Here is a 144,179-nt window from a genome sequence, read left to right on the forward strand (position 1 = left end):
AGAATATTATTTATTATGGACACTATATTGATGATTTGGTCCTCATTTGGGAGGGCAATAATGAGTCCATTAACAATTTTAATCTTTATACACAAAGCAGTAATTTGAACCTTCGTTTCACAATTGAACATAGCACAGAACAATTGAATTTTTTGGATGTAACCCTTAAACCACACGATTGTATTATTGAAGTGGAACTATACCGCAAACCTACAGCAGGAAACAATATTTTGAAGTACAACTCTTGCCACCCCCTCACCTTTTAAACTCCATTACAAAAAGTCAACTTATCAGGGTTAAACATAACTGCTCTAACCCTGACATTTATGAACAGAATGCCACTAACACTATAGAAAGACTACAACAACAAGGTTATCCCAAGGAAGTACTAAGACAAGCAAAAAAACAGGTAGACCTGATACCCAGAACAGAGCTCCTCAAATATAAACAAACTACACATAAAGATACAAACAAAAAATATCAGACTTCTCCAACATTTATAACATCATATAGTACAGAATATAACAAAATTTGTAATTTAATCAGGCAGCATCTTCCCATATTACAAAATGATGAAAAACTAAATGAAATTGTGAAAGGAGGTTGCAAATATGTTTCAAGGAAAGCAAAAACACTATACTACCCCCTTCTATGCTACCCAGAGATCAATCAAATGCATGGCTACAAAAAATAAAGGGATGTTTTAGATGTAATGCTTCTAGATGCAAAACGTGCTCCCATATCACACAGAGGAACAAATTTAAATCAGAGGTACTTAATAAAGAATTTGATATTCCTTACTTTATTAATTAAGAGTACTCATGTAGTGTATCTTCTTACCTTTTTAGGTTGGAAAATTCAATATACAGGCCGCACAAAAAGATCTCTCAAAGACAGGTTCCTTGAACACATTAGATCTATTGAGGATCCTGACTCCAAAACACCCATAGCCAAGCACTTTAGGTACCATCATAATTCAGATAGTTCATTACTTAGAGTGCAGGGTATTGACTTTATACCCAGGCACCCTAGAGGGGGTAATAGAGAAGCAAAATTGGATGAAAGAGAGGTCTTTTGGATCCTCCACCTCAGAACTAGGATGCCTTTAGGTCTAAACTCTAGAATGAATGTCAATATGTTCATTAAGAACTAATTATACCACAGCAATTTAAAACTATAAATTATGGGTTATTTATATTGAATAACACATTGATATATAATTGCATTAAACTTCATGTTTACTATGTATGCCTATGTTTTAGGTTTTTATAGCCATATAATAATTTCTGCTATTAATAATATGCACCATATTTTGTAACCTAATTACTGCTGCTTTTGTAACCTAATTACTGTTGCTTTTGTAACCTAATTACTTCTGCTTTTTTTCTCTGTTGTTAAGCAGTTGATTTATATATATATAAATATACATGAATTGTGTAAGGGACTTTAGGGGTTAAACTAATTAAGCCATGTTGTGTTATGATTGGCTATTTATATCTATATAGAGAGAGTCATACCATCCCCCTGCTCCCTATCAGTGAACAAGTGCCCTAGCGGCATGAAAGGTATCTGATGCCTCAGGGGGTCTTGGTTCCCCTTGTACTTTTTGCTTTTACTAGGGCTACCACTCTATTCTATGTTTTTATATTTTCTACTCAATAAAGGAACTTTGTTTTACTTATGGAGTGCCGGAAATCTTTTTGTGTTCTTATGTATTCATAATATACCTGGCCATATTAAAGGTTAAAAAAGCAGGAGAGACATTGACGTTTATTACGGTTGATAAAGCAAAAATGTTTCTTAAAAGTCTGTAAAAAGGTAGATTTGATTGATTGGATTGTTACTGATGATAAATTCTGTTATTATGATATTATAGTTCTTTTTTTTTCTCTCTTTCTCCTCTGTCATCTTATTCTTTGCTCCTTCGCTCCCCCACCCCGAACTTCTCCAAAAAACTGCAGGGCTCCCATAACATGTATAGATAAAATAGGATTTCTTTAAATTTGATTTCTTGGAATATCAGAGGTATTGTAACCCCGATTAAGAGGAAACTTATTTTGAAACACTTAAGAAATTTAAAATCTCAGAAAGCATTTTTACAAGAAACATACCTCTAAAAAGATAACGAAATTAAAAACGAAGTTGGGTTCGGGAAGTCATTGCCACGTCAGGTCAAAATAGGAAAAGAGGGGTAGCTATTTTATTACATAAAGAGTTCAACTACAAAATAATTAGTAAAAACATAGATCCATATGGCAGATACATTTTGGTACAAATACAAATAGGAAGTCAGAGGTTAACATTGTGTAATATCTATGGAACTAACCCAGATAAATTATTTTGGAACAAAGTTACACAAAATTTTAAGAATATATGAATAATAAATTAATAGTAGGAGGAGATTTCAATTTAATCACACAGCTCCCAATATATAGAACAGACAAGAATAAAAAGTCACTGGGAATATACCATAGAGGAATTAAAATCCTTAAGAAATTTGGGCTGTGTCTTAAGATACCTGGAGGATCCAAAATCCAGATCAGAGAGAAATACACATGTGAATCAAAAACATATAGGACCTTTTCTAGGATCCACATGTTAATAAATGAGAAAATGGTGTCAACTCAACCTAACTCCTTTTTTCCCCCTGAATATTTATTTATGAATATTAAGTTCACTAATTGGCTATGGAATGCTTGGCAACAATATCAAATCTTTAATGAGAAAATTCAGTATCAAACCCGGAAACGTTTTGGGAAGCTTCAAAAGCAGTAGTAAGGGGAGAAATAAAAGCATATTTAAGTAAATGGAGAAAAAAGGATAACTTAAGGAACATTCAACTAGCAAATCAATTACGTAACACATATAATACATATTTACTAGATCCTTTAAAAAAAAAACTGGGAAAAATATGCTCAGGCAAACAAAGAAAGAGAAATTTATTTAACTCAATCAATAACGCAAGAGGCAGTAAAGGCCAGTGCGAAATTGTATCGGTTTGGGGGTAAAACAGGTAAATACTTAGCGAATATGACCAGGCAGGCAAGAGGGTTTAATACAATAGAAGCTATTACTAATAAAGGGGTAAGGTCTGCAAAGAATACAGACATTATGGCTGAATTTTTAGAATACTATAAAAACATATACAAAGCAGACATAATAAATTAACAAAAAAAGAAAGAGTTCTAGGATACATTTCTAATGTTGCAAATAGATTCAGATACATTACAATATTTAAATAGACCGATTGAATTAGACAAAGTAGATAATGCGATTGAAAAAGCTACTCTTAATATAGCAGCAGGCCCGGATAGCCTCCCTGCTGAATATTATAAAATCCTTGCGGATCATATTAACAAGCCCCTTCTTGACCTATTTAATTGTTATTACACTAAAAAGGAAAAAATAGGGGGGGCGGAGCTCACCGCTGAAGTAACTAGCCACACACTACAGTAGCTCCCGGCTTCAACAGGGATTTTAGGGGTTCTTTTTGACCTGATATCCCATGGCAAGTGGGAGATGTACTCTAAACCCTTACCTAAGAGCATGCCATAAAGATTTGTGGAAGACCTGGTAGCATTTACATAGCCCACTGTCAGGGCAGCTTGTTGCGGTCTAGCTGCGAGGTGGTATTAACATGGTGGACCCCTGCATGGCTATTCTAGCCCTTTTTGAGGAATATGATCATAAATTGATGAGCAGGCTAGACCGGCTTATTCTGACCGTTAGACACTGGGATGCGGAAGAGTACAGCGCTGAGCCCTATGAATATACGGCGGTGACACCCGACGCACATGTGGCTGTTACTCATGGGATTTCTGCTCGCCATCCCCTGTCGGAGTCAACCTGCTCTTTAGAAACCGCTCCAGCCCACAGGAGCAGCGGTCACTTGATACATACCCCAGACCTGGGAAATGCGGCTGGTGCACGAGAGCTAAATGCGACCTATAAATGCCCGCAGGAAGAAACAACTGAGGGAAGAGCCGCAGCCGAGCTCCCTGAGTTGACTGGAGAGGGGTCTGTGAGTATGTCTACATGGGAGGTTGCGATGTCAGAGGGCCCTGGAGGATTTTGCTGGGTCACTTTTCATCAGATCCATCATTGCAACAAAGTCGGAGTAGGCTGATTCCTTTTGCCTTCCACACGGCTGCAAACCGCCGACCTAATAGGCCGTGAACCCCTGTGCAGACTGTTCATTTCTCCTGCTTCATGACGGCAATGCTGCCTGAGACTCTCTTAGGGAGACCTTATATGGAATAAATGATTGGGAGAGAGCTGACTATATATTATGGAATTTGGTGACTTTTTAAGGAGACAAATTAGTATTTTGAGTAGGGTCATTGCTGTCTAAATTCAATGTGAAATTGTTAGTAAGCTAATTTAGTTAATTATATTATATTCATAGACATGTCTTTCACTTACATCCTTAAAGTCCTTATATTGTGAACCCTTGGATCTCCTGGCTACATATAGTCTGTAATAAGCCATGGGGTGTTAACCTGAACCATGTTCCACTGTCTATGATTATTTATCTCGCACAGCTATTATCCTGAAGACTGGTTGTGGCCTCTGTTATTGTTTAGTCCAGAAGGACCCATGACTTTAAAATGTCCCCCAACCATGGATCTCCTTAGCTACTAGAATAATATTTCATTGCATAAATACCCTAAACAGTGTGGGGCGGATCCTCATGTAAATGTGCCCCAAGTATGAGGATGTGCCTGTTTCAGGTGGTGGATATTGCGCTATTGTTCTAAGTTGAGTGCTTGGACTCTTTGCATAACTGTATTTTTGCTGAAAATAATGAATCTATATTTATGAAGAATAATATCGGTAAATGTGCAGGCTGTGTAAATATTTCTTCTAACTGTTGATATTGTATAGAACTATTGAAGACTTAAAGATAGTAGTTGTAATTGCTTAGTTGCCTATATAATGTGCTGCACTACTATATGTTCCTGTCCTTATTATGTACTCACTGTAGAAAGCTATTTACTCCTCATGTATAGACTGCTATTCTCCTTTACTTGCCAAGGCCAACATCCATTCTTATTGACTAAAGTGCTACTTTGTGTTGTGAAGAGATGTTTTAATAGCAGGGGATAATGCCTTTGGCGATTCATTATTAATTTGGGTCACCTCTCATTGCACATATCTGGGATGATGACTTGCCTAGTACCCCTATATCTAGTTAAAAACTATGTTTAACCGCTACATTTGTATTCTATCTTTTAAATGCAGTCAGAATATATTAGATATAACATAACTTTCAACCATCCCTGGAATGTCCACCACTACAGGTACTAATATCTACATGGACTCCGCTAAGTTTAGAATAACTATATATGTGTGTTTACAGTTTGACTTCATCAGAATGTTTACTTATCCATTGTAAAGGTTGGTGGTCGAGAGTAAATATAATACAAGTCTTCTCTCCACTCCCCCGCTCCCCCCTCCCCTTATATGTGGTAAGGGGTAAATATTTATCCTACGCATTATCTTATCGGCAGAGTTTTGTAGTCTTAGCCCAGTCTGAAGAGCCCAAGCCAAAGCCTTCCTCTGTATACATGCTGTTAAGCTATTCAGGCCTTTACTACCAAGAAAAGTTATAGTACCTACACTTATGTTCCTCACTATTTACACATTTAGGATGTCTACTTTATTTGACTAGGCGCCCTTTGTTTGTGGGCGTATGCATATGATTGATAGTTCTACCAGAGTATCTTCTACTGAATAAAGCTTATTAATAGTATCCTAATGTGCTTAATATGATGCCTAAACTTTGCGAGGAAGTAACCCTAGTTTTCTTTAGTTTACTTTACACAACATTTATGTATTTGCTGGGTGTCATCTGCGTAATTATGAGAAGCAGGTCCTATTAATGGACCTAGATGTCTTTGATGACACAACAATTTTCAAAAATTTAAAATGAAGAAAAGAGAAGTTTGGCTATTAAGATTATTCTTTACTGTATTGTTATGATGCTTAGACCTGAGATATCACCTGTACCTTTATTTGCCAAGTATGTACCGCTGTGTTATGTTTCTTCAATAAAAAGAAATTAAAAAAAAAAAAAAAAAAAAAAGGAAAAAATATCCCAGGAATTTAAAAAAGCATATTTTACATTAATTTGCAAAAAGAATGAGAACCCTGAAGATTTGAGTGTGTACCTTCCTATTTCACTTCTCAATGTAGACTATAAACTACTAACAGGGTTTATAGCTAAAAGAATGAAAACATTTTTTAGGGGAATTAATACATTCGGACCAAACAGGGTTCATGTCCGGAAGAACCTCTTTTTCCAATCTAAGAAAAGTCCTTCTTACATTGGACTTTTTCTCACACATGAGAATAAAAAAAGGAAAGAAGGAAATATAGATAGAGCTATAATCTCAGTCAACACAAAAAAGGTGTTCGACTATGTGAGTTGAGATCATTTATATTCTGTCCTGGAAAATTTGGATGAAGTGGCTTTTTTCTCTCCCTCATTAAACAGCTATATAGATGTCCTCAGTCGGCTTTAATTATCAATGGTGATATCTCCCCGGGTTTCCAACTAGCAAAGGGTACAAGACTGGGATGCCCGCTTTCACCCATACTCTTCAATTTAGAAATAGAGCCGCTAGCATCCACAATAAGAAGTAAAATAAAAGGAATTAAAATAGGGAAGAGTGAACTACGAGTAGCATTGTATGCTGATGATTTTATTTACTGGTATTCATCAGCAATACAAAAATAAACATGCCCATACTTGCACAAATCCTTCAGAACTTCAGATCCTTTACAGAATACTGAGTAAATACTGAAAAATCAGAGGTTCTATGGATAAATAAAAGTTCAGACTCCAGTTCCACTTTTAAAGTCGCCAATTCCCATATAAAGTACTTAGGTATTAATATTTCCAGATCTCCAAAAGGGTGCTACGCACTCAATTTTCCAGAAATTATTAATAAAATGTGTGCCAATTTAAAGAGATGGGCATCACTACCATTATCACTTATGGCTAAAATAAATCTGATTAAAATGGTGGCTTTTCCCAAGCTCTTATATCTTTTACAAAATCTCCCATTATTTCTAAAGTACAAACATATACAAATCTTACACAAGGGTTTTGTAGGTTTTTATGGGGGGGCAGGTAAGCATAAAATTTCAATACATTGTCTAAATCAAGCACAAGACATGGCTGGTTTCAACTTACCATCATTACAAAAATATAATTGGGTCTGTATGGCAAAGGTAATAATGGATTGGATATCAGAGAAGGATTATTTTGTTTTAAATAGTACCGAAGAAAATATGCTAGCTCCATTCTTATATGCATGTGAAAAACTTACCGGATATTATAAAAAAAATGGTAGTTTTTAAAAATCCAATTATAGCATGGCAAAAGATTTGTAAATCATTAAATGTCCTTCCAAACTTTTTTAAATTCTTACCATTAACTGGTAACCCCGACTTTACAGAGGGGATAAGATCAAATATTTTTAACCAATGGAAGCGACAAGGTTTGGAGTAGATTGTCCAATTATTTAAGACTAATTGGAGTACAGTTAAATCCTTTGAACAAATTAAACAACAGTTTAATATTGATAATAAAGGTTTTTTTCACTTTTCTTCAAACTAGACACTATAGTACCCCCATTCAATTTGTCTGCACCAGAACATTGGAAAGATATTGAGGCTGGGATAAATCTTTTTAAAAAGGTTATTTCTTCAATTTCATACTGGTACAGACTAATGCTAAAAAAAGAAGGTAAGAATAACATCACCAAAACTAATTGTAAAATTGAGAAAAGAGATTCACTCAGTGGGAGATTATTTAATTAGCAAAAGTATTGATAGAGCATATAAAGCCACGTTAATTTTTTCTTGGCGTGAGTCTCATCTCAAATTGATACATTTGGCCTATATCACCCCAGATAAAATAGAATCAAGCCAGAACAGTGGCATGCTACAGATGTAAATTAATATAAATAAAATTAGAGGCGCCCTTAATTACTAGCAGTGTTCCGCCAGTACTAATGTGCAAAGTGCTGAAAAAACTGTCATAAAAACAGTTGTAAATATTGTCAATAATACAACTAGAACAATAATAAAGAACAACCTACAAATAGAATTAAAACTTGTTAGGTTAGGAGTATCTTCATATAATATAGTATAGTTTGCTATAATGAATAAAACTATCTCTTTAACAATGTGTAATATGATAGTCCACACTCTCAGAGGTATTTATAGTCTCCAGGCCGCAATCTCATTCCAGAAAGGTGTTGGCAATCACAGGTTCTGTTCAAAAAAGAGAAAAGAGAGAAGAGGCGCCAAATGGTGTGTATCGTTTTGAATTCAGTAGGCCTTGCCCCCAAATAAAGACTACTTACAAAATTTCCAGCACTTGAGAAGTGCCACAAATGCCTTCTGAACTGTTAGCAGCCGTCCAGCTAGCTGAGATGTATCAAAACTGCGTCTATACTGTGCTGTTTAAGACAAAACAAACAAAAGTGCCACAATAGTGTGTATCAGTGTGATCATTTGATATAGCGCAACAAATGAAATGTACTCACAAGATGTAAGGCACTTGAGAAGTGCCACAAAAGCCTCCTGGACACTTTTCAGCTGTCCAGCTCACTGATAACATCGATCCCAGGTTCACTTGTTCGGCTTACACATGGGCTCCAATCCAGCACACTTAGATCTCCCTGCAGCTCAGTGTTCAGATGAGTGCAAGTATGGCTGCCAATATTGGATATACAAAGTTGCTAGAAATAGCCGTGCTGCTTGTACTGATTAGTAAAAAATGTATATTTATTAAAAACAAAGTTACACTACGCGTTTCTCGGTTACTTAGACCGCTTCCTCAGGTGTAATTTCAGATACAAAGTAGCAAAATTTTATAGCCCCATGTCGGCGTCTATCCCGACCCAGGGCGCATGCGTGAGTAACTAAAAAAACCTTAGCCAATCAGTGCCTAAGTTCGATTTGTCTCCGATGTGATAGGTTCTCACTAGGGGGCTTGTCCACTCTCGTCTGTGTGATGTATATTATCAGCACATATGTTAGTTTTCAACTGACATGTAAACAAATCGTAAGTGTTATATTACCATGTAGTAATGTTTCTCACGTCTTTATAGTATTACCTATTTATGGCACCAATTCACTAGAGTTAGTTAGTCATGCATTTACATATAGTAATTGATATAAAAAAAAAAAAAAAACAATCTATATTTTATGTTATATTATTAATTTTTATTAATTTTTATCACCAGTCTAGTATATGGTTATCTGTCCGATCATAGCGGTTTTAAATTCAGATAATTCTTATAGATGTTTGGACATATTTGTATTTTGAGTATGTTTTTATCTTTATTTTTTTTTTTTTTTTTTTTTTTTTTTTATATCAATTACTATATGTAAATGCATGACTAACTAACTCTAGTGAATTGGTGCCATAAATAGGTAATACTATAAAGACGTGAGAAACATTACTACATGGTAATATAACACTTACGATTTGTTTACATGTCAGTTGAAAACTAACATATGTGCTGATAATATACATCACACAGACGAGAGTGGACAAGCCCCCTAGTGAGAACCTATCACATCGGAGACAAATCGAACTTAGGCACTGATTGGCTAAGGTTTTTTTAGTTACTCACGCATGCGCCCTGGGTCGGGATAGACGCCGACATGGGGCTATAAAATTTTGCTACTTTGTATCTGAAATTACACCTGAGGAAGCGGTCTAAGTAACCGAGAAACGCGTAGTGTAACTTTGTTTTTAATAAATATACATTTTTTACTAATCAGTACAAGCAGCACGGCTATTTCTAGCAACTTTGTATATCCAATATTGGCAGCCATACTTGCACTCATCTGAACACTGAGCTGCAGGGAGATCTAAGTGTGCTGGATTGGAGCCCATGTGTAAGCCGAACAAGTGAACCTGGGATCGATGTTATCAGTGAGCTGGACAGCTGAAAAGTGTCCAGGAGGCTTTTGTGGCACTTCTCAAGTGCCTTACATCTTGTGAGTACATTTCATTTGTTGCGCTATATCAAATGATCACACTGATACACACTATTGTGGCACTTTTGTTTGTTTTGTCTTAAACAGCACAGTATAGACGCAGTTTTGATACATCTCAGCTAGCTGGACGGCTGCTAACAGTTCAGAAGGCATTTGTGGCACTTCTCAAGTGCTGGAAATTTTGTAAGTAGTCTTTATTTGGGGGCAAGGCCTACTGAATTCAAAACGATACACACCATTTGGCGCCTCTTCTCTCTTTTCTCTTTTTTGAACAGAACCTGTGATTGCCAACACCTTTCTGGAATGAGATTGCGGCCTGGAGACTATAAATACCTCTGAGAGTGTGGACTATCATATTACACATTGTTAAAGAGATAGTTTTATTCATTATAGCAAACTATACTATATTATATGAAGATACTCCTAACCTAACAAGTTTTAATTCTATTTGTAGGTTGTTCTTTATTATTGTTCTAGTTGTATTATTGACAATATTTACAACTGTTTTTATGACAGTTTTTTCAGCACTTTGCACATTAGTACTGGCGGAACACTGCTAGTAATTAAGGGCGCCTCTAATTTTATTTATATTAATTTTCATTTGATGATTGCTGGCTTTTGTTAGAGAGCGACCATAGAGATTTTATATGTTATACACAGTATCACTATATACGTCATAGTTGTATTTCACTTGGAATAGAATATATCTAATAGTTGTATTGGATATACAAGGCAAAATTTTAGATTACCTTATATATCACAGCTAACACATTGTTGTTTTTCTACACAACACAAATACACTCTCTTTTTTTCTTCCTTGTTTAGAAAGTTGCATTACAATGCAAAGCAAGGAACAAAGAATAAATTTTCGACACACACTTAGTAATCTAGACACTCCACTTGAGGAATTATCTAGGGATGACGAGGAACTCACTTTTTCACAGCTTCTACATAAACTTGAAGAAGCTTTAAAATGTGAACACAGACACTGGTGGGATATTGATACTTTAAAAAAATATAAAGCAAAAGGTCATATACCGAGAGGATTAAGGTTATCCAAAGTGTGTTCATTCACACAAGATAATGAACTAACGATTAAATGGCAAGAACAACTTACAAATTGTTCACTTAAATTGATAGATCTTTTAATAGAATTCAGGAGCACTCTTTTAAATAATATTGAAATTGAGATAGAGAAATTACAATCATTATTAAACAAATACGAACAACATCCAGAGTATAATGCTAAAATCAAGGAAGTCACAGAAAAATCTGATGCATTCCAGAAAAAATTAATTAAAATAAAAATTAAAAAATTAGCAAGAGATGAAAAAGATTACCTATAGGGTTGTATATATAGAACTCTACCAACAGATAATATAGACGTTACAACAGAGCCCAATAATGAGAGTAATCCCATACTGACAAATCAGAGAGACCAACTAGCGGTCAGTTCCCCAAACTGGAATAGGGTAAATTATAAAAAACCTAAAGATAAGAAGAAAAATATTAACTTCAAAGGGAACTACAATTTCAAAAACGGAAATCATTGGCAAAATAACTACCAATCAGGGAATAACCATAGAAAAGAACATATGGATAAAAGTAAGGAATCAGAAAATCACATGGGGAGTTTTTACTCCAATAACTATAGAAAGAGAACTGAATCCCCTAATGTTTACTATGAATATAGAGAGCCACAGAGTGGCAATTCAATGATAGAACCTAGAAATTATGAGGAACAAAATAGATCACAGAACAGATCTCATCATACATATAATCATAGATTAGATAATAGGGGAGATTTTTTTGAACCTGGAAACACTCAGGTTTTTCAGATGCACAAACAACAAAATCCTTTTCAGTCGAATCAGAGAAGGTTACCCATGCACCTGAAACAATTAGACAGAACACCTATAAGAGAGGAATACATCCCAGTGTCAACCCCAAGAAAAAGAAGCTACGCAAGCGTGGCTGCAGAGGTAGAGCAAAATCAACCAAAAAACAAAAACTTGCGAAAATGAGAGAAGGTATCTTTAATTTATCTAGTCACATCTTAACCAATGAGGAGATCTGTATTTTAAGCAGAGGACTTTCATTTTGTCCTTCCAACAAACATAATATGTTTGAGTTGTTTGTTGACCTCAATAGGTTTATCAGAAAGTTAAACTTACAAAGATATTTTTGTGATAAAAAATTAAAGTCATCAAATCAATTGCCTATCATTACAAATGACATGCCTGAAAGACCCACTAGAGATATTGTTTATTGTGAACCTGAAGAATTTTGTGAATCATTATTCGATGACTACATACATTCCAATCTAGCACCCAGTTCCAATTTTAATCCCCCAACTACATGTCCCAATATTACTCTTTTTCAAAATCTAGTGTTAGAAGAGTTCGGAACCATGAGCCTTGAAATAAATAATTATAATTTGAATAAATTTGAATACAAGGCTCTAGCCAATTTGGCAAAGAATAAGGATTTAGTCATCAGGCAGGCGGACAAGGGGGGAGGGGTGGTTCTACAAGATATGTCAGATTATATTGCAGAAGCCGATAAAATTCTGTTAGATCCTTGTTATTATAGGGAATTGAGTTTTAATCCCACATTAACATATCTGGCTAAACTCACCAAACTAATAGACAAAGGCTTTTCAGAAGGTATTCTAAATAAAAAAGAGAGAGATTATTTGATACCCATGTCACCCAATTTGGCTTATTATTACCATCTTCCGAAGATACATAAAGACCCAAAGTGTCCACCAGGGAGACCTATTATTTCTGGTATCGGAAATCTTACTTGCAATCTATCTGAGTATGTAGACACCTATCTAAAAAAACCGGTTATGGGTCTAGAATCTTATATCAAAGATACCCCAGACCTTATATCGAAGATCTCCAAAATTGAAAAAGCAGGGCGAGATCTCATCTGGTGTACATGTGATGTATCCTCTTTATATTCAAACATCTGTCACAATCTAGGCCTAGAAGCAATAGATAAGTTTTTAAAAAGAGATCAATATCTACCGTCTAAACAAAGACAGTTTCTACTAGAGGCCATTTCTTTTGTGTTAAAACACAATTATTTTGTGTACCAAGAAAGGTTTTTTTTACAAATCAAGGGAACGGCCATGGGCACCAGGTTTGCCCCCAGTTTTGCGAACCTTTTTATGGGGGTATTTGAGGAGAATTATATATACAAGTCTCCTTTGGGGGCGAGCCTGGTGTACTATGGCCGTTTCATTGATGACCTGTTACTGATATGGGATGGCACTGAAGATTCCGTAAAGGAATTTATTATATCCTTAAATAACAACAATATGGGCCTTAAATTAACATCAAATATTAATAAGAACTCCATAGAATTTCTGGATCTAATATTGAGCTGGGATGCAAATGGACGAGTAACCACCAAAACATATTTCAAATCAGTTGATACAAATAGCTATTTAAACTACAAAAGCAATCATTACAAAGCCTGGGTTAAAAATATACCGTATAACCAGTTTTCCAGGATACGCAGAAATTGCACTACTTTAAATAGTTATGATGATCAGGCAGAGACTTTAAGATCAAGATTTCTAGAAAAAGGTTACCCAAGAGTCCTAATTGAAGAAGGTTATAGAAAAGCTAGGATTAAAGATAGAGAGGAATTTTTTAAAAAGAAAAATGAAGGCATTACGAATATTAATGGCAATAGTGTTAATAAATCCATAAACACACAGCCCAAATCTAACAATTTAAGATTTATCACTAAATTCAACAGTAACCACCATAAAATTAAACATATTTTGTGTAAACATTGGTATATTTTAAGAAATGACTGTATTCTTAAAAACATTTTAGAAGAGTTCCCTATCTGCACTTTCAAGAGAGCTCCAACATTAAAAAATAAATTAGCACCAAGCAAGGTGGTAATGAAGAAATATATTAAAGGGAGCAACACAAGAATCACCACAAATAGTTGGCCAATGGGCAAAAGGGGTTTTTACAGATGTAATCGACCGAACTGTGGTCTTTGCAAATATACTTCAGGCAATAGGATTAAATTTCAATCTGCCTCAACGAAGGAAGAGTTTGAAATTAATTCTAGATTCACTTGTGATTCAAGTTATGTGGTATATCTCCTTGAATGTCAATGTGGAATCCAGTACATTGGTAGGTCCTCAAGACCCCTAAAGAAGAGATGGGGGGAACATAATAGAAATATTAAGAATGGGGTGGCCAACCATAGTGTTCCAAGACACAGTAAAAACTGTCACGACGGACAAACTGATCTTTTCAATATTTTTCCATTAGAACAGATTGCCCCTAAATGGGGTAGAAATAGGTTAACCTATCTAAGACAGAGAGAGACATTTTGGATTTGGAAGCTCAAGACGCTCCAACCCCATGGCTTAAACGAAAATATAGACATGGCCGCTTTCAATTAATATACAAGACCCATATTATTAGTTGCAGTATATGTCAATGTTAGCAACAGCCATGTTATAATTCAATCGGTATATATTATTTGATTTATGTTTTATACTTTAGAATAATCTATATTTTATGTTATATTATTAATTTTTATTAATTTTTATCACCAGTCTAGTATATGGTTATCTGTCCGATCATAGCGGTTTTAAATTCAGATAATTCTTATAGATGTTTGGACATATTTGTATTTTGAGTATGTTTTTATCTTTATTTTTTTTTTTTTTTTTTTTTTTTTTTTAATCAATTACTATATGTAAATGCATGACTAACTAACTCTAGTGAATTGGTGCCATAAATAGGTAATACTATAAAGACGTGAGAAACATTACTACATGGTAATATAACACTTACGATTTGTTTACATGTCAGTTGAAAACTAACATATGTGCTGATAATATACATCACACAGACGAGAGTGGACAAGCCCCCTAGTGAGAACCTATCACATCGGAGACAAATCGAACTTAGGCACTGATTGGCTAAGGTTTTTTTAGTTACTCACGCATGCGCCCTGGGTCGGGATAGACGCCGACATGGGGCTATAAAATTTTGCTACTTTGTATCTGAAATTACACCTGAGGAAGCGGTCTAAGTAACCGAGAAACGCGTAGTGTAACTTTGTTTTTAATAAATATACATTTTTTACTAATCAGTACAAGCAGCACGGCTATTTCTAGCAACTTTGTATATCCAATATTGGCAGCCATACTTGCACTCATCTGAACACTGAGCTGCAGGGAGATCTAAGTGTGCTGGATTGGAGCCCATGTGTAAGCCGAACAAGTGAACCTGGGATCGATGTTATCAGTGAGCTGGACAGCTGAAAAGTGTCCAGGAGGCTTTTGTGGCACTTCTCAAGTGCCTTACATCTTGTGAGTACATTTCATTTGTTGCGCTATATCAAATGATCACACTGATACACACTATTGTGGCACTTTTGTTTGTTTTGTCTTAAACAGCACAGTATAGACGCAGTTTTGATACATCTCAGCTAGCTGGACGGCTGCTAACAGTTCAGAAGGCATTTGTGGCACTTCTCAAGTGCTGGAAATTTTGTAAGTAGTCTTTATTTGGGGGCAAGGCCTACTGAATTCAAAACGATACACACCATTTGGCGCCTCTTCTCTCTTTTCTCTTTTATGCTACAGATGTAGCTTTCCAAATGCTAACATTACACACTGTTTAGGATCATGTCCAAAAGTTAAAAAATTCTGGGTTATGATCACACATTGGATCTCTAAAATATTGAACTCTAGAATTGAGATTAACATGTTAGATATAATTTTCCTAAAAAGAAAAGAGAAAGGCCCCATCGTAAAATTCATTAATTTTATTATCCTATGTGGACGTAATGTAATCTTCTTCAGTTGGAAATCTCAGAGATCCGCAAGTTTCCAAAAATTTGTGGAATTAGTTAAAAATAAAATGATAATAGAACAATTTGTTGCACGATACAATGTTGAGACTATGGCCTCTATTTATCAAGCCATCAACCGCAAATACGCTGGAATTCCGCAGCGTAATTGTGGAGAGCCTGATTCCCCTTATTTATCAAAGACTACAGACTGGCAAAAGTAGAATTTTGTGATGTAACATTTGATCCGCCGGTCTCAGTCTGACACAGATCGATGCTTATGTCACTACAGATGTTCTGAATGCAAAATCGATACTATCCGACTACTTTTGCTAGTTATCAAAATCCTGCCAGGTACGCTCGCCACTATTCCGGCCCAGCGTACCTCGTTTTCAATCCGCCGCCCTGGAGGCGGCGGATGCCATAGGAATCAATGGGAGTCTGAAAGCAGCAAAGCTTATGTTCGATGCTGCCAGATATCCCATTGATTCCTATGGAAGAATAAAAGTAATGTTTACGGGGGGCGGAGCCAGCGCCCAGCCGAGATGGCTGCTCCAGAGTGAGCTCCGTATCTCAATGGGGGCCAAGCTACATGAATATGGGCATGTTGGAGGAGAACACGGCAGTAAAGTGCCTATGAAGAGGTATTAATGTAAGCAGACACTCTGTGAGGCATTCAGGAACGGCTAAGGAGAAGATGAGGGCTCTTTGGACATATCCCCTACGCGCCATTGGCCAAACCTAGGAGATCGCACCTACGATTCCTAAATCTCCAGCTGCAACCAGAAGGGGCTACTCCTGGGGCTATTATGGGCCTGAAACCAACAACCCAGCCTAGAGAAATCCACCATTCGCGACTTTACAAGGTGGGAGTTTAATAGCGTAGCGATCAGGCAGTAAAAATTAATAAATGGGAGCGAACGGCCATGATGGCCGCATCAAACTAAAGCCCTGTTAACAGATTGGGTGTCAAAGCTTATAAAAAAAAAACACTGACACAGCCTAAGATCTCAGGTCCGATCTGGGAAATATCATATAGAAGCTCCAAAATCAAAACGGATCACTTTCATTTCTGCCCGAGCACCCCGCGCAGTATTATGACCGCTCAGTGTATTAGAGGCCTATACTACGCATATTATATTGCATGCGGCCTCCCTGACATATGAACTCTTGCTACTAAGCTGAGCTGCTTGCAGCAGTGACAAGACAAGATCGCATACTACCACCGATTGGGACTAAAGGAAGATGCCCCAGAAAAAACGGATCCCATGATATAACGACACTCACGCTATTTACAGTGAGTGAGTACATTTTGAGCAACGCACTGCGCAAACATAAGGAAGCCAAATACTTCAGCATGTTCACATTAAAGCACAACATGTATATTGCCCAGAGAATATACGGGTGACTATCCCCTCATATAGAACTCTAAGAACCTCAGCATATATATAAAAATGTTGAACTCGGGGGCCAAGCAGAGGTCTGCTATAAACTACGGACTTGCAGCAGAAGGGTCAGCCATGACTCTGTTTGGACTTAAAGATGCAAATGGCTACGATCTCTTCTTATTTACAAGGAATCACATCCTACAAGAGTGCCTTGAATTGATGGTGCTTCCTAACAGAAGGGGATCAGTTGGCCATGAACAGTTAACACACTGTTAACGCAATAGTTTTACAAATGAATTGGCGTTAATATCTGCTTCCGGATGCTTTCCTTTCTCATCTCACTAACCCTTATTCCCTTTCTGTACTGATGTGATGTTCGTTTGCAAGATGGGTGCTGTTGCTGGTTTTGTAATACCCATCTTTGTATTAGTTTGGTCTACACAATCCTACTGTTCTTTTAAGGGGTAAAAGATGTTCTAGCCTAAATGAGGTACTATAAAATAAGTTATAATCTGGCCCATATAACGATAGTTATTTTACTTTTATTTTTTTTATTATCTAGTATGTAGTTCTCCTTCTATATATGTTAAGTTTAATATTAACCTGTCTTCAGATTTCACCCTAAAGATATATAGAGACATTCTTTTGCCTATTTTACTAAATATGATTTCATTGTGTTGCCTCAGACTCAGTATCTGCAACCTCTACCCCTACATCCTATGTTTTTCATTAGGTCCATATTGCATAGCCTGAAGTCTTATTATAAACATACTATTGGGGCATGTTGAGTTTTGATCCTGGTCCTTCTAATTTATTGCCTTATAAATAGGGTCCTGACTTAGTTCCCTCAGTTAGTAGGTGACCAGCTTGCTATCCATTTAGAAGGTTCACTTCAGGGGTTGTTTAAATATTCCTGTTTCTTTTGTAATTTTCAGTCTTTTTAGCACTATGTCTATACATAGCATTCAGAGCTGTAATTTAAATGGGTTATGGCCTTGTTGTATGCTGCTAATTTATACGTATGGGGTACGAGAGACCTTTAGGGTTTCACACATTTTAAGTACTGCTTAAGCTGAGGACTGTCTGATTGGCACTGCGTATGCTAGGCATTGTGTGTGCTGGGGGATGTGTGTGCTAGGTGCGGTGTGTGTTAGGTGAGGTGAGTGCCAGGTGCGGTGTGTGCTAGGTACTACACGTGCTGTACAATGTGTGTTACACATTTTCTTTAATGGTAACTACATCTAGGATGCTCCTCCTATATAACTACATATTTTAGCCCATTATACAAATATTCGCCCTTCCCATACCCTTCTTAAACCTAGCTGAGCAATACCTATTGCTGATTCCCCAAGAAAAGCACTGGTCTATATACTTCAACTTGTCAGCTATAACTCATTAAATTAACTATACCCCTCTAGTGCACTACGCCCAACATGACCATTTTTTATTTATTTACACTTTCACTTTACATCCAAAAGTATTAATGCAGTTTGCACTTTAAGACCCAGGTACAGTATGTGCTGGGAATTGGGTGTTCTGGGGGTAGCATGTGTGCCGGGTTCACTGTGTGCTAGGTACAGTGTGTGCTAGGTACTGCGTGTGCTAGGCAAGGCGGGTGTCAGGTACGGCGTGTGCTAGGTACGGTGTGAGCTAGGTACAGTGGGTGCTGGGTACAATGTGCGCTGGGTACAGTATGTGCTAGGTATAATGTGTACTGGGTAAAGTGTGTACTGGGTGCCGTATATGTGGGGTGCCGTGTGTGCTGGGCACTACGTGCGCAGTGTGTGCTGGGTATTGTGTGTATTAGGTATAATGTGCGCTAGGTACAATGTGTGCTAGGTATAGTGTGTGCTGGGCACTATGTGTGTAGTGTGTGCTGGGTACTGGGAGTGTTAGGTACAAAGGTTGCTAGGTTCAATGCGTGCTAAGTAATACGTGTGCTAGGCAAGGGTGGTGCTAGGTACAGTGTGTGGTAGGTACAATGTGAGCTATGTACGGTGTGTGCCAGATGCTCTGTGCGCTGCGTACTCTGTATGCTAGGGACTCTGTGTGCTAGGTACTTTGCGTGCTAGGTATAAAGTGTGTTAGGTACTCTGTGAGCTAGGTACTCTGTGAGCTAGGTACTCTGTGAGCTAGGTACTCTATGTGCTAGGTACAGTGTGTGCTAGGTACAGTGTGTGCTAGGTACAGCGTATGCTAGGTACAGTGTGTGCTAGGTTCCATGTGTGCTAGGTACTGCATGTGCCAGGCAAGGGGGTGCCGGGTACGGCGTGTGCTAGGTACAGTGTGAGCTGGGTACATTGTGAGCTAGGTACAACGGGTACTAAGAATTGCGGGCTAGGTACGGTGTGTGTTAGGTACAATGTGTGCTAGGTACAATGTGTGCTAGGTACAGTGTGTGCTAGGTACTGTGTGTGCTAGGTACAGTGTGTGCTAGGCACAGTTTGTGCTAGGTACTGTGTGTGCTAGGTACAGTGTGTGCTAGGCACGGTGTGTGCTAGGTACGGTGTGTTCTAGGTACGGTGTGTGCTAGGTACGGTGTGTGCTAGGCACGGTGTGTGCTAGGCACGGTGTGTGCTAGGTACAACGCGTGCTAGGTACAACGCGTGTTAGGTTTAATGTGCACTAGGTTCATTGTGTGCTAGGTGCTGCATGTGCCAGGTAAGGGGGGTGCCGGGTACGGCGTGCACTAGGTACGGCGTGAGCTAGGTACAGTTTGAGCGAAGTACAGTGTGTGCTAGGTACAGTGTGTGCTAGGTACAGTGTGTGCTAGGTATGGAGTGTGCTGGGTACAGTGTGTGCTAGGTACAGTGTGTGCTAGGTTCACTGTGTGCTAGGTGCTGCATGTGCCAGGCAAGGGAGGTGCCGGGTACGGCGTGTGCTAGTTACGGTGTGAACTAGGTACAGCAGGTACTAGGTATCATGTGTGTTGGGTACAGTGTGTGCTGGGTATGGTGTGTGCTGGGTACAGTGTGTGCTGGGTACGGTGTGTGCTGGGCATGGTGTGTGCTGGGCACAGTGTGTACTGGGTACGGTGTGTGCTGGGTACGGTGTGTGCTGGGTACGGTGTGTGCTAGGTACAGTGCGTGCTAGGTACAATGTGTGCTAGGTGCAGCGCGCGTTAGATGCAATGAGTGCTGACTATAGTGAGTGCTAGGTTCACTATGTGCTAGGTTCTGCGTGTGCCAGGCAAGGTGGGTGCCGGGTACTGCGTGTGCTGAGCATAGTGTGAGCTAGGTACAGTAGGTTCTGGGTACTATGCGTGTTGGGTATAATGTGTGCTGGGTATGATGTGTGCTAGGTACAGGGTATGCTGGGCACAATGTGGGTTAAGTACAGTGTGTGCTAGGTATATTGTATGCTGGAAACTGTGTGCGCTGGGTATGGTTTATGCTAAACTCAATGAGTGAAGTACAGCGAATGTGTGATGAGTACGGCATGTGCTAGGTGTAATGAGGGCCAGGTGTAGTGGGCGCTAGGCACAATAAGTGCTGGGTAAAGTATGTACTAGACACAATGTGCATATTATTTGTCTCTGGAATTAAATCTAATCCATAAGTATCACCCCTCCCCCCCCCCTTATTTCTAGAGCCCACACTAGGGTTCCACCTTGGTGAATTATTTTCACCACATATCCCTGTAATTTACTTATGATATATCAATGTTTGAACAGCTATTGCAATCGGACCTGCGGGTCCGATCCTTTTGTTTGTGTATGTTTGAACAGGGGTCCTGTGTATCCCCAAGTGTTACCTTTCCCTGCAATTTATTTATGATATATCAATGTTTGAACAGCTATTGCAACCGGACTTGCGTGTCCGATCCTTTTGTTTGTGTATGTTAGATCAGGGGTCCTGCGTGTCCCCAAATGTTACCTCTTATTCTAAAAATCGAATAAAAATTCATTTAAAAAAAAAAAAAAAGGAATGTTTACACCTAACACCCTAACATAAGAACCGAGTCTAAACCTCCCTAATCTGCCGCCCCCGACATCGCCGCCACCTACATTATACTTATTAACCCCTAATCTGCCGCCACAACATCGCCGCCACCTACATTATACTTATTAACCCCTAATCTGCCGCCCAACACCGCCGCCACCTACATTATACTTATTAACCCCTAATCTGCCCTCCCCAACTGGGAGTCTAACCCTAACACCCCTAACTTAAATATAATTTAAATAAATCTAAATAAAATTCCTATCATTACCTAAATTATTCCTATTTAAAACTAAATACTTACCTATAAAATAAACCCTAACATAGCTACAATATAACGTATAGTTACATTATAGCTATCTTAGGGTTTATTTTTATTTTACAGGAAAGTTTGTATTTATTTGAACTAGGTAGAATAGTTATTAAATAGTTATTAACTATTTAATAACTACCTAGCTAAAATAAATACAAAAGTACCTGTAAAATAAAACCTAACCTAAGTTACAATAAAACCCTACACTATAATTAAATACATTAAATTAAATACAATTACCTAAATTAAATTAAATTATCTAAAGTACAAAACCCCCCCCACTAAATTACAAATATTTAGACTAATTACACCTAATCTAATACCCCTATCAAAATAAAAAAGCACCCCCAAAATAAAAAACACTCTAGCCTAAACTAAACTACCAATAGCCCTTAAAAGGGCCATTGCCCCAAAGTAATCAGCTCTTTTAGATGGAAAAAAAATACAAACAACCCTCCAACAGTAAAACTCACCACCCACACAACCAACCCCCCCAAAAAAAACTAACTAAAAAAACCTAAGCTCCCCATTGCCCTGAAAAGGGCATTTGGTTGGGCATTGCCCTTAAAAGGGCAGTTAGCTCTTTTGCGGCCCTAAGCCCTAACCTAAAAATAAAACCCACCCAAAACACCCTTAAAAAAACCTAACACTAACCCACTGAAGATCGACTTACCGGGAGACGTCTTCATCTAACACGGGCGAAGTGGTCCTCCAGACGGGCAGAAGTCTTCATCCAAGCCGGGCAGAAGTGGTCCTCCAGACGGCATAAGTCTTCATCCAGACGGCATCTTCTATCTTCATCCATCCGGCATGGAGTGAGTCCATCTTCAAGACATCCGACGCGGAGCATCCTCTTCTGCCGACGACTACCCGATGATTGAAGGTTCCTTTAAGTGATGGCGCCAAGATGGTGTCCCTTAGATTCCTATTGGCTGATAGAATTCTATCAGCCAATTGGAATTAAGGTAGAAAAAATCCTATTGGCTGATGCAATCAGCCAATAGGATTGAGCTCGCATTCTATTGGCTGATTGGATCAGCCAATAGGATTGAACTTCAATCTTATTGGCTGATTGCATCAGCCAATAGGATTTTTTCTACCTTAATTCCGATTGACTGATAGAATTCTATCAGCTAATCGGAATCTAAGGGACTCCATCTTGGATGACGTAACTTAAAGGTACCTTCATTGTGTGTTAGTCGTCGGATGAAGAGGATGCTCTGCGTCGGATGTCTTGAAGATGGACCCGCTCCGCGCCAGATGGATGAAGATAGAAGATGCCATCTGGATGAAGACTTATGCCGTCTGGAGGACCACTTCTGTCCGGCTTGGATGAAGACTTCTGCCCGTCTGGAGGCCCACTTCGCCCGGCTTGGATGAAGACGTCTCCCGGTAAGTCGATCTTCAGGGGGTTAGTGTTAGGTTTTTTAAGGGTGTTTTGGGTGGGTTTTATTTTTAGGTTAGGGCTTTGGGCCGCAAAGAACTAACTGCCCTTTTAAGGGCAATGCCCATCCAAATGCCCTTTTCAGGGCAATGGGGAGCTTAGGTTTTTTTAGTTAGTTTTTTTGGGGGAGGTTGGTTGTGTGGGTGATGAGTTTTACTGTTGGAGGGTTGTTTGTATTTTTTTTCCAGGTAAAAGAGCTGATTACTTTGGGGCAAAGCCCTGCAAAAGGCCCTTTTAAGGGATATTGGTAGTTTAGTTTAGTTTAGGCTAGGTTTTTTTTATTTGGGGGGGGGGGGGTTTGCCCATCTGGAGGACCACTTCTGCCCGGCTTGGAGGAAGACTTCTGCCCGTCTGGAGGACCACTTCGCCTGGATTTGTTGAGGACTTCAGCCTGTTTTGGTGAAGACTTCTCAAGGTAGGGTGATCTTCAAGGGGTTAGTGATTTTTTAAGGGGGAATTGGGTGGGTTTTAGAGTAGGGTTTGTTGTGTGGGTGGTGGGTTTTAATGTTGGGGGGTTTGTAATTTTTTTTTACAGGTAAAAGAGCTGATTACTTTGGGGCAATGCCCCGCAAAAGGCCCTTTTTTTTATTTTGGGGGGCTTTTTTATTTTGTTAGGGGGATTAGATTAGGTGTAATTAGTTTAAAATTCTTGTAATTTGTTTATTATTTTCTGTAATTTAGTGTTTGTTTGTTTGTACTTTTGATAATTTTATTTAATTGTATTTAATTGTATTTAGTTTAGGGAATTTATTTAATTATAGTGTGGTGTAATTGTAACTTAGGTTAGGTTTTATTTTACAGGTATATTTGTATTTATTTTAACTAGGAAGTTATTAAATAGTTAATAACTATTTAATAACTATTGTACCTAGTTAAAATAAATACAAAGTTGCCTGTAATACAAAATTAAAACCTAAGATAGATGCAATGTAACTGTTAGTTATATTGTAGCTATCTTAGGGTTTATTTTACAGGTTAGTATTTAGTTTTAAATAGGAATAATTTATTTAATGATAGTAATATTTATTTAGATTTATTTAAATTATATTTAAGTTAGGGGGTTTTAGGGTTAGGGTTAGATTTAGGTTTAGGGGTTAATAAATTTAATATAGTGGCGGAGACGTTGGGGGCGGCAGATTAGGGGTTAATAAATGTAGATAGGTGGCGGCGGTGTAGGGGGCGGCAGATTAGGGGTTAATAAATATAATGTAGGTGGCGGCGGTGTAGGGGGGCAGATTAGGGGTTAATAAGTATAATGTAGGTGGCGGCGGTGTAGGGGGCGGCAGATTAGGGGTTAATAAATATAATGTAGGTGGCTGCGGGGAAGGGGGCGGCAGATTAGGGGTTAATAAATATAATGCAGGTGGCAGCGGTGTAGGGGGGGTAGAGTAGGGGTTAATAAGTATAATGTAGGTGGCCGTGGGCTCCAGGAGCGGCTGTTTAGGGGTTAAACACTTTATTTAGTTGCGGCGGGGTCCGTGAGCGGCGGTTTAGGGATTAATACATTTATTAGAGTTGCGGCGGGGTCCGGGAGCGGTGGTATAGGGGGTAAAACAGTATAGTATAGTGTGGGTGTTTAGTGACAGGGTACCAATAAAGCTGTAAAAAAGCCGAAGAGCAGCGAGATCAATGACTGTTAGTTAACAACAGTCCGCTGCTCATCGCACCGTACTTGGTGCAAGGCTTTTTGACAGCTTTTCTGATCATTTTGGAGAGCGTATTCAGGTCCGCGGCAGCGATGTGGTGCCGTTGAATGCAAATATGATTGTTTGGATTTGTTTCCACATTTTGTCTCTCATAGTTGAGGTATACCTATGATGAAAATTACAGGCCTCTCTCATCTTCTTAAGTGGGAGAACTTGCACAATTGGTGGCTGACTAAATACTTTTTTGCCCCACTGTACATATATATTCATGTGTTACTATGTATTTGTACACATATTAGCACAAATGTATATGCAACTTACCCTCGGCATGAGAATGAGGCTCCCATTGGAGCCTATGGAAGCATGCTCTCATAAGCACAATACTTCCGAGCAATGCGAACGAGAGGTCGCATTCACATTGCGCCTCACTTGTAATACCAGCACTCATTTGCGTGCTGGTATTACTAAGTTGAATGCAAATATCACTTTCGAGGAAGCGATATTTTGTGTTCAACTAGTAATCTCGCCCTATATTGGCACTTGTGAATTCAATGCAGCAGCAATTTGTTTTGTTTGGACACTTTGTAATTTCTTACAGTTTTCTGTTTTATAATGAAATAAAAGTCTTGGTTCATCACAGACCCATGTGAAACAACAAAGCTCCCTACACAAATTACCTTCAGTAAAGAGTTGTTTGTGCATAAACCATGCCATTCCGCTAGATTCTACATTTTAATATAAGAAGCATTTTCTAGAGTAAAAATGCCTTAGGCTGTAGACTGTTTTATAGAGTGAGTTTTTATTATTATTGTTGTTTGAATTCATTTGTCTGTAAGGCTTAGGTAGTATTTTATGATGCCAGTATCCTTCACAATGGAACTTTCTATGCACAAAGAAAGGAACGGTGCAAAGACAGATGTTGCTCCATTGGTTATAATAAAGCTTAGAGGGATTTGAAGCGCAACGTTTTTTCTTTCATGATTCAGCCGTAGCCTGCGATTTTAAACAACTTTCTAATTTACTTCTATTATAAATTTTTCTTCTTTCACTTGGTATATTTTGTTGAAAAACAGAGATGTAAGTCAGCCTATTTCTGGAGCACTATATGGCAGCAGTTTTGCAACAATGTTATCCATTTGCAAGAGCACTAGATGGCAGCACTATTTCCTGTCATGTAGTTCTCCAGGTGCCTACCTAGGTATCTCTTCAACACAGAATATCACGGAAACTAAGCTTTGATAACAGAAGTAAATTGGAAACTTTTTTTTTTAAATGATATGCTCTGCCTGAATCACAAAAGAAAATTTTAGGGTTTCATATCCCTTTAAAGGGACAGTCTAGTCAAAAATAAACTTTCATTATTCAGATAGGACATGTAATTTGAAACAACTTTCATATTTACTTTTATCATCAATTTTGCTTTGTTCTCTTGGTATTCTTAGTTAAAAGCTAATCCTTGGTAGGCTCATATGCTAATTTCTCAGTCCTTGAAGGCCGCGTTTTATCTAAATGCAATTTGACATTTGTTCACAAATAGAGGGCGTTAGTTCATGTGTGCCATATAGATAACATTGTGCTCACGCCTGTGGAGTTACCTATGAATCAGCACTGATTGGCTAAAATGCAAGTCTGTCAAAAGAACTGAGATAAGGGGGCAGTCTACAAAAGCTTAGATATACAAGGCAATCACAGAGGTCAAAAGTGTATTAATATAACTGTGTTGATTATGCAAAACTAGGGAATGGATAATAAAGGGGTTATCTATCTTTTTAAACAATAACAATTCTGGTATAGACTGTCCCTTTAAGTTGCAATTTTGCAGCCATGACTAGGGAAACATATAAATATTTAGGAATGCCCCTATTTTCAAATTACAATGTTGTAGTGTTTTTTTCTGCAACATAGTAGCTTTACAAAGGGGTTTTAGTGAATATATGCCAATGAGGGTGCAGGTACGTGAGCTTTCAGCTTTATTTTTCTTTTATCCTCAGTTTGTTATGGGATTACATATATCTGTAGTGCCCAAAACATAAATCAATATTTACCAGTAATGCTGATTAGTAAATCACAAAACTGTTGTTTGATTTTCCATCCCGCTCTCAGTAGTAAAAGTCAGTAGTGATAGTATATTAAAATTTATTTTCCATAAGCATATTCTGAATCAAAAATGGGCCGGCTCCTAAGCTTACATTCCTGCTTTTTCAAATAAAGATACAACGAGAACAAAGAAAAATTGATAATAGGAGTAAATTAGAAAGTTGCTTAAAATTGTATGCTCTTTCTGAATCATGAAAGAAAAAAAATGTGTTTTTCATATCCCTTTAATTAGCACAAAGATATATGTGTCTGTGTTAAACGAAGATCAGTTTCATAGACCAGCTAAGGTTTTGTTTGTTTAGCACATAAGGGCTCGCTTCCATTGAGCCGTTAAAAATGTAGCCCTAAGCTACCAAAGCGGCCGACAGCTAAAAGTAATTTACGGGTCCATTTTAGTACCAGGTTTGCATTGAAAAGGTTTCCGCTTTACGAGCGGTCGCTCTTTTCGTGTAGGTGTAAGTTAGCATTGTGTTAACGTTTCCACCCGATGTTGGATTTCTAAAACATTAATAGGTTACTATGGTAACCCAACCTTACACTACACTCAATCGCATATACGGTGCCACATAAAAGTGCGGCACCGTATATTTTACCCGTCGCTTGCTGCTAAAATAAAATCCAACATCTAACGCATGCACAATATCTACCTCTCAACCGCAACCCCCCACCGCAATAACTAATGTATTAACCCCAAACCAAATCTGCCAACTCCCATACCGCAAAGTATCTATCAAAATTAATAACCCCTAAACCATCATCACCCCACAACGAAAACTATCTATTAAACCGAATAACCCCTAATCCACAATGCCCCCACAACGCAAACTATCTATTTAAACTATTAACCACCAAACCGCAATCCCCCCACAACGTAAACTACCTATTTAAACTATTAACCACTAATCCGCCATTAACCTACATCGCAATTAACCTAATAAATCTATTAGCCCCTAAACCGCCAAACCCCACAATGCAAATAACTAATTACTAAGCCCCCTAACCTAACACCCCCTAAATTAACCCCATTACATACATTAAAATAATCCTAAATTACAATTAAAACAAAAAAACTAACATTACTTAAAATAATAAACAAAGTTATCAAAAATTAAACCTAATCCCTATGAAAATAAAAAAGCCCTACCAAAATAACCCCCCCCCCTAATCTAATACTAAACTACCAATAGCCCTTAAAGGGGCCTTTTGCAGGGCATTACCCTAAGTTAAACAGCTCTTTTACCTTTAAAAAAACTAAGTTGCCCCTAACAGTAAAACACCCCCACCCACCAAACCCCCCAAAATGAAAAAAAAACTAACACTAAAAAATCCTAAACTACCCATTGCCCCTAAAGGGACATTTGTATGGGCATTGCTCTTAAAAGGGCATTCAGCTCTTTTACTGCCCTTAAAAGGGCATTCAGCGCTTTTTCAGCGCCCAAATCCATAATCTAAAAAATAAATTACAATTAAAAACAAAGCCTAACTCTAACCCCCAATAGGTACTCACAGTTCCTGAAGTCCGGTGGGGAAGTCTTCGTCCAAGAGGCGACCTCTTCTATCTTCATCCAGGACCGCGGAACTGAGGACCGGCGACCGCAGAACCATGGAACGTGGAGGATCCGCTTTGTACGATCACCGCTGTGCACTGAATAGTGAATTTAAGGTACATGATTAAATATGGCATCCCTTTCATTCCTTTTGGCTGATTTGATTCTTTAAATTCAAATCAGCCAATAGGATGAGAGCTACTGAAATCCTATTGGCTGATTTGAACAGGTTAGATTTCAAGAGGAAAAAGGTCTCAATGAGCACTTTTTTCCTGTTCTACACCTAGTTGAGCTGGGTGTTATTTTTGTTAATGTATCGGCAGCCTCCAACAGTGTATTTACTGTTTGCGAGGGCATTGGAAACCCGGGTATAATTTAAAGATTAGCGGCTTCCTATACTTTGTATGGGACACGATAATGTTTTCGGCAGCCGGAGTCTGGTTGCCGAAATTGGGTTATAACGGCCGTTGGAAGCAGTCGATAAACAATATTGCTTCCGACAGCTTAATTACAGCTCAATGGAAACGAGCCCATAAGTCGGTCATATCGACTAAAAATCACTGATTAGCAGATCTGGTAGTCAGCAAACAGGCTAGTTTTTGCAAATAAAAGTGTTTAAGCTATAATTGCACATTAATCCCCTTTTGAATATCTGCTGATGTTCATTTTCCAAATTCCAGTTGTTACCAGCTGCCATCTGTAGCACTTTATAGGATAATATTTTGTGTGATTCCAGTAACAGTTTGTATTGACCAAGTGCTGAGGTTATTTAGGACAAATAAGTTTAGCCGTCTTCACAGTTTTAAAAAGTTTTCCAATTTAAATAAGGTTGTCAGTGCTGTCACCTGTCACTATGAAAACATCTTTCCATGTATCTTAATCAATTTGCACTTAGTTTCTGGTACATTAATTAACTTCATTACCCTTCAAGTGGTTAAATGCGCTGTATAGCTAGAGTTCATATAAATGAATTATCTACCGTCCGTGCATAATAAGGCCACAAATGGCGTTGATGCCCTTATAATCCTTGAGATAGCAGCTCTACGTTTTAGTAAGCTATTTTAATTTAATTTCCTTTAATTGCATATTAGTCTTTAAAAATATGCACACTTATATGTTTGGTAGCCTGGGCAAAAATTAAATTTCTTTAATAAACAGTGTGTGTTATAATTGGAAACCAAATCGTCACTGAGTGGAAAGCTAAATTTCTAAGAAACCAATAATTTACTTTTGCAGGTATTAAAAGAGTCAATAAAGGGACATGAAACCCCAAAAAAATTGATCATGATTTAGGTAGAACATACAATTTTAAATAACTTTCCAGTTTACTTCTATTATCAAATTTGCTTCATTCTCTTGGAATCATTTGTTAAAGGAGCAGAAATGCACTACTGGTCTGTAACTGAACAGATGGGTGAGACAATCACATTCACTATATATATATATATATATATATATATATACATATATATATATATGCAGCCAACAATCAGCAGCTAGAACCTAGGTTTTTTGCTGCTCCATAGCTTACCTAAATAAACCATTCAGCAAAGGATAACAAGAGAAGGAAGCAAATTAAATACTAGAAGTAAATTGGAAAGTTGTTTAAAATTGTGTTCTCTGCATCTGGCGCAATTCCTAAACAGGTGAAACAAATCAGATTTATCTATACTGTAATTCAAGCATGGTAAAAATGGGAACAATATTAAAGATCAATCTTAACTTACCTAAATATCAGACAATTATCGGTAATCCTGAGTTTCAGGGTGTCACACAGTCATTAATATTTCGCAAATGGTATAGAGTAGGTCTGATCTTCCTTGCTCAATTCATAAATCAAAATGCACAAAATATTTAAACTTTTTTTTGACTCACTAAAACAGGACTTTAACCTTGATTACAGGGACTTTTTTGCTTACCTGCAAGTAATGGTACTGGTCATGGGGGAAGCTCGATAGTTTGCCGGTATTAGCTAGGAATGGAGTCCACTCTATCTCAATTTGGTATGATTTAATGGTTTCTCAAAGGGGTGAGTTAAATATAAGTGATATAGCACAAAAATGGGAAAAATTAATTCCTGGAAGTAATAAAGATTCTGATCTGGTAAAACAATCAATAATTACGCAATCTACATTATCTGCAAACTGGAGAGAGTCCCACCTAAAATGATTATTTTGAACCTACTATACCCCACAAAATGGGTTTAAATTGTATAATCAGGCAGTTATGGATAAAAATAGTACTGGATCAATAATACCATGAAGATCAGTTGTGCTTGTATCATCTCTCTAGTTAATGTAATTTTTCTCATAGAGGAAACTCAATTACCTGAACATAAAAAAATATCAATATGATAATAATAGCAATGAGAAGCTTATTTTTTTTTAAAAAATGGAGAGATAAAGCCATTCCCAGTATTGTGGGAATTAAAAATGACCTAAATAAACAATGTATTATTGAACAAATGGACACAGATATGAACTCTGAGCGTGACATAATTTTATTTTTCAAAAAATGGTCTACATTTATTAAGATTTTCTCCCCTAGAGAAATAGATTATCTGATTTACCCTTTTAGGAATTCGGAATTTGTTTTATTAGGAATCTGGTGAACAAAATGTATCTTTAATTTACCCATTTTACATTAATCCCTTTTTTGTTTCCTCCGCCCCCCCCCCCCCCCCCCGGGAAATATAGGGAAATAAGAGAGAGAGGAAATACTACACACTGTGAAATGTAACAGAGGAGCTGCGTCTCCAGATTACTGACTGATTATTATTATTATTATTTTTTCTTTCTTACATATTTTGTATTTTGTCTTTTGTCTCCTCTTTCTCAATAAAAATATAATATTATAATAAAAAAAATAGTTCTCTGTCTAAATCATGCCTCATTATGACTTTACTGTCCCTTTAAAGCTATTTATTTTATACATCCAGAGATCTCATGTTAAAAAAATATGTAATCCATTTTAAAAAACTTTCCAATTGACTTGCATTATCTAATTTGCTTTGTTCTCTTAGTATCCTTTGTGGAACAGCATGCATAGGTAGGCTCAGGAACAGGGAGCTAGCTGTGGATTGGTGTCTGCACATATGGGACTCTTGCCACTGGCTCACCTGATGTATTTAGCTAACTACAAGTAATACATTGCTGCTCCTTCAGCAAAGGATACAAAGAGAATGAAGCAAATTAGATAATAGAAGTAAAACAGAAAGTTGTTTAAAATTGAATGTTCTGTCTGAATTCAGAAAAAAAAATTGGATTCATGTTTCTTTAACAACAAGATCCCTCATCAGTTTAATGAGTGTATATGAACCTAGCTCAACAGCTGTTTGGGGAATCCAGTGTGGTAGGGGTTAATATGATGAGAGGAGGTCATGGATAGGGTTTAGATGCTAGTGACATAGGGCGTTAACTTCCAATTAATTAAATTGAAGGACCAATTATTGTAATATGTGTCTAAAAGTTTCAAAAAGGTTTTAAAATTGCCATTTACAAGACTTTTCAAACACAGGTCAACCAGGGAATAAACTCTTTTAAAGCATCTTAAATATATTTCCCTGGCCTCTTATTTTGTCTGTTGAACCAGATGCAAGCGAGCTTCAGGATCACAGTGTATTGTGTAGCTGGGTCAGTAGTCTTTAGTGTGCAGCATAAACTGTAGCCTACCTGGTGAAGTGGAAAATGCAGAACATCAGAGCTCCCAACCCTCTCACATTTTGCAGGATTGTCATGGCTTGGGAGCTTCCCTTCCACAACTTTCCCTTCAGTGTAAAAGTCCCAGGGACTGACCAGATGATGCACATGGGTCGCCTTAATTTCTCCAACAGTCCACTCAAGGCCACCCACAGTAAACCAAACTGATCACAGCACATCTATGACTTCACTCCTTTCAGGTATGACTACACCCATAAAAAACCCAAAGCTCCACCCACAAGTCTCCCTCACACTGCCTCGACCTCCCAGTCCTAGAAGGCATCTGGGAAATGCTGAGTGTTACACAGTATGCTGATGTAAATTACAGGAAAAGGTAGACAATAAAAATACTGATTGTTACACTGATTATTTTACTACACATAAGTAATTTTCCCTGTTTTAATTCACTGGCTCTGAAAGGTTTTAAAGCTGTGTTTGTGATGTCAGTATCCTTTGATGGATGGCAGGATAAGAAAAACATCAGGATGAATAAGAAGTAAATGAGTTCAGAGTGAATATGAAATATCAAAGGGTCATTAATAACACTAGAATTGCATAATCAACAAAGGCATAATAAGAAGACGCAAAAGCACTTAGGCTGAAATTAAAATAAGTAGTAGATTTATTTTCTGATAAATTTCAAAGTAATTTATCATTTCCTTCCTCCTGCATCATGTGAAAGCCATCAGCCAATCATGAAATGCATATACATATATAGTGTGAATTCATGCAGACATGCTCACTAGAAGTTGATACCTCAGAAAGTGTAAACATAAAAAGATTGTGCACACTTTGATACTGGAAGTGGAAAGTTGTATTAATTACATGAGAATGGAAATAATGAAAGGATTTGGAAGGTAGATCAGAATAATGAGCAAACAGAAATGTGAACAAGATTGATGAGTCCAAAAGAGAGATACATCTAGAAACACAGTACATAAAACCTGGATAAGTGTGTGCTTCCTTCTGAAATATCAGCTTAATTCACGGGATAGTTATATGTATATCCCAGGCATTCTTAAATTCACTTACAGCTTTTGTCCTCATCCCCTGAATGTCTAGTCCATGGATCAACCACCCTTTCTGTAAATAATTGTTCCTGCTAATTATTCCTAAACCTACTACTCTCCCACTTGAAATTGACACCCCACACCATTCTGGTGTAGCTCTTTTTGTACACAAATGTTTATAGTTTCAGCTTTACCTAATTTTTTAATATACTTGAAGTGTTCCATTGCATCATCGTTCTCACTTCCAGGCTATACATATTTCAAAGCCCTAGCCATTTGGCTACTTACCACTTATGATGAAACTGTTCCAGTGTTGTAGTGTAAATTGCTCAGCTTTGCACCACTATATGTGCATCCAATTCCCATGCAGCAGAGACTTTTTTGCATTAAGTGATATTCTAACAAAACTTTAATCAGCTTGTTTGTGGATAGGAATTAGATTGTGATATATATATATATATATTCACCTAGTAGCTAATTGATACAGCTATAAACCTTTTCCATAATTTGCCATTTCTTTTCCAGCTAACAAGTGGATTAAAGTTTTGCCTAAGATATTTGTAAGAAAATTATGAGATTAAGGCCACAATACTCAAAGCATTGACAGATTGATGAGAAGCTGCCTATCTGGACTCTTTGGCCTCACCGTCCGTCAGTCTGTTGATATGTTCTAAAAAGGTGGCAGATCCACAAATTGCTGATGAGTGTCAATGTGTCTCCCATAGGAAATAATAAGGATTGGGGCTTCTGCAAAAGGCCGCCGACATCTCTACTTGTTGGCATTTTCAGCAGGCAGGGGGTTCCTACACAGCACAGACAGTGTATTCACTGAAACTGAACACATTTCTGTATTGGAACACTTCAAATGATGCCTTTGTAACCTAACTGTAACTACACCTAAACTACCTGCCACACTGCAAAGTCTTGTCACTTAAAAGGTGATGAGACAAACATGGCTGAAATCCTACACGTAACCTGTACTTCGGATATTGGATATATTGCACTAGTATTGTAGGTTGCTCCTCTGGAATGCCCAGCTAACTCCCACAGAATGCCCACATCTACGTCATGTCTTCACTATACCTGACAAACAAAGACACAAAAAATACCTAATAACACCTAAGGTGTAAGTAGGGGGCGCTATCACAAATGGTATATATACTGGTCTATGGCAAATAGACAAAAGGACAATGTGCAAAACTGTATAAATAGTGTGTATAAAAAGCAATGTGAGAGCCAAATATATACAAACTACAGTATATAAGATATACAAAATATCTACAAAGTCCAGTAATTTCAAAATCAATTTGAAACAGGCAGCTCTCCTCAGGAAATAAAGCCATCCACTTCAAAGAAATCCTATAAAAAAGAATAGAGAAGGTGCCACATAGCATAATTCTGTTAGGTACTGTATATAGCTCTTATGGTGTGGAATGATATGCATTTACTTGTGATGAAGCACTAAAACGTAGTGCTGCCTAATCAGACCGGATCCTCAGAGTTACCCAGTAAACTCTCCTCTTGAGTCATTAAAATGAAACTGTTCTTGGTCCCTCTGAGTGTGTTAGCAAAAGTGTTTTAGTGCTTCATCACAAGTGAGTGCATATCATTCCACACCATAAGAGCTATATACCTAACAGAATTATGCTATGTGGCGCCTTCTCTACTCTTTTATAAAAAAAAAAAACCTCACCATAAAAGATCTATGTCAATACTTTTATATACAATTTTAAATTATATGCATTTTCATGTATAATTAATATTAATTTAAAGGGACACTGTACCCAATTTTTTTCTTTTGTGATTCAGATAGAGCATGCAATTTTAAGCAACTTTCTAATGTACTCCTATTATCAAGTTTTCTTCATTCTCTTGGTATATTTATTTGAAAAGCAAGAATTTAAGTTTAGATGCCGGCCCATTTTTGGTGAACAACCTGGGTTGTCCTTGCTAATTGGACAGCACCAATAAACAAATGCTGTCCATGGTTCTGAACCACAAATTTGCTGGCTCCTTAGCTTAGATGCCTTCTTTTTCAAATAAAGATATCAAGAGAACGAAGAAAAATTGATAACAGAAGTAAATTAGAAAGTTGTTTAAAATTGCATGCTCTATCCGAATCATGAAAGAAAAAATGTGGGTTCAGTATCCCTTTAAGTACTGTATAGAGTTTAAACATGTTTTTTCTTTAACATGGAACAAAAAGTGTAAAAACTATACAATTCTTAAATTAATATGCATTATGCAGGAAAAATAATAATTTAAACATTGAATTAACTATATAAAGGGGGTATCACGCATTTAAAGTTCAGTGTGCTGTGCTGACCACATGAAGAGGACATCGGGACGGAAGATCTGAGGATAAGAATATGAGAAGCTAAGAAGACCCATCAGATGGAATATGGATGAATACTTCCCCAGCGGAGTGAAACCATTGAAGAAGATGGCTGAAGATGGACCGCCGCCTGGATGACAATGGACCGCTGCCTGGATGAAGATGGACTGTCACCTGGATGAAGAGGAGCACCGCTGGAGCTGAGCACATACATTGGGGTTAAGTGTTGAATTTTTTAGGGGTGGATTTTTTCCCTTAGGTCAGGATTTTTTTTAGAATTATGTTGTTGTTTTTTTATTATTATTACAAAAGAGCTTAATTTGCTTTAGGGCGGTGCCCTACCATATGCTTTTTTCAGGGCAACCTTTTTTTTAAGGATAGGTTTTTTTTTTAACTTAGGTTTTTTTTTTAGAATAGGGCTTTTTTTATTTTTAGGAGCAAAAGAGCCATGTTCACTTTAGGGCAATGCCCTTATAAGTGTAATGCCCAACTAAATGCTCTTATAAGGGCAACCGTTTTTTTAGTATAGGGTTTTTTTAACACAAGTTTTTTTTTAAAATAGGGCTTTTTTATTTTTAGGGCAAAAGAGTTATGTTCACTTTAGGGGCAATGCCCTACCAAATGCCCTTCTAAGAGCAATGTCCTACCAAATGCCCTTATCAGGGCAATTGTTAGAGTAGTTTTTTGAAGATAGGCTTTTTATTTGGGGGTAGGGGTTACTTTGGTTTTAGAATAGGGATTTTGTTTGCAAAGAAAAAGTGCTAAATCACTTTAGAGCAATGTCCTACAAAATGCCTTTAGAAGAGTAGGTTTTAGTGTTAATATCGTTTTTTTTTTATTTTGGAGTGGGCTTTTTTTTTACGGAATAGTTTGTGTTGGGGGGGTTGTGGTGGTTTAGGAGTTAATAGGTTAGGGGTGTATGCGGTGGCGGGTTATGGTGGTATAGGGGTTAATAGGTTAGGAAGTTTATTGCGGTGGGCTATTGGCAGTATTATTATTATCATTATCATTTATTTGAATAGCGCCGCCAAATTACGTAGCACTGGGTACAATGATAGGGGTATACAATGACAAAGATTTGTGATAAAATACAAAACATAACAAAACTAAACAAATCTAGTACAGGAGGAAGAGGGCCCTGCTCCGGAGAGCTCACAGTCTATAGGTTAAGGGTGCAGAGAGATAAGGTTGGGGTAGCTTGTCACATCGGTTGTAGTTGCGGAAGTATAGGGGTTAATAAATTACAATGTTTATTGTGGTGGGCTATTGGCAGTTTAGGGGTTAGTTAGTCCAGGGTTAGTTTGCGGTGGTGGGTTATGTCGGTATAGGGGCACGTAGGTATATTTATTAGGCTTGGAATATTTCACCAGCATTGCCAGTTCGCACCTATTGAGGTATATAGTAAAACGCCTCTCGGCAATGCTGCCTTTAAAGAGTAATGTCGGTACTTTGGGATATTTAGCCAGCATTCTCGACCTTGTGTCAGATCCCTATTGAAAATATTGCCGCCTCGCAGCACTTTTGATGATCAAGGGCTTAGAGAGCAAACATGAATGACAACAACAGAATACATGTAATGTTGATGAAGAATGAGTAGATAAGTGAATAACAAAGAAAATGACAATTATATTATATTTTTGTTGCATTGTAATATCATAGCATTTTAGCTAAGCCTAACCATTTTTAAAACCAATTAACATCTTGTTTGCTATAATTATTTTTTCAATAACCAAACTGCACCTACCTCTTGCCTTATTAGGAGGAACCAATCCATGCTTGAGTCTGCAGACAACAAGGCTAGCCATGCTCATTATGTTAGTATAAAATAGATTGTTTTGCCGTTGCTATCTGCTGAAACCAATTATAAACAGATATGTAGCCAGGTTAGTCTTAATACGTGCATTTCCAGTTCTGGAATCCAACATTTTCTGAGATAAATTACATGAAAATTTGGCAAAATAAAGAATCAAAATATGATGCAAAAATGTTTTGTTCTAATACACATAGCTAATCATTTTGTATTAAAATCCCAGGGTGTTTACTTGCAGAGACAACAAAAATAATGGTATGAATGGCACTGAGAATGAACACGTTGATACCTTGTATTATCTGTACACATAGATCCATTTGCAAGTGATTAGATGTGTATATGTTACATTATTATCTCATTTCACTAAGAGCTTTTATTTCTTTCAGCCAGCATATAAAAAATAACTACATTTTTATGAATATGCTAATAATGGTCTATTCTGTAGAGAAAACTCTGGAAGTTTGTCTGTTTCAGAAACTATTTAAATTTCTTAATGTGCATAGCAATATTAACAGTGGTGCAGTTGAAATAGGTTTACAAATTACAGTGTTTTCATTGGAAAGATGATCAATTTTATTTAATTAACTAATTATGTTGCAGTGCTTTAACAAACGTCTCATTGAATTAGTATGTATACTCAAACTAATTGAGTTTACGTCCTCAAGTGATTTTTCTAATTTCAGTTCAGAAAAACATGGAATTCACTTACATTCCAAAATGCATGGTTACAAACAGAAGAAGATCATTCATCAATATGCAAAGAGCAAGATAAATCATCAGGTTAATTAAGATAAAACACTCAGAAGTTATAATCAGCAGCATGTGATTATTGCATGTGATCCCTAAATATAGATTTAACCTCAGAGCATGTATGAGAAAAGGTTGTGATGTATAAGTGAATATTAATGTACAGGTTTTATTAAAAGGACAACAATTTATTCATGTAAAAAATACAACTTTCCAATTTATTATAATCTAATTTGCATTGCTCACTTAGCACCCTTTGTTGAAAAGCATACCTAGGTAGGCTCATGAGCTGGTGGCTGCACATAGATGCTTCTTATCATTGGGTTACCAATGTGCTCAGCTAGCTCCCACTAGTGTTTTGCTGTTCCTTAATTAAAGGATATCAAGAGAATTAAAGGGATAGGAAAGTCAAAATTAAATGATTCAGATAGAGCATGTCATTTCAAGACACTTTTATGTTCACTTCTATTTTCCAATGTGCTTCGTTCTCTTAGTATCCCTTGTTGAAAACTAATATGCACATATCCTACACCAGTGAGAGCTAGCTGCTGATTGGTGCCTGCACACATTTGTCTCTTGTGATTGGCTAACTAGATGTGTTCAGCTAGCTGCCAATGCCCCTTCAATGAAGGATAACAAAAGAATGAAGCAAATGTGATAATAGTAGTAAATTGGAACGTTGATAAAAATTGTATGGTTTACGTGAATCACGAAAGAACATTTAGGGTTTCCTGTCCCTTTAAAGATAATGTATAGTAATAGTAAATTGGAAAGTTGTTGAAAATTGTATGCTCTGTCTGAATCATGAAAAATGTTGGGTTTCATGTCCCTTTAAGTTCTAGTAGTAATTCTAGTTCACCCGTTCTCCTATTTATATAAAAAGCTCAGTAGTAGCTGAAAATAAATGTTATGGCCTAAATTCACCAAACAATGGTGACAGGCTGCATAACATTCATATTGCTGAATTCCTCAATTTGTTTTATGAACTGTGATTGGACTATATGGATGTTCATGAGGTTGCTAAGGTGCCCTGTTGTAAACTCAAGATCATGTTCAAAATGACTAAACTTACAGATTGGTTAACGGGCACACCTTCCATTAACACCTATAGTTGCATTAAGCGCCCAATATGGGAAATTGTGCACATGAAACAAGAACCTATTGCTAACCAGTTAAAATAATTACGACAGCATTAACTTTGAAAACAAACTTTAAACACAGTTAGTGCTAGATTACAAATGTTGCATTAACAGTCATGCAAGCGAAAAGAGGTTTATCACGTATTTTTGCACACATCGGAAGTAGCGTGTGTATTATAAGTTGAAGTTTAATGTGTTTGCTCGAGCGCAATTGAATTTAACGCGTGTCGGTATAGCGTGACTTCAGAGCTCTAGTTAACTGTTCTGTTACCCTCGACAAAAAAGTTGCACAAAACAGATCCACATCAAAAATACATCAAAAATACATTGCATTGGGGAGTAAAAATAAAAAAACAAAAATAACATGGTTGCATAAGTGTGCACACCCTTAAAGGGACAGTATACTGTAAAATAGTTTTTCCCTTAATGTGTTTACAATTGCTTTTTTTTCCAACTGCAGAGTAAAAAATGTATGAAAATTAGCTTTTTAAGGCTTATTTGTGTATATTAAAGCTCTGATTTTGTGTTTTGAAGCCACAACCTAATAAAATGGGTTGAGCTTGTAGGTATAATCAGATCTCATTACTGTATCACATTGTGCACATATACCTGCTTCTTTATCTTATATCTGTCCTTAAAACAATCACCAGTACTTTGAGAGAACAATGGAAAATCAACGTTTTATTACCTTATCTCTGCTATATCGCACTGGGAGTGTAATTTCTTCTGCTGGCTGTGTTTACAAAGCTTATCTATAGCTGGTACGCGCGGCCACAAACTTTCAGAATAGGTGGGGATACCACATGCTAAATCAACAATTTCAAATGCCAATATAAGGGTAAAGGAGCTACTTGTAAACAATTTAATACACTCCAGCAGGTAAAGTGGATCATTGGGAACAAATTAAAGGGGAGAAAATTTTTGAGTAAACTGTCCCTTTAAACTAATACTTTGTTGAAGGGGATGTAGCTGTGCTCAGAATTAAGCAATCACATTCAAAATCATGTTAAATTGGAGTCAGTACACACCTGCCATCATTTAAAGTGCCTCTGATTAACCCCAAATAAAGTTCAGCTGTTCTAAGCCATGGTCCGCAGAAAGCTTCCATTAGAGGGATCTTATTGTTAAAAGATATCAGTTAGGAGAAGGGTACAAAAGAATTTCCAAGGCATTAGATATACCATGGAACACAGTGAATACAGTCATCATCAAGTAGAGAAAATATGGCACAACAGTGACATTACCAAGAACTGGACGTCCCTCCAAAACTGATGAAAAGACGAGAAGAAAACTGCTCTGGGAGGCTGCCAAGAGGCCTACAGCAACAATAAAGGAGCTGCAGGAATATCTGGCAAGTACTGGCTGTGCGGTATATGTGACAACAATCTCCCGTATTCTTCATATGTCTGGGCTATGGGGTAGGGTGGCAAGATGGAAGCCATTTCTTATGAAGAAAAACATCCAAAGCTGACTAATTTTGCAAAAAAACATCCAAAGTCTCCCAAAAGCATTGTGTGAAAAGGTTTAACTTGTTTGGCCATAATTCCAAAAGATATGTTTGGCACAAAAACAACACTGCATATCACCAAAAGAACACCATACCCACAGTGAAGCATGGTGCCACCAGCCTTAGTCAAGGTAAAGGGAATTATGAACAGTTCCAAATACCAGTGAATATTGGCACAAAACTTTCAGGCGTCTGCTAGAAAGCTGAACATGAAGAGGAACTTCATCTTTCAACATGACAACGACCCAAAGCATACATCCAAATCAACAAAGGAATGGCTTTACTAGAAGAAGATTAAAGTTTTGTAATGGCCCAGCCAGAGCCCAGACCTGCATCCGATCAAAAATCTGTGGGGTGATTTGAAGAGGGCTGTGCACAGGAGATGCCCTCACAATCTGACAGATTTGGAGTATTTTTGCAAAGAAGAGTGGGCAAATCTTGCCAAGTCAAGATGTGCCATGCTGATAGACTCATTACCAGAAAGACTGAGTGCTGTTATAGAATCAAAAGGTGCTTCAACAAAGTATTAGTTTAAGGGTGTGCACACTTATGCAATTTTCAATTGACTTGTACAGTTTATCATTACACATTAAAGGTGGAAAAAGTTTGGAAATGATTTATCTTTGTCTAATTTCTTTACATCACAGAAACCTGACATTTTAAAAGGGGTGTGTAGACTTTTTATATCCACTGTATATGTAGGTATTCATATACATATATATTTAATATTTTCTGCCCATCGCTGCGTGACTTTACCCCCTTTACTTGCGCTGGTATTACCAAATATCATGCTCACCAAAAGCACAATTTTGCGCTCCACTCATAATCTGACCCCTAGTGTTTAAAGGGCCATGATACACAAATGTTGAAACACTTAAAAGTGGTGCAGTATAGCTGTTAAAAACTGACTAGAAAATATCACCTGATCATCTCCATGTAAAAAAGAAAGATATTTTACCTCAAAATGTCCTAAGTATTCACACCCTATTGTAAAGGATCAAATAAGTATGTTTGCAAATCAGTATGTCTGTCCCGAGACCAGCAAGGGTGCTATCCTCATGCACACTCGTGTTATTTCCCTATTCAGTTTAAGGAAGTTTACTATGAAATCTCATGAGAGTTAAGTGAAATCTCATGAGATCACAGTGAAAGAGATCATGACCTCAGCTGCAGTTCATTTCTTCCTATTTTTTGTTTTACCTGCAGCTGGACAGCAGCAGAAGTATAACTTTTTTTACACAGCACTTACTCTGGTGAGCTGAGGAAATTGTGAGGTAAAATATCTTCCTTTTTTACATTCAGATTCTCAGGTGATATTTTCCTGTCAGCTTTTTACAGTTATACTGCATCAGTTTCAAGTGATTTAGCATATTAGTACTATGTCCCTTTAAAGGACCAGTCAACAATGTAGATCTGCATAATCAACAAATGCAAGATAACAAGACAATGCAATAGCACTTAGTCTGAAATTCAAATGAGTAGTAGATTTTTTTTTGACAATTTTAAAAGTTATGTCTTTTTCCACTCCCCCTGTACCATGTGACAGCCATCAGCCAATCACAAATGCATACACGTACCATGTGACAGCAATTAGCCATTCACAAATGCATACACACTTATTCTTGCACATGCTCAGTAGGAGCTGGTGACTCAAAGTTTAAATATAAAAAGACTGTGCACATTTTGTTAATGGAAGTAAATTGGAAAGTTGTTTAAAATTGCATGCTCTATCTGAATAAAGAAAGTTTAATTTTGATTGAGTGTCCCTTTAATGTTGCTTTAAGCCATTCAGGGGTTAATTTCAGAATTTGCAGATAATTTTCTTGCCATTCTTTAAAACTTAATTTCAATTTCAAGAAAGCACTTTTGTTTCTATTCGTTAGGCTACCTGGCATACGTCATCAATAAATGAGGAACTTCAAGGCTTTATACATTTAGAGGCTTAATCAAATAAATATGTACAGATAACAGGTGTTTTGCTAGCTTTGCTGAGGTATACTTAGAAACAAAAATAAGCAACCAATAGGAGAAGTAAATTTCATCAAAATGTAGTACATTGTTGCTAACGACTGCCTTGTAGGTTGTTATGTTCTTCCAACAAGCTCAGAGCACAAGCAATACACTTAACCCATTCAATATCAATTAGTGTCAGTATTTGCAGACACATTTTGTAGCATACAAAATGCATTAATGGATGAATAGTCAGATGTTAGAAATATTTTATTTTTTAACTAGTTATCAAGATTTAAAGTGTGATGTGCTCAACGTAGCAAATTCAGGAAGTGATTTCATTTGTTGAATTTTGTCAAAATATAAGTGGGATTGGAAGCCAAAAAAAAAAGCTTAGCTAAATACAGTACATGTGTTTTTAGATAATATTAAAAAATATTTTATTATTGACTGGGTTGAGCATGTAAGGGGTTTCGGTAAACATGGTGCAAGAGCATTTGAAAACCATCTAATAAACTAGGGGCGAGATTACATATACGGGCAGGCTTCAGCATAACTGCTGAAACCCGCGCCGCCTGTAATTTCCCCTCGCACATCGGGAAATCACATAAACCCAGCCGGCAGTTCATGAACTGCCGTAAGTTGGATAAACTAGCGATGTCCAGAAATGTGAGTAAATACACATATTTCTGGAGTCGCCATTGATTTACGGCACTTTAGAAACTGCCGGCGCCTAAGAAAATAAATTAAAAAATCTCCTGTACAAAAACATGCCATATCACAGTATCTTTCCATACTTAGGTTTTTGGCTGGTTTCAATAAATTAAGGTTATAATCCTACCCATAATGCAGCTACAGTGAATAATGTTTACCGGACCTCACTGCAAGCAGGGGCTGTTAATCATCCCGATCAAATCGAATTTGGATGATTTCAATCTTAAAACCGCTGCTAGTAGAGTGTACAACCAACGGCTGTGTAAAATATAGCAGTGTTACGTCTGATGTCTGCATTATCACTTTTAAAAGGATTGGAAAGCCAACAATTTTCATATTTAAATTTCTGGGAAGGAAGACAAAGTAAATACTGCACGGAATAATTTTGTTTTACAATCTAAAAGAAATTAATTCCTCTTAAATATTCTATTGTTATCATAAATATAATAGAATATCCAAATATATCCATTTATAAAATGAGCCCTTAAAACTGTTAAAAAATATATAACTTTTGTATATGTCAACATATTCCGTGTCACAGAGGTTTAGGTGTGCAATGAAGACTAATGAGTTAGTCACCCGCCGTACACACATTTAGTTTGAGCATGAGTAGGTGACAGTGTGTGCTAAAATAAGTTACTTGCCTTATCAATTATAAAAAGTAAGTTAGCTGAGAGAATAGTATCTGTAAATTGGTATTTTAGATGCGCTTTCTTTCACACTGGTAAGCAGTCTTCTACGCTGACAGATGTATTTCATTATCTGGCATTAGCTGAAGAGAAAGTCCCCTGGGTGAAACATTAGCATAAAGTGATGCACGCAAGATATTCATTTAATGACTTTCTTTTTTTAGCAAGAAGCAGTGAGTTTCTAAAATATGTTAACTCCTTGCTCATACTATTCCATCGAGTTCAAATATCTCCATTTTAAAGGGATGTTAAACTAAAAATGTAGGTCCTCGTAAAATCTTTAATTTAGTTTATTTTCTCGGTTTTTCTTTTGATTTAACATTGAAGCTTTTTTTTAACTTTCCCCAGAGAGGCTGACGTGCATCTTGTAGGATTCAGAGCAATGGCCTTGCATGCAAAGTAATTAGTTAATCAGCAGGAGCTCATTAGACATAACATGTATTCTAAATATAGGGGCATATTTATCAAGCTCCGTATGGACCGTGGCTCCATAACCTGTCCGCCTGCTCTGAGGCAGCAGACAGACACCCCCTGCTAGCGGCCGATTGGCCGGGAATCTGCAGGGGGCGACATTGCACCAGCAGTTCACAAGAACTGCTGGTGCAATGATAAATGCCGACAGCAGATGCTGTTGACATTTATCGATGTGCAGCGGACATGATAATTCGGTCCCATAGTGTTCAAGGGGTTGGGGCCGACTCAACCATGAGACCAAGTGGGTCCAATGGACCAAGGCAGCACTTGACAAGGGGTAGAACTTCAGTGACTGAGTCAGTCACTGTCAGACCCAAATTAGTCCTGTCCTGTGTCTCAGTGGAACAGGTTCCCAGCAGCATAACCTCATCATGTAAAAAGACACAGAACTGGTCAGGGGCCACATTCAGGGTGGGACAAGTGCATCTCTTCCCTAACTCCCATCCCCCTTAATGTGCAATTGTGCATAAGCATTGGTTGCATACAGGTAAGGTCAACGGTTAGGCTAGTAGGTTGATATGCTAATCAGTAATGTTAATACTGGGGGTGGCATCATTGCATTCTCAGACCCTGGCTGCACAATTTCTTGAGCCGCCCCTGCAAGAGGTTGTGCAAAACAATGACAAATTAACAGTTTAGATGCTTATCTAAAGATTTATTATGTATGTAGATCTTTGTTGACATTGAAGGGCATTTTAATGCAGCTAAAACTTGTTTTAAACATATCACAGTTTTTGGTTTTATTTTTAAAGGATAACCATCTTTGAAATAGACCTAATTATTTTTTATTTTTTGGCTAGAAAAGGCTTGTCCTTGTTCATCAATACAGCTAGTAATATTGATATTTTAAACAGTTTTATCTTTTATTTTAGGGATGAAAATATTGTCATTTTTGTTCTTCAATATTCTTTATTTAAAATGTTTACTTTTCAGATTCCTTTACAACATGTAGTTTAGTCTAGACTAGACATACTCTTGACTAGACATAGGGGCATATTTATCAAAGAGTCAACTATGTTGCATTCGCGGGCATCAATACACTCGCCAAACATCGGCAAACATCGCCGCCGTGAATCTGAATACGATCGCCTTTTTTTAAAAAAAGCTGTCAAAAACACGCGCGTTAAGTACGGTGCGAAGAGCATTGGACTGGTGTTAACTAACAGTCATCAATGTCGCGGCTATTCTGGCTTTTCCCAACTTTATTTATACCATTTCATTACTGTCCATGAACAAGCACATTTCTCTTTAGCACATTATTGTATATAGTGTACATGTATTCTTTTTCTGAGCAGGACTAATTGCGAATATAGCAAGTAGCGACATATTTGGTGCAAAGTGGAGAGTGAATTATTAGAATTCTTTTTAATATTGGACATACATATTTTAGTATGTACTGTATATATATACACACACACACACACACACACACATATATATACAGTATATATATATATATATATATATATATATATATACGTGTGTGTGTGTGTGTGTGTTATGTCAGAAATCTTTTGCAAACTTATTTACATATCCCTAAGTTCCTTTTTTGTTCTAGACAATGTTGTCTGTCATATCTCTGTGTTTATTTATACCACTATATGCATATATTGTAAATGTATTATTATTCTGAGCAGGAATAATTTCGAATATAACATGTAATCAGAGTATCATATGTATTTATTTGCAATCTATGGATATTTTAAAGGGATAGAAAAGTAAACATTTAAGTCGCACTAGTGGGAGCTAGCTGCTAATTGGTGCCTGCATACATTTGTCTCTTGTGTTTGGCTAAATAGATATGTTCAGCTAGCTACCAGTAGTGCATTGCTGTTCCTTCAGCAAAGGATAACAAGAGAATGAAGCAAATTAGATAATAGAAGTAAATTGGAAAGTCGTTTAAAATTGTATGTTCTATCCAAATCATGAAAGAATATTTTGGGGTTTCCTGTCCCTTTAAGAGCTGGGCCAGGTTTCTCTCTGCACCTGTCTAACCCCTCCTGATTGCAATCTATTTTTAAACAAAACACCCCTTCACAGGTGTTATAAAATGGGCTGGCATATAAGATGACATTTGTTACTGAAAAAGAAATTCAAGAGAAGGAAAAAAATACACTGAATATAGCATGCCAGTAAAGAGGTGATTTTAATTTCTGCTGTATCTGAATTATGACAGTTTAAAGCTAGGTGGGCTATCTCTTTGAGCTATCAGCTTAAGAATCTATTGAATCAAACATCAATTTGTATTTTAAAATCCTTGTCTAAAATATTACACTGTATGTCCTAATGTCAGCATCAATGTTTATCTTTAATATTAATTTCACATATACATACTTTCAAAGTATAATACACAATGTAACAAATGGCCCTTACAAGTTCTGATGAGTGATCAATGACACAAGTATCAAGCAATTTGATTCATTAGTGATAGTTTATAATGTATATTTGAATCAGATTGGCTGATGTCATAAATCATGTGATTATGCATATTCCAATCAAAAGTGTTGGCAAAATTCGCTAGTGTGTGGGTTATTTAAGAGTTTGCCTCATGGGGGCGGAGCCAGCAGCCGATGGAGCCAGACGTGTTTCACTAGAGCTCCCTGCTAATGGCTAAATTAAATGCATATATATATAGATAAAGAAAACATTAACATGGGATGCTGATCGTTAAGGACTATTCTATAACTAAAGGAGCACTTTAAATTGTAAACTGAAAATTGAAGACTTTATGTTTTTGGCAGATCAGTTGCACGACTCAGCTTACATGGAAACTGACTTGCCCTCTCTATAGCCACAGTTAAGGATAAGTACTCGCTAAGCATGGAAGAGATGCGGGCACTGCTCTTAGAATTTGCAAGACGGATGCAGACTAACTACTCTGACCTTATCCTTACAATTAAAGCACCATGCGCTCAGACAGAGAGCGATACAGGCAAGATGGCGGAGAGAGAGGATGTCTCGCTACAGGCCCAGATTAAGCAAGGTGCACTCCTCAAGACTGCTAAAGACAAGAACCATGAACCACAGCACGAGAAAGTTAACAGTGAAAGGGGCGTTAGGGATGTCGAGAGATGTGCTCTATCCTGTGGGGTAAAAAGTGTGTGCCATACACAGACGGTACCTTTGTCTGTGTATGGCACTTGCTGATGGGAAAACTGGAGACATATGGCAAAATTCCCCCATGGAGGACCCCTTGGTGACACAAAGCCACTTACCATCGGGACACACCTTTAGAGGAGCTCTGGATAGTTCACCGCAAGACCGATACATACTACTGAGGGCTGATCACACAACAGCCGAGATGAGTGCTACTGAGGTTACGGAGCAGCCCTCACTGAGGGTGGAGCTGTGGCAGCCATTGTATTCCAAGCTGCTCTTTACAACGACAGAGATGCCTCACTCCCTCTCGGATCTTAATTGCGAAGAGGTGCTTGCTTACCCTGATGGAGACCTGCAACTCACTCTAATGCTACTTACACAATCCTGTATATGGCGGCCTGACCTCTCTTCACTGTTGTGGTCCTCCGATGTAGCTGCTGCTGTCTTCAGCCTCACGGCGAGAATATCAATCTCCCCACATGTAGCTATATTGTCAAGTAGCAAGGCGGATGTCTTGCCTTTCTCAGCATAGGGTACGATTTGTGTCTTCAGGGATGAATCTTGGACTTCTGTGATTCCATTAGAGGTATCGCCTAAGCTAGGCATCGGGTGAGTCGTAGTAGTGCCTCAGGCTATAAACGTGGACTACTGTTACTGTGGTGGGACCTTTCCATTTTTTTTTTTTTTGTCTTTCCATCATTTTGGCTACCCATGGTAAATAAAAGACTCCAACGCACATGAACAGTTCACACCGGACTATTTCCTAAATTACAATGCTTAAGTGCATCTTATTTTGATATAATTTAAAATGCTCTATCTCCCCCCAAACTATAAGTATGTATAGCCCTTCTGCCAGTAATGGAGGTATAGCTACTGTGATCCTATGTTTATGCTGTTTTTGCTGCCACAGAACTCCACATTATTTTATTTTATTATAAGACCTAAGAGGGGTAATCAGTGTATCTTAGTATATTGGTCAAGTCGTGTACCTAACCTCTTCTCTCTAACCCACTCCTAGCTAGGCTTCTCAGCTCACAACATGTTTAACTATCTTTATCAACATTTAATACTTGATGAAGTACCCTATTGGCTGTTCAAATCAGCCAATAAGATTTCAGTAGTTCTCATCCTATTGGCTGATTTTGAAATAGGATGAAAGCTACTGAAATCTTTTTGGCTGATTTGAACAGCCACTAGGATTTCAGTAGCTCTAATCCTATTGGCTGTTTGGAAAAATTCAGCCAATAGGAATGCAAGTTACCCCAAATTGATTGCGGTACCTTGCATTTAATATTTAGTATATGACGGACATCGGATGAAGAGGAGCCTCCATGCCGCCGAGGACCACCGCCGCCGCTGAGGACCGCCGATGCTGTCAAGATGACCACCGCCGAGGATCGCCACATCTGGGAAGATCGTTTCGGACCTCCACTCCGTGCCACCTTCGCTGTGGATGAAGATGATGGACCCACTTGGAAGAAGACCTTCTCCGCCGGACTTCTGAAACCGTGAATACCTATTTGGGGCTTTAGTGTTAGTTTTTTTTTTAATTATTGGGGGGTTTTGTTTTTTTAGATTAGGATTTATTGGGCAATTTGCAAAATAGCTGAATGCCCTTTTAAGGGCAGTGAAAAAGAGCTGAATGAACTTTTAAGGGCAATGCCCATACAAATGCCCCTTTAGGGGCAATGGGTAGTTTAGGTTTATTAGTGTTAGGTTTTTTTTTATTTTGTGGGGTTTGGTGGTGGGGGGTTTTATTGTTAGGGGGGACTTTGTTTATTTTTAATGTAAAAAAGCTGATTTCTTTAGGGCAATGCCCTACAAAAAGCCCTTTTAAGGGCTATTGGTAGTTTATTCCTGAAATTAGGGGATGTTTTTATTTTGGTGGGCTTTTTATTTTCATAGGGATTAGGTTTTTTTTTTTTATTTTGGATAGTGTTGTTTATTATTTTTTGTAATGTTAGCCTTTTTTTATTTTCTGTAACTTTAGATTAATGTAATGTATTTTTTTTTAATTTTAATTGTAATGTAGTGTTTTTTTATGTAATTAGGGGTTAATTTAGGGGGTGTTAGGTTAGGGGGCTTAGTCATTAATTTTTTTTTGCATTGTGGGGGTTTTGGCGGATTAGGGGTTAATAGATGCATTAGGTAGTTTGAGATGTTGTGGTTGGCGAATTTAGGGGTTAATAATTTTATAGTAGGTGCGGGCGGCTAGTTTATTTTTTTCTTAATAGTTCGTATGGGCGGTTAATTTTTTTTTAAATACTTATTGCGGGTGGTTAGTTGGAGGTTTTTTTCATTACTCATTGCGGACGTTTTTTTTGTTTGTTTGTTTGTTTTTTTAATGCTCCATTTGCCTTCACTGCATCCCGGTGGATTCCAAAAATGGCAGGGTGGTGAAAGAATCCACCAAAGGCGGATTCTTTTACCACCATGCCATTTTCGGAATCCACCTGGATGCAGTGAATTCTTTTGGCTGCACGCGCAGCCGACATTCTGTTGGCTGCCTCACGCTGCCAACATTCCTTTAAGGATGCGTGCGCAACTGGCGACACTGACGGACGTGTTACAAATGCGATTATAGTATAGATATATATATTGTGTTTATATGTGTGTAAATTTGTATTTACAGACAAAGAATTATAGTGTTCTGCGCCTCATGACAAGACCGCAGAGGCTCACTGGAGGTGAACGATAGCCCAACACAATCGTTCCTAATATAAATATACAAAGTGCAAAGTATATATAATACATTCCCATGCCATACTTAAGCTACTCTTCTTATGAAGACAGCGCTCCGACTTTGCACTTTGTAAATTTGTATTTATTATTATTATTATTATTATTATCAGTTATTTGTAGAGCGCCAACAGATTCCGCAGTGCTATAAACAAAGGCGGAGTACAACAAAACAATTATAGGGATCAAATGGGTAGAGGGCCCTGCCAAGAGTTGCACTGTTGTAGTCAGCTCTTAAGAAGGTGATCTACAAACAGCTGGACTCTTAGGCTTACATGCTAAGGGGGTTCAGGGGATAGCAATGGAGGAGAGGAACTGGTATAAAGAAAGGTTAGTGTAGGTTGTATGCATCCCTGAACAGTAGAGTCTTTAGGGAGCACTTGAAGCTTTTAAAACTAGAAGAGAGTCTTGTGGAGCGAGGCAGAGAGTTCCATAAGATGGGAGCCAGTCTGGAGAAGTCCTGTAAATGGGAGTGTGATGAGGTGACAAGAGAGGAGGAGAGTAGGAGGTCGGGAGCAGAGCAAAGGGGATGGGAGGGAGAGTATCTGGAGACAAGGTCTGAGATATAGGGGGGAGCAGTGCAGTTGAGGGCTTTGTATGTCAGAATGAGAATTTTGTGTTTGATCCTAGAGGCAAGAGGAAGCCAGTGAAGGGATTGGCAGAGAGATGCAGCAGATGAAGAGCGACATGTAAGGAAGATGAGTCTGGCATAGGCATTCATTATGGATTGTAAAGGAGCTAGGCGGCAGATGGGGAGACCAGAGAGGACAGAGTTGCAGTAATCGAGGTGGGAAAGAATGAGAGAATGGATTAAAATCTTAGTTGTGTCTTGTGTAAGGAAGTGTCTAATTTTAGAGATGTTTTTAAGGTGGAAGCGGCAGGCTTTTGCCAATGACTGAATGTGAGGAGTGAAAGAAAGATCTGAGTCAAATGTGACCCCGAGACATTGGGCATGCGGGGTAGGGGTAATGATGGAGTTGTCTACAGTTATAGAGAGATTGGGGGTGGAGAGTTTAAAAGAAGGGGGGAAAATAAGGAGCTCAGTTTTGGAGAGATTTAGCTTGAGGTAGTGAGAGGACATCCAGTTAGAGATGTGAGAAAGACAGTTAGTGACACGGGTTAGCAAGGAAGGAGATAGGTCTGGTGCAGAGAAGTAGATTTGGGTGTCATCGGCATCCAAATGATATTGTAAACCATGGGACTTTATTAGGGAACCTAGTGATGACGTGTAGATTGAGAAGAGAAGGGGACCGAGGACAGAGCCTTGCGGTACTCTGACAGAAAGTAGTGACGGGGCAGAGGAGGCCCCAGAGAAGGCTACACTAAAGGTACAGTTTGACAGGTAGGAAGAGAGCCACGAGAGGGCTTTATCACAGATGCCGAAGGATTGGAGACATATATACACATATAAACACATAAATACATATGTATACATATATAGACATATATAGAAGTGCATTGGAGCCCTTTGCAGTTAAGTAGATGAAAACATGTTAAAGCATATTTATGCAATATTCATTTTTAACAGTGTTACACTGTGTATTTACTGTAAATATTTCAAATTCCAATGCACATAGCAGAATATGTTTTATTTATTTTTAAATAGATATTCCTATATATATATATATATATATATATATATATATATATATATATATATATAGTTACATATATATGTAACTATATATAATTATATATATATGTATATATATATACATATATATTTAAAAAAAAGAAAAAAAAAACATCATATATACAGTACTGTGCAAAAGTCTTAGGTCACCATTAATTATGTTGTTTTAGCATATTTGACCATATATAATTATTTATCAGTCTCTTTATTAGAATACAACCAGAAAATACAGGATATTTATATGTAGTATAAAAAAAAAGAAAAAAAAAATCAGAAAAACAGCTTCTTTAGGCTAAAGTGGCAAGTATTTAGTGTGACCTCCCCTTACACTTGAGCAATAGCAGGAACCTGGCTCTTATAAACTTAAATGGAATAGAATCCTCATTGCTAACACCTCTCTTTGTACTACTATTTTATGTCAAAATGACTGCTGTGAAAAGTTCTATTACACCAGGTTTGTGCAAGACATGCTTGAGCATTACATACACATGGGGCATGAGCTTAATTGATTTCAAACTTGCTAATAAGACCAACTTTCAATCACATCATTCCATTCAAAATGCCAAAGATCACAGAATTTGACAGACATACAATGATACTTTTGCATCAGCAAGGCCACTCTCAAAGGGAAATTAGCAAACAAACTGAATACTCAAGATGTGGAATTCAAGCTGTTATAAAAAAAATTGTGACGAATCAGGAGAAGTCAAGGACAAAAAATTAACTGGAGGGCCAAGAAAACTTTCAAAATCTGATGAGAAGTTTCTCAGAGTTTTTTCTTTGAGAGACTGGAAGAAGTCCAGCAAGGACTTGGCAAGGATGCCAAGTTGACCCTTCTACAGTCCGAAGAAGCTTGATCAGGAATAGTCTTTGTGGAAGGGTAGCAGCCAAGAAACCACTTTTTCGGAAGGGGAACAGGGTGAAAAGGCTAGGATATGCTAAAGCTGAAGATAAGTGGAAAAGAGTATTATGGAGTGACAAATCCAAGTTTGAAATTTATAGGTCCCATAATCGACAATATGTGAGAAGAAGATTTGGAGAGAGATGGAAGAACGAGCGCTTGAGGCCTTCAGTGAAACATGGTTGAGGGTTTGTCCTGGTTTGGGGCTGCATTTCTAACAGTGGTTTTGGTGATATTGTTTGAATTGATGGGATTAGGAATGCTGAAAAGTACAGACTGGTTTTAATGCATCATGCCATTCCTTCTGATTGGGAATAGTTTCATTTTTCAGCATGATAAGGATCCCAAGCACACAGCTATTGCAGTGAAATCATATGTGGAGAGGAAAAACAGCTGATAAAACACTAACAGTAGTGATGTCGCGAACATAAAATTTTGGGTTCGCGAACGGCGAACGCGAACTTCCGCAAAAGTTGGCGAACCGCCATAGACTTCAATAGGCAGGTGAATTTTAAAACCCACAGGGACTCTTTCTGGCCACAATAGTGATGGAAAAGTTGTTTCAAGGGGACTAACACCTGGACTGTGGCATGCCGGAGGGGGATCCATGGCAAAACTCCCATGGAAAATTACATAGTTGATGCAGAGTCTGGTTTTAATCAATAAAGGGCATAAATCACCTAACATTCCTAAATTGTTTGGAATAACGTGCTTTAAAACATCAGGTATGATGTTGTATCGATCAGGTAGTGTAAGGGTTACGCCCGCTTTACAGTGCGCAGTGTAGGTGATATGACCATGCTTTGCAGACCAGGTATCAGTGGTCAGATGGACCCTTGCCCCAACACTGTGTGCCAGACATGCCATTATAGCAGACTTATATGGCTTTGGCGTTGCTTTTTGGTAATTAGAAGGCTGCTAAATGCCACTGCGCACCACAGGTGTTTTATGCCCAGCAGTGAAGGGGTTAATTAGGGAGCATGTAGGCAGCTTGTAGAGTTAATTTAGCTTAAGTGTAGTGTAGTAGACAACCCAAAGTATTGATCTAGGCCCATTTTGGTATATTTAATGCCACCATTTCACCGCCAAATGCGATCAAATAAAAAAAAATTGTTCACTTTTTCAAAAACTTTAGGTTTCTCACATAAATTATTTACAAACAACTTATGCAATTATGGCATAAATGGTTGTAAATGCTTCTCTGGGATCCCCTTTGTTCAGAAATAGCAGACTTATATGGCTTTGGCGTTGCTTTTTGGTAATAAGAAGGCTGCTAAATGCCACTGCGCACCACACGTGTTTTATGCCCAGCAGTGCAGGGGTTAATTAGGGAGCATGTAGGCAGCTTGTAGAGTTAATTTTAGCTTAAGTGTAGTGTAGTAGACAACCCAAAGTATTGATCTAGGCCCATTTTGGTATATTTCATGCCACCATTTCACCGCCAAATGCGATCAAATTTAAAAAAAACTTAAATTTTTTCGCAATTTTAGGTTTCTCACTGAAATTATTTACAAACAGCTTGTGCAATTATGGCACAAATGGTTGTAAATGCTTCTCTGGGATCCCCTTTGTTCAGAAATAGCAGACATATATGACTTTGGCATTGCTTTCTGGTAATTAGAAGGCCGCTAAATGCTGCTGCGCATCACACGTGTATTATGGCTAGCAGTGAAGAGGTTAATTAGGTAGTTTGTAGGGAGCTTGCAGGGTTAATTTTAGCTTTAGTGTAGAGATCAGCCTCCCACCTGACACATCAGACCCCCTGATCCCTCCCAAACAGCTCCCTTCCCTCCCCACCCCACAATTGTCCCTGCCATCTTAAGTACTGGCAGAAAGTCTGCCAGTACTAAAATAAAAGGTTTTTTTTTAAAAATATATATATTTTTTTAGCATATTTACATATGCTGTGGTGTAGCATCCCCCCTTAGCCCCCAACCTCCCTGATCCCCCCCAAAACAGCTCTCTAACCCTCCCCATCTGCCTTATTGGCGGCCATCTTGGGTACTGGCAGCTGTCTGCTATTATTTCACAGTCAAAAAAGTGTTGTTTTTTTTTAAATGTACACTACTGTTACACCAGATATGAGTGGTGGCACTGGGAAAGTGGGCACAGTATACGCTGTGAGCCTGACACACACGCTGGCAGGCAGGCAACTGCAATTAGATTACACAGGAAAAAAAAAAAAAAGCAGACTGATGTTCTAGCCCTAAAAAGGGCTTTTTGGGGTGAAGTTCTAGCCCTAAAAAGGGCTTTTTTGGGGTGCTGTCCTTACAGCAGAGATCAGATGAGTCTTTCAGGACTGTAGTGGACACTGAATACACTAGCCTAGCTATTGATTTCCCTATTAAATCAGCAGCAGCTACACTGTCCCTCCTCTCACTAAGAATGCAGCTTCCGAATGAATCTAAAATGGATGCTGTCCAGGAGGTGGGAGGGTCTGGGAGGGAGGGTCTGCTGCTGATTGGCTGGAATGTGTCTTCTGACTGTGAGGTACAGGGTCAAAGTTTACTCAATGATGAGGAATAGGGGGCGGATCGAACATTGCATATGTTCACCGTCCGCGGCGAACACGAACATGCTATGTTCCCCGAGAACTATTCGCCAGCGAACTATTCGCGACATCACTAACTAACAGTCATGGGCTGGCCTCCACAGAGTCCAGACCTGAATGCTATAGAGATAGTATGGGATCAACTGGACAGAGAAAGAAATAAAATACAACCTAAATCTGAAAAAGAAGCCTGGCATAATATACCAGAAGATTACTTCATAAAACTTCAGGACAGTCTCCCCAAAAGAGTTCAAGATGTGCTTAGTGCCAAAGGAGGTCACACTAAATACTGACTTTTGCCTGAAGAAGCCGTTTTGTTCTGAAGATTGTGTTTTTTTATATTTTGTGTACATATTTCCTGTATTTTCTGTTTGTATCTTAATAAAGAGATGGAAAAGTAAATATGGATGGTCATTAAAACTTTGCTAAAAACATCAAATAACAACAAACTAATGGTGGCCTAAGACTTTTGCACAGTACTGTATATATATCTATTACCATTATAATTTAAGGCATGTGTGATAGCTGGGCAAAAACTGTAAAAAAAATAATATATATGTTTGCTTAGAGTTTAGTAAATAATATTTATTTTATTAAAGGGACACTGTACCCAAAATATTTATTTTGTGATTCAGATTGAGAATGAAATTTTAAGCAACTTTCTAATTTACTCCTATTATCAATTTTTCTTCGTTCTCTTGCTATCATTATTTGAAAAAGAAGGCATCTAAGCTTTTTTTTGGTTTCAGTACTCTGGACAGCACTTTTTTATTGGTGGATGAATTTATCCACCAATTAGCAAGGACAACCCAGGTTGTTCACCAAAAATGGGCCGGCATTTCAACTTTCTTGCATTTCAAATAAAGATACCAAGAGAATGAAGACAATTTGATAAAAGGAGTAAATTAGAAAGTTGCTTAAAATTTCATGCTCAATCTGAATCATGAAAGAAAATTTTTGGGTACAGTGTCCCTTTAAGTAAATAATATTGAAAATGACCAGGTGACTTCTATTATCAAATTTGTTTTGTTCCCATGATATTCTGTGTTGAAAAGATACCTAGGTAGGCACCTGGAGCACTACATGCCAGGAGATAGTGCTGCCATCTAGTGCTCTTGAAAAAGGATAACATTCTTTCACAGTGGTGGCCATATACTGCTCCAGAAATAGGCCAGCTCCTAAGCATACATCCCTGCTTTTCAACAAAAGATACTAAAAAAACAAAGACAAATTGATAATAGAAGTATATTATTGTTGTTTAAAATTGCATGCTCTATCTGAATTATGAAAAAAAATTTGGTTTCATATCCCTTCAAGTTTTAAGGTAATAGTGTTCCTCAACAATTCATTTGATTCTGAGGCCACATTACATCAGACCTCAATCCCAGATCCTGTGTTATTGTCACGGGTTTGGAAGGCTGCCAGCAGAGTCTACAGCCAGAGTGAATATCCTGTTTTTTAGAGAATACCACAGACCCAATCACAAAACACAGGGGAAAAACCTCCATGAAATGCTGGAAGATATTACATTCTACTCACACATATGTCACCGCCTCCAAAAAAAACTAGAATATAATCACATTGGTGTCAATCACAATCATTAAGAAAAGCTTCAGAAATCTCCATGGAATTTAATAGCTCAATTTGTAGAAAAATCATTAGATAAACTTTTCAAAATAATTGTGATCCATCCCATTGATGGTTAAAAATATAACAGCTAGATTACGAGTTTTGCGTTATGAGCTGTGCGTTGCTAACTTGCACGTTATTGTCACCGCTCACTTACCTGCAGTGCTGGTATTACAGGTTTATACAAACCCGGCATTAAAAAGAAAGAAGTGAGCGTAGAGCAAAATTGTGCTCCATACCGCACTCCAATACCAGCGCTGCTTAAGTCAGCGGTGAGCTGGTCGTACGTGCTCGTGCACGATTTCCCCATAGACATCAATAGGGAGAGCCAGCTGAAAAAAAGCCTAACACCTGCAAAAAAGCAGCGTAAAGCTCCGTAACGCAGCCCCATTGATTCCTATGGGGAAACACATTTTATGCTTACACCTAACACCCTAACATGAACCCCGAGTCTAAACGCCCCTAATCTTACACTTATTAACCCCTAATCTGCCGCCCCCGACATCGCCGACACCTACATTATACTTATTAACCCCTAATCTGCCACTCCGGACATCGCCGCCACTATGATAAACATATTAACCCCTAAACCACCGCACTCCCGTATCGCAAACACTAGTTAATTATTATTATTAACCCCTAATCTGCCGCTCCTAACATCGCCGCCACTTACCTTAATTTATTAACCCCTAATCTGCCGCCGCAATGTCACCGCCACTATACTAAATTTATTAACCCCTAAACCTAAGTCTAACCCTAACCCTAACACCCCCTAACTTAAATATAATTAAAATAAATCTAAATAAAACTTACTATTAATAACTAAATAATTCCTATTTAAAACTAAATACTTACCTGCAAAATAAACCCTAAGCTAGCTACAATATAACTAATAGTTACATTGTATCTAGCTTAGGGTTTATTTTTATTTTACAGGCAACTTTGTATTTATTTTAACTAGGTAGAATAGTTAGTAAATAGTTATTAATTATTTACCATTTAAAATCAGTACTAGCAGCATTCCTTTCTGATTTTTGCTGCATAATTTTTTATGCTAATTTATGCTAATTAACTTGTTGGTATTATTTCTAGAAAGTTGGCATCCCTAGCTGAATGTGGCCCTTATTTATGTGGCCGTTATCCAAGATGTTATATAAGAACAAATAACTTGAACCTGGACATTTTTTACAGTGTTGTAATACTTTTGTTATGTATACTGGGTCTTCAAAAAAAAAAAATCAATAAGAATTTATAGAGAAAAAAATCTCTTAAGATGTCAAGCTGAAAAACAACAATATTAGATTTTTGGAAGTATTAATGAGTCTTTCAAAGCAGAACTATTATTCCTGGAGCTCTGTGTTAAAGAACTTTAAAAGCTGTCTATATATTTTTTTTCTCTAAAATAAATGTACAGCCTTTCTTCTGTGTGGCACTAAATGTTAAGCAAATGTTTGCTTCAGGATCCTGGGTAGTGCTTGCTGATTGGCGGTGTGAGGGAGTGGGTGTATATTTGTGTGGAACTCAGAATGCAGGAACAGATACACAGAACAAATTAAAGTCTTTCTTGAAAGCCTCACTGATTGCAAAGAAAAAAAGAACAGCAAGTAGTGCAGTTTGAGAACACAGAACAACCTGATGAAAATCACTAAAAGTCTTTAGCAGAAAACAAAAGTCCAGAACACACTGATGTTTGATGAGAATAGGAAAGGTACAGAATACCTATTGGTACACCAGGCACAGCTGATCTTAGAAAGGCTGACACTAGTATAGTAGACAGTTAGACACAGGTTTCTCAACAGGCACAGAATACCCAGCAGGAATGTAAACCTTAGTAGACGGTCCATTTTAGGTTGATCACCCTGGATAGTGCTTGCTTATTGGTGGCTACATTTAGCCACCAATAAGCAAGCGTAACCCAGGTTCTGAACCAAAAATGGACCGGCTCTTAAGCTTTACATTCCTACTTTTTAAATAAAGATAGCGAGATAATTTAGAAAAATGCATAAAAGGAGTAAATTAGAAAGTTGCTTAAAATTGCATGCTCTATCTGAATTATTAAAGAAAAAATTGGGTTTAGTATCCCTTTAACTTCTGTGTCAGTTTATTGCACAAGTTATTGTTATCATTATTATTAGCAGGTATTTGTAGAGCGCCAACAGTTTCCGCAGCACTATAAACATAGGCGTTGTACAAGATAACATTTATAGGGTTCAAATGGGTAGAGGGCCCTGCTGAGAGTTACACTGTTGTAGTCAGCTCTTACCAACACAAAACAGACTCACATCATACACCAACAATTCAGAATTGGACACATCCAAACAGATATTTTCCACTACAGACAGACAGGTTCAACAGACACCCTCCGAATCAATCAGACAGGTCCAACCAGAAAGAAAGGGAAAGACAACTAGAATAGAGATTCACAATATATCATCTCAAATAATAACTGAGCAAGAAGGTTTGAAATTTGTACCCACTCAAGGTGTAAATACTTTTCAGTTGTTTATAGATCCTCAAAACTTTATTAGAAAAATAACTGTAAAGCGTTTTTTTGCCAAAAAAAGACACTCTGTTACAAACCAGTAGAAATTAATCCAAGATCAAACTTCAAAAAATAATCTAGGTTTTATCCTAGTCATTGCAAAGGTTCAAGTGTGGATGTTTTTGGCAAATTCATTTTAAAAGATATAGAAAATATACAACAAAAACCTCGCTTTTTCAACATGGCTAAATCAGAATCTGATATCTTTAAGACTCTCAATAAGAGAGAAGATATCATCATTAAAGAAGCCAACAAGGGTGGTGGCATTGTCATCAAGGATAGAGATTTTTATTTACAAGAAGCTAACAGGATTTTATCTGCCGAAAACATAAATCAAGTATTAAAGAACCATGCAAAGAATAGGTTTTAACAGGAATTACATGAGATGCTGACACAAGCACTAGATAGGGAGATCATTTCACAACAGGAATAACAATTTCTATATAAATTAGATTCTAAAACACCCATCTTTTACTTCCTGCCAAAAGTGCATAAGAATCGAGATAAACCACCAGGGCGCCCCATCATAAGTAGAATAGATTCTCTAACATCGAATCTATCTGCTTTTGTTGATTTCTTCTTACAGCCATATACTCAGAATTCAAAATCATATCTAAAAGAAACTTTACATTTGTTAAATACAATTAACAAAATTAAATGGGAATCTAGCTTCTGTTGGGTCACTATGGCTGTCACATCATTACATTCGATTATTGATCATAAAAAAAGGTTTAACATCAGTTAGATGGAAACTAGAACAAGATCCAGATCTATCTATTTCATTACTTGAATTCATTATTCAGTCAATAGATTTTATTTTAACACACAACGTTTTTTGTTCAATGATAAGAAATATCTACAAATATGTGGAACCACCATGGACACCAGGTTTGTCCCAAGTTATGCCAATATTTACATGGATTACTTTGAACATCTCTATGTATGGTCTAATGACCTTTTTGGGGTGGACCTGGTGACATGGCAGAGATACATAGATGATGTTCTGTGTATCTGGAAAGGAGGATTTGATGCCTTTCAACTTTTTATTTCACATTTAAACAATATTAATGTGAATATTATACTTACGCCAGAAATGCATGGAACTCAGGCTACTTTTTTAGACCTTTCTATCTTTGTAATCGATAAAGTTATACATACGAAAACATTCTTCATGAAATGTGATGACAATACTTACATCAGACATGATAGGTAACATCATCCATCATGGCTTAAAGGGACAGTCTAGTCAAAATTAAACTTTCATGATTTAGATAGGGCATGCAATTTTAAACAACTTTCCAATTTACTTCTATTATCTAATTTGCTCAATTCTTTAGATATCCTTTGTTGAAGAATTAGCAATGCACATGTGTGAGCCAATCACACAAGGCCTCTAGGTGCAGCAACCAATCAGCAGCTACTGAGCATATCTAGATATGCTTTTCAGCAAGTGATATCAAGAGAATGAAGCAAATTAGATAATAGAAGTAAATTAGAAAGTTGTTTAAAAATTACATGCTCTTTCTAAATCACAAAAGAAAAAAATTGTCTTTCATGTCCCTTTAAGGCCATACCTAAAGGGCAATTTCAACGCATAAGGCGCAATTGCGATAGAATAGAAGACTATGAAGAACAATCAAACATATTAAAGAAAAGGTTTCTACAAAAAGGTTACAAAGAGGAAATTCTTGAACTAGATAGACAAGAGGTCAAAATTAAAGATAGGAACATATTACTCCAAGGTCAGAAGCGAGAACCCTTATACAACCAATCTTTTCCGAGATTCATAACTACTTTTAATTCTGGACATAACCAGATTAAAAACATTATTAATAAACATTGGCATGTCCTAAAAAGTGATGACATTTTGGAAAGATAATACCTACCAAACCTCAGATTACATTTAGAAGGGGAACAAATTTTAAACAAAAGTTGGCCCCCTCTTTGATTAAAGGTATGATCCTAAAAATTACTATATCAATTTCAAACTTACAAGGCTTCTATACTTGTGGCCATTGCAAAAGGTTGTAACTATACAAAAAGGGTACATAAGACCTCTACATCCACAACTACTGGTAAAACATTTGAGATTAAAAACTTCATAACCTGTAAGACCACCAATGTCATATACCTTCTTCAATGTAATTGTAAAATCTAATATTTAGGACAAACAACTAGGTTTGTCAAAACCTGTATTTTGGAACACCTCAATAAGATTGATAAAAAAACATGAAGATCATGGAGTGCCCCTACATTGCAATCAATGTAAAAAAATTTATGGGAATAGAAAAAGTATCCACACATTGGAGGGGAGGGAACATAGAGACTAAGCTAGACAAAAGGGAATTATTGTGGATTCATACTTTGAGAACATACAATCACTGGGGCCTCAACAAAGATATTAGAATAGCAGCCTTTGTTTCAAAGTTAGTCATTTTAACTATATACACTAATACTTTCACTATCCTTTTTTTCACTAAGCATGATGAATATGCTATTTATATTTTATGTTATTTATATGTTATGTTATTAATTTGTTTAAATTAATTTTTAATAAATAAGTTATGAATATGATGTTACTAGCACTTTAAATATATCTCCGCTAATATATCTCCACTAATTTTAGCACTTTAGCACATCACGGATAGTTTCTCATTTATAATAATGTTTGTCATAGTGATAATTTGTTCGTAAATGTTTTTACTGGATTATGTTTTAAGCACCATATACTGTTAATGCCATATACTGTTAACTGCTAATAGCCATGAGCTGCCGTTTCTTTGAAGTCATTCATTGGCTATAATGTTTTGCATGAGATCACTGTCATTGGATTACCAAACTCACATGACCTGAAATAGAACTCTATTCCACCCCTACTTGTTTGAGGACTACAACGAGTTTTTCCTTCTGATTGGTCATCTCTTGGACATGTGACTCCCTGTGTCTTTTTCTTCCATATCGAATAGATCGTCTGTTAAAGGTCCACAAAATCACGTGATACACTCGGGCCTGAAACGGAACACCTTGCAAACAACTACCTGATTGAGAATTGCAATTTTTTTTTTTAATTGGTTGTTTTTTGGATTTTTAATTTTGTGATTGGTCAATTTATTTACTTGTATTTACCCAGTTGATATCGCGATGAAAATTTATATAACAACAGCGGCATAATTTATTATTCTAAATTATTAATAAGTCGATATCTGGATAGAAACAAATAATATAATTTATGCTTACCTGATAAATTCATTTCTCCTGTAGTGTAGTCAGTCCACAGGTCATCCATTACTTATGGGATTATATCTCCTCCCTAACAGGAAGTGCAAGAGGATCACCCAAGCAGAGCTGCTATATAGCTCCTCCCCTCTACGTCATACCCAGTCATTCGACCGAAACCAAACGAGAAAGGAGAAACTATAGGGTGCAGTGGTGACTGGAGTTTAATTTAAAATTTAGACCTGCCGTAAAAAACAGGGCGGGCAGTGGACTGACTACACTGCAGGAGAAATGAATTTATCAAGTAAGCATAAATTATATTTTCTCCAGTTAAGTGTAGTCAGTCCACGGGTCATCCATTACTTATGGGATACCAATACCAAAGCTAAAAGTACACGGATGACGGGAGGGACAGGCAGGATCTTTACACGGAAGGAACCACTGCCTGTAGAACCTTTCTCCCAAAAACAGCCTCAGAAGAAGCAAAAGTGTCAAATTTGTAAAATTTTGAAAAAGTGTGAAGTGAAGACCAAGTTGCAGCCTTGCAAATCTGTTCAACAGAGGCCTCATTCTTAAAGGCCCAAGTGGAAGCCACAGCTCTAGTAGAATGAGCTGTAATCCTTTCAGGAGGCTGCTGTCCAGCAGTCTCATAGGCTAAACGTATTATGCTACGAAGCCAAAAAGAGAGAGAGGTAGCCGAAGCTTTTTGACCTCTCCTCTGTCCAGAATAAACGACAAACAGGGAAGAAGTTTGACGAAAATCTTTAGTTGCCTGCAAATAAAATTTCAGGGCACGGACGACGTCCAGATTGTGCAGAAGTCGTTCCTTCTTTGAAGAAGGGTTAGGGCACAATGATGGAACAACAATCTCTTGATTGATATTCTTGTTAGTGACTACCTTAGGTAAGAACCCAGGTTTAGTACGCAGAACTACCTTGTCTGAATGAAAAATCAGATAAGGAGAATCACAATGTAAGGCCGATAACTCAGAGACTCTTCGAGCCGAGGAAATAGCCATTAAAAACAGAACTTTCCAAGATAACAGCTTGATATCAATGGAATGAAGGGGTTCAAACGGAACACCTTGCAGAACGTTAAGAACTAAGTTTAAGCTCCACGGCGGAGCAACAGTCTTAAACACAGGCTTAATCCTAGCCAAAGCCTGACAAAAAGCCTGAACGTCTGGAACTTCTGACAGACGTTTGTGTAAAAGGATAGACAGAGCTGAGATCTGTCCCTTTAACGAACTAGCAGATAAACCCTTTTCTAAACCTTCTTGTAGAAAAGACAATATCCTAGGAATCCTAACCTTACTCCATGAGTAACTCTTGGATTCGCACCAATATAAGTATTTACGCCATATTTTATGGTAAATTTTCCTGGTAACAGGTTTCCTAGCCTGTATTAAGGTATCAATCACTGACTCCGAGAATCCCCGCTTTGATAGAATCAAGCGTTCAATCTCCATGCAGTCAGCCTCAGAGAAATTAGATTTGGATGTTTGAAAGGACCCTGAATCAGAAGGTCCTGTCTCAGAGGCAGAGACCATGGTGGACAGGACGACATGTCCACTAGATCTGCATACCAGGTCCTGCGTGGCCACGCAGGCGCTATTAGAATCATCGATGCTCTCTCCTGTTTGATCCTGGCAATCAATCGAGGAAGCATCGGGAAGGGTGGAAACACATAAGCCATGTTGAAGACCCAAGGTGCTGTCAGAGCATCTATCAGTACCGCTCCCGGGTCCCTGGACCTGGATCCGTAACAAGGAAGCTTGGCGTTCTGGCGAGACGCCATGAGATCCAGATCTGGTTTGCCCCAATGATGAAGCAGTTGGGCAAACACCTCCGGATGAAGTTCCCACTCCCCCGGATGAAAAGTCTGGCGACTTAGAAAATCCGCCTCCCAGTTCTCCACGCCTGGGATGTGGATCGCTGACAGGTGGTAAGAGTGAGACTCTGCCCAGCGAATTATCTTTGAGACTTCCATCATCGCTAGGGAACTCCTTGTCCCTCCCTGATGGTTGATGTAAGCCACAGTCGTGATGTTGTCCGACTGAAACCTGATGAACCTCAGAGTTGCTAACTGAGGCCAAGCCAGAAGAGCATTGAAAACTGCTCTTAATTCCAGAATGTTTATTGGAAGGAGTCTCTCCTCCTGAGTCCATGATCCCTGAGCCTTCAGGAAATTCCAGACTGCGCCCCAACCTAGAAGGCTGGCGTCTGTTGTTACAATCGTCCAATCTGGCCTGCGGAAGGGCATCCCCCTGGACAGATGTGGCCGAGAAAGCCACCATAGAAGAGAATCTCTGGTCTCTTGATCCAGATTTAGCATAGGGGACAAATCTGAGTAATCCCCATTCCACTGACTTAGCATGCACAATTGCAGCGGTCTGAGATGCAGGCGTGCAAAAGGTACTATGTCCATTGCCGCTACCATTAAGCCGATTACCTCCATGCACTGAGCCACTGACGGGTGTTGAATGGAATGAAGGACACGGCAAGCATTTAGAAGTTTTGATAACCTGTCCTCTGTCAGGTAAATTTTCATTTCTACAGAATCTATAAGAGTCCCTAAGAAGGGAACTCTTGTGAGTGGCAATAGAGAACTCTTTTCTACGTTCACCTTCCACCCATGCGACCTTAGAAATGCCAGAACTAACTCTGTATGAGACTTGGCAGTTTGGAAACTTGACGCTTGTATCAGAATGTCGTCTAGGTACGGAGCTACCGCTATTCCTCGCGGTCTTAGTACCGCCAGAAGAGAGCCCAGAACCTTTGTAAAGATTCTTGGAGCTGTAGCTAACCCGAAGGGAAGAGCTACAAACTGTTAATGCCTGTTTAGGAAGGCAAACCTTAGATACCGGTAATGATCCTTGTGAATCGGTATGTGAAGGTAGGCATCCTTTAAATCCACTGTGGTCATGTACTGACCCTCTTGGATCATAGGTAATATGGTCCGAATAGTTTCCATTTTGAACGATGGAACTCTTAGGAATTTGTTTAGGATCTTTAAGTCCAAGATTGGTCTGAAGGTTCCCTCTTTTTTGGGAACCACAAACAGATTTGAATAAAACCCTTGTCCGTGTTCCGACCGCGGAACTGGGTGGATCACTCCCATTAGTAAGAGGTCTTGTACACAGCGTAGAAACGCCTCTTTCTTTATCTGGTTTGCTGATAACCTTGAAAGATGAAATCTCCCTTGTGGAGGAGAAACTTTGAAGTCCAGAAGATATCCCTGAGATATGATCTCTAACGCCCAGGGATCCTGGACATCTCTTGCCCAAGCCTAGGCGAAGAGAGAAAGTCTGCCCCCCACTAGATCCGTTTCCGGATCGGGGGCCCTCACTTCATGCTGTCTTAGGGGCAGTAGCAGGTTTTCTGGCCTGCTTGCCCTTGTTCCAGGACTGGTTAGGTTTCCAGCCCTGTCTGTAGCGAGCAACAGTTCCTTCCTGTTTTGGAGCGGAGGAAGTTGATGCTGCTCCTGCCTTGAAGTTACGAAAGGCACGAAAATTAGACTGTTTAGCCCTTGGTTTGGCCCTGTCTTGATGCAGGACATGGCCCTTACCTCCAGTAATGTCAGCGATAATTTCTTTCAAACCGGGCCCGAATAATGTCTGCCCTTTGAAAGGAATGTTAAGCAATTTAGATTTAGAAGTCACATCAGCTGACCAGGATTTAAGCCACAGCGCTCTACGCGCTTGAATGGCGAATCCGGAGTTCTTAGCCGTAAGTTTAGTTAAGTGTACTACGGCATCAGAAATAAATGAATTAGCTAGCTTAAGGACTTTAAGCTTGTTTATAATCTCATCCAATGGAGCTGTGCTAAGGGTCTCTTCCAGAGACTCAAACCAGAATGCTGCCGCAGCCGTGACAGGCGCAATGCATGCAAGGGGTTGTAATATAAAACCTTGCTGAACAAACATTTTCTTAAGGTAACCCTCTAACTTTTTATCCATTTGATCTGAAAAAGCACAGCTATCCTCCACCGGGATAGTGGTGCGCTTAGCCAGAGTAGAAACTGCTCCCTCCACCTTAGGGACCGTCTGCCATAAGTCCCGTGTGGTGGCGTCTATTGGAAACATTTTTCTAAATATAGGAGGGGGTGAAAAAGGCACACCGGGTCTATCCCACTCCTTGTTAACAATTTCTGTAAGCCTTTTAGGTATAGGAAAAACGTCAGTACACGCCGGTACCGCAAAATATTTATCCAGCCTACATACTTTCTCTGGAATTGCAACCGTGTTACAATTATTCAGAGCCGCTAATACCTCCCCTAGTAATACACGGAGGTTCTCAAGCTTAAATTTAAAATTTGAAATGTCTGAGTCCAGTTTACTTGGATCAGATCCGTCACCCACAGAATGAAGCTCTCCGTCCTCATGTTCTGCAAATTGTGACGCAGTATCAGACATGGCTCTATTATTATCAGCGCACTCTGTTCTTACCCCAGAGTGATCGCGTTTACCCCTAAATTCTGGCAATTTAGATAGTACTTCAGTCATAACATTAGCCATGTCTTGCAAAGTGATTTGTATGGGCCGCCCTGATGTACTTGGCGCCACAATATCACGCACCTCCTGAGCGGGAGGCAAAGGTACTGACACGTGAGGAGAGTTAGTCGGCATAACTTCCCCCTCGTTGTCTGGTGATAATTTCTTTACATGTACAGATTGGCTTTTATTTAAAGTAGCATCAATGCAATTAGTACACAAATTTCTATTGGGCTCCACATTGGCCTTTAAACATAGTGAACAAAGAGATTCATCTGTGTCAGACATGTTTAAACAAACTAGCAATGAGACTAGCAAGCTTGGAAATACTTTTCTAAATAAATTTACAAGCAATATAAAAAACGCTACTGTGCCTTTAAGAAGCACAAAAAGCTGTCACAGTTGAAATAACAATGAACCAAAATAGTTATAGCAACCAATTTTTCACAGTAAATGTATTAAGTTAGCAAAGGATTGCACCCACCAGCAAATGGATGATTAACCCCTTAATACCCAAAAAACGGATAACAATTTAATATTAACGTTTTTATCACAGTCAAAACACACTATCACAGGTCTGCTGTGAGTGATTACCTCCCTCAAAACTAGTTTTGGAGACCCCTGAGCTCTGTAGAGACGTCCTGGATCATGGAGGAAGAAATAGGAAGACTGTGACTAAATTTTTACTGCGCAATAAAGCGCTAAAATAGGCCCCTCCCACTCATATTACAACAGTGGGGAAGCTCAGTAAACTGTTTTTATACAGAAACAAACGACAGCCATGTGGTAAAAATCATGCCCATAAAGTTTTATCACCAAGTACCTCAGAAAAAATGATTAACATGCCAGTAAACGTTTTAAAAATGAAAATTATGAAATGTTATTAATAAGCCTGCTGCTAGTCGCTTTCACTGCAGTGCAGGCTCAAATATTACTTTAATATAGACAGTATTTTCTTAGTGAAATTCCATTCCCCAGAAATACCTCAGAGTATACATACATACATATCAGCCTGATACCAGTCGCTACTACTGCATTTAAGGCTGCACTTACATTACATTGGTATTAGCAGTATTTTCTCAGTCAATTCCATTCCTTAGAAAATAATATACTGCAACATACCTCCTTGCAGGTGGGCCCTGCCTGCTATCCCCTGTTCTGAAGTTACCTCACTCCTCAGAATGGCCGAGAACAGCAAGTGGATCTTAGTTACGACCGCTAAGATCATAGACAAACTCAGGTAGATTCTTCTTCTAATGCTGCCTGAGAAGAAACAACACACTCCGGTGCCGTTTAAAATAACAAACTTTTGATTGAAGAAATAAAAACTAAGTTTAACACACCACAGTCCTCTCACACGTCCTATCTATTAGTTAGGTGCAAGAGAATGACTGGGTATGACGTAGAGGGGAGGAGCTATATAGCAGCTCTGCTTGGGTGATCCTCTTGCACTTCCTGTTAGGGAGGAGATATAATCCCATAAGTAATGGATGACCCGTGGACTGACTACACATACAACAGGAGAAATACTCTTTATAAGTTTTATTTTTAATTATTATATTGATTGTTCTATTGTGAGTCCAATTTCCTGTTAGAACATGTCTCCTGTATTTAAACTGGCAAGTTTGTCACAGCATATCAACCTTTATCTGTTTTTACTTGCTCTTGAAAAAGACATTGTAAATGTTGAAACGCGTTGAGCTAAGCTAATTATTAAAGCTTTGTCCATTTTTATCGACATTGAAGTGTTTTTTTGCATTTTTGCTGTGACACCGCTGGAATTTGAATTTTGATGGAGTTTAATATAAAGAATATCTTACTTTCACATCATTGGAGTTTTCTCCTTGTCCTCAGCTTGACTGAATACAATTGAGAGGTTCTCTTCAGACTGGCTGACATCAAAGATCTTATGGAGTGAGTATACTGCACTCTTATCATTTGGTATATAAACATACACCAAGCGGTTTTTCCTTTGTCATCAGAGATCAGAGATATCTGCATATCCAGAGTGAATATTTAGGACCTGCGCCATCTATAAACACTATCAGATCTACAAACAGCATGGCTCTAAGGCTTACATAATAAGGGGTTCAAGGGGATAGCAATGGAGTTAGGAAAGGTTAGTGTCAGATGTATGAATCCCTGAACAGTAGAGTCTTTAGGGAGTGCTTGAAGCTTTTAAAACTAGGGGAGAGTCTTGTGGAGTGAGGCAGAGAGTTCCACAAGATGGGAGCCAGTCTGGAGAAGTCCTGTAAACTGGAATGTGAGGAGGTAACAAAAGAGAAGTCGAGTAGGAGGTCGGAAGCAGAGCGAAGGGGACAGGAGGGAAAGTATCTGGAAACAAGGTCTGAGATATAGGGGGGAGCAGTTGAGGGATTTGTATGGCAAAGTGAGAATTTTGTGCTTAATCCTGAAGGCAAGAGAAAGCCAGTGAAGGGATTGGCAGAGAGGTGTAGCAGATGAAGAGCAACGTGTAAGGAAGATGAGCCTGGCAGAGGCATTCATTATGGATTGTAAAGGAGCTAAGCGAGTGATAAATATTAGGTTTTTTCTTCTGCACTCTCCATCGAAGTCTATGAGGAGAATAAATTGGCGCAGTCATGATATCCGAAGTCCTGACTTTAGCTCATGTCGGGTTTCACTCATGTGCAAAAGTTTTATTTTCAGATTGTTTAATTTTATTTTACTATAATTATATAAAAAAATATTTTTTTTTTATTTTTTTTCCTTAATTTTTTGATTCCTCTATTCTCCATTTTATCTGAATGTATCACAAGTGGTCCCTTCTGTCCCTCCATAACAGGCCCACTTGCTTGTGCATATTTCTTGTGTCTATTGCACGTGTGCTACCTTATGAGCCAGTTCTATGTGATATTTCATTTGATTTTTTTATACCTTCTCTGATGAGCCTTTTACCTTTCAGTGCCTTAGCCGGGTACAGTTGTCTGTTATCTAAGCATTTGTTCATATCTCCTTTGTAAACAGTTACATATGAGCAAATATTTGCCCTCAGTAATTTTTTCCTTACATTAACCCCGTACTAATGTGATAATTAGCTTATATATTCAGCAACTGCTTTAGCATTTAAAACCTCAGTTCAACTTAGGAACGAGCAAATAAAATTGTCATTCTATTCATTCTATCATTTAATAATTGTTTATATACAGTAGGTGTGTGTGTGTGTATGTGTATGTATATATATATATATATATATATATATCATTTTCCAAGATATATCCCAGAGCTGGCCGGAATCCCCAGAGACACAAAGTAGGCTTACACAGGTAAGTAACATATAGATCAGCCTTTAATCAAAAGGTAATACGAATTGGCCTGTTGCCAAACGTTTCAGCTCGCACAGGAGCTTTCCTCAGTGGAGCTGAAACGTTTGGCAACAGGCCAATTCGTATTACCTTTTGATTAAAGACTGTTCTATTTGTTACTTACCTGTGGAAGCCTACTTTGTGTTCTGGGGATTCCGGCCAGCTCTGGGATACATCTTGGAAAACTATATTACTAATTGGCAGTGCTCCAGGGAGTTGTTTTAGCTAGTGTGTGCCATTCATACTGGAAGAATTTATATATATATATATATATATATATATATATATATATATATACTGTAATTATTATTGTATAATGTCTCAGATTTCAGAAAATCCACAGCCTCATATATAAAGATATACATTGTATGGCAATCTAATTAACTCTAATAAACATATAGCAGATTCTAAATCATTTTCATATGCTTGAGGAACTGGAAAACACAAAAACATAATTTTAATTATTAGGCGGCAATAAAATAGTTAAGAAGACTCTCATGATTTTCTCAGAGTATAGAAAAAGTATATTGAAGGGACATGCTAATGCAGATATGAAAGGAAACTTTGAGGTTGGGTGATATAGTAATGAAAAGGGGGGTACATAGCAGTGCCCATCATCCCCTAGAATTGCTACTGGCTCTGTCTGAAAAAGCAAGAAGAGAAAATAAGTGGACAGATTTATTTCTCTTTATATAGTTAGTTATGCACAAATTATGGACTGTGAGGTGTTCCACAAATATCAGTTAGCCCCAAAATTTATAATAGTGTATAAATATGAGGTATTCCTAGTTGCTATGATAACTATTCAAAATCATTAATAATATAAAGGATTAACTATCAAGTGGTTGAAGCTATAGAACAGTTGCTAATAGGGATAGAAAATAAAGTGAGCTTTGTAGAAGTATTCAGTGAGTCTAGGAGAAAATTAAATTAGAGGCCCCAAAATACCTTTTAATAACAAGACATTTGAATAATCTACTAATAATTTAACATGCCAGTGAAATTTTTTCTAATACATTAACATTCTGTTTGTTGCAATTGTTTTACAATGACTAACCCCCCCCCACACACACATACACACACTTAAACATATACACACTCAAACATATACACACACACACAAACAAAGACACACAAACACACACACACACACACACACACACATAAAAACACTCAAACACACACACACATAAACACACACACACAAACATGCCAAGGGTTACCTTATATGGAGGCGCAAATGTGGACTTGTTTCTGGGGTAGACATTGCAATACACTGTCATTTATCTAAATTGATCTCCTCTGGGAAATAACTAAGTGGGCATCTCCTGTAATCAAACAATGACTGTTTGGAATATAGTAATGTTTGGCTGCAGTAGGCAGGCACTTCCAATTCTTGAAGAAAAGGGGGCAAAATAAATAATGAAAAGATAATGCAAGGTATTATCTATAATGCTATTCACAATAATTGATTTGCAGGAGGCTTTTACAGTAAATGCTTGAATATCCACTTCTCATTTATACAATACATTTAGACACAATAGGCTACTGGTGGAAAGCATTTAAGCATGACATGACATGATCTATAAGAGCTCTAAATCAGGAAGCCAGGGGTTGAGATTTAAATAATTCTCAAGAATAAATTAATAAGCTGATTTGTATAAAGACTGAAAGCCTTGCTAACTGCTTAACTACATATTTTTTGCTCTTGTTCCAGTTGATTACAAATGAGAATACATTGTAGCCGGATAAATTAGAAGTTGGCATTATTAGGACTGCTCTGGTCAATTGCAACATATCTCTGATTTTTAAAATGAGAATTGTTATTTAAATTAAAAGGCTGAACTCATGTAAAAGAAATAGTGACAGCAAAAAAAAAAAAATATCAATGTGCCAAAAAGATTAATTAGAGTATCTGTGATGGGTAAACAAGTTAAATGTAATAGTCTTATTTTTCTTGCATTATTTTTTTCAGAAAAAAAGAAATCTGAATTATTATATATTTTTTTTATTTTTAATCAATTTAAGTTGGTAACAATAATGTGTCTCTTTGATCTCACAAGATCGGAGAGCTTAAGTCTTATCTCATGTTTTAAGCAGTCTGATATACATCAGAGATTCTTGCTGGCTGTGCCGTGCCTTCTGATTTTTTACTCTAGCCCTGATACTAGAAACCACCCACTGCTGTGAAACACACATTCTATGGGCAGGTATTGAGCCAGTATAGAATATATTCTGCAAAATCAATGCTTTCTTTCTGCCTCAATTTTTGAGACATAATCAAATCTCTTGCTGCTATTTCTTGATTGAAATATTTGTTGTCTCTGCTTCTGGTTGCATGTAAGCGAGAATGATTTATAGTTTACAACTCCTTTGCCTAGCAATGATACCCAGCTGCTATAACAAATTCAGATTGGTCACCAAAACCCTAGTTGTGATCATGTGATTAACCTCATTGGATTATAAACAAGCATTCGAGTTGTAGTTGGTATTTAATAGCTTGATGATTAGCAGTGGTGTTTTGGGCCTTTATATTACTTTTATTACTCATTAGATGCAACACATTAGTAAGCAACACACATACATAAATACATATAGATGTAGCACACACTTAACCATTTATCCGCATCTATTGCTCTCTTTAACCCATTACCAGCATCCTCCACCACTAAACTAGGGTTGTCACCTCGGCCATGTTTTCCTGTACACGTATGAGTTACACATGCTGCAGGGTGTGCAGGGAGGAACATGAATAGTGCTGTCCAGGGTCACTATTTGTGTGCTGTCCACACCCTGCAGCATGTGTAATTTATAAGAGTCCAGGAAAACATGGCTGAGGTGGCAACCCTACACTAAACACCCTTACCTAATCCATTGTCCAATAACCCTTTACACCTCCAAACAGTCACATTTAATCCAATACCTCCTGCATTGCCACATAATCCCTCATTTAAAGGGACACTGAACCCAAACATTTTCTTTTGTAATTCAGATAGAGCATGCAATTTTAAGCAACTTTCTCATTTACTCCTATTATCAATTTTTCTTCGTTCTCTTGCTATCTTTATATGAAAAAAGGCATAAAAAGCTTTTTTTCTTGGTTCAGACCTCTGGACAGCAGTTTTTGTTTGGTGGATGAATTTATCCACCAATCAGCAAGGACAACCTAGGTTGTTCACCAAAAATGGGCCGGCATCTAAACTTACATTCTTGCATTTCAAATAAAGATACCAAGAGAATAAAGAACATTTGATAATGGGAGTAAATTAGAAAGTTGCTTAAAATTTCATGCTCTATCTGAATCACAAAAGTAAAAATGTCGGTTCAGTGTCCCTTTAACCACTTTAAATGTCCAATAACCCTTTACACACAAACTTGACTCCATAATCCCTACTCTTTTTGACAGATTTAATACCCAATGACACTTTGCACACACTACATCTTACAGCCCCTGCTTTCACTTTAACACCCATATTCTACTTTTAAGCATTTTCATATTTCTCTACTTCTTTTATCATTTAATTGAAATCTTTATTCTACAAAGCACATTATTTATTTATTTATTAGTAATTGTAGAGGACATTATAGGTAAGGTGGAAATTATACTCATGCTCCATTGCTAGGATGAGCAGATCCTTTTGAATAACTAGACAGAATGAGATGTAATGTGCGCAATCAACACGTCCATATTATTTTCAGTTATTATATAATTAGTATTTGTTTTCTATCCAAACACCACTGCAATCCAAAATGAGAACATCTAAAGTATGTTTCGTTATTTAAAACTATTTTTATAGCAAAATTTGTAAATTGTTATTAAGCTAAAAAGAATATTATTAATATAACAACTAAAATTGCAAAAAAAATATTTTAAAAAAAAAGAAAAAAAGCTGTGTGAACAACCAAGAAATGCAAACCAAAACATATATTAATTTGTAAGAGGTTGAGTCTTTATACATTTAGAAGTTAAAAATCACAAAAGCTACTGCAAAAGAGGTTCATGATGGATTGAAAAATGTTTGTGAAACATAGGGCTGCCTTCATGAAACAAATGCATGAATAAAAATTAAAAAAAGCTTGTGATAATGGAATTAGAGAAACTAAAAAATGAAGTTTTTAGCTATGTATTTACTGATATTATTTCACATTCCAATGTTCTTCACATAGATAAATATGTTTTATTCATATATATATATATATATATATATATATATATATATATATATATATATGATGTTTTTGGTAAAATGTATATCTATACCTATATATATATATATATAGATGATTATTTATAGGTATAGATATATACAGATATATGTAGGAATATCTATTTATAAATACTTAGAACATGTTTCCCTATGTGAAGAACATTGGAATGTGAAATATTGACAGTAAATACAGTAGCTCTGTAAGGGGTGTACAATAATACTACACTTTATTTATACTTCATATTATATCACTTCTATATATTTCACTGATAGTGGGGATCCCCTCTTTTGGTATTAACTGCTAACCTAGATACCCTACTATGCCTTATTTCCTTTTGTTGGGTTTCTAACATATGGGTTTAGATTTAATTTTCTAATGCTTTTCCTCAGAAGGTATCGCAGCCCATAGCTGTATCTCCATCATTATTTTACCTCTACCTGCCATAAACTATACATAGGCAGTCTCCTAAAAATCCTAGAGAGTGCCTCCAATATCTAAACTATATATATATATATATATATATATATATATATATATATATATATATATATATATATATATATAAAAAATATATACACATCATATTTATATATATATATATATATATATACTCACCGGCCACTTTATGCGGTACACTTGTTCAATTGGTTGGTAACACAAATAGCTAATCAGCCAATCACATGGCAGCAACTCAATTCATTTAGGCATCTAGGTGTTGTGAAGACGACATGCTAAAGTTTAAACTGAGCATCAGCATGGGGAAGAAAGGGGATTTAAGTGACTTTGAACGTGGCATGGTTGTTGGTGCCAGATGGGCTGGTCTGAGTATTTCAAAAACTGTTGATTTACTGGGATTTTCATGCACAACCATCTCTAGGGTTTACAGAGATTGGTCCGAAAAAGAGAAAATATCCAGTGAGCAGCAGTTGTGTGGACGAAAATGCCTTGTTGATGTCAGCAGTCAGAGGAGAATGGGCAGACTGGTTCAAGATGATAGAAAGGTAACATTAACTTAAATAAACACTCGTTACAACCAAGGAATGTAGAATACCATCTCTGATCGCACAACACATTGAACCTTGAAACAGATGGCCTATCAGCTAAGAACAGGAAACTGAGGCTACATTCGCACAGGCTCACCAAACATGAAAAACAGAAGATTGGAAAAACGTTGCCTGGTCTGATGAGTCTTGATTTAATCTGTGACATTCAGATGGTAGGGTCAGAATTCGGCGTAAACAACATGAAAGCATGGATCCATCCTGCCTTGTATCAACGGTTCAGGCTGGTGGTGGTGTAATGATGTGGGGGATATTTTCTTGGCATACTTTGGGCCCCTTAGTACCAATTGAACATTGTTTAAATGCCATGGCCTACCTGAGTATTGTTGCTGATCATGTCCACCCCTTTATGATTATAGTGTACCCATCTTCTGATGGCTACTTTCAGCAGGATAATGCACCATGTCACAAGGATCAAATCATCTCAAACTGGTTTCTTAAAAATGACAATGAGTTCACTGTACTCCAATGGCCTCCACAGTCACCAGATCTCAATCCAATAGAGCTCCTTTGTGATGTGATGTGATGGAACGGGAGATTCGAATCATGGATGTGCAGCCAACAAATCTGCTGCTACTGCGTGATGCTATCATGTCAATATGGACCAAAATCTCTGAGGAATGTTTCCAACACCTTGTTGAATCTATGCCATGAAGAATTAAGGTAGTTCTGAAGGCAAAAGTGGGTCCAACTCGGTACAAGCAAGGTATGCCAAATAAAGTGGCCGCTACATGTATATATATATATATATATATATATATATATATATAGATAGATAGATACAATATATATATATATATATATATATATATATATATATATATATATATATACAGGTGGCCCTCGGTTTACAACGGTTCAATTTGCACTGTTTCAGAATAACAACCTTTTTTTTCAGTCATGTGACTGCTATTGAAAAGCATTGAGAAGCAGTGCATTTGTTAAAATAGCCAGTAGGTGGAGCTGTCCGCTTGTGTTGCAGCAAAGATATGCAAGCCAAGCAAGCTGAAATTAATCAGTTTAACCAGACCTGAGCTATCGAGCAGCTTGCAAAGGAACAAGATCTTCCTGTCTATAACTCAGTCCAGATTGGAATGCATAGAAAGAACTGTTTGCAGAAAATTGCAAGTAAAGTCTGTGTTGTGTGATTATTTTATTAGGTTTATAATGCTGTTTAGCAAATGTTTTTGTTCATTTAACTTACTTTAATTATATATTCTGTGTTGTGTGATTATTTTATTAGGTTTATAATGCTGTTTAGCATTTAAAGTCTTCATTTCAAAGCTTTAAAAATAATGCATTAGGTGTTACTTATGCCAATTTTGAGAGGGGCCTGGAACCTAACTCCCTCACTTTCCATTGACTTACATTATAAACTGGGTTTCAATTTACAACGGTTTCGATTTACAACCATTCCTTCTGGAACCTAACCCCGGCGTAAACTGAGGGCTACCTGTATATGTATGTATATATATATATATATATATATATATATATATATATATATATATATATTTATTTCCAGATGGGGTAGGCACACTTTTTATACTTTATGAGCTACAGTCCATTTCACATCAAAACATCATAAGACTTAGCTCTTCAATTTTATAACATTTATTGGCTTGCAACATTATCAAGGTAACAAATTATCACAAACGTACTGGTATATATATCCTAATAACTCAATAAACCACTCCCATACCCACAGGTACATTACATTTCTGCCATCTAGTGGTAACAGAGATTCACTGCAGACTTTGCTTCTTTCTCTGGTTACTTTTTCTTACTAGCGGTATATAGAGTTATAAAAAACTATAAAGAAAAACTGGTACAAAGTAATTATATAAATCTTATTTACAGATCCTAATGAAAGATCAGATTGCACGCATCTAATATACAGTATATCTATACATACACATACTAAAAGTCCACTGAAGCAGAAGTGCATTATAAATGGATAATAACATTCAAACAATACTCACTAAGAGCCCCATTAAAAGCAATCATAATGTGGCCAGATATGAACACATATTTATATTAGTTTATACAGTATATTGAATGCAAGCTACAAGCCAGGTGGTTTAATTGTTTCCCAGCTTTTCCCCAGTCTTTCTGCTTTTCAGGTCTCATGCATTGTCCTGAATTACTGACTATCCCTTTTAGCTGTAAATGATTAGTTATGATGGCTAGTCCATAACAGTGAAGACACCCCAAGTAAGATTGTGGGTTAAAATGACTGAGGTATGTGTGTAAATGCCACAGATGCATTAATGTATTGTTTTATAGGTACGACTAGGAGATAAAAAGCGGTAAAATTACTTATCAAAAGGTGTTAATGCCACAGAGTAATTAGATCATGTCTCTATGTGCATTACACTGGCAGTTAAAGTGTAGACTAAATCATTAACCTATGTGTAAATGACACATAAGGATTTTTTCATTGTAATATATAATATTATATACTGTTGAAGGGTTGAAATCACTGATCTGTGTATGTTAATGAAATAAAAAAGATTGTGATTACTATGTGGACAGGTTACTAGCAGATCCCATACTAATATTTGCTGTTGGGTCAAAGGAGTTAAATCATTATTCTTTCTGTAAACCGAGGGTCTAAAATCACTCACAATTATGTTAACTCCAGAGAGATTGAACAATTGATCTCTCTGTGTTCATAGCATCAAAGGGTGTAAATTCACTGTTCTCTCTTTGTTACTGGCATTCATGGGGGTAAAATCACTGCTTTGCACAAATTTAACAACAAAGGAGGGTAGCAGGGTCAGGAGTATTATCTGCAGAAGCTTCTTTACAGAACCAGTAGTTGAATAATAGAGGTGATAGGGAATTCTATCTTAGATAACCATAGAGCTATTCTTAATATGAATCAAGCGCACACATCAGAAAGAAATAAGGGGAAACTTGAAAGGCTTTCTGGGTTTTATCTATCATCAAAATCAAGGTTTCTTTATCTAATTAATCACTGCTCTGCATGTGTTACTGGTTGAAAGAGGAGTTAAATTACTTATCCATTTGTTAATAGCACACAAGGGGTTGTGAGGTTAACAAGCAAACATGTAAGAATGAAATCACTAAATTAAAATGATTTCAAAAAATTAAATTGTAATTATCCCAATAGAGATTCAAGTGATCAGGGAATCTTTGTGAACAGCTTGTTTATAGGACTTATCTATACTGGTATTAATACCTTTCTTAGGTCCAGTGACACATGAGATCTCCATAAGGATAACCAGGTTGGTGTTTTTTGTTTCCCTCAACAGGTTCTTAGTGAGAATGACTGTTCTATAAAATCTCAAGATATTTTCTTTATTGTTATTCTAATTAACCTGTACAGAGGTGGTAAGATTAGTGAAACTCCTACTTCAATAAATTAACATTCAATGCAATATGGGATGAACTGGCAAAATATTTCCCAGAGACCTGTTAAAAAAATACTCCTGCCAGCAAGTATCTGTATTTTCTATGTGAATATGGAGGGTGGAGAGAGAATTTGAGCTTGGAAAATGCAGCTCATAATGAGCAAGATTACAAGTTTTGCGGTATGGCTATACAGTTTAAAAAAACGTCCTTTGAGTGCGGAATGGTCAGCTACTTCATATTACAAGTTGTGCGGTATGGCTATTCCGCTAGCGTTATAACCTTTACCACAACGATCCATTCTCCGATCAAAGAGCAGTAGTTATGGATTTTGCGAAACAAAAATGTTTTACAAAACTCATAAAAAATATGTTACAAAGTACACTAACACCCATAAACTACCTATTAACCCCTAAACCGCCATCCCCCGTATTACAACTAATAATTAAACCTATTAATCCCTAATCCACCATCCTCCTGCATCATGACTACTAAAATAAAGTATTAACCCCTAATCCGAAGCCCACCTATATCGCCAACACTAAATAAACCTATTAACCCCTAAACCGCCACCCACCCACATTGCGACTACCTTAATGAAAGTATTAACCCATAATCCACCATTCCCCACATCATGAATACTAAATAAAGCTATTAGCCCCTAAACCGCCATAATAAGTGTTTACAACCTTTGGATAAGAGTTATCTGCAATATCCGTCAAATCTCTGCGCAGAGAGTCCTATAGAGATTTGTAGTTTTCCTGTTCCTGCTGGATTTCACCTATCGCTAAAAGCGCCATCTCCTTAGCCACCACAGTCACGTGGTATCAAGGGACCAATCAGCAGGAGCCTGTTTTTGGAACGAACGATACAGCAGCAAGTTTCCACTGAATTGCTGGTGTCTGTGGGAAGAACAAAGTGTCTGGCCGGGCTTAAAGAGCAAACTTATGGGCAGCGGACTACTAGCGAGTGGCTAATACTTGCACAACAAGGTAAACATTAAATAAAGAAGCGGCGGTGTCTGTATCCAGTCTTGTCATAAAGTGAAAGGTAAAACCTTTTTTCTGCAGTCTTTGGTATACACCGGACAACCAATAAATCAGCTTTTACTCTGTAAGTGCTTAATAACATTGCACCACTTAATAATGCACTTTATGGACTGATAATACCTGCTGTTACCTTTGTGGGTTCTCTCAACTTAAAAACAGGGACGGACTTTCCAAAAAACCACTCCCCTTTCCAATAAGGACTGTGTAATCCAAGTTTTTATCCATTTTTAACCTTTTTTTTATATATTGTTTTGACCTGTCAAACATAGGATAATCTCTAATATTAGTGTTATACACTTGTTTCATAGGGAGGATATATATATATATATATACATTTTCTGTGTATGTCATTAAAGCTATTGTATATTGACCCTGTTTATATATATGTTTGAAGTAAAATCCTATATGTGTTTTAAATTGCCTTTTTTGTATATCATTCAACATAAATTTGTTGTCTAAATCCACTTGTCCCCACTAGCTTTAAGTGCTCTATTTTTCTATTTTCCAAATTTCTCCTAACCGAGTTCCCTCTAAGGACAGTTTTGTGTGCAGCCCAGCAGTAAAACAGTTAACAAGAGTACCATACATTGCCATATAAATTGTGCAGTGTTTGCTAATTGCAGTGTGTGGTTACCTAATTAACTGTTTCACTGCTGGGCCGCACACAAAACTGGCCTTAGAGGGAACACTGCGCTGTGAGTGCAAGCAGGTTTTTTAAAAGGGCTTTAGGAGTTTGTTAAACGCTGCTCTTCCCCTTTTTTCTGTTTCCTAAACCGCCGTCCCCCCACATCCCGACTCCCTAAATAAACCTATTAACCCCTAAACCACCGTCCCCCCACATTGCGACAAACTAAATTAAAGTATTAACCCCTAAACCCAACACCCCCTAACTTTAAATTAAAGTGTCCACATAACTACCTTAAAATAAATAAAAACTTACCTGTGAAATAAAATAACAAAAAAGAAAAAAAATCCTATTACAAAAAATAACAAACTCTAAAATTACACAAAATAACAAAATCTAACATTACAGAAAATAACAAACACAATTATACAAAATAAAAAAAAATATTCCTATCTTTTTTATTTTGTATAATTTTATTTGTTATTTTCTGTAATGTTAGATTTTGTTATTTTGTGTAATTTTCTAACACCCTGTTTAAAATATAAAGCCACCCCAAAATAAAAACACCCCCTAATCTATAAATAAACTACTAATAGCCCTAAAAAGGGCTTTTTGTAGGGCATTGCCCTAAGTTTAACAGCTCTTTTACCCCAAAAAACTACAGTCCCCCCTAACAGCACAACCGCCAACCCCAAAATAAAAAATCCTAATCTACCCATTGCCATGAAAATGGCATTTGTATGGGCTTTGCCTTTAAAAGGACATTCAGCTCTTTTAGTGCCCATTAAAATGAAAAACCCTTATCTATAAAAAAAAAGCCACCCCAAAAATGACAAAAAAATCCGATGACTAACTCCAAAATCAGTACTCACCATTCCTGAAGAGCGGCGCTCCATCTGCATCCAGTGCGGAACCATCTTCAATCTTCATCCTGGCGGATCGGCGCGGTCATCCAATGTGGAGGATCCTCTTCATGTGATCATCCACCACACAAAGGAGATTGAATGCAAGGTACCCGTTTTATATTGGGGTACCTTGCATTCCTATTGGCTGAAAATTTCAAATCATCCAATAGGATGAGAGCTGCTTATATCCTATTAGCTGTTCAAATCAGTCAATAGGATTTAAGCAGCTCTCATCCTATTGGCTGGTTTGAATTTCAGCCAATAAGAATGCAAGGTACCCCAATATAAAAGGGGAACCTTGCATTCAATCTTCGATGTGCGGCGGACGATCACATGAAGAGGATCCTCCACGTCGGATGACCGCACCACCGCAGATCCACCTCCACCTGCGCCGCCTCTGTGACACCGGGATGAAGATTGAAGATAGTCCCGCGCTGGATGAAGATGGAGCCGCCTGGAAGAAGACCTTCACCACTGGACTTCAGGAATAGTGAGTACCTATTTTGGGGTTATTATTAGGTTTGTTTGTTTTTTGAGTGGGTTTTTTTTTTTTAGATTAGATTTTTTTTTTAATGGGCACTGATTGCCCTTTTAAGGGCAATGCCCATACAAATGCCCCTTTAGGAGCAATGGGTAGATTTGTTTTGTTTTTTTAAAGTTAGGTCTTTTTTATTTTGGGGGTTTGGGTGAGTGGGGGGTTGTACTGTTATGGGGGACTTTGTATTTTTTTGCGGAAAAGAGTTGATTTCTTTAGGACAATGCCCTGCAAAAGGCCATTTTGAGGGCTATTGGTAGTTTATTGTTAGATTGTTAGATTAGGGGGTGTTTTTAATTTGGGGTGGCTTTTTATTTTAAATGGGTATTAGATTAGGAATATCTTTTTTTATTTTGGATAATTTCGTTTTTTATTTTCTGTAAACTTAGATTTTTTTATTTTGTGTAATTTTAGAGTTTGTTAATTTTTGCAATGTTAGGTTTTTGTTTTTTGTTTTTATTTTCGTAGTTTTAGGATTTTTAAATTTAGTAATTTAGGATTTTTATTTTTGGTATCTTTTATTTTTTTTAAATAGTAATGTTAGGTTTATTTATAGTTTAAGCTTAGGTTGATTTTTTTTCACAGGTAAGTTTTTCTTTAGTTTAAGGTAGTTATATTGTAACTTTAAAGTTAGGGGTGTTAGGTTTAGAGGTTAATAGTTTAATTTAGTTTGTTGCGATGTGGGGGGACTGCGGTTTAGGGGTTAATAGGTTTATTTAGGTAGTCGCAATGTGGGGGATGGTGGTTTAGGTGTTAATAGGTTTATTTAGGGAGTCTTGATGGGAACGGCGGTTTAGGGGTTAATAGGTTAATTTAGGGAGTTGCAATGTGCGGGGATGGCGGTTTAGGGGTTATTAGCTTGTGGTAAGATGGCTGATTAGAGGTTAATAGCTTTATTTAGTGTTGGCGGTGTGTGGGGACGGCAAATTAGAGGTTAATAGCTTTATTTAGTTTTGGCGATGTGGGGGGACAGTGGATTAGGGGTTATTAGACTAGGGGTTTATGTTAGGGTGTTAGGTTTTTACAAAACTTTCTTTTCTCTTCAGACTTCAATGGGGAATGAGTTAATGCGATCGCCATTTCGCAATCACAGGAGCACGCAAAGTCGGAACTTGGTTTGTGTGTGGTATGGGGCTTACCGCACCATACTGCCCGACAAAAGAAAGTTTTAGGATAACTTGTAATGCTGGTATGTAAATAGTGGTACAGACCCATTTTCCGCTGTGTTTACGCTACGGCTATACAGCAGAACTAATCTCGGTCCTTGTGTTTTACTGGCTACTCCAGAATAAATTAATCTAGGTTAGTTTCCTTTCAATGAGGCATAGACTTTAAAGGTGTTAACACAGCACAGTAGAAGATAAAAAATAATATATTATGCTATATTATTTGATTCCAGTAATCCAGCCTTTGTGTGGCAGCAAAATATAAGATCAATATTTCACTAAGATACATATACTTGCAGCAGATGTTGTCTTTGACAGATATCCGGTAATTTTTTTGTTAGACTGGCATGTTGATCACAATTTAATAAAACGCAGTTCTTACTGTAAAATCTGTGGGCGTAATAGATTCAGATACATTAAACTATCTCTTACAGGAAAAAAAACAATTATTTTTAAATTCACTGCCCACAAATTAATATATTTTTTAATCATATGAATACAAATTTACAGATTTAAAAGGAAAGTTTAAATGTTACAGGACATGGTGACAGAGAAAAACGTATAATTTAAGATGATTGATAATAATTACACTAGAACAATGGACTCCCTAGTGGTAATCTAAAAGGTCTGTGCTTGTAAAGTAATCTAATAGATTAATGTAGTTCTAGATTCTCTAAATCAGAAATGTTGTGCCATCCATCCCACTCTCATAGTGAAAAGGAAGAATCTGATAACATATAATTCATACTTAAAAAAGGAACATAAAAGTGCAAAAAGAAAATACTTAGTTTTATTAGCGCTTTTTAAACAAATTCCATTCCTTCCATTTCTTACCAATGGGCAATATTACCAATGGCGCACTAATGATAGTACAGGTCACAATACGCAATACCGCTGCACTGTGCTAACATTAGCGTGCAACTTGATGATAACAATAGCATGCAACTTCATATTACGAGTCCATGTTAAATTGCGTTTACAAGAGAGGGTTAGCACGGCTGAGATACCTCTAGCACAAGCTGTACTTTCAATAGATATCGTGAACATGCTAACTTTTACAGGTAGTTAAAAGTTATAGTTTGTGCTTGAGGATTTAACTATGTATTTACTGTAAATATGTTTTCATTTACTTAAAGGGACAGTCTATACCAAAAAAAAAAAAAACTTCATTGATTCAGATAGGGCATGCGATTTTAAACAACTTTCCAATTTATTTTTATCACCAATTTTGCTTTGTTCTCTTGGTATTCTTAGTTGAAAGCTAAACCTAGTAGGTTCATATGCTAATTTCATAGACTTTGAAGTCCGCCTCTTATCTAAATGCATTTTGACAGTTTTTCACCACTAGCGGGTGTTAGTTCATGTGTGTCATATAGATAAAACTGTGCTCACGCATGTGCAGTTACCTAGAAGTCAGCACCGATTAATTAAAACGCAAGTCTGCAAATGAACTGAAATAAGGGGGCAGTTTGCAGAGGCTTAGATACAAGATAATCACAGAGGTAAAAAGTGTATTTCTATAACTGTGTTGGTTATGCAAAACTAGGGAATGGTTAATAAATGGATTATCTATCTTTAAAACAATAATAATTCTGGTGTAGACTGTCCTTTTAACTGCAAAGGGCTTCAATGCACTCATATATATAGCTATATATGTCTGTAAATACATATATACACATATAAATATATGACATACACACACATATATATATATATATATATATATATATATATATATATATAGTATATACACATACAGTACATACATAACCATCTTTAGACATGTATATGTATGTATATACACATACAGTACATACATAACCATCTTTAGACATGTATATGTATGTATATACACATACAGTACATACATAACCATCTTTAGACATGTATATGTAAGTTAAAGCCCTTTGCCTTCTTTTTTTCTAACATCTGAGACCTCATATCTTTAATTCCTTATAGCTTTTTAATGCAGTGTGTTTTTTTATTATTTTTATTAGTTGGTGTTATTTTAAGTGTAACTATACATTGTAATGTATTGTATTTGATGTGTTTTGTGAGACTTTTTTTTGTTTCCCAAAACAGTTAACCAGAGCTCTAAGGTCTCACTAACATAACACGCAATAACTTGAATTGCGCTCAAGAAAACACATTAACTTTTAACTTGTAAAACGAGCCCGACTTCATCAAGTGACAGCCATCAGCTCATATAATCTTGCATATGCCCAGTAAGGGTTGGTGCCTCAGAAAGTGTGCATATAGAAAAACTGAGAGCAAATTAATAATGGAAGTAAACTGAAAAGTTGTTTAGAATCTCATGTTCTATCTGACCATGAAAATTTAAAGGGACAGTGTAGAAGAATTTTTTTTCTCCCAATGAGTTCATACAGATCCTACTTGATTTATAATTAAAAAAAAGCTCAAGTTTGAGCTTAAATTAATTCTTTTAAAAAGGGGGCCTAATTTACACAAGTAACCATATCCCCTAATTATGTTTCTAGTCAGAAATGTAAGCTAAGCCATTTTAAAGGGACATGCAACCCAACAATTTTCTTTTTCTTATTTTTTTCATTATTCAAATAGAGCATGTGATTTTAATCAACTTTCCCATCTGCTTTTTTTTATCCAATTAGCCTTTTTCTCTTCATATCCTTTCTCGAAGGAGCAGCTATGCACTAAGGGAGCTATCTGAAGACATCTGGTGAACCAATGAAAATAGTCATTTTTGTGCAGCCACCAATCAGCATCTAGCTCCCAGTAATGCATTGCTGCTCCTGAGACTACCTAGATATGCTTTTCAATTAAGGATTCCAAGAAAATTAAGCAAATTAGATAATAGAAGCAAAATGGAAATTTGTTTAAAATCACATGTTCTTTCTGAATCATGAAATAAATTTGTTCGGTTTCATGTCCCTCTAAGTGTACCTAAGGTATTGGCATTCAGTACCGCCTCAAGCAATGAGTTCCACAATTTGGTCTTACAGTGAAAAAATGTTTTTCGTAGATTAAATCTCCTTTCTGTCAGCCTTAAAGGGACATTCCAGTCAAAGAGGCCTACTTATCAAGCCGTCAACTTACTTGCATGCGACGGCACCAATAAGCTCGCCTAAGATTGCCTAACATCGCTGCCGCGGACCTGAATACATTCTCCATATTTAACAAAAAAGCTTTCAAAAAGCTGCGCACCAAGTACAGGGCGATGAGCATCGGACTGTTGCTAACTAACAGTCATCAATCTCGCTGCTATACGGCTTTTTCACAGCTTTATTTGTATACTGTCACTAAACAGCACCACTATACTAAACTGTTTAACCCCTATCCCGCCACTCCCGGACCCACTGCAACTAAATAAAATTATTAACCCCTATCCCGCCGCTCCCGGAGCCCACCGCAACTCTAATAAAGTTATTAACCCCTATCCCGCTGCTCCCGGACCCCGCTGCCACCTACATTATGTTCTTAACCCCTAATCTGCCGCCCCCGGACCCCGCCGCCACCTACATTATGTTCTTAACCCCTTATCTGTTGCCCCCTACATCGCCGCCACCTACATTATGTTATTAACCCCTATCCCGCTGCTCACAGAGCCCACCGCAACTAAATAAAGTTATTAACCCCTAAACCGCCAGCCCCCACATCGCCATAAACTAAATTAACCTATTAACTCCTAAACCTAAGAACCCGCTAACTGTACATTAAATATTAACTCATCCATATCTTATAATAAATTTAAACCTACCTTTAGATTTAAATTAAACTATATTAAACTAATAATGAATCTACCCGATTATACTAAAATTACATTAAACTATATTAAATTAATAATTAATCTACCCTAACTATTAGAATAAAATTACATTAAACTATATTAAATTAATAATTAATCTACCCTAACTATTAGACTAAAATTACATTAAACTACAAATTAAATTAACTATATTATATATTTGAAAACCTAACCCTACTCAAATAATTTAAATCTACACTAAAAAATTACTTAGTTACAAAAAAAACAAGAACTAAGTTACAATAAATAACAAACACTAAGTTACAAAAAATAATAAACACTAAGTTACACAAAATAAAAAAGAAATTATCAAAGATTTAAACTAATTACACCTAATCTAAGGGCCCTATGAAAATAAAAAAGCCCCCCAAAATAAAAAAAATCTAGCCTACAATAAACCACAAATAGCCCTTTAAAGGCCCTTTTGCGGGGCATTGCCCCAAAGAAATCAGCTCTTTTACCTGTAAATAAAAAATACAAAACCCCCCAAATAAAACCGTAACTAAAAAAACCTAAGCTCCTCATTGCCCTAAAAAGGGCATTTGGATGGGCATTGCCCTTAAAAGGGCATTTAGTTCTATTGCAGCCCAAACCCCTAATCTAAAAATAAAACCCACCCAATACACCCTTAAAAAATCCTAACACTAACCCCTGAAGATTCACTTACAGTTTTGAAGATCTAACATCCATCCTCCAAGAAGCCGGCAGAAGTCTTCATCCAAGCGGCCAAAGTCTTCACCCAGATGGTATTTTCTATCTTCATCCATCCAGGGTGGAGCGGCTCCATCTTCAAGACATCCGACATGGAGCATCCTCTTCGTTCAACGTATTCTTCTTCCCGAATGAAGGTTCCTTTAAATGACGTCATCCAAGATGGCGTCCCTTAGATTCCGATTGGCTGATAGAATTCTATCAGCCAATCGGAATTAAGGTTGAAAAAATCCTATTGGCTGTTGCAATCAGCCAATAGGATTGAGCTTTCATCCTATTGGCTGAACCAATCAGCCAATAGGATTGTGCTTGCATTCTATTGGCTGATTGGATGGATGAAGATAGAAGATGCCGTCTGGGTGAAAACTTCTGTGTGCTTGGATGAAGACTTCAGCTGCTTGGATGAAGACTTCTGCTGGCTTCTTGGAGGATGGATGTCGAATCTTCAAAACTGTAAGTGAATCTTCAGGGGTTAGTGTTAGGATTTTTTAAGGGAGTATTGTGTGGGTTTATTTTTAAATTAGGGGTTTGGACTGCAATAGAGCTAAATACCCTTTTAAGGGCAATGCCCATCCAAATGCCCTTTTAAGGGCAATGGGGAGCTTAGGTTTTTTTAGTTACGGTTTTATTTGGGGGGGTTGGTTGTGTGGGTGGTGGGTTTTACTGTTGGGGGGTTGTTTGTATTTTTTATTTACAGGTAAAAGAGCTGATTTCTTTGGGGCAATGCCCAGCAAAAGGCCCTTTTAAGGGCTGTTTGGTTTATAGTAGGCTAGGTTTTTTTATTTTGGGGGGCTTTTTTATTTTCACAGGGCCCTTAGATTAGGTGTAATTAGTTTGAATCTTTGATAATTTCTTTTTTATTTTGTGTAGCTTAGTGTTTTGTTTTTTTGTAACTTAGTTGTTAGTTTTTTGAAACTTTGTAATTTGTTAGTGTAGATTTAAATTATTTGAGTAGGGTTAGGTGTTTAAATATATAATATAGTTAATTTAATTTGTAGTTTAATGTAATTTAATCTAACAGTTAGGATAGGTTAATTATTAGTTTAATATAGTTTAATGTAATTTTAGTATAATAGTTAGGGTAGATTAATTATTAGTTTAATATAGTTTAATGTAATTTTAGTATAATAGTTAGGGTAGATTAATTATTAGTTTAATATAGTTTAATGTAATTTTAGTATAATAGGGTAGATTAGTTATTCGTTTAATATAGCTTAATGTAATTTTAGTATAACAGTTAGGGTAGATTAATTATTAGTTTAATATAGATTAATTTAAATCTAAAGGTAAGTTTAAATTTATTATAAGATATGGATGAGTTAATATTTCATATAAAGTTAGGGGTTAATAGTTTAATTTAGTTTATGGCGATGTGGGGGGCTGGCGGTTTAGGGGTTAATAGGTTTAGTAAGTGGTAGTGATGTGGGAGGCCAGGGGTTTAGGGGTTAATACATTTATTTAGTTGCGGTGGGCTCCGGGAGCTGCGGGATAGGGGTTAATAACTTTATGTAGGTGGCGGCGGTGTTGGGAGCGGCACATTAGGGGTTAATAAGTATAATGTAGGTGGCGGCGGTGTAGGGGGCGGCAGATTAGGGGGTAATAAGTATAATATAGGTGGCGGAGGTGTAGGGGGTGGCAGATTAGGGGTTAATAAGCATAATGTAGGTTTCGGCGGTGTCGGGGCAATAGATTAGGGGATAAAAGGTATAATGTAGGTGGTGGCGGTGGCGGGCGGCAGATTAGGGGTTAATAAGTATACTGTAGATGGCGGCGGTGGCGGGCGGCAGATTAGGGGTGTTTAGACTCGGGGTACATGTTAGGGTGTTAGGTGTAAACATAACTTTTATTCTACCATAGAAATCAATGGGATATCTGGCAGCAGCAAACATGAGCTCTCACTGCTTTCAGACTTCCATTGACTCCTATGGCATCAGCCGCCTCCAGGGCGGCGGATTGAAAACCAGGTACGCTGGGCCGGAATAGTGGCGAGCGTACCTGGTAGAAATGTGATAACTTGCAAAAGTAGTCAGATAGTGCTGAATTTGCATTCAGAACATCTGTAGTGATGTAAGCATCGATCTGTGTCAGACTGAGACCAGTGGATCGTATGTTACAGCACAGATTTCTACTTTTGCCGGTCTGTAGGGTTTGATAACTAAGGGGAATAAAGCTCGCCACAATTACGATGCGGAATTCCAGCGTATTTGCGGTTGACGGCTTGATAAATAGGCCTCATTATTTAAATGCACATAAATGAATTACATATTTGAATAGAAACATATTTGCAATATACATGTATTGGCAAAAATGCTTCTAGTAAAAGTTATCACTGTTTTAGTGATAAAAATTTTCTCTGCATGTGCATGTGAAGCATAGCTAGATATTCTCAGTGCACTAGCATTTGGAATACCGCAGTTGCTCAGTGCGCCAGTGGGGCTTATATTGTGTCAGCAATTAACAAATTGAGTCATTACAAGACTGTACAAGCACTGTAGGCTCTTTGAGCAAGTGCTGTGTTTAAAATGCTGGTGCACAGTGGATACTTAAATAGACTTTTGAAACAGCTATAGCTTTTATTAGAAGCATTTTTGCTAACACATGTATATTACAAAAAAGCTTCTATTAAAACTGAAATGCATCCATGTGGATTCCAATTTCGGCTGGAATGACCTTTTAAATTGTGATCTCTAGTCACAAATAATTTCCTTGGAATAAACAGAACTTCTGCCAACTACAGTCATGCAACACCCTCTTTAAATTGTTTGGAAATTGCCTTATAACTCTTCCCAGATTGATGGGCAGCACCAATTGCTTCTCTAAGATCATTGCTGATGACTTCCGTTCTTGCCATTGTCTTAACACAAACCTGAATGCTCCAGACCAGCAAACTGCTAAAACGTCAGCTTTTATAGAGGTGGTCACACTTGCTGATGATCAATTAATCAAGGGCATTTGATTAGCAGCACCTGGCTGCTACTTAGCCTTGCAACCCTTATGGAAGCAGTAAGGGTTTACTTACACCTAGATTACGAGTTTTGCGTTACGATTTAATGCTGAAAAAAGATGGCAATTTCAGCGTAAAAACAGTAACGCAGCCATTACGGGTCTTGTCAGTATAGCTATACCGCAAGCATTTTAGCCTGTAACGCAACGTCAATCCCGCACTCAAAAAAATGCCGGCCTTTTCAGGATGGGTAGCTTATATTTTTGGTAGAGTTAGGTTCTTTATTTTGGGGGGTTGGGTGGGTGGTGGCTTTTACTGTTGGGGGGGTCTTTGTATTTTTTTCAAGGTAAAAGAGCTGATTTCTTTAGGGCAATGCCCTACAATAGGCCCTTTTAAGGGCTATTGGTAGTTTATTGTAGGCTAGGGGGTGTTTTTATTTTGGGGGGACTTTTTTTAATAGGGCTATTAGATTAGGTGTAATTGTTTTTATTTTTAATAATTTCGTTTGTTATTTTTCATAATTTAGTATTTTTTATTTTTTATCATTTTATATTTCATTTTTTTTAGTAGTGTTATTTTTTTTTATGTGTAATTTAGTTTTTTTAATTGGTATTTATTTTAATTTTAGTATAATAGTTTAGTATAATAGTTATGTTAGGTTAATTGTTAGTTTAAACTTAGTTTTTTTTTATTTCACAGGTAAGTCTATATTTATTTTAAGATAGGGATATTGTAATTTTAATTTAAAGCTAGGGGGTGATAGATTTAGGGGTAAATAGTTTAATGTATTAGTGGGGATGAGGGGGGCTGGCGGTTTAGGGGTTAATAGGTTTATTTAGTGGCAGTGATGTGGGAGGCCAGAGGTTTAGGTGTTAATACATTTATTATAGTGGCGACGATGTCGGGGAGCAGCGGAATAGGGGTTAATAACTTTTATTAGTGGCGGTTATGTCGGGAGTGGCAGATTAGGGGTTAATAACTTTATTTAGGTGGCAGCGATGTCGGGGCGGCAGATTAGGGGTTAATAACTTTATTTAGGTGTCAGCAATTTTGGGAGCGGCGGATTAGGGGTGTTTAGACTTTGGGTTTATGTTATGGCGTTAGGTTTTAAACTTAACTTTTTTTTCCCCATAGACATCAATGGGGTTGCGTTATGGAACTTTTACATTCCGCGCTTCAGGTGTTAGTTATTTTTCTAACACTCTTTTCCCATTGATGTCTATGGGGAAAGCATGCACGAACACGTCAAGGCAGCCCTTGGATTTTGTGCGGTATGAAGCTTATCGCCACCATATTACATGCACAAGTAAGCTTTTCAGAAACTTGTAATGGCAGCGCTATGGAGGGTGAAATAACGCAACTTTTGTTGCGTTCGTTTCGCACCCTCTATAGCGCAAATCTAGGCGTTAGTTTTTCACACATGGCTTCTCTCCATTTTGACTTTATTTTTGTTAAATAAATCATGACACTGTTCAATATGTCATGTGTTGTTGTTCATCTGAGGTTGTATTTGCATAATTTTAAGACCAACCTGCTATGGTCCAGATGATTGTTATTATGTCCTGTTACGTAAAACCATCAAATTCTTCTTTTTTTGCATGACTGTATGTATATGGGCCTTGAATATATTTATATAAGTAATCATGTCAATTCTTAAAAAAGCAATCAAATTAGCCAAAATGGAAAATGATAGATTAATTGCAAAGAATTCTAAGTCAAACCCTAAAAAGTTTTCAAGTATATCAATGTCAAAAAATCTAAGGAAATTAATGGTACATTAAAATAGGAGATGGGTACCATGATTAACAAAGACAGAAAGAAGGCTGAGGTACTAAACCAGATCTATTTTTCAGTATATATAAGAGAGGAACCAATGGGAGATACATTTAAGCAAAACAAAAAAGAAACATACAAGCCTATACCAATAACCGGGTAATCTCTAGATGATATAATATTAAGATAAATAAAACTCCAGATGAAATACACCTAAGGGTTTAAAGGGAACTTAGCACTGCTATAGCCAAACCTCTACTCTTCATTTTTTAAGACACTAAATCCTCAAATGCCCTTATGAATAGAGGTTAGCCAAACTGGGTCTGTTTTCTCTGGAAAAGTTTAAATTCTACATTCGCCTTTTTAGGTTTGTGGCCCTTCTCTGAACTTTTTCTAACTCTGCAACTTCTTTTTTTTTTTAGATTGGTCCCCAGAACTGCACTCCATACTCAAAGTGAGGTCTTACTAGGAATTGATATAGTTACAGAATTATGCGTTCCTCCCTTGCATCAATGCCTCTTTTAATACATGTTAGTATCTTATTAGCCTTAGAAGCCACTGCTCTGCATTCTGCATCCATTTTTAGCTTATTATATTAAGTACACCCAAATCCCTTTCCTCTTCTCTTTTGCTAAGTCTACTCCCATTTAAAAAATAGGTTGCCTGCTTATTTTTAATTCCAAAATGTAGAACCTTACATTTTCAGTATTAAATCTCATTTTCCATTTACTAGCCCATTCTTCTAATTTTTGTAATTTCCCTTGAAAAGCAATTTCATCCTGCACTGACCTAATGACCTTACACAACCTTGTTTCATCAGAAAAAATAGAGATGTTGAAATTTAATCCAGCAAACTTCTGTGAAAAAAAAGTCACAAACAAGGGCGCTTCTGGGAACTCTCAGTGTCTCAGCACACTGATCCACAGAACGGGGATTTACCTTGGACCGCCCTTTCTGCTGTAAGCTGGATAATGAAAGCTCAGACTCCCAGATGTCTCAGAAATTAAAAGTTTTAATCATAAAAGACATATAAAAACAAAGGGCATCACATATACCCTATGTACATAAAACAGTTGCGCAACACGTTTCTCAGCTCTCCTCGCTGTTTCCTCAGGCTTCTCCGGTGAAAACTGAGGAAACAGCGAGGAGAGCTGAGAAACACGTTGTGCAGCTGTTTTTGATTAATTAATCACAAGCTGAACTCTGCTGCCATCATTTAATCATTATAATATATGCAAATATACATGTATAAATTTACCTACACATATTTTTTAAAAGAATATAACAGCTTGGATTTAATATAATTTTTTAAAATATACATCTACAAACAGCATTCTAAAACCTATATATCAAAATTATCAAAAGAAGAATCATACACATGTTGTTATACTAGGTACCTAAATAAATAGAGACCAACCAAAGGGGCCGATTTATCAAGCTCCTTATGGAACTTGATGCCCCTGTTTCTGCGCAAGCCTTCAAGCTCGCCGGAAACAGAAGTTATGAAGCAGAGGTCTAAAGACCGCTGCTGCATAATTTGTCCGCCTGCTCTGAATACGACCGGGTTGATTGACACCCCCTGCTAGCAGCCGATTAGCTGCAAATCTGCAGGGGGCTGTATTGCACCAGCAGTTCACAAGAACTGCTGGGGCAATGATAAATGCCGATAACGTATGCTGTCGGCATTTATCAATGTGCAGCGGACATGATACGCTACATCATATCATGTCTGCTTGCACATTAATACATATACCCCATAGTTTCTATTTAATCCCATAGGGGCAAGTGCATCCAATTTTTTATCCAAAACATTTCTCGCTTTTTGAGTAGCAGTTCCCTAATCCCCTCCTCTCCTGGGTTTAGTCACATGTTCTATAACTTGAAATCTAAGTTGACTAATATTGTGACCCAAGGAGAGGAAGTGAGAGGAAAGTGGTGCATCTTTAGTTTTTGTCCTGATGTTGGACTTGTGCTCAGTTATTCAATCTCTGACGTCTCTGCAGGTTTTGCCCACGTAAATCCTGGCACATGGACATTTGATAAAATTTATTGCAAAAGAGGATATGCAGGTTAAAAATGATTTAATCTTATATTTGGATAAAGAAATTGGATGCACTAGCCCCTATGAGATTAAATAGAGACTTTTACTGGTCTCTATTTATTTAGATACCTAGCATAACAACATGTGTATGATTCTTCTTTTGATAATTTTTATATATAGTTTTTAGTATGTTGTTTGTAGATGTATATTTTAGAAATTATATTAAATCCAAGATGTTATATTCTTTTAAAAAATATGTGTAGGTAAATATATACATATATATAGAGAGAGAGAGCAAAAAAAACGGGAGAGAGACAGAGCAAAAGAGAGGGGGGAGAGAGAGAGCACAAAAGAGAGGGGGGAGAGAGAGAGTGCAAAAGAGAGGGGGAGAGAGAGAGCGCAAAATAGAGGGGGAGTGAGAGAGCGCAAAAGAGAGGGGGAGAGAAAGAGCGCAAAAGAGAGGGGGAGAGAGAGAGAGTGCAAAAGAGAGGGGAGAGAGAGTGCAAAAGAGAGAGGGAGAGAGAGAGAACAAAATAGAGGGGGAGTGAGAGAGCGCAAAAGAGAGGGTGAGAGAGTGCAAAAGAGAGGGGGAGAGAGAGTGCAAAAGAGAGGGGAGAGAGAACACGCAAAAGAGGGGGGGAGAGAGGGAGCGCAAAAAAAGAGAGAGAACTTAAACGTGAGGGGGGAGAGAGATTATAAAATAGAGGTGTGAGAGAGCGCAAAAGAGAGGGGGAGTGAGAGCAAAAGAGAGGAGGGAGAGAAAGCAAAAGAGAGGAGGGAGAGAGGGAGCAAAAGAGAGAGGGAGAGAGAGAGCAAAAGAGAGGGGGAGAGCGCAAAAGAGAGGGGGAGAGAGCACATAAGAGAGGGGGAGAGAGAGCAAAAGAGAGGGGTGGAGAGAGAGAGCAAAAGAGAGAGGGGAGAGAGAGAGCACAAAAGAGAGGGGGAGAGAGCACAAAAGAGAGGGGGAGAGAGAGCAAAAGAGAGGGGGAGAGAGTGCAAAAGAGAGGGGGAGAGAGCGCAAAAGAGAGGGGGAGAGAGCACAAAAGAGAGGGGGGGAGAGAGAGCAAGGGGTGGGACCGCTGTACTGCAAAAATGGCCCATGTAAACAGGCTTTAGGACTAGTAGGTATATAAAAGACAACCCTGTATCTAATTTAGATGACATGACTAAGAGCCAATAGCTGGTTCAAAACGTTATTTGTTTGTTTTATCTATGGACCATGCATAAGAAATTAAGGTCCTTTTAAACTACTGGTGGCTGGAAATATTTTGCTTTTCTATAACTTACTATATCAGCCCTACTTCCATTTTTAAAATGTGGAACCACATTAGCATTACATTTTTTCTGGGGTACTATGCCTGAGGATAATAAGTCTTGAGAGGTTTGTCTATAACTGTGTTAAATTCCCTTAAAACCCTTGATTGTATTCCATCCAGACCTGGAGTTTTATTTACATTAGAATTATCCATTTTTTTCCTGATATCCTCTAGAGATAACCCCGTTATTGGTATGGCCTTGTATGTTTTAGTTTGTTTCAATGTATCTCCTATTGATTTCTCAGCCTTCTCCCTGTCACTGTTAATCATAGTACCCTTCTCCCATTTTTTTTTTTAAATATTTTATTTAAATCCTTTCCAGAATACAATTTCATTCGACACTATGATTTAATTAAAATGAGTGCAGACATTATGAGAAAACAAAAAGAAAAAGAAAAAAAAAAAAATACATAGTAAACAAAAAGAAAAAGAAAAAAAAAAATACATAGTAAACAAAATAATTGGGCCTTATATCCTCAGGCAATTTGATTCTCATAGGAAAAAAAAAAGAAATAAATTGCATTTTACATATCCTGAATTGGATTTTCGTTTTCTGATTTTTCCCCCTCTGCTCCCTTACCCTATCCTTCTAAAAAGAAGAAAGAAAGAAAAAAAAAAAAAAAAAATTATTGTTACCACATGTCAAGCATAACCAGTTCTGAGTTCCTGAAGGGGTAAATCAGGAATTCAACTTCACTAGGTGGTAAATCTTTAATAAACAATGACCATTTCAGGAATAATTTTCTAATATCTTGCTCATTATCTGGGTCTGTGTCAATTTGTTCCAATATGTATTGTTTTTTTAAATAATTCTTAATTTCAGCTATACTAGGAGTTGTTCTCTGTTTCTATTTTCTAAGAATAAGCTGTCTGGCTGCTAATAGAGTCATATTAATAATTTTCCTATTATTTCCTTCATTGTTACTAGAATTATGAAGTAAAAAGATTATTATTTTCGACCAGAGATTTCTAATTTTTGGACAAGCCCATAACATGTGCTGAAGGTCTGCCATCGGAAAAGAACATTTTGGGCAGGAATTGAAACTATTATTCCCACATCTAGATCCTTTTTCCGGGGTAAAATAGGTCATGTAAAGCAGTTTAAGATGGGATTCCCTCCAGGAGGAGGAGAGAGTGACACGAGCAGTCTCTTGTATTGATAAGTAGAATAGTGGGGGGTCCAGGGGTTGTTTAATCAGAGCACTCCACTTATTTTGAGTTGTTTCAACATTTTTTGCTCCGTTTACTGATACCAGCATATGGTATCCAGGTGCAATTGACATACGTCCCATTTTAGCGACAGCAAGCCAGTTCCCAACACTCTCTAGGGACCAGTTCCACCCATAATCGTGAGTAAGTTTTAAAGCATAATGCCTTGCCTGGAGATAGGCAAAAAAATTCTTATGTGGTATGTTGAATTCTAGTCTAAGGGTTTCAAATGATTTAACACATCTTCTTTCAAAATCAAGAATCTGATATATATTACTAAGACCTAATGTTTTCCATTCCCTGTAAACTCCTGCCTGTATTCCGGCTTCAAACTGAGGATTACCCATGAATGGAATATGCCGGGAAACATGGTGCTCCACCTTTAATAAAGCACAAATCTTTTTCCAAGCAAGGATATGATTATATATGGACTTTAACTTCTTAATTTCATTCGGAATCTGGTTAGCGTCAGTATGTATAAGTGCTATTGGGTTCAGAGGATAAGTTATATTTTTTTCCAAATCATTGTCTGTTACATAATTCTTTAAATGGACCCAGTCAATAACTGTGCGAGCCAGAAAGGCTTGATTATATGCTCGTATATCTGGAAGAGCAAGACCACCATATTTCAAAGGAAGAGATAATTTTAAAAAAGAAATCCTAGGTTTTCTGCTCTGCCATATAAATGATCTAAGAATAGAGTTAAGAAAATCAATATCTTTCCATTTAATGAAGAGGGGAATGTTCTGTATCATGTATAGAAGTTTAGGTAAAAGCATCATCTTATAAGCGGCTATTCGTCCTGATAAGGATAACGGAAAGTTTTGCCAGTTTTTGAGGGAGTCTTTAATTTTATTTATTGTTGGAGTGATATTAAGGGAATACCAAGTGCTAGGATCATGAGAAATATTAATGCCGAGATAGCGAAAAGAATTATGAGCTATACAGAAAGGAATTTTTGCCAGCGAGTCCCCCGTCTGAACAATCCAGAATAATTCAGATTTTGTGTTATTAACCTTATATCCTGAAAAGGATCCAAACTGTTGTACTATGTTTAGGAGTTTAGGTATATTTAATCTTGTATTAGCCATGTAAATGAGAACATCATCCACATACAAAGCGATTTTAATCTCCTTCCTTCCTATCTTTATTCCATCAATTTGATGTCGTATAGAAATAGCAAGAGGCTCGATGGCAAAATCAAAAAGGAGAGGGGAGAGAGGGCACCCCTGCCTGGTACCTCGTTGTATTTCAATATCTTGTGACATACTACCGTTCACCAGTATCTTTGTGGTAGCATTTTGGTAGAGATTACTAATAAATTTGGTAAAATTCTCCTTTAATCCAAATTTATGTAAAGTGTAAACCAAATGATCATGGTGAACAGAATCAAAAGCTTTTTCAGCATCTATTGATATTATTACCTTATCATGGGTACCCTCTCGCCCCTCTACCTCCCGAAGCTCCAGTGTTCTAAAATAATCAATAAGCAAAAAGAGTTCCCGTATTTTTGAGGCAGAGTTTCTATTCTGTATGAACCCAGCTTGGTCTGTACGAATAATGGAGGGCAGTATAGTTTGGAGTCTTTGTGCTAATATGGAGGTTAAGATTTTATAATCTGTGTCGAGTAAAGCAATGGGCCTATATGATTCTTTTTTTGTTGGGTCCTTCCCTGGCTTCAATATTAAAGTGGTGTAGGAAGCAGTAAAGCTAGGGGTTGGGTCTTTTCCTTCTATATAAAGAGAGTTGAATAAAGTAGTTAAGTAAGGTATGATAGGAATGTTTAAAGCTTGGTAAAATTAATTCGGTAATGCGTCTGGGCCTGGGGCTTTATTGTGAGGCAGTGTTTGGATTGCTTTATTTACTTCCATTTCAGTGATTGGAGCATATAAGTCCTGTAGGACTTCAGGATGTAATGTGGGAAAAGCAATTTTATTCCAAAATTCATCACGTGCCTGTACGTTGGAAGTTCGTAAAGAATATAGATCAGAGTAGTATTTAGAAAATAGTTGTAAAAGTTCTTCAGTGGTATTGAATATCTGGCTTTCCGTATTTATGTTATCTATGGATTGAGAGCCTCTCTCGATTTTAAGAAGTTTTGCTAACAACTTTCCTGTTTTATTTCCAAACTGATATAATTTTGATTGGACCCTAGCATCATTCTGTGTTGTTTTGTAAAGTAAGAAAGAGTCCCTGTTTTGTAAAGCAGAGGTATATTTAGCCCAACTCTGTGAAGAGTTTTCAATTAAGTGCAAATTATATGCGTTAGAGACTGCTCGTGCCAACTCCCCCTCCCTTTGCTTGAGTTTTTTTGTTCTGTTCACATTATATGCTATAATCTCCCCCCTTAATACTGCCTTAGCCATCTCCCAGAATAGTAAAGGACGTGAGATATAATCGCGGTTCAGGTCGGCATAGTCTTTAAATTTAGCTTCTAGCCAGTTTTTAAATTTGAGATCTGTGGCTAGAAATGTTGGAAAGAAGAATAGTCTATTTGTTTGCCTTTGATCATGTGATTGAAAATCTAAACAAATAGGCGCATGATCGGAGATAGCTATAGGGAGTATTTGAGCCTGGACCTGTGATTTACATAGCCTCTCATCTAATAGAAATACATCTATCCTTGAGAGAGACTTATGTGCTTTTGAGAGGCAGGTGTACTCACACGAGTCAGGATTTTGAAGTCTCCAAATATCACGAACCTTTAAATTTACCATTATTCTGGAGAAAAGTTTTGATTCCAATTTATCTCTTTTAGTTTTTTTAGGCACACGATCTCGTCTTAGCCTATCTAGCGGATATTTAGGGGCCATATTAAAGTCCCCGCCCATTATCAGGTATCCTTCAGCACACATCAAGAGCCTAGCTTGTACTAATTCCCAAAAGGATAAATTAAAAACATTTGGAGCGTATATATTGCAAAGTGTCTATAGAATATTATCAATCTTAATTTTTAGAAGTATAAATCTCCCTTCAGAATCCGAATCTACGTGTATTACCTGGTATTTGATGCTTTTACTTACAAGAATAGCTACTCCCCCCTTCCTCTTAATACTTGGAGAGAAGAACACCTCTTGAACCCATGTAGATTTGAGTTTGAGAACCTCTTCAGTTCTCAAGTGTGTTTCTTGCAAAAGTGCAATAGAGGTGTTAATTCTCTTCAAGTATGATAATATAGTTTTCCTTTTAATAGGAGATGTAAGTCCACCTATATTCCATGAGGTGATCTTAACTCTACTTGGCATGTCTTATTTATGGAAGAAGAGAGAAGAAAAAAAAAAAAAGTGGGGAGGGAGGGAGAAAGGGGAGAGCCCCTTTCCAGAGAGGTAAAACCTTCTTAGCTCTCTGGTACCCTTAGTAGAAGGATCCTTATTCATAATAAAATAAAAATTAGACTTAATACAACATCGATATCAATTGTGGCTATTTAGTTTATAGCAAATTTTTCAGCATAGAATTTTCCTGCTTCAGCTGGAGTATCAAAGATATACGACTGATTCTCTACATATACCCTAAGTCTAGCAGGATGCAATATGTTTGCCCTTATTCCCTGTTGAATGAACTTTGTACAAATTGGAGTAATTTCCCTTCTTTTATTAACTGTCTCCATTGAGTAATCCTGAAAGAGCAGGATTTTGGCATCCCCTAAAAATATAGGCTGGCATTTATGTAAAGACTGTAGAAATGTGACCTTATCTTGGTAATTTAGAAATTTAACAATGATTGGCCTGGGTCTAACATTTGTCTTAGAGGAATAAACAGGGCCAATTCTGTGTACTCTTTCAATAAATGTTTTGGGGAAGCTCTCAGGAATCTTTAAAAGCTGCGGGATTGTTACCATGAGTAACTTGAATAGATCATCATATTGCTTGTCCTCGGGAACCCCTATTATCCTAAGGTTGTTCCTACGTGCACGATTCTCTAAGTCTTCAATTTTACTTTGTAATTTTAAAAGTGTATTAATTGAGGTTTCAGTCTTAACATTATATTCTATCATGTTATCCTCTAAGTCTGATATTCTTTGCTCTGTCTCTGAGAGCCTGCCTGCGAATTGTCTAACTTCTGATGTTAGATATACAATATCTGATTTAATCTCATCTCTTAGAGTTTCGAATTTAGGTGAGAGGGCTTCCAATATTTTGGAGACTAGAGATTGCATGTCTATAGATTCAGATGTTGTTTGGGTATTGCTAGTGGATGAGAATGTCTCAGCGGCAAGGTCCGAAGTGACCTTATTCCGTTTATCTCTTGATCTAGCCGCCATTGGGGAGGGTGTGTTTTTAGGGTGAAGGTGCAGGAATTTATCCATGTGCTTATAGCTAATGTGTAAGTGCAAGGGGTGTGATAGTTAATGGAAGGGGGATAAAATTAAAGTGCAAAGTCCCTCTCGGGGGTATAGGGAATCAAAATAATGTAGGTATGAAAAGGAAGGTGACGTGTGAGGGAGTGAATGGGGTGTGAGACATCTACAATGGGTGAGAGTGAGTTATTTTATAGGCGGGTAGAGAAGAGAAAAAAAAAAAACAGTATATGTAATTGCCGCTGAGATAGATTCACTCAATTAGAGTAGTTCTAAAAAATAGTTCTACTATTGATATATTATTATTATTGATCTTATTAAATTTTGGAACCTGAACCTCTTTGGATAGAGTAAATCTCTCTGAACCTTTCAAGAACTAAAAAATGACCAAAAACAAATATCCTTATCCTTAGGGGCCATATTAAAGTCCCCGCCCATTATCAGGTATCCTTCAGCACACATCAAGAGCCTAGCTTGTACTAATTCCCAAAAGGATAAATTAAAAACATTTGGAGCGTATATATTGCAAAGTGTCTATAGAATATTATCAATCTTAATTTTTAGAAGTATAAATCTCCCTTCAGAATCCGAATCTACGTGTATTACCTGGTATTTGATGCTTTTACTTACAAGAATAGCTACTCCCCCCTTCCTCTTAATACGTGGAGAGAAGAACACCTCTTGAACCCATGTAGATTTGAGTTTGAGAACCTCTTCAGTTCTCAAGTGTGTTTCTTGCAAAAGTGCAATAGAGGTGTTAATTCTCTTCAAGTATGATAATATAGTTTTCCTTTTAATAGGAGATGTAAGTCCACCTATATTCCATGAGGTGATCTTAACTCTACTTGGCATGTCTTATTTATGGAAGAAGAAGAGAGAAGAAAAAAAAAAAAAAAGTGGGGAGGGAGGGAGAAAGGGGAGAGCCCCTTTCCAGAGAGGTAAAACCTTCTTAGCTCTCTGGTACCCTTAGTAGAAGGATCCTTATTCATAATAAAATAAAAATTAGACTTAATACAACATCGATATCAATTGTGGCTATTTAGTTTATAGCAAATTTTTCAGCATAGAATTTTCCTGCTTCAGCTGGAGTATCAAAGATATACGACTGATTCTCTACATATACCCTAAGTCTAGCAGGATGCAATATGTTTGCCCTTATTCCCTGTTGAATGAACTTTGTACAAATTGGAGTAATTTCCCTTCTTTTATTAACTGTCTCCATTGAGTAATCCTGAAAGAGCAGGATTTTGGCATCCCCTAAAAATATAGGCTGGCATTTATGTAAAGACTGTAGAAATGTGACCTTATCTTGGTAATTTAGAAATTTAACAATGATTGGCCTGGGTCTAACATTTGTCTTAGAGGAATAAACAGGGCCAATTCTGTGTACTCTTTCAATAAATGTTTTGGGGAAGCTCTCAGGAATCTTTAAAAGCTGCGGGATTGTTACCATGAGTAACTTGAATAGATCATCATATTGCTTGTCCTCGGGAACCCCTATTATCCTAAGGTTGTTCCTACGTGCACGATTCTCTAAGTCTTCAATTTTACTTTGTAATTTTAAAAGTGTATTAATTGAGGTTTCAGTCTTAACATTATATTCTATCATGTTATCCTCTAAGTCTGATATTCTTTGCTCTGTCTCTGAGAGCCTGCCTGCGAATTGTCTAACTTCTGATGTTAGATATACAATATCTGATTTAATCTCATCTCTTAGAGTTTCGAATTTAGGTGAGAGGGCTTCCAATATTTTGGAGACTAGAGATTGCATGTCTATAGATTCAGATGTTGTTTGGGTATTGCTAGTGGATGAGAATGTCTCAGCGGCAAGGTCCGAAGTGACCTTATTCCGTTTATCTCTTGATCTAGCCGCCATTGGGGAGGGTGTGTTTTTAGGGTGAAGGTGCAGGAATTTATCCATGTGCTTATAGCTAATGTGTAAGTGCAAGGGGTGTGATAGTGAATGGAAGGGGGATAAAATTAAAGTGCAAAGTCCCTCTCAGGGGGTATAGGGAATCAAAATAATGTAGGTATGAAAAGGAAGGTGACGTGTGAGGGAGTGAATGCGGTGTGAGACATCTACAATGGGTGAGAGTGAGTTATTTTATAGGCGGGTAGAGAAGAGAAAAAAAAAAAACAGTATATGTAATTGCCGCTGAGATAGATTCACTCAATTAGAGTAGTTCTAAAAAATAGTTCTACTATTGATATATTATTATTATTGATCTTATTAAATTTTGGAACCTGAACCTCTTTGGATAGAGTAAATCTCTCTGAACCTTTCAAGAACTAAAAAATGACCAAAAACAAATATCCTTATCCTTAGGGGCCATATTAAAGTCCCCGCCCATTATCAGGTATCCTTCAGCACACATCAAGAGCCTAGCTTGTACTAATTCCCAAAAGGATAAATTAAAAACATTTGGAGCGTATATATTGCAAAGTGTCTATAGAATATTATCAATCTTAATTTTTAGAAGTATAAATCTCCCTTCAGAATCCGAATCTACGTGTATTACCTGGTATTTGATGCTTTTACTTACAAGAATAGCTACTCCCCCCTTCCTCTTAATACTTGGAGAGAAGAACACCTCTTGAACCCATGTAGATTTGAGTTTGAGAACCTCTTCAGTTCTCAAGTGTGTTTCTTGCAAAAGTGCAATAGAGGTGTTAATTCTCTTCAAGTATGATAATATAGTTTTCCTTTTAATAGGAGATGTAAGTCCACCTATATTCCATGAGGTGATCTTAACTCTACTTGGCATGTCTTATTTATGGAAGAAGAAGAGAGAAGAAATAAAAAAAAAAAAGTGGGGAGGGAGGGAGAAAGGGGAGAGCCCCTTTCCAGAGAGGTAAAACCTTCTTAGCTCTCTGGTACCCTTAGCAGAAGGATCCTTATTCATAATAAAATAAAAATTAGACTTAATACAACATCGATATCAATTGTGGCTATTTAGTTTATAGCAAATTTTTCAGCATAGAATTTTCCTGCTTCAGCTGGAGTATCAAAGATATACGACTGATTCTCTACATATACCCTAAGTCTAGCAGGATGCAATATGTTTGCCCTTATTCCCTGTTGAATGAACTTTGTACAAATTGGAGTAATTTCCCTTCTTTTATTAACTGTCTCCATTGAGTAATCCTGAAAGAGCAGGATTTTGGCATCCCCTAAAAATATAGGCTGGCATTTATGGAAAGACTGTAGAAATGTGACCTTATCTTGGTAATTTAGAAATTTAACAATGATTGGCCTGGGTCTAACATTTGTCTTAGAGGAATAAACAGGGCCAATTCTGTGTACTCTTTCAATAAATGTTTTGGGGAAGCTCTCAGGAATCTTTAAAAGCTGCGGGATTGTTACCATGAGTAACTTGAATAGATCATCATATTGCTTGTCCTCGGGAACCCCTATTATCCTAAGGTTGTTCCTACGTGCACGATTCTCTAAGTCTTCAATTTTACTTTGTAATTTTAAAAGTGTATTAATTGAGGTTTCAGTCTTAACATTATATTCTATCATGTTATCCTCTAAGTCTGATATTCTTTGCTCTGTCTCTGAGAGCCTGCCTGCGAATTGTCTAACTTCTGATGTTAGATATACAATATCTGATTTAATCTCATCTCTTAGAGTTTCGAATTTAGGTGAGAGGGCTTCCAATATTTTGGAGACTAGAGATTGCATGTCTATAGATTCAGATGTTGTTTGGGTATTGCTAGTGGATGAGAATGTCTCAGCGGCAAGGTCCGAAGTGACCTTATTCCGTTTATCTCTTGATCTAGCCGCCATTGGGGAGGGTGTGTTTTTAGGGTGAAGGTGCAGGAATTTATCCATGTGCTTATAGCTAATGTGTAAGTGCAAGGGGTGTGATAGTGAATGGAAGGGGGATAAAATTAAAGTGCAAAGTCCCTCTCGGGGGTATAGGGAATCAAAATAATGTAGGTATGAAAAGGAAGGTGACGTGTGAGGGAGTGAATGGGGTGTGAGACATCTACAATGGGTGAGAGTGAGTTATTTTATAGGCGGGTAGAGAAGAGAAAAAAAAAAACAGTATATGTAATTGCCGCTGAGATAGATTCACTCAATTAGAGTAGTTCTAAAAAATAGTTCTACTATTGATATATTATTATTATTGATCTTATTAAATTTTGGAACCTGAACCTCTTTGGATAGAGTAAATCTCTCTGAACCTTTCAAGAACTAAAAAATGACCAAAAACAAATATCCTTAGCAAAACAAGCTCGCCCTTAAGAGCTGTACAATACAGTCCTGCAGAATGTAGCTTCAGACAGTATCAGAGTTTACATCAGCATAAAACTGCAAAATACAATCCTAAAAATTGTTATTCTGAACAGTATCAGAATTTACAATAATATGAAACTTCAGTTTTACGAGATTTACCTCTATCTTTTACTTCCCCCTCTGGTGACTTTCAATTTATTCATGCAAGCAGGTACACAAACCTTTTGTCTCGTTACACAAAGGCAATATTATAAGAAAACATAAACGCAGGCTATTACAACCTTATTAATAACACATTCAGTATAGAGAAAGCTTGTGTGGTGTCAATATTTTTCAATATAATGTTTCTGGGGGATCTTGAAAAAGTAAACCTCCTTTAGTTTATAAATGAGGCAGAGATGGCTTATCTAAGAAAGAGTTATACAGCTAAATATATCTAGCCTTACAGTTAAGCCTAGCTATATTAACCCCTTAACGACCAACGACGTATGGGGTACGTCCTGCAAAAAAATGTAGTTAATGACCAAGGACGTACCCCATACGTCGTTGGTCTTTGAAAGCAGTGGAAGCGATCCTGATAGCTTCCAGCTGCTTTCATGTTATTGCAGTGATGCCTCAATATTGAGGCATCCTGCAATAACTGTTTTTAGCCATCCGATGCAGAGAGAGCCACTCTGTGGCCCTCTCTGCATCGGCTATCGATGGCCGTTATCGTTGGTGGGTGGGAGCTCATCCAGGGAGGCGGGTGGGCAGTCATTGGTGGAGGAGGGGGGAGGGATCTTATGCGGGTGCGTGCGCGTGCACGAGAGCCATGCACGCGCGTGCACGAGAGGCGTGCACGAGCGTGCACGGGCACGCGTGTGCACGTAAGATCTGTTTCAGCATCAATATGCTGTAGATCTGGAGGGTGGGAGAGAGGACTGGGGAGGGTGGAATTTATAAATCAATGCATCTGGGAGAGGGTGGGGGGTTGGATGTTGAGGGGGGGGCAGCTACACTACAGAAATAAAGAACATTTTTAATAAAATAAAAAAATTAAAATGCAATATTATTTTTCAAACTGGGTACTGGCAGATAGCTGCCAGTACCCAATATGCTGCACAATAAAGGCAGAGGGGGGGGGTTAAAGAGCTGTTTGGGGGGGGATCAGGGAGGTTGGGGGCTAAGGGGGGTCCTACACAGCAGACACATTTTTTTTTTTTTTTAAAACCTAAAACCCCCCAAAAAACTTTTATTTTAGTACTGGCAGACTTTCTGCCAGTACTTAAGATGGCGGGGACAATTGTCGGGTGGGGGAGGGAAGGGAACTGTTTGGGAGGGATCAGGGGGTGGGATGTGTCAGGTGGGAGGCTGATCTCTACACTAAAGCTAAAATTAACCCTGCAAGCTCCCTACAAGCTACCTAATTAACTCCTTCACTGCTAGACATAATATACGTGTGATGCGCAGCGGCATTTAGCGACCTTCTAACTACCAAAAAGCAACGCCAAAGACATATATGTCTGCTATTTCTGAACAAAGGGGATCCCAGAGAAGCATTTACAACAATTTGTGCCATAATTGCACAAGCTGTTTATAAATAATTTCAGTGAGAAACCTAAAATTGTGAAATATTTAAAGTTTTTTTTAATTTGATCGCATTTGGCGGTGAAATGGTGGCATGAAATATACCAAAATGGGCCTAGATCAATACTTGGGGTTGTTTACTACACTACACTAAAGCTAAAATTAACCCTACAAGCTCCCTACATGCTCCCTAATTAACCCCTTCACTGCTGCGCATAATACACGTGTGGTGCGCAGTGGCATTTAGCGGCCTTCGAATTACCAAAAAGCAACGTAAAAGCCATATATGTCTGCTATTTCTGAACAAAGGGGATCCCAGAGATGCATTTAAAACCATTTGTGCAATAATTGCACAAGCTGTTTGTAAATAATTTCAGTGAGAAACCTAAAGTTTGTGAAAAAATTTGTGAAAAAGTGAACATTTTTTTTTATTTGATCGCATTTGGCGGTGAAATGGTGGCATGAAATATACCAAAATGGGCCTAGATCAATACTTTGGGATGTCTTCTAAAAATATATATATACATGTCAAGGGATATTCAGGGATTCCTGAAAGATATCAGTGTCCCTAGCGCTAATTTTGAAAAAAAGTGGTTTGGAAATAGCAAAGTGCTACTTTTATTTCGTGCCCTATAACTTGCAAAAAAAGCAAAGAACATGTAAACATTGGGTATTTCTAAACTCAGGACAAAATTTAGAAACTATTTAGCATGGGTGTTTTTTGGTGGTTGTAGATGTGCAACAGATTTTGGGGGTCAAAGTTTGAAAAAAATGTTTTTTTTCCATTTTTTCCTCTTATTTTATAATTTTTTTAATAGTAAATTATAAGATATGATGAAAATAATGGTATCCTTAGAAAGTCCATTTAATGGCGAGAAAAACGGTATATAATATGTGTGGGTACAGTAAATGAGTAAGAGGAAAATTACAGCTAAACACAAACACCGCAGAAATGTAAAAATAGCCTTGGTCCCAAACGGTCAACAAATGGAAAAGTGCTCTGGTCACTAAGGGGTTAAAGACCCTTTGTGTTAACTATGCTATATGTGATAACATGTAGGTTTATGCTTAGTAGATAAAACAAAATATAGGCCAGTGTATTATAGATAATTATAAATATGTGGTTTACCAAAAAAAAACAAAAGAGAAAAAAAAGAGAAGAAAAAAAAAAAAAATGTTATAAATTACTTCTATATTTGCCACACTTGAAGTCACCATAGGGGATGCATTTAAGCTTGCTAAGAAAAAAGGGAAGAAAAAATGTCCAGTTTTTATATGAAAAATAATGAGCAACATCAATTATTTGTCCATAAGTTTAAAGAGTCCATGAGGCTTTTATCAAAAGAAAAAAAAATAGCATCAAGTTAGTTGGTTACTTTACCAGTCTCTGGTCTAGGCTAAAGATAGCCGGTATTAGAAGCAGGGTCCTCCTTGATAGCTGCCCCCCCTGCGCAGCACCGGTGGAGGGGGGAATGCCACTCAGGCAATGAGGAACAAACAATCACCTCCCGGGTGCCGTAGCTCAAACTCTATATGGCATGCATTGTAGGGAGACAACCGGCGTCTACAGCAGGGCTCAAACAGGTAACCGCAATCCCTACCCCTCTCGCAGCATCGGTGGGAGGGGTCACCATGGGAAGCAGCAGATGCGACCCGCCAGGTACCGGAGTTCAACGGTCTCTCCTCTTCTCCCCAGGACAGGCGCAAGGGACTGGAGCAAAATCGGAACCCTCCAGGGATCGTGCAGCCCAGGCCTCTATCTTAAGGTAACAGGAGGGAAGAACCGGGAACCACCAAGGTCCAGCCACAGTCAATGTCGGGGGAAGCGCCCGGTCCCGCAGCGTTTCGGGAGCACCCGTGGGGGGCAGCTCAGGTCGCCTGCATCTGCCCGTGGAAGATCCCATACAGCAGTTCGCTCTGTGTGGCAGGGCAGGGCCTGATGGTAAAAGGCAGGTGTCTCACTAACAACAGCGAGAATAGGCAGGTAAGGGGGCTGTTTGTTGTAGCAGACTTAGATATATACAGAGGCTCTCATTTTTCTCAGTATTCGTATGCCATACTGTTTAGGGCTTTATTTTAGAAGGAAAGTACTTAGTACCATGATAGGAGCTTCCAATTGCTGCAGCATGCAGCTATAGTGCAATGGCTTGGCACTAACAGAGTTCCAGTAGCGGTATGTTTCACGCTAAACAAGCCGCCCAAGGTCAATGGTTTAGGCGGGAGTAACTCGCCAAGAGCTTGTGAGGTAGATAGATCAGCACAGGTGCACAGCGTGACCACACACCTGAACTCCTCCCCCGGAACTAGAGAACATACCACCCTTCTCCCATTTTAATATACCTTTAATTTTCTTCTTAGATTTTTTGCCATTGATATACTTAAAGGGACATTAAACACTTTGAGATGGTAATATAAAATGATAAATTGTATATAATAAAACAACTCTGCAATATACTTTCATTACTTATTTTGTCCTCTTTGCCTGTAATTCCATTCTGAAATTGTGAGCTTTTCAGTTCCTGTTAGAAATGGAAGTGCAGAACACTGTTATATTCCACACAGCCATTGGCTGCACACTCTAGTGACCTATTTATAACTGACCCTAATTGGCCACAGCAGAGAAGGTAACACAAGTTACAACATGGCAACTCCCAGTGTTTTATAGACACTAAGGCCTAGATTTAGAGTTTGGCGTTAGCCGTGAAAACCAGCGTTAGAGGCTCCTAATGCTGGTTTTAGGCTACCGCCGGTATTTGGAGTCACTCAAAATAGGGTCTAACGCTCACTTTTCAGCCGCGACTTTTCCATACCGCAGATCCCCCTACGCCATTTGCGTATCCTATCTTTTCAATGGGATCTTCCTAACTCCGGTATTTAGAGTCGTTTCTGAAGTGAGCGTTAGAGCTCTAACGACAAAACTCCAGCCGCAGGAAAAAAGCAGGAGTTAAGAGCTTTATGGGCTAACGCCGGTTCATAAAGCTCTTAACTACTGTACCCTAAAGTACACTAACACCCATAAACTACCTATGTACCCCTAAACTGAGGTCCCCCCACATCGCCGCAACTCGATTAAATTTTTTTAACCCCTAATCTGCCGACCGCCACCTACGTTATACTTATGTACCCCTAATCTGCTGCCCCTAACCCCGCCGACCCCTATATTATATTTATTAACCCCTAACCTGCCCCCCACAACGTCGCCGCCAGCTACCTACAATAATTAACCCCTAATCTGCTGACCGCAAAGCACCGCCACCTACGTTATCCTTATGTACCCCTAATCTGCTGCCCCTAACACCGCCAACCCCTATATTATATTAATTAACCCCTAATCTGCCCCCCTCAACGTCGCCGACACCTGCCTACACTTATTAACCCCTAATCTGCCGAGCGGACCTGAGCGCTACTATAATAAAGTTATTAACCCCTAATCCGCCTCACTAACCCTATCATAAATAGTATTAACCCCTAATCTGCCCTCCCTAACATCGCCGACACCTAACTTCAATTATTAACCCCTAATCTGACGACCGAATCTCGCCGCTATTCTAATAAATGTATTAACCCCTAAAGCTAAGTCTAACCCTAATACTAACACCCCCCTAAGTTAAATATAATTTTAATCTAACGGAATTAATTAACTCTTATTAAATAAATTATTCCTATTTAAAGCTAAATACTTACCTGTAAAATAAATCCTAATATAGCTACAATATAAATTATAATTACATTGTAGCTATTTTAGGATTAATATTTATTTTACAGGCAACCTTGTAATTATTTTAACCAGGTACAATAGCTATTAAATAGTTAAGAACTATTTAATAGTTACCTAGTTAAAATAATAACAAAATTACCTGTAAAATAAGTCCTAACCTAAGTTATAATTAAACCTAACACTACCCTATCAATAAATTAATTAAATAAAATACCTACAATTATCTACAATTAAACCTAACACTAAACTATCAATAAATAAATTAAATACAATTTCTACAAATAACTACAATTACATAAACTAACTAAAGTACAAAAAATAAAAAAGAACTAAGTTACAAAAAATAAAAAAATATTTACAAACATAAGAAAAATATTACAACAATTTTAAACTAATTACACCTACTCTAAGCCCCCTAATAAAATAACAAAGACCCCCAAAATAGAAAAATTCCCTACCCTATTCTAAATTAATAAATTTAAAAGCTCTTTTACCTTACCAGCCCTGATCAGCCAATAGAATGCGAGCTCAATCTGATTGGCTGATTGGATCAGCCAATCGGATTGAACTTGATTCTGATTGGCTGATTCCATCAGCCAATCAGAATATTCCTACCTTAATTCCGATTGGCTGATAGAATCCTATCAGCCAATCGGAATTTGAGGGACGCCATCTTGGATGACGTCCCTTAAAGGAACCGTCATTCGTCGGGAGACGCCGGAAGAAGAGGATGGATCTGCGTCGGATGCTTCAACATGGACCCGCTCCGCACCGGATGGAAGAAGATCGAAGATGCCGCTTGGATGAAGATGTTTGCCGGTCCGGATGTCCTCTTCTTGCCGGATAGGAGGAAGACTTTGGAGCCTCTTCTGGACCTCTTCAGCACCGGATGCCAGGACAGATCGGTGATACCTGTTGAGGTGAAGACAAGGTAGGAAGATCTTCAGGGGCTTAGTGTTAGGTTTATTTAAGGGGGGTTTGGGTTAGATTAGGGGTATGTGGGTGGTGGGTTGTAATGTTGGGGGGGGGTATTGTATGTTTTTTTTTACAGGCAAAAGAGCTGATTTTCTTGGGGCATGCCCCGCAAAGGGCCCTGTTCAGGGCTGGTAAGGTAAAAGAGCTTTTAAATTTATTAATTTAGAATAGGGTAGGGAATTTTTTTATTTTGGGGGTCTTTGTTATTTTATTAGGGGGCTTAGAGTAGGTGTAATTAGTTTAAAATTGTTGTAATATTTTTCTTATGTTTGTAAATATTTTTTTATTTTTTGTAACAGTTCTTTTTTATTTTTTGTACTTTAGTTAGTTTATGTAATTGTAATTATTTGTAGAAATTGTATTTAATTTATTTATTGATAGTGTAGTGTTAGGTTTTATTGTAGGTAATTGTAGGTATTTTATTTAATTAATTTATTGATAGGGTAGTGTTAGGTTTAATTATAACTTAGGTTAGGACTTATTTTACAGGTAATTTTGTTATTATTTTAACTAGGTAACTATTAAATAGTTCTTAACTATTTAATAGCTATTGTACCTGGTTAAAATAATTACAAAGTTGCCTGTAAAATAAATATTAATCCTAAAATAGCTACAATGTAATTATAATTTATATTGTAGCTATATTAGGATTTATTTTACAGGTAAGTATTTAGCTTTAAATAGGAATAATTTATTTAATAAGAGTTAATTAATTTCGTTAGATTTAAATTATATTTAACTTAGGGGGGTGTTAGTGTTAGGGTTAGACTTAGCTTTAGGGGTTAATCCATTTATTATAGTAGCGATGAGCTCCGGTCGTCAGATTAGGGGTTAATAATTGAAGTTAGGTGTCGGCGATGTTAGGGAGGGCAGATTAGGGGTTAATACTATTTATGATAGGGTTAGTGAGGCGGATTAGGGGTTAATAACTTTATTATAGTATCGCTCAGGTCCGCTCGGCAGATTAGGGGTTAATAAGTGTAGGCAGGTGTCGGCGACGTTGAGGGGGGCAGGTTAGGGGTTAATAAATATAATATAGGGGTCGGCGGGGTTAGGGGCAGCAGATTAGGGGTACATAGGGATAACGTAGGTTGCGGCGTTGTACGGAGCGGCAGATTAGGGGTTAATAATAATATGCAGGGGTCAGCGATAGCGGGGGCGGCAGATTAGGGGTTAATAAGTGTAAGGGTAGGGGTGTTTAGACTTGGGGTACATGTTAGAGTGTTAGGTGCAGACGTAGGAAGTGTTTCCCCATAGAAAACAATGGGGCTGCGTTAGGAGCTGAACGCTGCTTTTTTGCAGGTGTTAGGTTTTTTTTCAGCTCAAACAGCCCCATTGTTTCCTATGGGAGAATCGTGCACGAGCACGTTTTTGAGGCTGGCCGCGTCCGTAAGCAACTCTGGTATCGAGAGTTGCATTTGCGGTAAAAATGCTCTACGCTCCTTTTTTGGAGCCTAACGCAGCATTTTTTTGGACTCTCGATACCAGAGTTAATTTTATGGTGCGGCCAGAAAAAAGCCCGCGTAGCGTTAACAGCCCATCTACCGCCAAACTCCAAATCTAGGCCTAAAACTTTACACTTATTTTGTCACTTTTTAAACAACTAATGAAACTTTAAAAAATACATCTACATGTTAGTCATGGACTAATCTTTTCTTTGAATGCATCATTCTATCTAGCATGTATTTAGTGTTTAATGTCCCTTTAAAACGTTTTTAGGGTTTGACTTAGAATCCTTAAAATGCCTTATATTTTTTTCCTAATTTCTCTTAACACATTTTTATTTAGCCACATTGGCTTGGATTTATTCATTTTATGTTTATAACAATGTGGTATGTGATGATGTATATATTTATTTAACAAAGTTTTTAATATCAAAGTATTGTTTTTATTCAAGAATACGTTGTACCAATTTATGCTATTTAACGATTTTCTTAAATCATTGAAATTTACTTTCTTTACATTTAGTTTTCCCAATTATCCATTTTACCTGCTGGAGTGTATGAAATTGTTTTTTTTTTAAATAACTCCTTTACCTTAATTTTGTAATTTGAAATAACTGATTTTGCCTGATGTAGCCCCACTTATACTCAAATTAAAGGGACAGTCAGCTCCAAAATTTGTATTGTTTAAAAAGATAGATAATCCCTTTCACCAAAATTACAAGTTTTGCCTTACGGTGCGGTATGGCTATACCGCTGAAAAACTGGCCAAAAAAACCCACTAAGATTACAAAAAATAATAAATGAAATTATCCAAAATAATAAAAATTACACCTAATCTAATAGCCCTATAAAAACAAAAAAGCGCCCACAAAATAAAAACACTACCTAACCTAATAATAAACTACCAATAGCCCTTAAAGGGACAGTCAACCCAAAAATTACTTTAACTTATTTAGATTAGTTAAATAACAATCTTTACAGTAAACTGTAGCTAAATTTTCCTCTAAATAAACTTTGGCAGAAAATACACTTACTGATGTCATCTGGCTTTTTTGAAATGGCCGTCTGACCCCTCCTCCTCTGACGTCTACCAAAAGCTTGTACTAACAGGATCCTTTCCTTTCTTCTCGTCCCTGCGCGCTCCTGCAATTTCAGATCTCTAGCAGCTGTTCATACCCGGCACTCACTGCCTTTCATCCATGCTGTGCGCTGTGTGTTACAGAGAATGAGAGGCAATGAGTGCCGGGCAGGCGGCAATGTGATGGTCTGTGCCCCTGTTTTAAGATTGCTTTAATACTCCAATTAGATTATAGTGAAATATTTTATAAAAGCAACTTCCGTTTGCCCCAACATTGAGGTGCATGTGAATAAGTCCCGCCTTGTATGCCTAACTACTGCTTGTCTTTGCGGAGCCTCTCACCTCTCCTTTATTGCCCTGAAGTGCCCTCTCTCACCCTTCATAGGATACGCTCGCTCTGTCATTCCTCCATACTTCTGGAAAGCTAATTCTGTTGAGCTGCTGTCATCAGATTTTCCCTTCTCATTGTGATCACGGTTTCTCCCTAACTGAGCCTGAGCGCTATCTCGCTGCCCTGGCTGCTGTCTGTGATCTCAATGAGTGATTTCACAACCTATGTTTCTACTCTGGATTTGGTGCACATTATTCTCACCATGTTCCCGTCACTACAGCTTTTGTCACTAAATCCAGAGTAGAAACATAGGTTGTGAAATCGCTCATTGAGATCACAGACAGCAGCCAGGGCAGCGAGATAGCGCTCAGGCTCAGTTAGGTGTCCTGGCAAAAATTATTGCAGAGCTGCATATCAATCAAAAAAAATAAAAAACCTAACTCTAAAACATCCTAAACTTGTATGGGCATTGCCCTTAAAAGGGCATTCAGCTCTTTTACAGCCCATTAAAATAAAAAAGCCCTATTCTAAAAAAAAAAAGTCTAACCCCCAAATAGGGATTCACCGTTCCTGAAGTCCGACGGAGAAGGTCTTCTTCCAGGTGGCGATATCTTCATCTATCGCGGGGACCACTTCTATCTTCATCAAGGGTGAAGGCAGCGCGGAGCGGAGGTGACGGCGGAACAAGACAAACGACTGCGTTAATTACGTACCCGGTATAGCGCAAAACTTGTTAACTTGGCCATTATTACTAATTCACCATTTTTGCACAACCAACATGGTTATATTAATATACTTCTAAACTCTGTGATTACCTTGTTTCTAAGCCTCTTTTGACAGCCCCCTGATCACATGGATATTTATGTATTATCTATTGACTTTCATTTTAGCCAATTAAGTGCAGTGTCATCCACAACCCACCGGTGTGAGCACAATGTTATCTATATGGCCCACATAAACTAGAAGTCTCCAGTTGGGAAAAGCTAATAAAAAACATGTGATAAGAGGCTGTCTGTAGTGGCTTAGAAACAGGCAGAAATTTAGAGGTTTAAATGTTATAAAGTATATTAATATAACAATGTTGATTGTGCAAAGCTGGGGAATGGGTAGTAAAGGTGTTATTTATCTTTTTAAACAATAACGCCTAGATTTAGAGTTCTGCGTTAGCCGTCAAAACCAGCGTTAGGGGGTCCTAACGCTGCTTTTGGCCTACCGCTGGTATTTAGAGTCTTGTAGGTAAGGGTCTAACGCTCACTTTCCAGCCACGACTTTTCCATACCGCAGATCCCCTTACGTCAATTGCGTATCCTATCTTTTCAATGGGATCTTTCTAACGCCGGTATTTAGAGTCTTGGCTGAAGTGAGCGATAGAACTCTAACGACAAAACTCCAGCCGCAGAAAAAAGTCAGGACTTAAGAGCTTTATGGGCTAACACCGGTTCATACAGCTCTTAACTACTGTGCTCTAAAGTACACTAACACCAATAAACTACCTATGCACCCTTAAACCGAGGCCCCCCCACATCGCCGCCACTCTATTAAATTTTTTTAACCCCTAATCTGCCGACCGCACACCGCCACAACCTACATTATCCCTATGTACCCCTAATCTGCTGCCCCTAACATCGCCGACCCCTACATAATATTTATTACCCCCTAATCTGCCCCCCCCCACGTCGCCGCTACCTACCTACACTTTTTAACCCCTAATCTGCCGACCAGACCTCACTGCTACTCTAATAAATGTATTAACCCCTAAAGCTAAGTCTAACCCTAACACTAACACCCCCTAAGTTAAATATAATTTAAATCTAACAAAAAAAAAAAAATCTTATTAACTAAAGTAAAATAAACCCTAATATAGCTTTTACAGGCTTTTACATTTTACAGGCAACTTTGTATTTATTTTAACTAGGTACAATAGCTATTAAATAGTTAATAACTATTTAATAGCTACCTATTTAAAATAATTACAAAATTACCTGTAAAATAAATCCTAACCTAAGTTACAATTAAACCTAACACTACACTATCAATACATTAATTAAATAAACTACCTACAATTATCTACAATTAAATCAACTAAACTAAATTACAAAAAAAAACCACTAAATTACAAAAAATAAAAAAAGATTACATGAAATTTAAACTAATTACACCTACTCTAAGCCCCCTAAAAAAATAACAAAGCCCCCCCCCCAAAAAAAAATGTCCTACCCTATTCTAAAATAATAAGTTAACAGCTCTTTTACCTTACCAGCCCTTAAAAGGGCCTTTTGCGGTGCATGCCCCAAAGAAAACAGCTCTTTTGCATTTAAATAAACATACAACATTACAACCCACCACCCACATACCCCTAATCTAACCCAAACCCCCTTAAAAAACCTAACACTAAGCCCCTGAAGATCTTCCTACCTGGACGGATCGGTGATACCCGGAGTGGTGAAGATAAGGTAGGAAGATCTTCAGGGGCTTAGTGTTAGGTTTTTTAAGGGGGGTTTTGGTTAGATTAGGGGTATGTGGGTGGTGGGTTGTAATGTTGGGGGAGGTATTGTATGTTTATTTAAATGCAAAAGAGCTGTTTTCTTTGGGGCATGCCCCGCAAAAGGCCCTTTTAAGGGCTGGTAAGGTAAAAGAGCTGTTAACTTTTTATTTTAGAATAGGGTAGGGCATTTTTTTGTGGGGGGGCTTTGTTATTTTTTTAGGGGGCTTAGAGTAGGTGTAATTAGTTTAAAATTTATGTAATCTTTTTTTTATTTTTTGTAATTTAGTGGGGTTTTTTTTTTGTAATTTAGTGTTATTTCGTTAGATTTAAATTATATTTAACTTAGGGGGGTGTTAGTGTTAGGGTTAAACTTAGCTTTAGGGGTTAATACATTTATTAGAGTGAGCAAACACAAAATGGAGCTCCAGCACTCCAAAAGTTAAAAAGGCAATATTTATTAAGCAACGTTTCGGGGTCACAGCCCCTTCCTCATGCTGTCAGCATGAGGAAGGGGCTGTGACCCCGAAACGTTGCTTAATAAATATTGCCTTTTTAACTTTTGGAGTGCTGGAGTTCCATTTTGTGTTTGCTGATTGTTGGAGGGCTGTGGCAGTGCCCTTGGTCTCCTGTGCACCCATACCTCTGTGCTGTGCTCTCCTATGGATTGTACATTTATTAGAGTAGCGGTGAGGTCCGGTCGGCAGATTAGGGGTTAATAAGTGTAGGTAGGTAGCGGCGACGTTGGGGGGGGCAGATTAGGGGGTAATAAATATAATATAGGGGTCAGCGGTGTTAGAGGCAGCAGATTAGGGGTACATAGGGATAACGTAGGTTGCGGCGGTGTACGGAGCGGCAGATTAGGGGTTAAAAATAATATGCAGGGGTCAGCGATAGCGGGGACGGCAGATTAGGGGTTAATAAGTGTAAGGTTAGCGGTGTTTAGACTCGGGGTACATGTTAGGGTGTTAGGTGCAGACTTAGGAAGTGTTTCCCCATAGGAAACAATGGGGCTGCGTTAGGAGCTGAACGCTGCTTTTTTGCAGGTGTTAGGTTTTTTTTCAGCTCAAACTGCCCCATTGTTTCCTATGGGGATTTCGTGCACGAGCACGTTTTTGAAGCTGGCCGCGTCCGTAAGCAACGCTGGTATTGAGAGTTGCAGTGGCGATAAATATGCCTGTATGCTCCCTTTTTGGAGCCTAACGCAGCCCTTCTGAGAACTCTAAATACCAGCGTTGTTTAAAAGGTGCGGGGGAAAAAAAACCACGCATAGCTAACGCACCCCTTCTAACGCAAAACTCTAAATCTAGGCGTAAAAATGTTGGTGTTGACTGTCGCTTTAAGCACTGGTTTTAGAAAAGCTATGTAAACAGCAATGTTTGAAGAAATCATATTCCCTGTGGGCTGAGGACAAAGAGCTTCTAAAATGCACATTTTTCTGTGGTCTCTCTATGTATTGGTCTCACTGTGTATACTGGGAGAGATACAGATGAAATAAGGAGAAATTTGAGTAAAATCACCAAGATAAGTTAATTAGGCCTGCTCTCCCTGCAAGCCCATCCAATTTGATTGGGTTGTAGTTTCACTTATCAGAGACAGGTATTTCATATACAAAAATATAACTAAAGGAACAATATCACATACATTTTAAACCATGTAGCGGCTTCTTAAATTCTTAAACTCATAAATGGAGCTCATAAAGCACACTGAAAGTACATGTGTATGCTTTTAACAGGAAATAACGTGTTATGCAAATAACAGTGTGTTTATTAAATGGCCTAAAACAATGTTACACGTGCAATATATTTTACTTACTTTTAAATTTTAAATATTTTACAAATATTTATATATATTTTGTTGTATGTGTAGGTGTGTAACTAATTCATGTACAATTTGAACTGCGTAAAACATGTACACTAACAATGCATTAAACAGACTGGTTCATTTATTTGATATGTGATATTTATAATAATTTTGGCGCCACATTCTAATTATTTGCTAACAGTTTTCAACTGTATTAACAGCCTCTGTAAGAAGCGACATTGGCTTGCCAAACACATTCACGCAACAATGGAAGTCCCACTCGAGCTCAAGGGTTAACCACAAACTTGTAATACAAGTGTGAATTTCCATTTTGTACATGTCATAAAAAGTATAGGGTGCATTAGTTTCCACAAGCTCATAATATTTTTTTAACATGTGACTTGTAATAAAGGTTCTAGAGGTAAAATTATTTCAACCGTGAGATTGAGTTTGCACTTCTCGCTGTAATGCTTGTAATCTAGGCCATAATAAAAGTTGAGTACCCATGTTTAATACATGACTTTAAAGGGACATAATACTCATATGCTAAATCACTTGAAAGTGATGCAGCATAACTGTAAAAAGCTGGCAGGAAAATATCACCTGAACATTGCTATGTAAAAAAGGAAAATATTTTACCTCACAGTTTTCTCAGCTCACCAGAGTAAGTGCTGTGTAAAAAGTTATATACTTCAGCTGCTGTCCAGCTGCAGGTAAAACAAAAAAGGAAGGAAGAAATGAACAGCAGCCAATCAGCATCAGCAGTGCTAGGGTCATGAATTATTTTACTGTGCTCTCATAAGACTTAATTTAACTCTCATGAGATTTCATAGTAAACTTAAACTGAATAGGGAAATAACATGAGTGTGCATGAGGAACGCTCCCTTGCAGGTCCCGGGACAGGCATACTGATTTGCTGCTTAAAGTCCATTACAATGGGGTTTGAAATATCTTTCTTTTTGACAGAGATGTTCATGTGATATTTTCTAGTCAGCTTTTTACAGCTATGCTGCATCACTTAAAGTGTTTCAACATTTTGGTATCATTGCCCTTTAACTATGTTTTCAACCCCCTTCACTTTGTAGTGAAAATAGAGAATACATGTAAAATTAAAGTGTTAATAAAAGATATCCTAAAAGGGTATCACTAGGGGGCACACAAGCTGTGCTTGAAATAAATTAAAAAGGACTAGACTACAAGAGGAGCGCTAATTTATTGTGTGACTGTGTGTTCCCTGTAAATATATATGTTTATTAATATATACTGTGGCTATTGAAAAGAATCACCCCCCTTGAAAATAATCACATTTTGTTGCTTTTCAGCCTGAAATAAAGATAGACACAGTTTTTGTTTATCCAAAAACAGAATCACTGAGTTGGAAAAGGATCGCCCCCTCCTAAAATTACTTGTCATCAATCACCTTCTCAACAGCACACACAAAGCCATTTGACCTTTAACTGTAATCAGCTGTGGGCATATTGATTAGCTCAACATGAAAAGAGCTTTCCTGGAGCATCTCAGTTCCTGGTAGTGAAACTGAAGCAATCAACTATGGGTGGCAAAGCACTGTCAAAAGATCTCCGGGATAATGTTGTGGACAGGCACAAGTCAGGAGATGGATACAAGAAAATATCAAAAGCTTTATTAATGCCTAGAAGCACAGTGAAGTCTATTATTAAGAAGTGGAAGGTATTTGTTACAACACAGACCCTCTCTGGATCAGGATGTCACTCCAAACTGGATGAAAGAGCCAGGAGAAAACTGGTCAGGGAGCTACCAAGAGGCCCACAGCAGCCTAAAGCTGCTGCAGAAAATTAGTCTGTGATTCTGGTGTAATTTGTTCTTATTCTTAAGGTTTGACCAATTGGTATATTATTTTTCCATCTCAGCAGATGGCAGCTATCTTTATAAATATAGTTGTTGGCATCTATATCTTTGAAGTGTGTCTAGGTATAAATTTCTTCATTCTCAATTAGTATCTCAAGATCCAGAAATACTATACTTTTCTCATCTTGGGCGCGATCCGATATACGGCGCAGATTTCGGCGCAAGCGTGGAAACCTGCTCCGCCCGTAGTTTCAGCTCGCACAGCAAGCTATCACATATATGGAGCCGGCAGTTGCTAAAGTGCCGTAAGTCTGACAAACTAGCGATGTCCAGAAATCTGCGTAAGTACAAATTTCTGGAGTCGCCAGTGACTTACGGCACTTTAGAAATTGCCGGCGCATAAAAAAATTACTAAAATATTAAATCTCCCGTTACTGTCTAACACGCCTCCCAATGTCTAACCCCCTAATCTGATCCCCCTACATCGCCGCCACCTAGCTACATTAAAATGTCTAACCCCCTAATCTGATCCCCCTACACCGCCGCCACCTAGCTACATTAAAATGTCTAACCCCCTAATCTGATCCCCCTACACCACCGCCACCTAGCTACATTAAAATGATTACCCCCTAATCTGATCTCCCTACACTGCCGCCAGCTACATTAAAATGAATACCCCCTAATGTGAGCCCCTACACCGCCGCCAGCTACATTAAAATTATTACCCCCTAATCTGATCCCCCTACACCGCCGCCAGCTACATTAAAATGAATACCCCCTAATTTGATCCCCCTACACCGCCGCCAGCTACATTAAAATGAATACCCCCTAATGTGAGCCCCCTACCCCGCCGCGAGCTACATTAACTATATTACCCCCTAATATGATCCCCCTACATCGCCGCCACCTATATTAAAATGATTAACCCCTAATCTAACCCCCCTACACCGCCGCCACCTATATTAAATATATTAACCACTAAACCTAAGTCTAAGCCTAACACCCCCTAACGTAATTATTATTAAAATAAATCTAAATAATATTAGTAATATTAACTAAATTATTCCTATTTACATCTAAATACTTACCTATAAAATAAACCCTAAGATAGCTACAATATAATTAATAATTACATTGTATCTATTTTAGGGTTTATATTTATTTTACAGGTAACTTGGTATTTATTTTAACTAGGTACAATAGCTATTAAATAGTTAATAACTATTTAATAGCTACCTAGTTAAAATAATTAGGGGGGGATTAGATTAGGGGTTAATCATTTTAAAATAGGTGGCGGCGGTGTTGGGGAGTTAGATTAGGGGTTAATCATTTTAATATAGGTGGCGGCGGTGTAGGGGGATCATATTAGGGGCTTATCATTTTAATGTAGCTGGTGGTGGGGTAGGAGCTCACATTAGGGGGTTAACATTTTAATGTAGCTGGCGGCGGGGTAGGGGCTCACATTAGGGGCTTAACATTTTAATGTAGCTGGTGGCGGGGTAGGGGGATTAGATTATGGGTTAATAATTTTAATATAGGTGGCGGCGGGGTAGGGGGCTCACATTAGGGGGTAATGTAGTTAAAATAGGTGGCGGCGGGGTAGGGGGCTCACATTAGGGGGTAATAATTTTAAAATAGGTGGCGGCAGGGTAGGGGGCTCACATTAGGGGTTAATGTAGTTAAAATAGGTGGCGGCGGGTAGGGGGCTCACATTAGGGGGTAATAATTTTAAAATAGGTGGCGGCGGTGTAGGGGGGTCAGATTAGGGGGTTAGACATTTAATGTAGCTGGCGGCAGGGTCCGGGAGCTGCGGTTTAGGGGTTAAACACTTTATTAGGGATGGCGGCGGGGGATTGCGGTTGACAGGTAGATAGACATTGCGCATGCGTTAGGTGTTAGGTTTTATTTTGCAGCCAGTTTAGGGAGTTACGGGGATCCAATACTCAGCGTAAGGCTTACTACGCCTGCAATTAGTGGCGAGGTGAAAATGGAGTAAGATTTCTCCATTTTCACCACGTAAGTCCTTACACTGTATATTGGATACCAAACTGCGCGGGTTTTGTATACCTGTCTATGGGCCAAAAAACTACGGCCGAAGGCAGAAATATACGAGCGTAACTTCTATATAACCGTATATGTGATACCAAACCCGTGCAAAATTTGGCGTCGCCGGCTTTTGCGGGCGACGCTGCATATCGGATTGGGCCCCTTGTTTATATGTGAAGTCTAGACCAATCTCATTATTATTCATTTCCTCTATGAATCTTTCTAAATTATCTTTACCCCTCTCCAGTTCATTAGTACATTGTCTATTTCATATATAAAATATTTATACATAACCCACTAAAAATTAACCCTATATGGCTAATAATTGATCCTATATGGCTAATAATAAATGCAGTATTGTTTGTCTATACACATAGATATGAGATAGTTTTTGCTAATGTATATCCTTACACTCCCGTAATATCTCTAGATATGTTTTTAACTTTTGAATCATTATATCTATGTCTACTATATGTTGAATTTTAATATGAGTGTGTCGTGGAAGCCCTATAACTCCAAATTGTGAACTAATCCACCTTGAATAGCAAATCCCCCTTTAGAGGAAAGAGCAAATCTGGAATATGATATCATAGGACAATTAACCAGTCAAATTGAACTTCACCTGATAAAACACAATGTAACATACACAGCACTCAGATCTTGATAAAGCCTATCTGTCAAAACACCCGCAAGTATCTAACTCTCAGATTTTAACATTCCCCCAGCCGTCTGGGACCCTATCGAATCACAAGAAAATATCACGTGATCGGCTCCGTGGACATAAGGAGAATGCTGAGGTAGTCAGGAAGTGAGCGTCCTAGCTGTGAGAACTTCTTGTTACGTTCACGAAAATTCCACTAACAGCATACCCTGAAGCATGAGGATCTTGTGAGTATCACTGATTGTCTTGTGGCCTGTGTCTTTCATTCTATTGCAGACTGTTCCTACTTCGGTTTTGGGATCTGCTAATTTTGCATTACAGTGTGAGAAATTGGACAAGAGTTATTTATATAGGAGTCGTAACTCCACAGAAGTATTGGATCTGTCTTACGATTATTACTTGGTGGATCACAATACAGCTTACATGAATATAGACTGTTTGGTGGACATTTGCTCATAACGGAAGATAATCTGTGATCACTGTTTTTACATGCACATGCATATCTTTTTATATTCATTTTTTGAGTATTTTCATATTGCTGCTAGTAAGGTGTACGTTTGCGGAGTGTATACCACAGATACTGTTTGGGAGACGGCCCATATATGTCTTTTTATATATATATAGGGGGATTGCTTTTAGCGCCCTCCTATAAAAACACCTGTTCTTCACTTCTAGGAATCATTAGGGAGACTCCTACTAGGAGAGGCTTGCCCCTGCTCTGTATATATCCTTAGCGCAACCTTATACCATGGTATGAGATATAAATAATAGATATAACAAAAAGTGAAAAAATGTGTGAAATAGCCACAATAAGGAAAATAACTTAAACAAGAGAAAACAAAGTTTATGGGGTCAATTGTGTTTCCGGAAACAGAAATTATGACCGCTGCTTTATAACCTGTCCGCCTGCTCTGATGCGGCGGACCGAAATCAACCCGATCAAATATGATCGGGTTGATTGACACCCTCTGCTAGCGGCCAATTGGCGGCAAATCTGCAGGGGCGGCATTGCACCAGCTGTTCACAAGAACTGCTGGTGCAATGATAAATGCCGACAGCGTATGCTGTTGGCATTTATCGATGTGTGGCGGACATGATATGCTATATCGTATCATGTCCATTCGCACTTTAATAAATATACCCCTAAATGTCTACAGAGCAGCTCACACCATCGGTGTGAAGGTTCATATATGAGAAAAAAGAAAGAAGACAAGGGGAGCCTCATAGTGTAACCATATAGAAGACAACAAATGATATGGAGTATGAAAATCACTCACAATTAGTAGCTGCACCCTAAACCATCAAAGTGCTAGTGGGAGCAAGCTGACGCTCACAGCGGTTAGTACACTGATATCACGTGATATCTAAAATCTGTGTTCACTTTTTTGTGCCTATATTATTTTTTTGACATGACACTATAAAGATATATATATATATTCACAAATATATTGTCATTCTTCATTAAAAATCATTATACATTGAAATGTTAATTTGTCTTTATTTCTGAACATATAAATCTAATCAATAATTCATTAGATCTCTATTCATTCTAAAATTGTATCATATTATTCATATAGACTTAAGAAAAAGGTGCTAAATTAAGAATCCAACCTTTTAACAATTGTGTGATAATGAGAAGGACAAAAATTTAGGTCATTTCTCACATTTTAACAATGCCTAAGGAAGTTATTTTATTTTTATCTTGCAATGAGATTTTTTTTCTTACTAATTGGATTTAATCCTTTGGGAAATTGGAGACTAGTTATTTTTATGCTGCATCGGAACTAACCCTTTTTTAAATTACTATAATTACCTCGATATCACTGAAAAATATAAAACTGATCAAAACTTCTTTAAAGAGAAATCTAAATATTATTATTTTTTAGAAAAGAGTTAAAGAGACAGCGCAATCTCGATTCAAGGTATATTTCATTAAATGATAGCAACACGCTAGTAGTAATACACTTACTAGACATAGGATAAAACAGGTCCCAAGTCACAAGTTCCAAGGAATTAAGAGAACGTCCGTATCTGGACGGTCAGCGACCGTGCTCAAAGTCAGCCAAACTGCTCTGTATGAAACTCCCAGCTCCCGGCACATGTGATCACACTGACGTCACTCTCCTACGGATGCTTGTGAGGGACAAAGAACTCAAGGTGTTTCGCCGGTTGAACGCCCTGGCTTAGTCAAGAGTATATAGATCCTCATCAGGAAGCATCTTTATTTAAAGAAGGGCCACAAATGGTATTGGTTAACCAAAACTAGGGTGGGATTGTAAGCCACAACTCAAAGTTAGAGAGTCCATATTTAAAAAAGACACAATAGTGAATAATCGGTTACAAAGGTAAATAGTACATGCTGTATATATATATATATTTATATACATATATATATATATATATATAAGCAAATTGTGGTCACCAAGCACTCTCGTTATACATATAATGCCTAGGTGCAGTGCATAGAAATAATATAAACAGAAGCAGAGACCGCACTCATAGGTCTTATATTTCACCACTGATGTGGACTTTATTCAATCTGTAACGTTTCGGGGTTTCCCCCTTTGTCAAACATGTTTGACAAAGGGGGAAACCCCGAAACGTTACAGATTGAATAAAGTCCACATCAGTGGTGAAATATAAGACCTATGAGTGCGGTCTCTGCTTCTGTTTATATATATATATATATATATATATATATATACAGCGCTGCGGAATCTGTTGGCGCTCTACAAATAACCAATAATAATAATAATAATAATATATATATATTATATATATATATATATATATATATATATATTTATTTTTTGTTTATTTCATAATTCAGATAGAGTATGAATTTTTAATCTACCAAATTTACTTGTATTACCAATTTTTCTTCTTTCTATGGCTATCTTTATTTGTAAAATAAGGTATATAAGCTAAGGAGGCAGCCAATTTTAGTTTAATCACCCTGTACAGAACTTTTTTTATTGGTGGCTGCCATTAAGCCACCAATAAATACAATTAATAGGATTACATTACAAAGTTGATTAAAATGTAATGCTCTATCATGAAATAAAATATGTGGGCTCAGCATCATTGAAATATTCATAATTTATAAGTTTAATGCACAATATAATAAATGCTACTTACAGACTCTAATGAGCGATTGTAGCGCCAGGTAGCGATCCTTTTCGCATTGCCAAAGGTCCAAAAACCTCCGGAGGCAACTCTGACACGACCTTCAGACGCCGGACAGTCTTCTCTTCATCATTCATGAGGTTCCTGTCCTCATGAATGATGTCCCGCACTCCTCCAATCCTCCGCGGGAATTAGCTGCCCATCCCGTAGAACAGGATTAACAATTCCCCGTCAGTGAAAATTGGATTCTGTGCCATCTTTAACTAAAATTTCACTCTAAATTAATTTTTAAGTGCGACACAACTATCCCAAGTAGAGAGCAATTTGATTGGTTATTGACAGTGGAAACAAATTATTAATGTTTGATTGGCGGATTATATTCATCATGTGTTTATGACCATTGCTATGTTATCCACATTAAAACTGTAATCATATTATATAATATGCGTCACCACTGACTGAGTTATGAAAACTATATCCTGTAACAATATATTTTTTTCTCCTTCGCTAATGTCTTTTTTATAAAACAAATATGAATGTATATTTACTTGAATAAGTATATTGAATCAATGTTAACTAATTGGATTGAAGGTTATTGATTAAATAACAATATTAATTTTATTAAAAAAAACAAGTTAATTTTCAAAATCACTTATCTGAACATTTAATATTATATGTGTCACAAATTACAGCCTTATGAATAGGATGTACTAAAAGAATTGAATAACTGCGTCAATAAAGCTAATACTGTAACACATTTTAATTGATGATTGTATAATTGTTAACAGCTGATTATTTACGTATTTACTAACTATAAAAGGGGAATGAAAATGGAGTCTAATAAATGTTTCTTACAAAGCTTGAATGATTGAGCAGAGTAATAGTAATTGTTATTTTTTTTTAGACTTTTTTGGATTGTATATGGCGTCTGCGGAGACTGGGAATACCAAATCCGGGTGCAATATACAGTTCAATTTTGAACAGAATAGGATTTTAGTAACTATGGTTTTGGAGCACTATGATTTTATTTTTGGTTCCAAAGCCCAACAGACCTCTCTCTCCAGAAAACAACATATCTGAAAAGAATAGCTGTCAGTGTCTCCGCCGAAGGCTCTAATGCGAAATCGGTGGAGCACTGTAAGAAAAGATTCTCTGATATCAAGAGAATCTTGAAGGCCAAGCTGGCCAGGGAGAGACAGTCTGCACACACTACAGGTGGTGGCGAGCCATATACAGCTGAGCTCTCTTCATATGAGACTCAGCTGATGGAGAAGTTGGGGGCAAATATGACACTCGTCTGGGTTTGGTTGGGCATGATACTGACGAGGTGGCAGGTAATTAAAGTTCTATTACATGCGTTCTTCATGTCGCAAATGATTTTGTTTGAAATTATAGGCCTTTTCTTTTATTGACATTATGATATACAATTATATTAGTACTCATTTTTTTATCTGTTTTCCAGCATCTACCAGTGCTGCTGCTATAGCTACAGCTGCTGTGGCCACTGATGGTGATGACACACTCCCATTGGCCGTCAGTATCCATACTGAATCCAGCCACAGCTTCTCCTCGGCAGCCACACAGCCTGACATTGAGGCCCATTTATCAAGCTCCGAACGGAGCTTGAGGGCTGTGTTTCTGGTGAGTCTTCAGACTCGCCAGAAACAGCATTTATGAAACAGCGGTCTAAAGACCGCTGCTTCATAACCCTGTCCGGTTATGAAGCAGGAATCGCCACAATTCAACCCGATCGAGTACGATCGGGTTGATTGACACCTCCCTGCTGGCGGCCCATTGGCCATGAGTCTGCAGGGGGTGGCGTTGCACCAGCAGCTCTTTTGAGCTGCTGGTGCAATGCTGAATACGGAGAGTGTATTGCTCTCTGTATTCAGCGAGGTCTTGCGGACCTGATCTGCACTGTGGGATCATGTCCACAAGACCTTTGATAATTCGGCCTCATAATGTGCAGCACCCCTGAAGTAGCAAGCATTGGCCGAACAATAGGTATGTTTTTTAATGTTAGATTTTGTTTAATTAAAATGCTCTTACTCGTATGATTGTAAATTGATTTTTAACTCAGTATATACACATTTCTTTTTTCAGTTGAGGTACGAAGGGCTTTGGGACACCCTCCAACATCTTCAATCTCCTCCACAGGTAACAAACACAAGATCAAACATTAATGTTATGTGTGCTGACGTAAGAGGGGCAGTCAATGCCATAATTTTAAAGTTAAAATGGTATTACTGAAGAATATCACAGTATTAAACAAGAATTACATTGATCATTGATATAATCTGTCATTTAATAGTATCTCAAAGAATAGTATGGTCAAACGAAAAGATTCCTCATAAACCATGCATTTTATATATACATAAAAAAATGTCCTATTGTTGAATATTCTTCTTTCTATTATTATCTTTATTTGAAAAATAATTTAAGCTTAGAAGGAATAACAGGTTTGGGTCATCACCTGTTTATTGCTTGATGATTGTTACATTTAAACACCAATCATCAAGTACTACCTATGTGCTTAACAAAATACAGAACATCTCCTAAGCGTATATTTAAAACAATCTAAACAGAGAACAAAGATGTTAATTGGATTTATTTAGAAAGTTTCTTCAAATTGCATGCTCTATCACAATCATTAACCTTCTATTTTTAATAGAATATCCCTTTAACCTCTGCAAACATTGCCATTATCGCATATATATAAAAAAGTTTAAAAAAAAAAGCTCTTTTGGTTCTTTTAACAAGTGCTGTGTTGAAAATGCTGGTGCACAGTGAATACTTAAAAACACTTTTGAAACAGCTATAGCTTTTATTAGAAGCACTTTTGTTACTACATTTATATAGCAAAAATTAAAATACTGTTTTTAATAAGTGAAATGCATTCATTTTGATTCAAAACTTTGATGGAATATTTCTTTAAGATAACATTAACTATCGGAATCGTGCATGTTAAAATACAGTGTTTTACATTTATAATCTTGAAATGAATCATGGAAGCTATATGTTTACTTTCATATGCCTTTAATCTTTCACTTTACATTATGTGTGATTATAATATTTTTATTTTCCCCTTTCTTTAGATACAGAACGTGCACACAATGTATCGGAGGATATCGCCGGATTTGTTTGAGCGATGAGAGCTATTGTGGAGGAGGAGTCCCTGGGAGAGACCCAATATCTGGAATCCCAGGAGCAGGGAATCTCCCAGGGAACATCGGATATGGAGGCTCTCATCTGTGCTGCCCCTCCTGCTTCAGAAGACCCAGCTGCTCTGGACCCTGGTGCCCCTCCTGCACCTGTTGCTTGTGCCCCAGCAGCTCATGGCCATGCTGATCCTGGCCACTAACTGCCTCTCATCAATGATGATGAGGCAGTTTGTGAAATGTTAAATCTGGCCAGGCAGTACAGGCATGATCACCATGAGTTGCATGGGGCATTAAGATAATCTGTCGAACAACAGGGGCAGATATTAGAGTAGGGCATTCAAGTAGATTGGGAAAGATTAGCTTTAGAGAGGGAAAGACTGAGAATAGAAAGAGGAAGAATAGATTTAGAGAGGGAAAGATTTGTATATGAAAGGATGAGGGATAGTGAAAGATTAGATTTAGAGAGGGAAAGATTTTTATATGAAAGACAGAGGGATAGTGATAGACTAAATTATGATAGGGAGAGGTTAGAAGTAGAAAGGTTAGAAGAAAGAAGAAGGCACCACCATAGTGCACAATCATTGGTTCATATATGCAGTCAGCGCAAGTATTACAATACTTACAAGATTTATGACACTTGAGAAGTGTCACAAATGCCTCCTGGACTCTTATAAGTCATCCAGACAACTTTCTCTAATGATGCTGCCCCAGAGGAACTGCACTCCAGCACTCTATAAAATCGATACTCCAAGATGTGCAGCAATATTGTCGTAGTACAATGGCCTCCTGAGATAGCATGAACCACCCAGATAAATCCCCTTCATGGGATAAATGCAACTACGAGTCACATAAGGCTATGGTACTATCCAGACAAGTGTGAAGTCTGCAGCATATAAGATACAAAAGTATTCAAACGGTATAAAAAGTCATGGATAAAGTCTATATAATGTATAAAAGACTTTATTCAAAAACAAACACACCATTTCTCGATCTAACACGACCGTTTCATCAGGTGTATGATACACCTGATGAAACGGTCGTGTTAGAACGAGAAACGGTCTCTCTCTCTCTCATGTAATCTTAAACAACTTTCCAATTTACTTTTATCATAAGTTTTGCTTTGTTCTCTTGGTATTCTTAGTTGAAATCTAAACCTAGGAAGGCTCATATGATAATTTCTAAGCCCTTGAAGACCACTTCTTCTCACATGTTTTTTTGGTTGCTCATCAAAACAGGGGAAAGCTAGTTCATGAAACCATATAGATAACATTGTGATCACACCCGTGGATTGGGGCAGACACTCCACTAATTGGCTAAAATGAAAGTCAATAGATAATAAAGAAAATGTCATGTGATCAGGGGGCTGTCAGAATATGCTTAGAAAAAAGTTAATCACAGAGGTAAAAAGTATATCAATATAACAGTGTTAGTAATGCTAAACTTGGGAATGGGTAATAAAAGGAATTAACTATCTTTTAAAACAACAACAAAATCTGGTGTTGACTGTCCCTTTAAGCACAGACAGGCCTGGGTGCAAGGACAATAGTGAAAATTACTAAAGAAATTAAAAAAACACACAGAGAAAGTACATAACTCACTCACAATCTCTCAGTTAAGATTAAAATAAAAATTGATGGGTTAGTTACCGCATTTTGAAAATTGGTACAAGCACAGGTACCTCGTCAAGGTCCATAACCTGTGTCCCCCTAAAGCTGCCACACAATGTAAGCTCTCAATCCAACAAACTGTGAAGAAGTGAAGGGTGCACAGGTAAATAAACCTTCTATTTTTTTAACAAATCTTAGATTTACATATATATTTATATACATATATATACACACACACACATATATATATACACATATATACATATATATACATACATATAAACATAAATATATATATATATATATATATATATATACAGTATATAAGTTATAAGTATCAAACAAATATTTCCTGATTTAAATAGGGAATGTAATTTTAAACAACTTTCCAATTTACTTTTATCACCAATTTGGATTTGTTCTTTTGGTATTCTTAGTTGAAAGCTAAACCTAGGAAGTTCATATGCTAATTTATTAGACCTTGAAGACTGCCTCTATTCTGAAATCATTTTGACCACTAGAGGGCATTAGTTAATGTGTTTCATATAGATAGCATTGAGCTCATGCACGTGAAGTTACCCTGAAGTGAGCACTGATTGGCTAAAATGCAAGTTTGTCAAAAGAACTGAAATAAGGGGTCAGTTTGCAAAAGCCTAAATAGAACATAAACACAGAGGTAAAAAGGGTATTGCTATAACTTAAAAAAGAAAAACAGAGTCAAGTGTACACCAATAAAAAATGTATTTGACAGGGTTTTTTTTTATAAGATCTGTTTTTTTAAAGATCTGTTTTTCAAAAAATTTACATTGAACAATTGCAATATAGACAAAATGAACCACTTTCAATCAATGGCAAGACAGTGATATACAATATCATTTTGTAAATATTTAAATGACAATTATTGCAAAAAAACAATCCAAAATATATTATCTTTTGGAAGAAAAACAATAGTGTAAATTAATAATGAATAAATAAAAATACTGTATGTTGCACTGTTAGTACTGACAACATTATTGGCCCAAAACCACCTGTATATAGTCTGCTTGAGCTTGGACTCCCCTAGCATCATTTTCCTCTAATTGAGGTTGATGTTCACCATACTCGGGGACATCCAAGCTCTCCAGGTCTATATCAGGGATTTTAATGGCACTGTTGTGCAACATACAACATATAAGGAAAATCATAGAGACTTTGGAGGTGGCGTACTAAAGAACCCCACCGGAGATATCAGAGCAGCGGAAACGGCTCTTCAATATGCCAAAGGTGCACTCAATCACCGATAGGGTGGCGATATGTGCCTCGTTGTAGTGCACCTCTTCCACTCCCTTGGGGTTGTGGACGGGTGTGAACAGCCACGGAAGACACAAATATCCAGAATCACCTGCGTAAAAGAAAGAGCATTGATATTAGAAATCAGAATGACTAAAATACATAATATACATATGTGTGAATATATAAGAGATATTTACCTATGAGGATTCCCTCTGGCATTTGTCCCTCCTGGAACCAAAGGTAGATTGCAGAATTCTGGAGGACTAAGGAATAATGGTTGGAACCAGGGAGTCCAGATCGTACGCTCATTATCCTCAACCTGGCGTCACAGATGACCGGGATATTCAGCGAGTGGTTATGCATCCTGTCCCGGTATGGCTCCACTCTCCCCTTGGGAGGCTGCACCAATACGTGAGCACTATCTATGGCCCCCAATACTCTTGACAACCCAGCAAGATGATAAAACTGGAACTTGACAGCATGCCACTCCTGAGATGTATTGGGGAAGTGGACATGATGGACTAGGCGTTAGTGCAAGGCATTCAGGACAACCTTCAGATGACGTGAGAAGGTTGCCTGGCTCATACCTATGGCTAGACCTGTCACAGCCTGGAATGATCCAGTTGCCAAAAATAGAGGACCAATAGTAATTTTTCCATTCCAGGGATTGCCCTAGTTCTTGCAGAGAGGTTCGAGAGAGTCCTTGATTTTGACATAGAGCCTCTCAATGGAAGCCCTTTTGAGTCAAAATCGACGGATCACCTCTTGATCACTGAGGGCATGGAGACCAACCCTAGGCAGGAAAACTCTCGGCACCCGCTGGAATCTTTGTTGTTGCACCACCGACACCATCAACACCCGTCTTTCCCTGCATCTCCTTAAAAACAGGACAAACTGTATAGCATTAACTATATCCATTGTAAAGAGAACACATTACATAAAAATTTATTGCATATTTTTTTTATTATTGCATCATTTGACAAGCAAATTTGTTGAATAATTTATGCACCACACATGACAATTGATTAATGACAGAATTTCGGTATTATTGTGTCATGTGACGAGCACAAAATATATAATTAATCTGTAATTAATATGTATAGAATTAGATCATCCAGGTGAGTTCACCAGCTGTAATAAATGCAGGTGTATTGTTTGTGCAATTAACTAAATTACTTATGCACAACAGATGAGTATTTAGCTATGGTTGTAATCATAACTCTGATTTTCTGTGTTTAGATGGCAGCGTTGTGGAGGCTTAAAAGATCAGCGATTATGGTGTTTTTGGAATACAATATTAAAGAACAATGTGGTGTATTAACATTGCCAAACATAACTTAGAAAGAGAATGCAATGTAGAACATTATAAAATGCAATTAGTGTGAGACCATTTAAAATCTCTTGCTATCCTTTGTGGGATTGAGAATGCCATTTTAAATGTATTTTACATGTACTTGGTATGCAACAGTTTTGATTGTCTTGCTATCCTTAGTTGGAAAATATTTGACAATTGAATAGAAGAATAATGTGGTGTATTGACATTTCACATTGCCAAACATGACTTAATAATTTGTGCAACCGTTTCAAATCTCTTGCTATCCTTTGTGAAGTAGAATGTTATTTTACAGTCATTTCAATGTATTTTGCATGCACAAAGGAAAACAGTGGCATGCAAAATACATTGAAATTACTTTAAAATGGCATTCTACTTCACCCAAAGGACAGCAAGAGACTGAAAACAGTGGCAATATGTTATTCCGAAAAAAACATAATCACTGACCTTTTAAGCCTCCACGATGCTGCCATCCAAACACAGAAAATCAGAGTTATGATTTCATCCATAGCTAAATACTCGTGTTGTGCATAAGTAATTTAGTTAATTTCACAAACAATACACCTGCATTTATTACAGCTGGTGAACCTTCACAAAGTAGAATGCCATTTTAAAGCCATTTCAATGTGTTTTGCATGCCACTGTATTCGTTCTCTTGCTATCCTTTGTGTGAAGTAGAATGCCATTTTAAAGTCATTTCAATGTATTTTGCATGCCACTGTTTTCATTCTCTTGCTATCCTTTGTGTGAAGTAGAATGCCATTTTAAAGTCATTTCAATGTATTTTGCATGCCACTGTTTTCAGTCTCTTGCTATTGTTCGTTTGAAAATATTTGCAGAGTGAATTGAAGAATAATGTAGAGTATCACCATTGCAAAACATGACAGAAAAGGAATGCTATTTAATAACTTTGTGTTGGTAACATTTGTCTTTGTGTCTAGAAAACATTAAACATGGTGCAAATTGATTTTTTTTAAAATAAATAAAAAGGAAGTTAGCTATATTATGTTTTGTATTTCATTTTTATCTCTATATCTATTAGTGCGACAAGTTTGGGGCAAAACATTTCAATACATTTGGAGAAATATTGTCCCCTTGCTTTGTAATGAGAGACAAAATTGTAACATAATCCATAAGTAGTAATGTATTTTTAATTTTTCTCCCTATATCTACTAGTTCACCAAATGTGTAGCAATAATATTGTTTGATTTAGAAAGGGTATACAAGTTTAATAAAGTTTCTAATTTACTTGTATGTCATATGCTTCATTCTCTTGCAGCATCAAACATAAGCTTTCTGTGTTTTCAGACACCCATTGACTTCTATGGCATTCGTGACCTCAAGGGTGGCGGATTGAAAACTAGATACACTGCGTCGGAATAGACGCGAGCGTAACTGTTAATGTTTGATAAATTTGGAAAAAGTTCTAATAGAGTCAAATCTGAATTCGAAACATCTGTAATGACGCAAGCATTGATCTTTGTCGGATTGTAATTGTGAGATCGTATAATACGTCACAATTTTCAACATTTGCCGATCTTGACGCTTTGATAACTACAGCAGATAAATCTCACGAAAAATATGGCGCGGAATTCAAGCATATTTTCAGTTGATGCTTTGATAAATAGGCCCCTTAGTGCTTAATGAGCCAAAAGCTGCCTAAACAATCAATTGCCACTAAACTTTAACCTTGTTCTTATGAACTGCCCTTCTTTGAGATTTTAAAGGGACATAATAATCATATGCTAAATCACTTGAAACTGATGCAGTATAACTGTAAAAAGCTGACAGGAAAATATCACCTGAGCATCTCTATGTAAAAAAGGAAGATATTTTACCTCACAATCTCCTCAGCTCAGCAGAGTAAGTTCTGTGTATAAAGTTATACTCAGCTGCTCCCAGCTGCAGGTAAACACATTTAAAAAAATGAAGAAATGAACAGCATCCAATCAGCATCAGCAGTGCTGAGGTCATGAACTCTTACTGTGATCTCATGAGATTTGACTTAACTCTCATGAGATTTCATAGTAAGCTTCCTTTACCTGATTGGTGAAATAATATGAGAGTGCACAATGCTAGTCCCTTCAGATGTCCCAGGACAGACACACTAATATGCTGCTTAGAAATCCTTTACAATGGGAGGTGGCTACTGAGGAACTTTTGAGGTAAAATATCTTTCTTTTTTACATAGAGATGATCAGGTGATATTTTCTAATCAGCTTTTTACAGCTATGCTGCATCACTTTCAAGTGTTTAAACATTTGGGTATTATGGCCCTTTAAGGAAGAAAGCAACCTGACACTAACTTTATTCCTCTGCCAGTAAAGCTAGAATTGAAGGGACTTACTATAACGTTTAATGTAGAAATGCTTAATGTTGCATAATGTGCAAAAATGTGCCTAAACAGTAATCCATTGAAAATTTGCACAAACAAAGTTAATCACTGCCCAAACTTATTCTAGAAGTTTAATGAGTTTTGGATTCCTTCACTGCAAATAAATTGTATTATGCACATTTTTGGGGCTGCTTAATGTTGCTTAAAGGGACAGTAAAGTCAAAATTAGACATCCATGCTTTCGACAGATCATATAATTTAAAACAACTTTCCAATTTACTTCTATTATTTAATTTGCTTCCTTTTCTTGTTATCCTTTACTGAAAGGTTTATCCAGGTAAGCTCAGGAGCAGCAAAGAACCTAGGTTCTAGCTGCTGATTGGTGGCTGCATATATATATACCGATTGTCATTGGCTCACCCATGTTTTCAGTTAGAAACCAGTAGTGCATTGCTGCTCCTTCAACAAATGATACCAATAGAATTAAACAAATTTGATAATAGAAGTAAACTTTAAAGTTGTTTAAAATTGTATGTTCTACCTAAATCATGGGTTGCATGTCACTTTAACATACAAAAATTACCTTTAACATCAGTCAATTGCCACCAAAATTTCCACAATACAATATTCCAATAACACACGTGCACAGAAAATTTCAGACCTCTAGGTAAAACACACTCAAAATGTAATGTGGGAATCCAAACCTTATGAAACGTCTAGTATAGACTTGGGCAGTGATAAACTTTGCTACTGCAAAATTTGTCGCAATTTATTACTGTTTAGACACATTTTTGCACGTTAACCCCTTAACGACCGACGACGTATGCCATACGTCCTGAAAAAAAAAGCACTTAACGACCAAGGACGTATGGCATACATCATTGGTTAAACAGAGCACTGGAAGCGATCGAAATCGCTTCCAGCTGCTCTAACAGTATTGCAGGCTTGCCTTGATGTCTAGGCATCCTTCAATACTGTTGCCGAGTGCCGGGACCGGATTGATCACTCCCCCACGAGTGATCACTTCCGGTTTCGCTCCACGTGGAGCCCGGCAGTGTTTCAGAGCATCGGAAGCGATCGGACACGCTTCCGATGCTCTGCTTGTGTGCTAAGTGCCTCGGTGGGTCGAGGCACTTAGTTAGTTATCAAATAATAAATAAAATTAAAAAAAAAAACGGATAAAATAAAAAATAAAAGCCCAAATAGCCCTCCCCCTTCACTAGGCATCCAAGATGGCGATGCCCAGTGCATCATGGGGCCTCTGGGGTGTCCCTAGCCTGCATCATCATAGGGGCAAGCTAGGGTCACCCAATCTGAGCCTCCCACCCAAAAAAAAATAATAATAATAAAATACCCCATTTGTCTGATCAGGTCAATATTTGTAAATATTGACTATGATCAGTGTGGATCTCCCTCCCTCTCCTCACTTGCGATTTTGTTGGAGAGAGAGACCTGTATTTAGCAGATAGAGAGATTTATTTATTTTAGTTGTTAAAAAATATAGAACAGAAGGCTCTTTTCAGAGCCATTAACCCCTAGCTTGCCAGTGATCACTATATATCACTGGCAGTAGCATAGGTGCACTTTTTTTTTGCTGCATTTTGCTGTCTGTGCATTTTTTTAGGGGTTAATTTTGTTGTTGTAATTTTTTAAAAACCCAAAGGCTCTTTTCAGAAACATCTAGTTAATTTAATTTAATTTTCAGAGCCATTAACCCCTAGCTTGCCAGTGATCTCTATAAATCACTGGCAGTTGCATAGCTGTACTTTTTTGCTGTCTGTGCATTTTTTTAGGGGTTAATTTTGTTGTTGTAATTTTTTAAAAACCCAAAGGCTCTTTTCAGAAACATTTAGTTAATTTAATTTAATTTTCAGAGCCATTAACCCCTAGCTTGCCAGTGATCGCTATAAATCACTGGCAGTTGCATAGCTGTACTTTTTTGCTGTCTGTGCATTTTTTTAGGGGTTAATTTTGTTGTTGTATTTTTTTAAAAATCCAAAGGCTTTTTTCAGAAACATTTAGTTAATTTAATTTTCAGAGCCATTAACCCCTAGCTTGCCAGTGATCGCTATAAATCACTGGCAGTAGCATAGCTGTACTTTTTTGCTAGTTAATTTAGTTAATTAATTTAGTTAATTAATTTAATTTTTTTTAGTAATTGTTTTCTGTGACAGATACAAAAATGTCACAGAAAAGATATAGTGCCTCCCACCCAAAAAATAATAATAATAATGAAATACCCCATTTGTCTGATCATGTCAATATTTGTAAATATTGACTATGATCAGTGTGGATCTCCCTCCCTCTCCTCACTTGCCATTTTGTTGGAGAGAGAGAGAGACCTGTATTTAGCAGAGAGAGAGATTTATTTCTTTTATTTGTTAAAAAATATAGAACAGAAGGCTCTTTTCAGAGCCATTAACCCCTAGCTTGCCAGTGATCACTATATATCACTGGCAGTAGCATAGGTGCACTTTTTTTTGCTGCATTTTGCTGTCTGTGCATTTTTTTAGGGGTTAATTTTGTTGTTCTAATTTTTTAAAAACCCAAAGGCTCTTTTCAGAAACATTTAGTTAATTTAATTTAATTTTCAGAGCCATTAACCCCTAGCTTGCCAGTGATCTCTATAAATCACTGGCAGTTGCATAGCTGTACTTTTTTGCTGTCTGTGCATTTTTTTAGGGGTTAATTTTGTTGTTGTAATTTTTTAAAAACCCAAAGGCTCTTTTCAGAAACATTTAGTTAATTTAATTTTCAGAGCCATTAACCCCTAGCTTGCCAGTGATCGCTATAAATCACTGGCAGTAGCATAGCTGTACTTTTTTGCTAGTTAATTTAGTTAATTAATTTAGTTAATTAATTTAATTTTTTTTAGTAATTGTTTTCTGTGACAGATACAAAAATGTCACAGAAAAGATATAGTGCTGAGGAGGCGTATGCCATCCTTGCGTCAGAGTCAGATGCCTCTATGTCTGACTCAGACCCCAATTTTGACCCTGCCATGTGCTCAGATACATCACTAGATGCAGTCTCAACTGATAGTGATGTATCTGTGGCTGCTAGCCCCCCTGCTACCCCCCCTGCCAGCCCCCCTGCTAGCCCCCCTGCCAGAAGGAGGCGTGTTGCTGCCATTGCTGCTGAAGAGTGGGTAACACCTCATCTCCAGAGGCCAGATATCCCACCCTTCACAGCAAATGCTGGCATAAATATAGATGTGTCAGGTTTTAGCCCCCAGCAGTTTCTGGAAGTGTTTCTGGGCGATGATATATTTGGGAACATTGTCGCCCAAACTAATTTATATGCCCATCAGTTCCGTGCTGCAAAGCCTGGAACATATTTGGCAAAGCAGCAATGGGCCCCCATCAATGTGCCAGAATTCAAAAAATTCTGGGCATTGACTATGCTGATGGGCATCATAAAGAAACCCTCCATTCGCTCCTACTGGAGTAGTAGCCCCATCTGCTCTACCCCCATTTTCTCCCAGACTATGTTGAGGAAGAGGTATGAAATGATTCTGCATTTCATGCACTTCAGCGACAACAGCCTGTGCCCCCCTAGGGAGCATCCCCAATTTGACAGGCTGTATAAAATCCGCCCCCTGATAACCCACTTTTCTGCCAGGTTTGCAGAGGCTTATACACCTGGAAGGAATATATGCGTTGATGAATCCCTAATGAAATATAAGGGAAGGCTGGGATTCAAGCAGTATATTCCTTCCAAACGCTCCAGATATGGGGTAAAGGTGTATAAGCTCTGTGACAGCGAGACTGGGTATACTCAGGCCTTCCGGGTGTATGAGGGAAAGGATAGCCACCTTGACCCTCCAGGTTGCCCAGAACATATGGGAACCACTGGCAAGATTGTCTGGGACCTGATATTACCCCTAATGAACAAAGGGTATCACTTGTACTTAGACAATTTTTATACAAGTGTCCTTTTGTTCAAGCTACTGTATTGCTTTGATACAGTAGCTTGCGGTACAATTAAAAAGAACCGCGCAGGTTTCCCAGGACAACTTGTACGCACCCGGCTACGAAGGGGGGAGACCTCAGCTCTGCGCCAAGAGGAGCTGTTGGCACTTAAGTACAGAGACAAGAAGGATGTATACCTTCTTACCACCATCCACACAGAGAGGACGGTGGCGGTTTCTGTACGTGGCAGAGCTGAGATCATAAGGAAGCCAGTGTGCATCAAGTCTTATAACCGGCATATGGGTGGGGTTGATCTGGCTGATCAGCTGCTGCAGCCCTACCTAATTATGCGGAAGACAAGGGCCTGGTACAAAAAGGTTGCAATTTACCTAATGCAGATTGCAACCCACAACGCTTTTTTGTTGTTCAAAAAAGCAAACCCCAGAGTTAAAAAAACTTTTTTACAGTTTCAGCTCCAGATTATTACTGGGATTTTGTACCATGATGCACCTGCTCCCCGGGCGGTGATGGGAGAGAGCAGAGTTGGGGCTACTCATTTTATTTTTAAAATCCCCCCTACTGCCGCAAAGCAGAAACCACAAAAAAAATGCAGAGTCTGTATCAAGAGGGGGAAGAGAAGGGACACCATATATCACTGTCCTGATTGCCCTGGGCAGCCTGCACTCTGCATTGGGGACTGCTTCAAGCGGTACCATACAATGGTCAATTTTTAAAAAAAATAAATACATTTGCTGTTATATATATATATTATTTTTTTTTTGGTTATGTTTACTGTTAGATGTTTGTTTTTGGTTTTTTTACTTTTACTGTGCCAGATTTTTACATTTCACTACTCTATTTTTTTCTAAAATTGGGCCTGTTTTTTTTTTTTAACCAAAACCCCTGTCAAACCTATGCATGGGGGACATAGGTGTTCTCAGGGTGCCTTGCAAAAAACAACCTGAAGTATGTTTTTGTAATAACTTACAACAGTCTCTCCTAAATCATAGTCAAAAAGCAATGTGTCTGTAAAAATGAAAATTGAAAAATTACCATCATACACTTTCTCCAATTTTTTGGGCTAAAACGGTTGCTTCAAAGGCATCAAAGCACACCATATACAATACCTTGGGCTGTCAACATTTCAAAAATATACACTTTCATGGCAATAAATAAAATTGGGGTATGCGATAGGCCACAAACTAAAGATAGGCCTATCAGAAGAAATACTCTCATCGTTAATAACTAAAATCACAAGTCATAAAATTGTAACATAACCTTCCCAAAATCCTGGCAAACCTATGCATGGGGGGCATAGGTGTACTCAGGGCTCAGGGTGCCTTGCAGAAAACAACCTGAAGTATTCTTTTGCAATAACTTACAACAGTCTCTCCTAAATCATAGTCAAAAAGCAATGTGTCTGTAAAAATTAAAATTGAAAAATAACCACCATACACTTTCTCCAATTTTTTGGGCTAAAACGGTTGCTGCAAAGGCATCAAAGCACACCATATACAATACCTTTGGGTGTCAACTTTTCAAATATATGCACATTCATGGAAAACAAATAAATTGGGGTATGTTAAAAGACCCCCCAAAAAGACGATAGGCAAAGAAAATATGTTAAATGTGAAAATAAATCACAAACGCATGTCAGACATTTGGCATTGCACCCCCCAAACAAGCCACCAAACCTATGCATAGGTGGTATCACTGAACTCAGGAGATGTTGGTGACCACATATTGGTGTCTTCTTTGGTAGTAACACATAACAGGAGCTGTGAATCCATGTCTAAAGTACAATGTATGTGAACAATAACACAAAAATATGAATGCCCAATATTTTGACAAAGACTAGTGGTTGAATTAGTGCATGGAAAGTGTTAAAATACCTGCATTTTAAATACCCTAGGATGTCTACTTTTCAAAAATATATGGTTTGATTGAGGTAAATTACATTGGCCGGCTTCAGAAATGTCTTAAATAGGACATGGGTGCATGGGATGTGAAAATTCAAAGTGGAAAAAATGGAATGGGCTTCCTAAAAATAAGGCCTTTTAGCCCCCAGAGAACCCAACACACCTATACATGGGTGGTATCACTGTACTCAGGAGAGATTGTTGAACACATATTGAGGTGTTTTTTGGCAGTAACACATAACAGGAACTGAAAATCCATGCCTAAAGTACAATGTGTGTGAAAAATAACACAAAAAAATGACTACCCACAAGTTTGACAAAGACTAGTGGTTGAATTAGTGCATGGAAAGTGTTAAAATACCAGCATTTGAAATACCCTAGGGTGTCTACTTTTCAAAAATATATGGTTTGATGGGGGTAAATTCCATTGGCCAGCTTCAGAAATGTCCCAAATAGGACATGGGTGCATGATGACCGATGTGAAAATTCCAAGTTGAAAAACTGGAATGCGCTACCTAAAAATAAGGCATTTTATCCCCCAGAGAACCCGACACACCTATACATGGGTGGTGTCACTGTACTCAGGAGATGTTGTTGAACACATATTGAGGTGTTTTTTGGCAGTAACACAAAACAGGAACTGAAAATCCATGCCTAAATTACAATGTGTGTGAAAAATAACACAAAAAAATGACTACCCAAAAGTTTGACAAAGACTGGTGGTTGAATTAGTGCATGGAAAGTGTTAAAATACCAGCATTTGAAAAACCCTAGGGTGTCTACTTTTCAAAAATATATGGTTTGATGGGGGTAAATTCCATTGGCCAGCTTCAGAAATGTCCCAAATAGGACATGGGTGCATGATGACCGATGTGAAAATTCCAAGTTGAAAAACTGGAATGTGCTACCTAAAAATAAGGCCTTTTAGCCCCCAGAGAACCCGACACACCTATACATGGGTGGAATCACTGTACTCAGGAGATGTTGTTGAACACATATTGAGGTGTTTTTTGGCAGTAACAAATAACAGGAACTGAAAATCCATGCCTAAAGTACAATGTGTGTGAAAAATAACACAAAAAAATGACTACCCAAAAGTTTGACAAAGACTAGTGGTTGAATTAGTGCATGGAAAGTGTTAAAATACCAGCATTTGAAATACCCTAGGGTGTCTACTTTTCAAAAATATATGGTTTGATGGGGGTAAATTCCATTGGCCAGCTTCAGAAATGTCCCAAATAGGACATGGGTGCATGATGACCGATGTGAAAATTCCAAGTTGAAAAACTGGAATGCGCTACCTAAAAATAAGGCCATTTAGCCCCCAGAGAACCCGACAAACCTATACATAGGTGGTATCACTGTACTCAGGAGATGTTGTTAAATACATATTGAGGTGGTTTTGGCAGTAATACATAACAGGAACTGAAAAAACATGCCTAAAGTACAATGTGTGTGAAAAATAACACACAAAAATGACTACCCAAAAGTTTGACAAAGACTAGTGGTTGAATTAGTGCATGGAAAGTGTTAAAATACCAGCATTTGAAATACCCTAGGGTGTCTACTTTTCAAAAATATATGGTTTGATGGGGGTAAATTCCATTGGCCAGTTTCAGAAATGTCCCAAATAGGACATGGGTGCATGATGACCGATGTGAAAATTCCAAGTTGAAAAACTGGAATGCGCTACCTAAAAATAAGGCCTTTTAGCCCCCAGAGAACCCAACACACCTATACATGGGTGGTATCACTGTACTCAGGAGATGTTGTTGAACATATATTGAGGTGTTTTTTGGCAGTAACACATAACAGGAACTGAAAATCCATGCCTAAAGTACAATGTGTGTGAAAAATAACACAAAAAAATGACTACCCAAAAGTTTGACAAAGACTAGTGGT

This window comes from Bombina bombina, chromosome 3, assembly GCF_027579735.1.
Source record: "Bombina bombina isolate aBomBom1 chromosome 3, aBomBom1.pri, whole genome shotgun sequence".
Lineage (NCBI taxonomy): Eukaryota > Metazoa > Chordata > Amphibia > Anura > Bombinatoridae > Bombina > Bombina bombina.